The 144179-nt window shown below is 35.3% G+C and overlaps 10 protein-coding genes and 1 long non-coding RNA gene across 12 annotated transcripts; 10 read left to right on the top strand and 1 right to left on the bottom strand.

Moving 5' to 3' along the window:
- Positions 1 to 15511: 15511 nt before the first annotated feature.
- On the bottom strand, positions 15512 to 18652 carry LOC142619807 (putative glucan endo-1,3-beta-glucosidase A6). The gene is made up of 3 exons (XM_075793094.1): positions 18297 to 18652; positions 16883 to 18178; positions 15512 to 15873 (listed from the first exon to the last, which is right to left on the bottom strand). The coding sequence occupies exons 1-3, from the start codon at positions 18370 to 18372 to the stop codon at positions 15836 to 15838; spliced, it is 1410 nt and encodes a 469-aa protein (XP_075649209.1). The 5' UTR covers positions 18373 to 18652; the 3' UTR covers positions 15512 to 15835.
- Positions 18653 to 27067: 8415 nt separating this feature from the next.
- Positions 27068 to 27598, top strand: LOC142620778 (uncharacterized). The gene has a single exon (XM_075794088.1). The coding sequence runs from the start codon at positions 27068 to 27070 to the stop codon at positions 27596 to 27598; it is 531 nt and encodes a 176-aa protein (XP_075650203.1).
- Positions 27599 to 45594: 17996 nt separating this feature from the next.
- LOC142618844 (pentatricopeptide repeat-containing protein At3g25210, mitochondrial) lies at positions 45595 to 47488 on the top strand. Its single transcript, XM_075791877.1, has one exon. The coding sequence runs from the start codon at positions 45656 to 45658 to the stop codon at positions 46829 to 46831; it is 1176 nt and encodes a 391-aa protein (XP_075647992.1). The 5' UTR covers positions 45595 to 45655; the 3' UTR covers positions 46832 to 47488.
- Positions 47489 to 49812: 2324 nt separating this feature from the next.
- On the top strand, positions 49813 to 54967 carry LOC142618235 (uncharacterized). Of its 2 annotated transcripts, XR_012841224.1 has the most exons (5): positions 49813 to 50075; positions 50290 to 50376; positions 53524 to 54139; positions 54416 to 54502; positions 54608 to 54967. It is a non-coding gene; the product is annotated as an uncharacterized LOC142618235 (long non-coding RNA). The 2 variants fall into 2 exon arrangements; XR_012841223.1 differs by lacking the exons at positions 54416 to 54502; positions 54608 to 54967 and having other exon boundaries at positions 53524 to 54407.
- A 7242-nt stretch (positions 54968 to 62209) lies between these two features.
- On the top strand, positions 62210 to 69280 carry LOC142619247 (peptidyl-prolyl cis-trans isomerase FKBP15-1-like). Its single transcript, XM_075792309.1, has 6 exons — positions 62210 to 62349; positions 62569 to 62615; positions 65156 to 65218; positions 66888 to 66978; positions 67774 to 67878; positions 68932 to 69280. Exons 1-6 carry the CDS (start codon positions 62292 to 62294, stop codon positions 69018 to 69020), a joined length of 453 nt encoding a protein of 150 aa, XP_075648424.1. The 5' UTR covers positions 62210 to 62291; the 3' UTR covers positions 69021 to 69280.
- A 7470-nt stretch (positions 69281 to 76750) lies between these two features.
- Positions 76751 to 83231, top strand: LOC142618234 (peptidyl-prolyl cis-trans isomerase FKBP62). Its single transcript, XM_075791140.1, has 13 exons — positions 76751 to 77214; positions 77347 to 77433; positions 80536 to 80796; positions 80932 to 81006; positions 81094 to 81174; positions 81258 to 81452; positions 81546 to 81638; positions 81729 to 81904; positions 82020 to 82142; positions 82244 to 82390; positions 82480 to 82607; positions 82777 to 82897; positions 82991 to 83231. The coding sequence occupies exons 1-13, from the start codon at positions 77013 to 77015 to the stop codon at positions 83039 to 83041; spliced, it is 1740 nt and encodes a 579-aa protein (XP_075647255.1). The 5' UTR covers positions 76751 to 77012; the 3' UTR covers positions 83042 to 83231.
- A 4548-nt stretch (positions 83232 to 87779) lies between these two features.
- Positions 87780 to 91572, top strand: LOC142619289 (small ribosomal subunit protein eS8-like). The gene is made up of 5 exons (XM_075792348.1): positions 87780 to 87907; positions 88082 to 88154; positions 89722 to 90052; positions 91006 to 91184; positions 91278 to 91572. The coding sequence occupies exons 1-5, from the start codon at positions 87904 to 87906 to the stop codon at positions 91357 to 91359; spliced, it is 669 nt and encodes a 222-aa protein (XP_075648463.1). The 5' UTR covers positions 87780 to 87903; the 3' UTR covers positions 91360 to 91572.
- Positions 91573 to 102129: 10557 nt separating this feature from the next.
- LOC142620777 (uncharacterized) lies at positions 102130 to 102900 on the top strand. Its single transcript, XM_075794087.1, has 2 exons — positions 102130 to 102369; positions 102478 to 102900. The coding sequence occupies exons 1-2, from the start codon at positions 102130 to 102132 to the stop codon at positions 102898 to 102900; spliced, it is 663 nt and encodes a 220-aa protein (XP_075650202.1).
- Positions 102901 to 110859: 7959 nt separating this feature from the next.
- Positions 110860 to 111453, top strand: LOC142620776 (uncharacterized). The gene has a single exon (XM_075794086.1). It carries the CDS (start codon positions 110860 to 110862, stop codon positions 111451 to 111453), a length of 594 nt encoding a protein of 197 aa, XP_075650201.1.
- A 1109-nt stretch (positions 111454 to 112562) lies between these two features.
- Positions 112563 to 113000, top strand: LOC142620775 (putative mitochondrial protein AtMg01250). Its single transcript, XM_075794085.1, has one exon. It carries the CDS (start codon positions 112563 to 112565, stop codon positions 112998 to 113000), a length of 438 nt encoding a protein of 145 aa, XP_075650200.1.
- A 21621-nt stretch (positions 113001 to 134621) lies between these two features.
- Positions 134622 to 138605, top strand: LOC142619148 (LRR receptor-like serine/threonine-protein kinase EFR). Its single transcript, XM_075792223.1, has 2 exons — positions 134622 to 137416; positions 138137 to 138605. The coding sequence occupies exons 1-2, from the start codon at positions 134725 to 134727 to the stop codon at positions 138595 to 138597; spliced, it is 3153 nt and encodes a 1050-aa protein (XP_075648338.1). The 5' UTR covers positions 134622 to 134724; the 3' UTR covers positions 138598 to 138605.
- The last annotated feature ends 5574 nt before the right edge of the window (positions 138606 to 144179 follow it).

The raw sequence follows: 144179 nt of genomic DNA, 5'->3' as shown, positions 1-144179 counted from the left end.
TGACAAGTTAATTCATATCCTTCTAAGACTTTAAAGAATTATAAATTGAGACTACTTATGCAAACCAAATAGGCTAGATAATAAACTTGATATAGGCTTGATAATATACTTGTGTTGGATCTTAAGTTCAAAAGCATGATATTGAGCTTGAGTTCAGGCTTGATATTGAGCTCAAGCATAGCTTGATTAATAAATGGCGAAAACTACATTTTCGTCCATACATTTTCACGCAATTCCCACTTTGGTCCATAACTTTTATTTGCACCGCTTTTAGTCCCTATCCTGAAACATGCGTCTCGTTTTTGTCCTTGCCGTTACATCAAAGATGGAAAATGCACACGTGGTAAACAGAGTGCACTGTAGGCACACTAAAAGCTGACATGGCCATTAAAATAATAATAAAAAATGTTATTTGGCCTTAAAAAATGCCACGTCAGTACTTAAATTTAAAAAAAAAATTTAAAAACCAAAAATCACATGAATTGAGATTTAAGTGTGTTTTGAACAAGAACAACAAAAACACAAACTCAGATCTAAAAACACAAACCTAGAAATAAAAAAAATTAAAATTAAAAATAAAAAATAAAAACTCCAAAACTAAAAATTTGTTTTCTTTTGCTTTTCTCAGGAACCAAACAACCGAGAAGGATTGTTTCTATCTAAGTTTAGGTGAAACCTTTCTACTGTCTGAATAAACAAAAACAACAGAAAAAATTCAAAAAGAGGAAAAGTCCAACATTTATTTTCTTTTGCTGAACTTGACCAAGATCTTTTAGAATCAAAGAATCCCCAACAACAAACCGCCCATCATCATCATCCAAACCTGACAAAATCAACAATCAAGAACTTAAATTTACTAAATTGAACAAATTATTCCAAAATCACACAAAAAAACCATAACAATTCATTAAATATAATAAACCCATATTTACACTTAGAAGAAAAAAGCCACAAAACCCATATAACTTTCACCAATTCCAAACCCAAATTCACAAAAGTCAAAACTTACAGTGAGGGAAAGAGAGAGGAGGGCAGATCGGGGTGAAGGAGATCATGAGAGAGAGAGAGAAGGGGGAACGATCGTGAAGGAGTGAGGGAGGGAGTGAGGCGGCGGCAGAGGGAGAAGGGGTGGCAACGGTGGCTGGACTAGGCCGTGCAACGGCGACAATGGTTCATAATAACGTTGCTTTTTTTTTTCGTTTACATATCCTCTGAAAATTACAAGGACACAGATTTGTTCTAGCAAGTCCAGGAAACTCAACTCACTGACTCAGATTTCTGACTGAGTCAATGCTAATTAGCTATGGAGCTGCACCTAGATTCCATGGCGGGAGCGATCGGTGTGTCGGTCCCGGTGCATAGGTTCCTCCTATGCTTCATGACCACTATACCTGTAAGCTTCCTCTAGCAATTCATTCTGGGTTGACTCGGCAAGCACTTGTACTCGGCCATGTCAAGATTTCTTCTATCCTCTCTTTCATTTAGGTTCTCTTCGAATCTTCATTTTTTGGTTCCCATGTTGTTGGGTAACGCTTCGATGGTGCTATTTCACTCCCGATGTGGGATTCTCACGTTTTCATTTTTTAAAAAAATATTTCTAGGTTTGTGTTGTTAGATCTGAGTTTATGTTCTTGTTGTTCTTGTTCACGACACACTTAGATCTCAATTCAAGTGATTTTTAGTTTTTAATTCTGTTTTTAATTTTTTTAATTTAAATGCTGATGTGGCATTTTTAATGCCAAATAACATTTTTTTATGATTACTTTAATGGCCACATCAGCTTTTAGTGTGCCAATAGTGCACTCCGTTTGCCATGTGTACATTTTCCGTCTCTGATGTAACGGCATGGACAAAAACGAGACGGTTTTTCAGAATAGAGATTAAAAGTGGTGCAAATAAAAGTTAGGAACAAAAGTGGGAATCGCGTGAAAATGTAGGGACAAAAATGTGGTTTTCGCCTTAATAAATCAAGCCAAGCTAAGCCGAGCTCAAACTTTTATACTTTATAATTAGCTCAAGCTTGAACATTATTTTTAGGCTCGTATCAAGTTCAAGGCAAGCTTGAACATTCTATTTTTACTATCGAGCGGAACTTGAACATTCACTACTCAACAAAGCTCAGCTCGTTTACAACCCTAATTGGGGAACATATTCAGTTTCAGGTGTGTTAATAAGTTTATAATCAATTTTTTTTTTTTTTAATGTTCCATAGCATTTTTATGATCAATATAGGGGTAAATTGCAAATTACACCCCAAAGTTTGGTGGTGATTGGATTTTACACCGTGAAGTTTCAAAATTTGGATTTTACCCATTGAAGTTTAAAGGTATTTGGATTTTACATTTTGGTGTTTCAGAATTTGGATTTTACCCCTATATTTTAGGGGTGTTTGGATTTTACTACCTAAATTTTGAGGGTATTTGGATTTTAAACCCTAAAGTTTCAAAATTTGGACATGCAAAATCCCAAGATCCCCAAATGTCAGGGTGTAAAATCCAAATTCTAAAACGTCAAGGTGTAAAATCCAAACGCTCCAAACTTAAGGGAGTAAAACCCAAAGTCTAAAACTTTAGTTTTTAAAATCCAAATACCTCCAAACTTTAGAAGTCTAATTTGCAATTTACCCTAATAACAATAACTATAAAAGACATTTTTTTTCTTCATTTCATAACATATAACTGTTTGATAATTGTTTTGACTAGATAGTGTTATTTATAAATTCAATATCTACAATTGTAGTAAAATAAAGCAAGATTAAATCATATACCATACTCAATAAATTTCCTGTGAATCACACGAATTAGCGACAAATTAACTTGAATAATGATACATTGATGTAGTAGCTTATATACAACATAAAAGCTAACTAACTAACTTATCAACTAATATGAAAGGTAACATAGTTGAAACATCCACACATTTTAATTAATTTACAAACCCATTTTAATACAAATAAGTAGCATAATTATAAGGATTTTTATTTTACATCTTATTTATTAATTGATTTTTTTTCTTGATAAATTAATAGTTACATCAAGGACAACGGTATCAATATCTTTTTATTGGAGGTTACTATAGTAGACACTCATTAAACAATAAATTTATGGATATAAAACTTTTTTAATGTGTTAAATTCTTAATTTTTAAATTTTATTTTATCAAGATTCAAGAGCAGCACTTATAAATTTTTTTAAAAAATTAATTAAAAAAGATCAAAAGCTCTATATTGGGGAACATATTCAATTTCAGGGTATTAACAAATTATGTTAGTTTATAATCGATTATATATTTATTTTATGTTCCATAGCATTTTTATAATAAATGTAGGAGGTAAATTGTAAATTACACCCCCAAAGTTTGGGGTGATTAGATTTTACACCGTGAAGTTTTAAAATTTGGATTTTCTCTCCTGAAGTTTGAAGGTGTTTGACTTTTACTACCCGACATTTCAAAATTTAAATTTTACCCCTATATTTTAGGGATGTTTGGATTTTACTCCCTTAAGTTTGGGGGTGTTTGGATTTTAAACCATCAAGTTTCAGAATTTGGAGGTGTGAAATCCCAACACTCCCAAACTTTACGAGTTAAATCCATGTTCTGAAATGTTATGGTGTAAAATCCAAACACTCCAAACTTAAGGGAATAAAATCTAAATTCTGAAACTTTAAGGTGTAAAATTCAAATACCTCCAAACCTTAGGGGTGTAATTTGCAATTTACCCTAATAACAATAACTATACAAGACTTCTTTTTTTCTTCATTTCATAACATATAACTGTTTAATATATGTTTTAGCTATATACCGTTATTTATAAATTCAATATCTGTTGTTGTATTAAAATAAACCAAGATTAAATCATATATCATACTCAATAAATTTCTTATACATCGCACGGGTTAGCGACTAGTTAATTTGAACAATGATACACTGATGTAGTAGCTTATGTACAACATAAAAGCTGGCTAACTAACTTAACAACTATAAGTCTATAACTACCTTCTAACAAACAGAAAGAATATAACTAATCACATTCGTGCACAGCACATGCTTATTACTAGACTAATCTACGTACAGTTTAACTGACACTATTAATTAACAACAACAACACTACATGTCGTTTAGCTTCATTTTCTATGTCTTTGCTCACTTCTGATTCTGATTTATTTGCACCGCTTTTAGTCCCTATCCTGAAAAACGTGTCTCGTTTTTGTCCTTGCCATTACATCAAAGATGGAAAATGCACACTTGGCAAACAGAGTGCACTGTAGGCACACTAAAAGCTGACGTGGCCATTAAAATAATAATAAAAAATGTTATTTGGCATTAAAAAATGCCACGTCAGCACTTAAATTATAAAAAAAAAATTAAAAACCAAAAATCACATGAATTGAGATCTAAGTGTGTTTTGAACAAGAACAACAAAAACACAAACTCAGATCTAAAAACACAAACCCAGAAATAAATAAAAATTAAAAAAAAATAAAAACTCCAAAACTAAAAATTTGTTTTCTTTTGCTTTTCTCAAGAACAAGTTTTCTTTTCCTTTTCTCAGGAACCAAACAACCGCGAAGGATTGTTTCCATCTAAGTTTAGGTGAAACCTTTCTCCTGTCCGAATAAACAAAAACAACAGAAAAAATTCAAAAAGAGGAAAAGTCCAACATTTATTTTCTTTTGCTGAACTTGACCAAGATCTTTTAAAATCAAAGAATCCCCAACAACAAACCGCTCATCATCATCATCCAAACCTGACAAAATCAACAATCAAGAACTTAAATTTACTAAATTGAACAAATTATACCAAAATCACACAAAAAAACCATAACAATTCATTAAATATAATAAACCCATATTTACACTTAGAAGAAAAAAGCCACAAAACCCATATAACCTTCACCAATTCCAAACCCAAATTCACAAAAGTCAAAACTTACAGTGAGGGAAAGAGAGAGGAGGGCAGATCGGGGTGAAGGAGATCATGAGAGAGAGAGAGAAGGGGGAACGATCGTGAAGGAGTGAGGGAGGGAGTGAGGCGGCGGCAGAGGGAGAAGGGGTGGCGACGGTGGCTGGACTAGGCTGTGCAACGGCAACAGTGGTTCATAATAACGTTGCTTTTTTTTTTTTTTTTTACATATCCCCTGAAAATTACGAGGACACAGATTTGTTCTAGCAAGTCCAGGAAACTCAACTCACTGACTCAGATTTCTAACCGAGTCAACACTAATTAGCTATGGAGCTACACCTAGATTCCATGGCGGGAGCGATCGGTGTGTCGGTCCCGGTGCATAGGTTCCTCCTATGCTTCGTGACCACTATACCTGTAAGCTTCCTCTAGCAATTCATTCTGGGTCGACTCGGCAAGCACCTGTACTCGGCCGTGTCAAGCTTTCTTCTATCCTCTCTTTCATTTAGGTTCTCTTCAAATCTTCATTTTTTGGTTCCCATGTTGTTGGGTTACGCTTTGATGGTGCTATTTCGCTCGCGATGTGGGATTCTCACGTTTTCATTTTTTAAAAAAAAAATTTCTGGGTTTGTGTTGTTAGATCTGAGTTTAAGTTCTTGTTGTTCTTGTTCAAGACACACTTAGATCTCAATTCATGTGATTTTTGGTTTTTAATTTCTTGAAATTTAAATGCTGATTTGGCATTTTTAATGCCAAATAACATTTTTTTATGATTATTTTAATGGCCACATCTGCTTTTAGTGTGCCAATAGTGCACTTCGTTTGCCATGTGTACATTTTCCGTCTCTGATGTAACGGCAGGGACAAAAACGAGACGGCTTTTCAGAATAGAGATCAAAAGTGGTGCAAATAAAAGTTAGGAATCAAAGTGGGAATCGCGTGAAAATGTAGGGACGAAAATGTGGTTTTCGCCTTAATAAGCTAAGCCAAGCTCAAACTTTTATACTTTATAATGAGCTCAAGCTTGAACATTATTTTTAGGCTAGTATCAAGTTCAAGCCAAGCTTGAACATTCTATTTTTACTGTCGAGCTGAGCTTAAACATTCACTACTCAACAAAGCTCGGCTCGTTTACAACCCTAATTGGGGAACATATTCAGTTTTAGGTGTGTTAATAAGTTTATAATCAATTATATTTTTTTTAATGCTCCATAGCATTTTTATAATCAATATAGGGGTAAATTGCAAATTACACCCCAAAGTTTGGTGATGATTGGATTTTACACCGTGAAGTTTCAAAATTTGGATTTTACCCATTGAAGTTTAAAGGTATTTGGATTTTAAATTTTGGTGTTTCAGAATTTGGATTTTACCCCTATATTTTAGGGGTGTTTGGATTTTACTACCTAAATTTTGAGGGTATTTGGATTTTAAACCCTAAAGTTTCAAAATTTGGACATGCAAAATCCCAAGATCCCCAAATGTCTGGGTGTAAAATCCGAATTCTAAAATGTCAAGGTGTAAAATCCAAACGCTCCAAACTCAAGGGAGTAAAACCCAAAGTCTGAAACTTTAGTTTTTAAAATCCAAATACCTCCAAACTTTAGAAGTCTAATTTGCAATTTACCCTAATAACAATAACTATAAAAGACATTTTTTTTCTTCATTTCATAACATATAACTGTTTGATAATTGTTTTGACTAGATAGTGTTATTTATAAATTCAATATCTACAATTGTAGTAAAATAAAGCAAGATTAAATCATATATCATACTCAATAAATTTCTTGTCAATCACACGAATTAGCGACTAATTAACTTGAATAATGATACATTGATGTAGTAGCTTATATACAACATAAAAGCTAACTAACTAACTTATCAACTAATATGAAAGGTAACATAGTTGAAAGATCCACACATTTTAATTAATTTACAAACCCATTTTAATACAAATAAGTAGCATAATTATAAGGATTTTTATTTTACATGTTATTTATTAATTGATTTTTTTTCTTGATAAATTAATAGTTACATCAAGGACAACGGTATCAATATCTTTTTATTGGAGGTTACTATAGTAGACACTCATTAAACAATAAATTTATGGATATAAAACTTTTTTAATGTGTTAAACTCTTAATTTGTAGACTTTATTTTATCAAGATTCAAGAGCTGCACTTATAAATTTTTTTAAAAAATTAATTAAAAAAGATCAAGAGCTCTATATTGGGGAACATATTCAATTTCAGGGTATTAACAAATTCTGTTAGTTTATAATCAATTATATATTTATTTTATGTTCCATAGCATTTTTATAATAAATGTAGGAGGTAAATTGTAAATTACACCCCTAAAGTTTGGGGTGATTAGATTTTACACCGTGAAGTTTTAAAATTTGGATTTTCTCTCCTGAAGTTTGAAGGTGTTTGACTTTTACTCCCCGACATTTCAAAATTTAAATTTTACCCCTATATTTTAGGGATGTTTGGATTTTACTCCCTTAAGTTTGGGGGTGTTTAGATTTTAAACCATAAAGTTTCAAAATTTGGAGGTGTGGAATCCCAACACTCTCAAACTTTAGGAGGTAAAATCCATATTCTGAAATGTTATGGTGTAAAATCCAAACACTCCAAACTTAAGAGAGTAAAATCTAAATTCTGAAACTTTAAGGTGTAAAATTCAAATACCTCCAAACCTTAGGGGTGTAATTTGCAATTTACCCTAATAACAATAACTATACAAGACTTCTTTTTTTCTTCATTTCATAACATATAACTGTTTAATATATGTTTTAGCCATATACCGTTATTTATAAATTCAATATCTGCAGTTGTATTAAAATAAACCAAGATTAAATCATATATCATACTCAATAAATTTCTCATACATCGCACGGGTTAGCGACTAATTAACTTGAAGAATGATACACCGATGCAGTAGCTTATGTACAACATAAAAGCTGGCTAACTAACTTAACAACTATAAGTCTATAACTACCTTCTAACAAACAGAAAGACTATAACTAATCACATACGTGCACAGCACATGCTTATTACTAGACTAATCTACGTACAGTTTAACTGACACTATTAATTAACAACAACAACACTACATGTCGTTTAGCTTCATTTTCTATGTCTTTGCTCACTTCTGATTCTGATCTGGCTTCTTTATCCTTCAGCCTTGATCTGTGATATATACTCCCCTTCAAGATGGACATCAAGAGAATGAATATTAAAAATGCCAATCTTGACAAGTAGAGAGCTGAAAACTGAATTTGGATGCATAGAGAACATTGACATTAAAATATGAAAAAAGGTTAAAAATTTCAAACCCAATTTATCTTCCAAAAGAATCTAAACCATATACTCATATAACATTCAGGAAACTGAAAATACTACTCCCTATTTTTCCAAATAGCAAACAAACTAAAACATGGTGGTTCTTTTTAATGGAAAAATCTCTTTCATTACTACAGATATTAATCGAATAGTAATGTCCACATATTTGTTTGCTTCATGCTACTATCACCAATCCATCTACCTTGTAAATTTGTAACTATTAGAATTATATGGTTAAAATGATTAAATTTAATATCTTCTAAGAGTTTAAACTTTTGAAAAAATTGATAATTTAATTGTAATGCTCTAGCGGTGGAGAACCAACCTTCATCTCCACAATGCTTATCATTATGGTTGGAATGCACCATATTATAATGACAAGCACCTCTAGGGCTAAGAAGCATGGACACACATACACAGTCCTATGCATTACAACAAGTATCTCTAATTAATATAAATTTTTAGGTATATTTATATATTTTATGTTTATGGTATTTTTTATAAATGGGTAATAATCCTCAAAATCTTTAAAAACAAATCTAAAATTAATTTTAAAACAAAAAATAAATAAAATGTGGTGCATAAGGACCTTACAATGGCAAGTTTGGTATGTTGTAATAGATCATGTAATGGAATGGTAAATGGTTATTCATGTAGAATAGCTATTTGGTTGCATCTTCATTACATGGAATGATTATTCCATAGTAATAGCCTAAATATATAATCATTATAAAAATGCAACTATTTGGCCACTAATGCTATGATTATATAGTGATATTAATCAAAAAATTATAATGGAACTTTTAAGCTATTAAAATATTAAAGGAGCGAAATGCAAATTACACCCTTTAGGTTGGTCAATTGTGATTTTAGTCCTTTAATTTTCACTTTGGTCATTTTAATCCTGTAAATTTTGTGAGAGACCGTGCCTCCAACCCAACTTTCAAATTTAAATAAAAATTAAAAAAAAGGTTTGGCATAACCCACTCGAATGGGTGTAGTCGTGTTATCGCTTCTCGAGAAAAAGTGAAGGTTCTACTAATGTTATCATCCCTCCTAGCTAGGTCAATATTTTTATAATGGAATCGCCACTTATTAAATTAGAAGAATAAGAAAACCAAATTGAAAAGTACATCTCTTTGCGTCTATAGTCTTGGTTTGCCCAAGTCTTGGTAATCACCCAAGCCTTTTTTAATTCTAAGGCTTTCTTAACTAATACAGTACACACTGAACTTATTTATGCGTTTGAGGGGATAAATTTGGAGTGTAACATGTTAATTTTTATGGGGTTTGATATATTGTGTTCTTTTTGGATCAATTTGTTGGATTGGGAATCCTACAGATTCAAGCATGTATTGGGTTGGGGATGGTTTAAGTGAATTTCTTGATAATAGAAGAGCTTAGGTTAAATGGATAAAAATTACTACAGTGAAGGAATGACGGTCTAACTAGTTGGACTCTAGAATACTTAGTGAAATCACTTACTCTATTGAATATATTTGAGTATTCCTTGAATTGAGGTTTCTAGAGAGGAGTAAATTAAGTTTAGGTAAATATGCTTAAATTGGATTAAGTGGCTTTGTTTAAGTCTATTTATTAATTTGTGTATTGGATTGTAATGGGTTGAACTCCTAATTTTGGTGTCCTTTTGGTATGGCTTTTGGAACTAAGTAACATTTCTCCTAATTGGTTTTATTTTACTTATTCTACTATATTTTAGCTCCTGAATTTTTTTTTTACAATTGTTACAATTTTATTTCAATTTTTTAGCTACATTGATTTAAAGAAAGAATAGTGAATCATCATAAATATATTTGATTACTATATATATATATATATATATATATATATATATATATATATATATATATATATGTATTTTGAATGAGATATACATTTATTTGAACTATAATGTTGGACAATCTGACCATGTTTTGATATCTGGCACCTAACCAATGGAGGTTATTCATTGATACCAAAACTAGTTTCATCTGGGATATCACGAGTCTATTGTGTTCCTAGATCCAACTAATGGGGATAAATATTAGCACTAATCTAATTTCATCTGAATTTGATGCCCAGTCACGAGAATAAAGTGCGACCATGGTCATAAAAGATTGTTAAGAATATGAATTTGTTTAAGTATTGAATTATATTAAGTCTATGAAACTTCTTGTATTTATTTTGAAATCCATAGTATGTTTTAACTTTTGATATAGGTGAAAATTTTGATCTTATGTAAAATGTATTATTTTGTCAATCTGTATTCTTGTTTCAACTAGTTAGGATTTAGTTAATTATTGAGTTGTCAACTCACACACCCCCCCCCCCCCCACTCTCCTTTTTTTTCCCTCCATTTTTAGATTATGAAGAATACCAAGTTTTGGGGTTTTTTCTGAGGGTGTACGCATGAAAACAGATTAGGAATTTTTGGAATAAGATGATTTTGTAATAACTAGTATATCTTTTGTTTAATGGTCATGAGATTTGGATTGTTGTTTCTATTGATACTTTGGAGATCTTTTGGCAATTACACTATTAAGGATATTTTTGGATTTATTGATGAAATTTTCTTTGAGGATAACTTTTAGATTGCTAAGAAGGTCTTGCACACTTGTAGGGCGAAAACATTATCAGCGTGCAGCCGTTATCACGAGCCTGTCTTTATGGTCGGGTTCCGAGCATGATAGTACGTCTTTGTGAAGTAACTAAATATAACATGTCTTTGGTCCTAAATAGAATATAAGAAAAAAGTACGTTGCTTTGAATCTGATAGGATACTATGCTTTAGCATTGTATTTTACTTACAAATACTATATAACATTGTATTGTACTTGGTGTATCATTGTATCTAATTGTGCTGAGTTGGCAAATTCAATTAGTTAGTTGGTTTAGTATTAAGTTAGGGATAAGGCATAAAAGGCCACATTATATTGAGGCAATAAGAAATCAAATTATTCTTCATCAAACTCAGTGTGTGTGTGTGTGTGTGTGTGGAGGTCTAGGTCCCCTTGAACTGGCCAACAATCCTTTCCACCATTTCTATTAGATGCTTATCAGAATCTTAGTTACATTCTATAAAGATAAACTTATATGGAAAGGAATTGATCGAGAACACTTTATTTAAGTTCAGAGGTTAGATTACAGGATTGGTAATGTGTTAGACACCTAACCTGCCTGGTGAAACATGTTTTCTAGACTTTTGTGGCCAATGATCATATCACATCATTTAAACAGTTGTAGCATCCAAGAACAAGTGAATGAAGAGTGTGACAATCATTGCTAAACATGATGAAACCCTATTCTAGGCATGCAAAGATAGATTAGAAGAATTGAATTTGAAAACGTGGCGAATCTGTGTATGACGTGATAAACCATAATCTAGAGCAAGTGAACATGTTATTTAAATTGAAAACCTCTTGTCATGCAAAGATTAAGAACAACCTAGATCTAACACGATAGCAATCAAGAATATGTGAAGAACTAGAAATAAAAGCATGCTTGAATCTAAATAAACTATGGCATAATTAAAAGAAAGATTTAGAAAATTTACATGTATGCACCAACATTCTTGAGCACTCCAAGCAAGAAAGCTTCTCTGGAGCGGGATTCGTGAATATGAAGTTAGTAACCTGAGACCAAGAGGTCCAAACTATCCCTTCTAGTGAATGAAAACCAGGAGGGTCCAAGACACCAAAGGCATGTTGGGTATATTTCAACAATTAAGGCATGTTGGGTATATTTCAACAATTTATTTTTGTGATAAAGCAAAAGGAACAAAACACAGATCTAAAAAAAAAATAACACAAATAGATGTACAAGGTGACAGTAATAAACAAATACTGAATATATAAATAATTAAAAACTCACAGACCAAGTGCGTGAAGAATAAACAAATCAGATCAAGTCTTGTGTTTGACACAATCTCCTTAAAGCAGATTTCGTCCCTCACACAATCACCGTGGTGCTTTGAGACTCACGGACGTCTGCCTTCCAAGATAAAATGATCTACAGCACAAAAACGAAGCACACAAGGTCGTGCTCTGCGAACTACTCTATGTCTCTTGCTCTCTCTTTGACATAGAATGAATGCACAAAAAAATATTCTCACTTAAGAGTTTTTTGTTTTCTAAAAAATTTGTTTTTATGAATGAGGGACTATGTAAAATTATACGTTACTGAACAGGTACTCTATTTCAGTAATAATTGTTGTGCACAGATTAAATGACTCAAAAATTAAAATAATAAAATATTATTATTTGGGCAAGTAGGCCTAGTTCACATATACCAAAAGCCCAACCCAATGTCCAATTCATGAGCATATAAACTCATATATTATCTATTTCCTTTCCTATATGGGACTCAGGATTTTTACCACTTTTAATAGCATCTTCAAGTAAACATAGAAATATAAATTTCTTATTCACTCTATGCTATTTTTCCAACAAGGAACCTTCTTACCACTAACTCCAGAAATAAGTACAAGGTTCTCCAGAGGGGGACTCATGAATACTAGTAAGTTGGTAGCTTAAGAATAGGAGATCTAAATTGTCCCTTCAAGAGAATTGAGACTAGGAGGTCCAAGATACCAAATGCATCTTCCTATTACTAACTCTAGAGAGTAGGGATAGGGATCTCCAAAGGTGGACTCGTGAATACTAGGAAGTTGGTAGCTTGAGACCAAGAGATCCAAACTATCACTTCTAGAGAATTGAGACCTGGAGGTCCAAGATACCAAATGCATCTTCCTACTACTAACTCTAGAGAGAGAGAGAGAGAGAGAGAGAGAGAGAGAGAGAGAGAGAGAGAGAGAGAGAGAGAGAGAGAGAGAGAGAGAAATCTCAGTTTACTAGGAAGATCTAAGATTTTAAGGTGCTATGATATCATACTAGAGGGGGATAATTATACTAGATGTTGTGGGGTTTTATAATGAGAGTTGTTCCATGTGGGATTATGAAAATTCTGACTTTGGTGCATTTATTGAGAGTTTGGAGGGTTGGGGAGCAAGCAAAAGAGTTGAAAGTTCAGTTCTTCCCATAACTTCCCTACAACCAACAGGGTCAACATCAAAAAATCATATCTCACTCGTTTCTTAATGAAACAAATCCATTCTTGTGCTTTAATTGAAAATCTGGATGTCTAGTTTTCAAAAACATTGACCTCACCCAAAAATTTAAAATGGCCCGAGAGATATTCACAAAATAGTAAGCAAAATACTTTTTTTTTGGAGAAGAATTTCAACCCAATTATTGTTAATAGCTCTCAATTTAACTCTCTTTTACCATAAATAATCCCCATTAACTTTCTTCTTGAATGCATTGTTTTGCTATATTATGGACATTTTTCACTTTGAAGACTATGTTTTTGTTTTATATCCAAGTGATAAACCTCCAATAGATGTGGGGGGATTATATGCAACATGTCTCTTTGCCAAGATTGAGTTTCTATTGGAGCATTCTAATATTAATTAATTAAAATGAATAAATATTATAACATAAATGTAAAGATGTGGGAGTAAATATGGAAAATGAGGAGTTAGTAAAAATGTTTAATCCCACATTGAAAATGAGAGAGACTATTTTATTCCTTTTAATTGTGGCGATTAATGGACTAATATAAATTGACTCGGATATTGGGCCAAATACATGCGCAAGGGGGGAGGTGAATGGTGGAGGTTTCAAAAAAATAGAAAGGTTCTTGGCAAGGAAGGGTGTTGTTTCTGGTGGAGCTTTAAGTTTGAACACTATGTGCAAAGGCTCGTGCTTAAGTTAAATTGGGCGAGTTAAGGTTATTATGAGTTGGAAAAATCTCAACCTACGAGTCAAATTGACTTTCTAATTTGGTGATCGAAATCACCCAACCGGCCCGCACCTTGCATATAATAAACTTGCATGGGATGGCGCATGTGGAAGAGTTGGGTGGGAGAGCTGAGGTGCATTTGCACTTTGCACAGCCCTAGTCCTCATAGAGATCACCATGTATGTCATTACAGTGGAAAGCCGATAGTCTTCCTATTGTTCCCTAACCGCCATCTTAGCCCATTCTCCGTACTATCGTTCCCTAACCCAAGTATATGATGGGTCATTTCTAATCCTGGGCATTTCTCAAAAAATAAAATCTTGGGTGTATGAATAACAACCTTAATTGGCAAATGGGCTAGAAACAATGTTGAGAGGTTATAGCTCTGCTGCAATGTCAAAAATTAAATCCATAGAAGCTACGAAAGGTTCTAATTGAAGGTGACTATCTTAGTTGTTTTGAATCTCTTGCAAAAATCTTATTCACATTGTAGGATAATTGTAGATGCAACTAAGGATTTTTTTTTTTTTAATCCATTATAAAATTTTACTTTAAGTATAATCTAAGTGTGTGTGCATGAATTTTTCTCCTGGAGACTTGAATCCTAACCCTTACCTCTCTCCCTCACTCTACAAGAACTTATACTTATGGAATAACCATCACGCAAAGGGTTCGCAGTGATAATAAATGTTGGTTATTAGCAACAATAAAGAAAACTATAATGAGTTATGTCTATAATACTTTCACAACAAATCTTAGATTTAGGTGTTGTTTCTTAAATACCGCTATTAAGATTCAGACATATGACTTTTTTTTTCATGGAATGTAAGTGTATTTTTAGTTAACTAAAGAACGTAGGGACCAGCATCTAAATACTGTACCTAAGTTTTGCCCTTAAATTATTACTCGTTCAATTTTAAATTTACTACTAAAAATACTTTATTTTACACATTAATAACAACTAGTAACAACATATCACTTAAAATTTGTTGTAAAAATATTATAAACATAACATTTTTTATGCCTGGATTTCTCTTTTGCATATCATTATTCCTGTTTTTTTGGGTTGCTTGGTCAAAGAAAAAAAAGAGAGAACCCATTAACAAAAGGCCTATGTCAGTGATATGCATGAGTAATTTAATAGTGATAGAGGGGGCCAAGGGAATCCTTTGAGAAAAGGTCATGGAAAGCTACAACAAAAGTGCAGCAACGTAGTTTATAAAAAAAATAATAATAAAAAAAAAATAAAAATAAAAATAAAAAGAACGTGCAGCAACGTAACCAACAAGTTCCTTTTGGCAAATTAAATACTTATCCTCGAAGTTCGAGGACCTGAGAAAGTCTTTAGTAATCCTCAAAAAGTTATGACTAAAAAAAACGATGAGAAATATAAAAAAATAACCGAACAATAGCACTTGATCTTAGCCAAAAGGCCGAGAAAAGAACCAAACAATAGCCGTTAATAGTTGGCAAAAAATATAGCCGTTGGAAGCTTGTCTGTATTAAATGAAGTACCCTTACAATAAAAGTTGAGGCAATGACTAATGAATAATAATAATAATATTTGAATAGCATCAAAATCTAGTGGGTGATTTGGGGTCCCATTTTAATCCTAGAGGGATCGATGTACCTTATGACTAAGGTGATTTTGTCTTCTAAAATGTAATCGGAAAATGGAGATTAGATAAAGATAAATAAATAAAAGGGGAGCCCAAATCACTCTGATAAGAGTGAATATAGCAACTTATTTGAGGTCTTCATGGGAAGAGACACCATGGGGGCCAAGTTCTTCAAAGTGTAACACTTGGAAACTTGCAGGATCCATAACCTGAAATAACCAAAGAAACCCATTAGAATTTTTTTTTTCTTTTTTTTCAAATAAAAGAAATGAAATATTTCGTTTTATAAAAGATGCATGTGCTTGTTTAGAGCAGGTAAGCAGAAATTGAGTGCGAATGTGATATTAGTTAAAGAAAAAGTTCATGTAATATATAATGTGTATTTACTTTTATTAAGAATTAAATCAGTACTACCAACTACAGTTATTCTTTTGACTTCATACAGTTTGTATTTCCTTGTATGGACATAGGTTGTTTAATTCAGATTTAGGGTAAACCAATAGTATAATTCTTAATTATAATTATTCAATAGGGGAGGAGTGTAACCCCTTGAGTGTGACAATAAGGTTGTATAAGTCTATCAATGTGCGCTACACATTCCAGGTAAACCAATAGGATAATTCTTAATCATAATTGTTCAATGGGAAAGGGGATGTGGGTTTTGATCGAGAGTCACGGCACATTGTAAAGGATGTAATTATTGCTTAAATCCATCCAATCATTACATGAATAATTTAGAATTGTTCAATGGGAAAGGGGATGTGGGTTTTGATCAAGAGGCACGGCACGTTGTAAAGGATGTCATTATCGCTTGAGTCCATTCAACCATTACATGAATAATTTAAAATCGTACCTCATAATTTTCATATAAATAAATAATAATTTTTAGTATTTATTTCACGTACTAATGATATGACAATGACATGACAATTTGATTATCATAAAACATACTCTTCCACACCATAGTTATAACAAAAAAATTGTGAAATAAATTATCGTACTAAATTTTCTCTTTTTCAGTATGTCGTTACTTTTTCAATCTCTAAATTTTCAATCTTTAATGAAAAATATTATTGGAAATTGAAATAATCAAATTTATTATTGTAATTAAATAAAATAAAATCCCATCATAACAATGACATAAGCTAAGTGACAATTTTATCTAGAATTATACAGCAAATATAAGATGATGTGAGAGTTTATAATTAGTGTACTTACTTGGATCCTTGATAGTTTGCGTAGCAAGCCCGTTAAAGTAACAGGTCCCACCAACTTTCTTAAACTGTGCCCAATAAGAACTAAACGCGTAGCTTGCGTGCCAAGTAGGAGAATCCGGTTTATAACACATACCCCCGGGTTGAACCGGGTCACAGGTTTTATTCCCCTGTGAGCACGCGTAAGATAACGCCGCTCCAACTTCGCTGCTATTGGCTCCTCTCGCCACCACACACCAAATCTTCCCTTTATACTTCTCATCATTGGTTGGCTTAGGCAACGGCTTTTTGTACTCCCACACCTGAGTCTCCCCCGAAAGATCAATCTCGAAAATTTTTGACCCGTTCGGGTATAGTAACCCGAAATGTCGCTCCGTACCCGGACCCGGTTTTTGGTTCTCGTTATACAAAGAGAAGATGAAAGATGGGAGGACTTTTCCGGGTCGGGCTGGAGTACCCGATTCGGATGTGAGCTTTTTAACTACGTTTCTGTTGTAAGTGGCAGCATTGTAAATGTTGCAACCAATCTGATCATAGTCACCACCATTGGGCCAACCCGTTTCAGCTATCCAGACCCGAATTCCCGGGTACCCGAGTCTCCTCATAGCGAAAATTACCGCATCCACCATCTGGTCAAATAGATTCGTGTACACCAAACCCGAACCCGGATCCGTGTAAGTGAAATCCTTGGACTCAAACAAAGCGTAGTCGAGCCTGATATTGGTAGGATCCGAAGACCAAGGAAAATACGGGTACGCATCGAGGAAGAAAAATGACCTGGTTTTGTTCAAGAATTGCAACATGGGTTTCATGACCCGACCCGAAATGTCGGCCCGGAAAGTCCCGTTCGAAGGTGGGTACGACGATTCTAGGACATCCATGGCACACGAAGTTCCAACTTTGACCTTGTGAAGACCATGGGCTTTTAGGGAAGATTTAATTTTGCGCATTGCAGGGACGAGGTTGTACCAGGTTTTGTTGTCGGTGGAGCTGATGATTTCGTTGCCAACGAGGAGGTATCGGATCTTGGTGTGCGGGTAAAAGGGTTGGACATTGGATCGGACCCAGAGATCCGACAAGGTTTGGTTGGAGGAGATGTTGGAGATGAGTTGGTTGGGTAACATGATCGAGACTTTAATGTTTGTGTGTTTGAGGGAGTTAAGGATTTTTGGGTTTGTGTCGTAGATTTTCACAAGCTTGGCTTTGAGAGATTTGATAAGCTCCACCGACTTTGATGGTGATGGTAGATTGTTTCCCAATTGGCCATAGTTAATTCCCACCTTGCTCGTGAACTTGGCACCTGTAAACAAAAGGGTTAGGCTTATTTTACAATTAAAAATTTAATCGATTTGATTCAAATAGAGCGTATTGTAATATACAAATAAAAAGAAACAAGATTGAGAGAAAAATGGACTTACTTGAAGTGGAAATGAGGAAGGAAAGAATGAGGAGAAGAAGAAAAAAAAGATGACCCATGTTCTTCAATGCTACCATGGTTCTTGGGCTTAGCTTCACAGTGCTTTGTTTGGTAAAAGTATTTATGGGTATGAACTATGAAGCAGAAAGAGAGAGCAATGAGAGTGGATTGAAAGGTTTATGGAGAAGGTGGGGAAAATTGTTATGGTGCACTGACCAATGTGTCAAAGAGGTAATAAGGGGTTTAGGGACTTTAGGGGGAATATGACTTTACCTTTGGCCTTTGGGAAAAGAAAAAGAAAAGAGGAAAAGAAAAAATGTTAGAGTATAATGCGCAGAGAGCATTGAAGCGATATGTGTTGTTGGTTGCGAAGGAAAAGTTGATAAGGAAAGGTCGTGGTGGGTCCATTGGTTACAAAACATGTAAATTAGAATTGGGTCGGTTTCGAGGAAGGGACGAAAAAGGAATTGATGGTGCAGAAAGTGCATATAGCCGTTGGACTAGTGGACATCCGGGTCCTTGTCCCTTGCATAAGTGAGGAGAGACTAGAGAGCCACAGGCTAGCAGTCGGCAAAAACTAGTTAAAGAAAAAGTCATAAAATGACTCCGAATTTGCTAAAATTGAGGTGTAAAATTTACTATTTATATCATCTGGGAAGAAATTATCTTATTAGTTATTTGAAAATTCTTAGATGTTCTCGAAGCACAAAGAAATGGTACTTTTTCATCTCATATTCATGGTGGGATCCACCATAAATTTAATGAGTAGACCCCACTATGAATATAAGAGGAGGAAGCATCATTCTCTATACTCCGGGAATACCTAAGAATTACTCTTAGTTATTTACTTAAAATTCAATACATTCTACTGCATTTAATAATATCTTAATAAATTCTCAATTCAGTTAGATTTATATATGAGTATTGAAATTGATTGTGTGTAGTTGTACTTATTCTTAAATATGTAATAAGATAATGTAGTACATTGGAGATTGGAGGAATAAAACATATTTACACTACATCCTTACAAAATTTAATCTCAAACTAAATTGGGCGGATTGGATGCATTTTGAATTGGGTCATAAATGGATTGGGTCCACAATTATCTATTTACCCATTTATTACTTGTTTAAATAAATATTAAATACTAATTTCCCACCTAACTCATTAAATCCCCAACTCACTTATTTAACCCATTATTTAGTTTACATATGCATACTTACAAATACCAAGAACTTATAATATTACCAAAATACATTCTGTAAGTGCACAATTGTACCTGGACCTAAAGACAATTACGGGCTCAGGCCCAATGAGCCTTAAACAATAAAATTTGTAAAGTGTGGGCTTGAAATCTAGGTTAGAGGTAGATAACAGGCTAAGAGTTACAAACACTTGTAAATAACAAATGATAATTGCAAATGGACCTCCTCGGACGTAAGCCGAGGACTACTTCTGTATTATTTCTCTTTCTTTCTTAAAAGTTACAATTCTTAATTTCTTTCTTTGTTACCGACCTCCCATTTTCTCTGGCGTTCATCCCCCTTAAATACTTCTTTTTCTGATACTTTATCCATGTGTTGCTCCAACCCCCTCCTCCCTAGATATTTCTTTTCTTAGTGTCTTTGAATAATGACCAGAAGTTTCAGTTCTACTGTTCAGGGGTCACTTCCCCATTAATGCGGCCAGGGAGGTAGGTGCAGAGTCTTTAATGTGGAGGTGGCAGCCTTTTCTTTTGGTATTTTTCTAACACCGGTGTACCTCGAAGGTTCAGGGTTTCCCCCTTTAACCATTAGTCTTTCCAGAGTTGTGCCTTGACCTTCATAATGAAGCTCTGAGTTCTCTTGGATCTGTCCGAGGAGAAGCTCGCCCTCGGCTGTATCCTCGGACCCTCGGCGTATGGGCCAATTCGTAGAATTAACAAATTCTTAATTCTGGAGCAGGTCGGCCCTCCATGCTACAGTCCAAAGACCCATATGCCCACTTGGGTCTTTTTACTCCCCACACATTCACTCAAAAACAAATTTACCAAAATGCCCACCATATTGATCAAAGACAAAATTAAAATTAGCCTCAAAGAACTAATCAAAGGATAGAAAAGAATTTTTTTTTTTAAATCCAAAAAAAAATTATCTTATTCATGTGTTTGGTTGCAAAGAAAATTTGTAAATCAAATCTAATCAAAGGATTGAAAAGGAAATCAGAAAAAAAAAATCCCAAAAAAATTCTCCTATCCCAATGTTTGGATGCCAAGAAAAATTCATAAATCAAATCTAGTTAATCAACCGAAAGAGAGGGAGAAAATTTGCTAGATTTTTCAACCAAGAAAATATTGTTTGCTTTGTAAATTTCTGAGTAACAACATAATTTTCTAGATTTTCTCAACAACCAAACAAAAAATCTAGCCTCAACAAATGAACTTCTCTGATTCTCTCAATTTTGATTTTTCACTCAAGCTTCACTAAATATTAACTTGTCGATGCAATTCAATCTTAGAGGAGAAGTCGTGGTTTTGAGTCCTTTGACTGATGGTTTCACAGTGAATCCCTTGACTGCGACGGCGGGGAAGGACTCTAGTGGCTTAATTGTCAACTATGGTTTGCAACTCCATCACCTTGGCCACACTCTAAGCTCAAGAAAAAGATCTCAATGATCTTAAAGCACAACATAGACACTTAGGGTACGTTTGGTAACTGTTTTTTTCCCTTATTTTCTGTTTTCAAAAACAATTTTCTATTTTTGAGACTGAAAAACTTGTTTGGCAACTCAAAATGGGCAAAAAACAAAAACTGTTTTCAAAACTCAATTTGTGAAAGAAACTGAAAACATGCAAAAGGCTGTTTTCAATTTCTAATTTTCAAAAGTCAATGAAAACACACATTTAATTTAATGAATCTGTTTTATTTAATGAGTTAACATTAAAGTTCAAATCCTATTAACAACATATTTTAGTATTTTCTATTTTTTTTCTTCAAAAAACTATCTTTTTAATTTTAACTAACCAAACATATTTTTTATTTCAAAAATACAAGAAAATTGTTTTTTCTTTATATTCCCAAAAACAAATTTTTGAAAATAGAAAAAAAAAACTGTTACCAAACATAACCTTAGTCAAAGAGAGAGAGGGTTAGAGAAACTAGACAATCTTAGGATGGGCTTAATAGCTGGTAAAGTGAGAAGAAAGCTGAAGAAAATCAATATGAAATTTTCTAGTTAGGGTTTAGATTTGCTCTTTGGAAAGGGAGGAGGTATCTCACAGCTATGTTTAGGAGCAAGGGTTAGAAACTTAGAATTTCTTTTCTTTCTTATCAATGTTAAAGGTTGAAAATAAAAATACATGAATAAAGATGGGTTTACCCATTGGTTACCTAGTGGATTTAACCATTTAAACCCATTTAATTAGGTTTGCGGACCATGAGCTATGTCATTCCACCTCAAAACCAATTGATGATGAGGAAAACACACTCAAATCTTTTATGACATTCGACATCATACTACACAGGCCTATTTTTAGGGTGGTTGTAGGGAGTCAAATTGTGGTCTCCCAACAATCCCTCCCTCACAATGACACTCTTGTTACTTGAATCCATGACCTTGGCTTTGATACCATCTTTCGAACCATGAACTATGTCATTCCACCTCAAAACTAATTGGTGATGAAGAAGACATACTCAAAATTTTTATGGCATTCGACATCACACCACGCGTGCCTATTTTTAGAATGGTTTTAGGGAGTCAAATTATGGTCCCCCAACAAGGTTATCCAATGGGTCTTTACCCATTTAACCCAAATGTTTAACTAGATTGAGTTAAGACTTACCCAAATTAAGTGGGTAATGGGTAGGTTAATGGATTTGAGTAAAAATTGTCACCCCTAGCAATGACCAAGGTGTTGTAGAATGTATGTTTTTCTTTAGTGGAAAAGTTAATTAGAGAGAAATTCTACATTTTTTTTTTCTATATCTTTTTATTAGATGTGAATTTTAAAATTTTAATTGTTGGATTACATTTTTTTTATTATATTCTTTATGTTTGGAAAATTTTAAGAAAATCAAATATTAATAACTATGTCATCAATTACATATTTAAATTTTAAGTTTTTGTGTTAAAAAAAAAAGTATGCACAAAAATAATTTTATTGATCCAATAGTAACTAACACCTCATTTGAACAAGATTTGACATGCATGTTAATAATATAAAAATAAAATAAAAAATTACAATTTAATAGTTAGATTTTCAAAATTCACATATAGTAATATATATATATATATATAGAGAGAGAGAGAGAGAGAGAGAGAGAGAGAGAGAGAGAGAGAGAGAGAGTTTGGAGGTAATCTAACATCACATTGGTTTTAGAAATTTTTTATTAAAAAAGAAAAAGGTAATTGATTTTAGTAGTTTTTTTTATATTTTTCATGAATATAGTATCACAACTTTGCTAAAATGATTTGTTAACAAATATCTTAAGGACACCAAGTTAACCAGACATTTTTCTTATTTAAGTAGACATAACATCTTCCCTTTATACTAGCCTCATCACATGTGAAATATCGGTGGCTAGTTTAAGGTAGCTAGTTTTCTTTAAAATTAAAGTTCATTTTTTGTCCTTAAAATTTGGGTTTGTTATCTAACCATTTGCATTTCAAAATTTTCATTTTAGCCCCTTATATTTGATTTTGTTTCATATTCGTCTTGCCATCTTATTTTATTAATAATCTGATGTTAAGTATTTTTTATGTTTAATCATTTTATAAAATAGTAGTTCGAAAATGTTGTTGAATGTTAATTTTAGCTCCTTATATTTAATTCCATTTCATGTTAGCCTTGTTATCCATTTTAATTAGTATTCTGATATTAATAATAAGTGTTTTTCATGTTCAGTCATTTCATAAAATGCTAACTCTAAAATGTTTTTTTTTTTTTTTGAAACGAAATGATAGTAGATCTTATTTATTGAATATCATGTTGTACAATTAGAAAGAGAAATGAGGGGCATTCTTCAAGCCAAACAATGGTCTCTTCATTCTCTTTTGCAGCATTAGCAAGACCTAAGGCAACATGATTACATTTCATAGGAACAGACACAAAGGATATGCTAACAAATTGATCACAAATAAGTTTAATATCCTCCAAAATCCAGGCCACTTCCAAAGAACAAACTCTATTTAACAGGTCCACCAGCTCATCAAAATTGCACTCCACAATAATGTTTGAGAGCTCGTGTTCTGACAGAAAAGTAACCCAACCCGAACCACTGATGCCGCAGTCCACAAAGCATGAATTTCCTTCTTAACCCTTTCACAAGATGCAGCCATTACTTCTCCCTTTGAATTCCTGATAAGTAAGCCTAGCCCTACAATTTGTTGAATGTAGATATTTAATTGTTTTAGGAAAGAGACATTATAAATGGTCAAATTACTAATGAAAATAAATAGTATGATCAATATGAAAACATAATAAAACATAAAGTGCCCATAAGTCACCTCATGATGCATTTGAATGAAATGAAAGCTGACTGGCATGCTTTTCTTGCTAACAAAGTTGGTTGGATTCAAGGGGTTTATAATACCAAGAGAAAAAGAAAATAGTTGAATAGCTTTATGTTTCATATTAGATGGCATGAATAAGAATCTGAAATTAATATTTGTTAGTTTTACACAAGTATTATAGTTCTTTACAAGCTGCCCCAATTAAAATTGTACGGGTAAATATGCTTTCCATTTCCATTTCCATATATTCCTCATGAAAAAAATGTGCTTTCCATTTACTTTTCAATTTCAATCGTTACTTTTTCTTTTTTTCTCTCTTTTAAAAAAAATATATATAAAAAGTAGTACAAGTGTACAACCATGCACGTTATTTTTTTCCTGGTCCAGCTAGCTTTTGCAAAGATCAAACTTTCCTAAATGTAAAGAAGAAAACATATATGAATGGTGAATACTTCATCAATAAGTATAAGAAGACCATAGAATTCTTGCATAAATATCATTTTAGTCACAAAACCTATAACAAATGATAAACCGCCAACAAGCACCATAAGGAGTCTATTAATTAAGCTATAATAATTTGGAACACATTGCCACTTATAATGAAATTAGCCTAAAAGCTGATACAATTTTGGTTTGAAATATAAAATTCATTCCCATTATTTTAGTTATAACTAGACTACACACTAATAATACATTTCATATTGTCAAACACAGTCTATATGCTCCCAATAGCATTTCAAAATTCAAATAGTAAGAACAATGTCCGCCGCTTGCATTCTCCCACTTCTTGCATTGCTTGGCACAATTTTTGGTGCATACACCTGACCATGTAACACTTGATTTCCAACATATTTTGCAAACTTCTTTATATGGCTTACAATTTTGGAACATCCAAGGGGCATGTCCTAATAAGTACGAAGAATTGAAAAGCATATCAATAGACATAACAATCTTATTAAAAAAAAATAAGAATGGGGGAAATCAATGATAATTATTTAACTCGGTCTTACCATAATAGCTTTCTACCCGCCGGTGAGTCAATAATAAAAAGGTAAGAATAGGGAATGATAAAGAAAATGGCAAACAAAAAAAATAAGAAGGAAACTGTGAGTCTTATACATGTTTTCCCTCGCTTGCACCAAATAGGCAAATACAAATGAGAACAAGGTCTATATAAAGTATAATTCTAAGAACTCTTTTAAGAACAAGGTCTATAGGCAATTAATTGTTTGGCTATTGCAAGATGCTAAGAACTCTTTAACCTTTGGATGTATTAGATGTTTATTGGATTTGAGTATAAGAAATGGTTGGAATATTTTCCTCTCGTTATCTCTTGTTGACTTCTATTCTATCACTTGATGTAGTCACCTGTTTGGGTACACAGCAATGACCAAATGGAGAAATTGTTATTTGACATGAATAAAATTTTCGATATTTGACCTATAGTAAAATTCCATATTATAATGGGTTATCATGGGGTTTAAAGGAAAAAAAATGGTATTTTCTAGGGGGAAAATTAAGGTTTTTAATCAAATTAAATGAAGGCAATAATTTGCATTGGTTCAAAATAGTTTTTAAAATAAGCATGAATGTATGTGATTAAGTTTGATTGATTGATTTTTTTTTTTTTTTGAGAGAGTTTCAACCTATGGTATCAGCTCTTGATGATAAAGAGCTATCATCAGATCAAGACACCAATCAGTTTTTGATATAAGCAAGGATTGAATATTTGATCTCTTATATAACCATCAAAGACTTTACCAGTTGAGCTAACTGGAACTCACAAATTTGATTGATTTTAATTGGTCATAAAATTAAACTCTTAATTCTCAATTTTTATTATTACTTATAGATACAATAAAATTTCAATCTATAGCATCAGTTTCATGATAAGTTATCTTTATTATTAGGCCAAAAACACCAATATATTTTTTTTGTGGATGTAGTGTAAGGAAGAAAACACTCTAGGGGTGCACGATATGGTGTTGGCCAGGGACATTTTTTAAATAATTATTTATTATTATTATTTTAAGTGCTTGTTTCCTGCATTGCATTTTATTATTGTGGAACAGTGTGTCTGACTAATAGTATACCTACCAAATTGACCATATGAACTCATTTTTGTTGGCTCTTATGGAAGAAAATCACATTATTGGTGTGCGCAAATCTTTTTGTGAATCTTCTTAGAGTCCGTTTGGTTTGAGGGATGAAAAAGTAGGAGGATAGAAAATAAGGAAGAGAGATAAAATGTGAGAGGATAGAAAAATTTTAGTTTTTTCTCATATGTGTTTGGTTGGGAGAATGGAAAAGTGGAGAGATAGAAAAATATAAAAAATGAAATTGATATAAATTTACAATTATGTCTCTATTAAATAAAATGGTAAATTACAAATTACACCCCTAAAGTTTGGGGTGATTGGATTTTACACCCTGAAATTTCAAAATTTGAATTTTACCTTCTGAAGTTTTGGTTGTTTGAATTTTACACCATGATGTTTCAGAACTTGGATTTTATTCTCTAAAATTTAGGGTTGTTTGAATTTACACCTCTAAATTCTGAAATTTTAGGGTGTAAAATTTAAACACCCCAAAACTTTAGGGAGTAAAATCCAAACACTTCTAAAATATAGGAGGTAAAATCCAAATTAAAAAACGTCAGGGTATAAAATCCAAACATCACCAAATTTTAGGAGGTAAAATTCAAATTCTGAAACTTCAGTGTGTAAAATCCAATCATGCCTAAAATTTAGGGTGTAATTTGTGGAAGAAGACAAAGAGAAGGCACTTGCAGTGGCCAATCACAATTAAGCAAATTACAAAAGGCATTGGGTTGTCGACTCAGGATGCGCAAACCATATGACTGGCGACAAGGAGAAATTGCAAAACGTTTCCAAGTATAAAGGAGGGAAGGTGATAGTAACAGCTGATAATACAGGACTGCCAATAGCACACATTGGTGAGACAATAATCACCCCTCGCAGGAGCAACGATAAGCAAGTACCTTTGAAGAAGGTATATCATGTGCCTGGAGTGAAGAAAAACCTGTTTTCAGTCACGCAGCTAACAGATGAAGGTAATTGGCTTTTGTTTGGTCCTGAAGATGTTAAGGTGTACAATGAGCTAATAGTTATTGGTACACCAACCATGGAAGCCAAACGAATGGACTTTGTGTATGTAATGTCAGTCGAATCAGCTTATGTGGATAAAACTCGGAAGAATAAAACTACAGATCTTTGGCATGCAAGATTGGGGCACATTAGCTACCATAAATAGAAGGTGATGATGAGCAAGTCTATGCTCAAGGGTCTACCTCAATTGGAGTGTCGAGAAGACATAGTTTATGTTGGGTGCCAATACGGGAAGGCACATCAACTGCCGTATCGAGAGTCAAAGTTTAGAGCAAATGAGCCGCTAGAGTTGATCCATTCAGATGTCTTTGGACTTGTAAAGCAGGCGTCTATCAGTGGGATGCACTACATGGTGACTTTCATCGATGATTTTTCAAGGTACGTATGGGTTTTCTTTATGAAAGAAAATTTGAGACTTTGTCAAAATTTAAGGAGTTCCAGACGAAAATTGAAAAAGAAGTTGGAAGAAAGATTAAATGTCTACGCACGGATAATGGGCGAGAGTATACTTCAGATTAATTCTGCAAGTATCTACAAGAGTGCAACATACAACGACAGTTTACTTGTCCAGGAACTCCACAACAAAATGGTGTGGCTAAAAGGAAAAATAGACATCTTGCGGAGACATGCTGAAGCATGTTGCACGCAAAAAATGTGTGAGGTAGATTTTGGGCAGAGTGTATGAAGACAGCGGCTCATGTGATCAACAAACTTCCACAAGCAATACTTAGGTTTGTCTCACCTTTCCAAAAGCTATGGAATACCAAACCAATGGTAAGCCATTTTCGAGTCTTTGGCTGTGTTTGCTATGTATTTATGCCTAATCATCTATGTACTAAGTCCGATAAGAAGGTGATTCGTTGCATCTTTGTGGGCTACGATAGCCAAAGAAAGGTTGGAGGTGTTATAATCCAACGAATGGTCGGTGTTACACCTCATGGAATGTGATATTTGATGAAGCATCTTCGTGGTGGTTGGAAGAAACAGCAACATTGCCAAAGGAAATCAAAGATAAAATCTTAAGAGGACGGGGGAGCAATCAAGGAAAGACCAACTCACAACAATTGATGAAGTAAAACTTTTTGAAGATCGTGAGCCAGAGTCTAAAGAAATAACCATAGTTTTAAAAATTGGACCGGACTGGCCAGTCCGACCGGGAACCGACCTTCAATCAGGTCTGGTTATGGTAAAAAACCGAAAATGGGCTTAAAACCGGTAAATAGTAAAATCTGGCCGATTCAACCTGAGAACTGAAAATCGGCGTGGTTGAACCGATTAATAACCAGTTGGGAGGTTTTTTGACTTTTCCACTAAAACTACGTCGTTTTGGTCCCCAATAAAATCCTAAAAACTAACCCTAAGCCTAATCAGATCACTCTCTCATCTCAGTCTCACGATCATCCCACCTCACTCTGCCTAAAAAAACTCATGTGAAGAAGAACCAAAAACACAAAAAAAAAAAAAAAAGAAAAAAAGAAACAAAACAAAACAAAAAAACAAAAACAAAAACAAAAACATATCAGAAACCCACAAACCCGGTAATCCAAAACCCATGAACCCAGAATTCCCGCCGTTGCCGATCATGGTGCTATTGTACTGCCGCTTTGATCGAGCATAGAGCTTTAATGGGTCGGTGGTTGGGCAAATCTGATGGTTATGCACTGGACAAATCTGATGGGTCGGCGGCGAGTAAAGGAAGAGAGGGAAAAATAAAAAATAAAAGGGAGAGGGTGAGCTTCTATGGAAGATTTGGATTGGCTAGAGGAAGAGAGGAAAAACAAAAGGGGAGAGGTTGAAGGACCAAAAAAAAAAAAGAAGGAAACAAAGAAACACAAAGGAAACCAAGAAACATTATTTAATTAAAGAGGCAAATAAAATATCATTATTTCATTATTCCTTTGAGCTATAGTGCATAACAACTTTTAGCTGTGCATTGTAGCAAAGAAGCCAAAATTTTTGGCTATAGCTCCACTAATAGAGTCTCACTTTTGCATTTGATGGTGCTAAAAATAGCAGTTTTTTAACACCACCAATGCTAATGCTCTAAATCATATTACAGACACAATTTATTCATTTATTTTTTTTTTATGAACAGACCGAATTTATTCTTGTAAGCCTTCAAATAGAACACTAATAAAAGTTTGATCTAAAATTTATATTTAATTTGGCTAGTTTCTAGAGAGAGAAGAGAACCTGTAATGTAATTTTATTATTATTTTTTACTAGTGTAATTTGAACATAAACCTATACATATAGAAATTAACAGACGATTGTTTGAAACTTTAAAACTTATTTGATATTTGGATATAATGAACTTATTTTTTATTTGCCATTTGGATGTAAATATAATGACTAATGAACTTATTTATTTGATTTTGTTGAAAATTTATTATGTTAAGGATGATTGTTTTGTAATGTTATTATGCTAAATTCTTTAAAAAGATGTTATATACTTATATACTTGTATTATTTTAAAGGAAACATATTTGTTACTATTAGTTTGTTAGTTTTAATATATTAAAAAATTAATAATTATTTATATAATTTAAATAAATAATAATTAAATTATTTATGACGTCACCGGTTTGACCATCGGTCGGACCGAGTTAGACCCAACCCGGTCCGACCATAAAACCGGTAATTAGCTCATTTTCCGTTTCTTTCACCATGCCAGTTTTTAAAACCATGGAAATAACTCAAAGTCCTTGGCAAACTAGTGTGTACCATAGGATGCCAAAGGAGGATCGACCAATAATTTCAGAATTTGAGGAAGAAGACAGAAGTCCACAGCAACAACCTAGAAGGTCATCAAGGCAACGAAAATCCAATCCCAAGTATGCAAATGTGGCACTTATAGAGTATGATGACCAAGGATGAATTGAGAGAGAGTCAGTCTTGAGGAGGAGTGTTAAAATCAAGCACTACCTCTCTCTCATTCTCTAGAAAATTCTCTTGCATTCTGTAAATTATTCCATGATGCTCTTTCCGGATTTCTCTATGAGATATTTCTAGAGACTTCTATGTAGAAGTAAAACTCAGCACAAATTGTTGTAATAGTCTAGAGGCTGTCACGGGCTAGATATTAAAATAATAATAAAATAAAGCCTAAAACTACTAGAACTCTATTGTGGCAGAATTTAGATGAAGCTAGAAGCTTCAATGTCAGTTACTTAACCGACCTTATGCTTGTATAAATAGGAACTTGGTTCCTACTTGTGATATATGAGGTGTGCGAGCCGTGTAAGGTGAAGTGTGTGAGGTGAAGAGAAGTCAAGTGTTAGGTGAAGCAAATTAAAGAGAAGTTAAGCAAAGTCAACAAAGGAGAGCTATAGTGTCAGTGCATGTGTATTTGGTGAAGTGAGTGTATGTAATAGTGCCGTGTGTGTATTGATATAATAATAGTGCTGGTAAAGTGTTGTGATTTAAAGAGTCAAGTTTTAAATAAAAGCTTTTTGTTTATCCTTTTGTTCAACAATCTAGTGTCAGAGCTTCTGTAACTCAAGAGTTACATGATGTTCGTGTGAAGTTACATGATGTTCGTGTGAATTTCAGTCCATAAAAGCTCATGAAAAGTAGTCTTAGGGATCAACCTCAATGAGCTATAAGGAAGAATAAGCACAGCCAACGACTAGACTGCTACATAGTTTGTTGCCTAGAACTAGAAACTAAAACAATTTATTCCAAAATGAGTAGATATTTCAAGTTTTCAACCAAAAAAACAAAACAAAAACCAAAAAAGCATACTTTTTTTTTAAAATAAATCAATAGTTATGATACTTTTTAGGGATCTTGATATAATTTATTCTAATAATTTCTTTGTATAATAGCTAATGTTGTATATTGTGAGTGTTTAAATTCTTTGTCCAGCACATTATCCACTGAATTGATCGGCTTCCTTGTGTCACCCAATGAATTTATTTTTCATTTATTTTAGTTTTATAAGATTATTAGTTTTGCATTTAATTTTATCACTATTTATTTAATAGCATTTTATGTTAAATTTATTTGTGTTCAAGAATTATGTTTTTACACCACCACGCACCCTTAGTGCGGTGGTCACTCCACAAGTATAAATGTTTGTGGGGTGTGGAGGGTAAGGGTCGGGGGTTCAAGTTTCCAGGAGAGAGCTTCACACACATATATACTTAGATTAGACTAGAGTAGAAATTATATTTTGTATAAAAAAAAATTATGCTTTTACAATATTACATGTGAATGTGAAATTTGTAAATTTATGTCAAAAATAATTTTATTTTTAATTAAAATGATTTTTATTTGAAATATTACCATATACAAAGAAGTGTGATCTCTCAATCAGTTTTCAAGGGAGAATAATTGAGTGGCTTCACTCACACATAGACACCATTTCATAATGATGTTTCTCTCTTTCTTTTATTTTTAATAAAAAATTCTGTATGTTTCTTTCTTTATATCTAAATGATTATCTAATTGGGCTGGCGTATTGGGCCTTTCTAATTGGGCTTTAGTGTGTGGCTTGAAGTGGGACCAAAAGGGACCAATAAGACACTAGCTCCAATGAGCCTTGGGCTTTTCTGTAAACTTTTGACAAGTCCAAAATTACCATTAATTATTTAATACCACTTTATAAATATAATTGCACTCTAGGTCATATTAATAAATTATATCCTGAGACTTTATTATACATGCAACCCCTTCATAAAATATTCATAGTAATACAAAGTCATGAATGTAGACTGTTACTTTGAAGATTACTACATCTTAATCGTTGAGTACTCGGTTTAATCCTTTAAGTCATTCATCATATATTTATGTTTATATTTTATTATTTTCTATTCACTTTATAAAATATATGGAAAATTCATTTCAAAGTTGTTTATATTGCTTTATATTGTTTGGGGGGTAAATTTTCATATTTTTATACATTTAATACCTTTATTTGTATTTTTATTAATATTAAATTAATTTTGACTTCATTACGGTTTAACCTTGGTTGAATCTCGGTCCGACCTTAAAAACCACATTTCCCTTTCTCGGTTCTTTGAATGGTCTGAATCTAAAAACCATATTTGGTATATAACTTCACCTCCAAAAAAAAAAAATCGTATATAACTTCTTCTAAATAAATAATAATAATAAAATTTGGCATATAACATTCTCAAAAAAAAAAATTCTTGGTATAGAAACTACCTTCTCAAAAAATAAAAAGCTTAGATCTATAACTTTAGGGGTTTCTTGTTTTACTAATAAACCATAAGACAGTTTTATGTACTTTTGTTTTTATGGCAATACCACATGCTATTATTTTGTCATCTCACACCATGTTTGCCTCATCGACAATAATCTTTAAAATTATGGACAAAAAGATCAAATTAATTGCAATTAAATTTCCTTTAAAGGCTATATTGGAACTTTTACTAAATTTTTTGGACGAAAATTTGAATCTATATTAAATTACAAGAAGCAGGTTTAAGTTCAAAAATTAGCTTCTTTAAAAAAAAATGACAAATTTTGGTTACAAACTTCGTTGTAGCCAATGACTACATAGGGTTGTCCACAGGTCGAGCTGGGTCGGTTTTCAACCCAACCCAGACTCGACCCGTCGGCGGCTGGTGGAGGGTAGAGTAACCCGAAACCGACCGCCAGAAAAATTGGTCGGTTCGGTTTTGGGTGATGGTGAATGTCGGTCGGGCCGGATCGGTTGCCGAAACTAAAAAGGAGTTGAAAAAAAAAAAATCATCGCCGGAAACTTGAAAATCCAGTCGGAAACTGGAAAATATCACCGGCAACTAGAAAAATATCACCGGAACTTGGAAAATATCACGCAGAAACTAGATTTTTTTTTCTTCTAAAATCTGCATTTTTTCGCTAGAAATTGTTGAAATTTGGCCGAATCTAGCTAAATCCCACCAGATCTAGCCGTATCTGGTCGAGATCTCACCGAATCTGACTTGTTTTTGCAGGATTTGGCAGGATTTTTTTATAGCTTCGGTCGGGTTCGGGTTGCTCAGGTTTTGGAGATGAAAACCCGCCGCTCGACCCGCCGGCGTCAATTTTTGAGAACGGTAACCCGCCGCCAACCGACTGGACCTTCGGTTCGGGCTGGAATCGGGTTAGCGTCGAGCGGTTTGGCCAAGTTGTTGGGCGGCGGTCGGGTCTAGACAGCCATAACTACAATTCACACTATAAAAAGTAACATACTTATATATTTTGAAAATCTAATAATTGAATTGCATGTTTTTAATATTCTTAACACACACTTCAATTTCATGCCAATTGAAAACAATTTACTATTTGATTTATAAATTTATTTTTTATGCATAATTTTAAATTAAAAAAATTTGAGATTTTAATATTTGATTGATGGCATACCTATTGATTTTTTATCTTCTGAAAATTTTGCAAACACAAAGGATATAGGAAGAAAATGTAATTCAATAGTGAATTTTTCAAAATTTATATTTAATAAAATGATTTTGAGTAGAGTTGTAACTATTGGTTACAACCAAGTTTGTAACTAAACTATAAAAAAAAAAAATATTAATAGATAATAATAATAAATAAATAAATCACTCCAACCCCTAAGCTTTAGTCATTGGTTCTGCATATTTGAGCATTAACATTAGGGGTTTAAAACCTCCAAATTGTTATTTTGGAACCCACCACATACACCAAAAACCATCTTTACCTAGGTGTAAGCGCTCAATTGTACCTGGACCCAAAAACACACGTGGGCTCAGGCCCAATGAACCTTAAACAATTAAATTTGTAGAGTATGGGCCTGCAATCTAGTTTAGGGGTATTGGAAACGTGACAAGCAGGCTATAATGCCACAGTCTTTGCAAATGATAAACAAAAATGACAAGGGAACCTCCTCAGACGTAAGCCGAGGACAATTTATACATTACTTCTCTTTATGCCAAAGTTACAGTTCTTAGTTTCTTTCTGCTCTTCCCCAAAAAATAATCCTTTTTTTCTCCACTATCTTCTTGAAGTCTTTTTATAATAGCTGGAAAGTTTAATTCTACTGTTCAGGGGTCACTCCCCCATTAATGCGGCCAGGGAGGTAGGTATAGGGTCTTTAATGTGGAGGTGGCAGCCTTTTAATAAGATATTTCCCTCACACCGTTGCGTCTAGAGGGCGCCTAAGTCCCCCTTTTAACCAACGGTTTTTACATAACCCTGCCTTGATCTTTCTGGCGAGTCCCAGGGTCATCGTGGGTTTGTCCGAGGAGATGTTCGTCCTCGGACGAATCCTCGGACTCTCGACTCATGGGCCGAGTTACGGTTCTAGGAGGCTTTTAGTCTAAACAAACTAGCGCCCATCAACAAAGCCCAATGCCCAAATACTTACTTAGGTCTTTTTAGTCCCCACAATAGCCCCTCAAAACTTTATTTTTCCTCATCCAAGGAGAAAAATAGGGTTTTGATTCCACCAGTGCTACCTCCACACGTTTCGTACATCACCATGCGTGTGGGGGTCGTTTCACTCCTAAACATGCCGTCTGGTGCTTCGATTTCCAGAATGCGCGCATTTATGACTGCAAGTTACACCCTGTTCCCCACGTTCAATGGTGAGATGAACATCCAACGGTCCCCATCATCTCCTGAAAATTTGGGCGGGAGAAATCCAACTTCGAGGCCGCCTCTCGCACGTCATGACGTTTGGAAAACTGCGCCCTCATTCATTTCTTCAGAACTCAATCACATCAAAGCGTCAATCATCATCCTTTCTCTCCAGAAACCCGTGGAAACTCGAATAACCGCAAACTCGTAAGTCCTTACTTTCTCTAGCTTTTTCTCCTCGGATTCTGTCCTCGAATTCCTTCTTAACCATATTCCTTTTTCAAACTTGCCTTTTGCTTTCTTTTACATGGGTAGATTCAAGTGTTTAGTTGATACCGCCGCTGGGATGGAAGGCTTTAGGGCCAAATACCGCATTCCCAACGATGTGGGTTTGAAATATTGTCCGGCAGAAGCCGTAGGCGATTCTAGGAAAACGGGAGAGGTTATTATCTCAATGATTGTGTCGACGCTCTAAATGAGCAGATGGGCTTGAACCTCACTTGGCACGACGTCGTGTTCATGTATGAATGCCACAAACTTACAAAAGTAGGTTACTACATCAAATCACGGTCCGGTGTAGTTAGGCTGATTTCCTGTCTGCCCAAGTCTAATAAAGGCATGAAGGACGAGTACCTCATCGCCTCAGGCAACTGGCATGATGGCCCTCACTGCTCGGTCGTATGGGGAGACCCAGGTGTGACTCTTTAGGAGTTCATTTCTCTACCCCGTACTTCAATCTCAAAAATTTCTATTTGTTCATTTCCTTTTACACATCATCCAAATCGATTTCTCATATGTATTGCAGATCTAACCATGCTTGGCTTTGTTGGTATTCTTTCTTACAGATAAACAACTCGTGCGCCCTCGTTTAAGCCACTGCAACGTTGCTGATCTGAATCGCGTCCTGCGCTCAGAAGTATTTGTGAGTGAAGACTTGCAGCTTAGAGTGACCCACTTGATACTAGGCTACGACCTAATATCCTCGAACTTCCAGGAGATAGATAACGCCATTATCGCGGGGGATAGAAGGCGTAAGAGGATACACGTAGCAAGACCGCACTTTCTTGCCGACCACAACATTCCCGACGATCCCAACACCATTCTCTACATGCGACCTATCGCGGCAATCCCTCTTTCGACGCACTCTTAAGCAACTGCTGTTCCGGAGGAGCAAGTATCCTCTTCGCACACGTTGGACGACGAGATAGACCGGTTTCAACCCGAGGACGTCGAAAGACCCCGAGGGAATCAGTTTGTCGTGCTATCTGACGAGGAAGAAGAGCCTGCCGAGGCCTCCAGAGTTGCAGGCTTACTAGTCGCCTATCCCGAAGACGATTTCGAAGAGGAAGAGATGGACGTACTCAGCGGCCTTCTAACCAAAAAGGGCGAGAGAATCTCCCAAAAGAGAGCGGGAAGGTTCTAAGTTCCCCCGGCTTTGCCTCTTCCGGCCGATCCTAAACCTCCAGTTGAGAAGCCGAAGAAGAAAAGAAAGAGGGATGCCGAGGAGGCTGGTGGCGAAAAACAAAAAAAGCCCAGACAACAACCACAACAGGCCCCGTAGCAGAAACTGGACAAGGGAAAAGGACGTGCCCGTTCAGTTGAGAGTGGGGAAATTAGGGACATGGCTGAGGTGCGCCGAGCATCGGCTACCTAGTCTCCTGACTTGAGATTGGACGGAGCGCCAATCTCTTGCCAGTCCAGCATCAGGGCACTCCAGCAAGGCCACACCCACCATCTGGCCGAGGCGTTGGAGCATTCTCTTTTGTTGCCCAAGGATATGGATGCCTTGGAGAAGATGAGCCAGCCTCAGCTGTTCCTTTCTCTGAAAAGGGACTTAACCCTGGTATGTTTCTCTCCGTGTACTTACTTCATTCTTTATAATATCTGGCTATTTATAAATATTTTACTACTCCTAACCCTCTGATACTTTGTCACAGGCCGTTCAAGAGGTCTTTGCTGCTGAGAAGTTCGTGGAGGATTCTTAGAAGAGGGCCAGAATGGAGCAGGAAATTCGCCTGGAGACTGAGAAGTCTTTAGGCCAGGCCCTAGCTGAAAACGAGAGACTCTCCTCTCAGTTGGCCAACTTAAAAAGAGAAAGAGACGGCGCCGAGGCCAATCTGAGAACGATGAGGACTCAAGTAGAAGGGCAGCGCAAACTTCTTCATCAAAAGGATGATGAGCTCTCCCAAGCCCAGTGGGAACGCTCAGACTTGGAGAAGGAGCTTGGGCGACTAAAGGAGGAAGCTAGCACCTTCAAACATTCTCTGGAGGCTGCAAAGCAGGCTAGTTACAAGGAAAGGGTAGCTGCAACGAAAGAACAACTGATAGAGGCTTTCGCGGCCGTGTGCCGAGAATACTGTCAGCAAGTTTGGGGGGAAGCCCTAAACGTAGCAGGAGTTCCTTCAGCCTCCAAGCTGAGGAAGTCCGAGAACATTTGGCTTCCCCTAGACATACAGGTAATAGAAGAGGCTCCTACTGCTGCTCCTGCCCCTGAGACAATTCAACCTGCTCTTCCTCCTATGATTCCAGAGCTCATTCCGGATCCTACAGAACCTTCAGGTTCCAACAAAGAGAAGGAAGGGAGTGGCGGTGCCAAGAAGGGCTTGAGCCAGAGTGTAGAACCTGTGATCCCTCCAACCACTACAACAGACAAAGGAAAACAAGTTCTGTCTTCCTTTGAGTTGGAATTAAAAGACACTGAGACTACCAGCACTTCTCAGCAAAACCCTCCTCTGAAAGCTTAGGATCATACATAGGTTTTTTTTTTTTTTTTACTTAGAATTTTCCATGTAGTGATACATGTATCAACACAATTAATAAAAGACAGTTTTATTTGATTTTGATCTGTATTGTCTTTATTTCATCTTTTGCTCTTTATGCTTACCCCAAAAGTTCTTATTAGCGCACAGCAAAAAAAGGAATGAGATAAATAACTCCACTTTCAGCAGTTGACCAATTAAAACTTTAAACAGCAATAAACATATTTGCCTTATGAAGTAAAGCGTGAAAGAACCTAACAAAGAGTGACCTGGTTTAGCTGGTAAGTAGTACCTTCTTTTGCAAACCCATGTAATATTTAGGACTTATAATCTGAAATGCTAAGTCTAGTAAAGTGTGGCGTCCGAGGACCATACATGAGCAAGTTTCTTCTGCCTGACACTTAAAGATATATAACATAAGACCCAATTCTAACCACGATTTTATTCAACAAACAATCAAATATAAATTTCCATTAGGTATGTAGTCCGAGGACCATACATGAACAAGTTTCTATTTGATATTTAATAACAGTAACTTAAGATGTTAATTTCCCCAAAGTAGAAAGCCCGATGACCCGATATAACTAAGGTTCTGTTTAACAAATAATAAGATATCAATTTCCACTAAGTATGTAGTCCGAGGACCATACATGACCAAGTTTCTGTTTGATATTTCATAAAAGTAACTTAAGATGTTAATTTCCCCAAAGTAGAAGGCCCGAGGACCCGGCATAACTAAGGTTCTGTTTAACAAATAATAAGATATTAATTTCCACTAGGTATGTAGTCCGAGGACCATACATGACCAAGTTTTTGTTTGATATTTCATAACAGTAACCTAAAATGTTAATTTCCCCAAAGTAGAAGGCCCGAGGACCCGGCATAACTAAGGTTCTGTTTAACAAATAATAAGATATCAATTTCCACTAGGTATGTAGTCCGAGGACCATGCATGACCAAGTTTCTATTTGATATTTCATAACAGTAACCTAAGATGTTAATTTCCCCAAAGTAGAAGGCCCGAGGACCCAGCATAACTAAGGTTCTGTTTAACAAATAATAAGATATCAATTTCCACTAGGTATGTAGTCCGAGGACCATACATGACCAAGTTTCTGTTTGATATTTCAAGAGTTGTAATTGATAAGTCCATATACATTTGTAATTTGAATCACAAACGACAAAAACGCCCTTTATTAATAATAATACCTTCGAAGGTTGTTTACATTCCACGGACGTGGTACAACTCTTTCATCTAGATCAGCTAGTCGATACGATCCTATACCTGCTACAGAAATAATCTGATATGGTCCTTCCCAGTTCGGTCCTAATTTACCCCAGGCTGGATTTCTAGCAGTACCTACAACCTTTCTCAGAACTAGATCCCCCGGCGCGAGTGGTCTGAGCTTCACATGGGCATCATACCCTCGTTTAAGCTTTTGCTAATAATAAGCCATTTGGACCATAGCTGTCTCTCGCCGTTCCTCAACTAAATCTAGGCTCTTTTCCAGGAGACCGTTGTTATTTTCTGGGCTAAAAGTACTCGTCCTCAACGTGGGGAAACCAAATTCTAAAGGTATGACTGCCTCGGCCCCATAAGTCATAGAAAATGGCGTTTCTCCTGTGGATCTGTGCGGCGTAGTTCGATACGTCCATAGAACGTGTGGTAGTTCCTCTACCCATTTGCCCTTCACATCGTCCAGCCTTTTCTTGAGTTCACTAACTATCACTTTGTTAACGGCCTCGGCCTGCCCTTTTTCCTGAGGATAAGCTGGAGTGGAATATCTATTTATGATACCCATATCACCACAGTATTTCCTAAAAGCTCTACTATCAAATTGGACGCCATTGTCCGAAATGAGTGTATGTGGTACTCCAAATCTGGTGATGATGTTTTTCCAGATGAACTTCTTGGAATCAACATCCCTAATATTTGCCAAGGGCTCAACCTCTACCCATTTGGTGAAGTAATCGGTCCCACAAGCAACCACCTTTTGTTTCCCACAGCCCTCAAAAATGGTCCTACTATGTCTAATCCCCATTGAGCGAAGGGCCAAGGACTGGACAAAGGGTTAAGTACTCCTCCAGGTTGATGGATGTTGGGAGCGAACCTCTGGCATTGGTCACACCTTCTGGCATAGTCCTGAGCTTCCCTCTGCATATTGGGCCACCAATATCCTTGTGTCAGTGCCCTATGAGCTAGGGACCTTCCCCCAGTATGGCTTCCACAAATTCCCTCACGCAGTTCTTCCAAAAGCGCCTCCGTTGCTTCAGGGTCAACGCATAACAAATATGGTCCAGAGAAGGACCGTTTATACAATTTCTGATCCTCGGACAACCAGAAACGCGGTGCCTTTCGACGGATCTTGTCTGCTTCAGACTTGTCATCGGGGAGAATGTCGTTTTTCAGAAAAGATATCATAGAATGGATCCAATTAAGTCCAGGCCTTATCAAATGGATCCGGGCTGCCCCCACAGTGGTAAGAGCTGGCGTTAGCAAATCTTCGACAAGGATAATCCTAGGCAAACCCTAAGCCGAGGATGTCGCTAGGGTAGCCAAAGAGTCTGCATGTGTATTCCCACTTCTAGAAACGTGAGACAAAATAAAGGAATTAAATTTGGATTGTAAATGTTTAACCTCGGTCAAATATTGTTGCATCCTGGGGTCCCTAGCCTCCATGGTTCCCGCCACCTGGCCGACCACTAATTGGGAATCCGAGAGCATGTGAACTTCCTTTCCGCCCATCCTATATACCATGCTCATGCCGACCAAGACTGCTTTGTACTCGGCCTCATTATTAGTAGCTGAGAACGCCAACCTTAAGGATTTTTCGAAGATAATCCCTTCGGGGGATACCAGGACGAGTCCGATACCAGACCTTCTCTGGTTAGCTGCCCCGTCAACGGATACGTTCCAAGTCACAGGTCTTTCGTTCGTAATCACACCAACTGATTTCTCATCCATATGCGATTCCTTCAAAGTTTCTTCCAACAATGGTTCAGCAAACTCTGCCACCAAATCTGCAAGGACCTAACCCTTCACCGAGGTACGCGGCCTGTATTTGATGTCAAAGGCTCCCAAAATAGTTCCCCATTTGGCCACCCTTCCAGAGTAGTTGGCACTACGCAATACTGACTTGAGAGGCAGTTGGGTTAAAACCACAACGGTGTGGGATTGGAAATAATGAGGAAGCCTCCGCGTGGCATGAACTACGGCTAGAAGTGCTTTCTCCAAAAGTAGATAATGCACCTCGGCATCATTCAGCGTCTTGCTGACGTAGTAGACCGGTCTTTGCACCCCACCATCATTCCTTATGAGGACCAAGCTGATTGCATAGACGGCCACTGCCAGATATGCAAATAGGACCTCATCAACCTCAGGCCGAGACATAATGGGTGGCCGGGAAAGATATTCCTTAAGTTGTTGGAAGGCTACAACACACTCTTCGGACCATTGGAACCCCTTCCACTTATTCAACAGTTGGAAGAAAGGCCTGCATCGATCAGCTGACCGGAAGATGAACCGGCTAAGAGCGGCAATCATTCTGGTTAACTTCTGAACTTCCTTTGGATTCCGAGGTGGCTGTAAGGTTTGAATAGCTCTGACCTGTGCAGGATTCACCTCTATTCCCCTATGAGTGACCATATAACCTAAGAACTTCCCAGAACTCACACCAAAAGAACACTTCGAGGCATTAAGACGCAACCTGTACTTTCTAAGTACTTGGAAAGTGTCGTCCAAATCTTTCAGGTGCGCAGATATCACCTTGCTCTTCACTACTATGTCATCCACATATATTTCAATGGTCTTTCCAAGCTGGAATTGAAACATCCTGGTCATCATCCTTTGGAAAGTAGCCCCAGCGTTCTTCAACCCGAACGGCATCACCTTATAATGATAATTGCCTGTTGGAGTAATAAAGGCAGTTTTCTCTTGATCATTTGTCGCTAGCGGAATTTGGTGGTAGCCCTGGAAGGCGTCCAAAAAACTCATTCGAGGATGGCCGACCGTGGCATCCACTAGTTGGTCGATGCGGGGCATCGGGAAAGAGTCCTTTGGGCAGGCTTTATTTAAGTCTGTAAAGTCTACACACACTCTCCATTTTCCACTCTTCTTTTTAACCACGACCGTATGCGCCAACCACTCTGGATAAAAAAACTTCCTTGATAGCCCCCGCCTTCTTGAGCTTGAGCACCTCCTCTTTAACGGCCTCGGAATGCTCCTTCGAGGAATGCCGAGGGGGCTGCCTCCTAGGGGGATAGCAGGATTGACGTCAAATAATGACAAATGAAGCTTGGGTCGACACCCGGAGCCTCGTAAGGGTCCCAGGCAAAAAAATCAATGTTGCTCTTTAAAAACTCCACTAACTCCATCTTCTCCTGGTGTGGTAAACATATCCCAACCTGGAAGAACCTTTCAGGATCATTCGAAACCAAAAACCTCTCAAGGTCTTCGCATACGGCCTCCTCTGCTGACATTGCATCGGGCGCACCCAAAGTCATTAATTGCTATAGATCTTTCTCAGCCGAGGCTGAGGACTACGCTCCGGTCTGATGCAACACCGCAGCAGATATGCACTGCCTAGCCATCAGTTGGCTGCCGAGAATCTCTTCGATGCATCCTCCTGAAGGGAATTTCACCTTAACATGCAAGGTGGAGGAAACGGCTCCCAGAGCGTGCAGCCAGGGCCGAGCAAGGATAGCTGTGTATGGGGAATATGCATCGACCACGATAAAATCCACCTCGACCGTCTTGGAGCCAGATTGCACGGGTAAGCGAATCTGTCCCTTAGGTATAACGGTTTTTCCTTCAAAACTTATCAACGGCGAGTCGTAAGGGGTGAGGTCCTCTAATTTCAACTTTAGCCCCTTAAATAAATCAGGGTACATGATATCTGCGCCACTGCCTTGATCAATCATTACTCTTCTCACATCGTAATTCCCTATCCTCAGCGTAACCACCAGGGCGTCGTCATGGGGTTGGATGGTCCCAATCTTATCTTCCTCTGAAAATCCCAAGACGGGCACATTTAGCTTCAATCTCTTCGGCTTGGAGCCCCCTATCTCGGCTTGGGAGTCCGAAATTGCCATCACCCTAATAGGACATGAGCCTGTCCTGCCAGGCGCAGCGAAGATAACGTTGATCGTTCCCAACGGAGGCCGAGATGAGTTATTCCCCTGATTATTCGAGCCAGACTGACTGCCCTGCCTGCTGGGTTAGTACAGGTGCTGCTTTAACTTTCCTTCGCTAACAAGCTGCTCCAAGTGATTTCAGAGGGTCCGACAGTCCTCGGTAGCATGACCCACGTCTTGATGGTATTGACAATAAAGATTTTGATTCCTCTTGGCAGGATCCCCTGCCATCTTACCGGGCCATCTAAAGTAGGGTTCCTTACGGACCTTCTCCAGTAGCTAGTGCACCGGCTCTCGGAACACAGTATTAACTGTCTGAGGTGCCGCCAAGCCAGATTTCCCGGAGTAATCTCTTCTCGGCTTGCTGTTGTGATACCTGTCGGACCTGAAATCCCTTCTCTCCTGCGGGATAACCTTTGCCTTACCCTTCCCTTGCTGTTGGTCTTCCTCAACCCTTTTATATTCGTCAATACGATCCATGAGGCGACGTACGCTCCGTACGGGTTTCTTGGTCAAGGACTTCCTCAAGTCATGATCAGTTGGAAGGCCCACTTTAAAAGTATTGATCGCCACCTCATCAAAATCTCCGTCTATCTCATTAAACATCTCCCAATACCTGTCAGAGTATGCTTTCAACGTCTCGCCCTCCTTCATAGCCATAGACAACAGTGAGTCCAACGGTCGAGGAACTTTACTGCATGTAATAAATCGTGACGCAAATGCTCTAGTCAGCCCCCCTAACGAACTTATAGACCCTGATTTAAGACCGTTGAACCACCTCATCGCAACAGGTCCCAAGCTAGAAGGGAAGACTTTGGACATCAAAGTCTCATTGTGAGAATGGATAGCCATTCTCTGGTTAAAGTGGCTCACATGTTCCACCGGGTCAGTTTGGCCATTATAAATGGTGAAGGTGGGCTGGGTGAACCTCTTGGGGAGCCTCTCATTCTCAATCTTGCACGAGAATGGGGATTTGGAGAGCTGGTGCAACGCCCGGCTCATGGCATCATTCCCTAAGCCCCTAGAGGGGAGCTTCCTGCTCCTACGACCCGATAGGCCATCCTCTTCACAAGAGGACGTTCTGCTGGGGGGCAACCATGACCTAGAGCTGTAACTACTTCCCCGGGATCTCCCGGAAGAGATACTGGATAAAGGTGAAGCATGCCTGCGCCTGACGCAGCGCAGCTTCTTCTTAAGGTGATCAATCTCCTTCTGCATGGCTTTAGCACCATCTTCATGAGCAGTACTGGCGCCTCCAGTATGAGCACGACTCGACCTAGGATACTCGGTGTGAATGCTACCCTCTCGATCCCTCCGGCGTTTAAGGCGTTCAAACAGGTCCTCCGGCTGCGATCCCTGAGATTCTGCATGGTGTGAGCCTAAACCTGCCATGGTATTCCAGTTCCTTTTCACACTAGATCCCCACAGACGGCGCCAATTGTAAGTGCTCAATTGTACCTAGACCCAAAAACACACGTGGGCTCAGGCCCAATGAACCTTAAACAATGAAATTTGTAGAGTATGGGCCTGCAATCTAGTTTAGGGGTATTGGAAACGTGACAAGCAGGCTATAATGCCACAGTCTTTGCAAATGATAAACAAATATGACAAGGGAACCTCCTCGGACGTAAGCCGAGGACAATTTATATATTACTTCTCTTTATGCCAAAGTTACAGTTCTTAGTTTCTTTCTGCTCTTCCCCAAAAAATAATCTTTTTTTTCTCCACCATCTTCTTGAAGTCTTTTTATAATAGCTGGAAAGTTTAATTCTACTGTTCAGGGGTCACTCCTCCATTAATGCGGCTAGGGAGGTAGGTGTAAGGTCTTTAATGTGGACGTGGCAGCCTTTTCATAAGATATTTCCATCACACCGTTGCGTCTGGAGGGCGCCTAAGTCCCCCTTTTAACCAACGGTTTTTACGTAACCCTGTCTTGATCTTTCTGGTGAGTCCCAGGGTCATCATGGGTCTGTCCGAGGAGATGTTCGTCCTCGGACGAATCCTCGGACTCTCGACTCATGGGCCGAGTTACGGTTCTAGGAGGCTTTTAGTCTAAACAAACTAGCGCCCATCAACAAAGCATAATGCTCAAATACTTACTTAGGTCTTTTTAGTCCCCACACTACGTGTTACTGTACCAAATTTTTGTGAATTTTTTATTCCATTAGTTCTTTAAGTTGAAATGAGAGAAGAGAAATGGGAGAGAAGAGAAACAAATGTGTTAGTTTTATATCATTTTATTATATAGTTTATATTATTGTAATATGTTAATAAAAGATAAGATGTTGGGTAGATGGTAAATGAAATGTTAAAATAGATAAGTAGCTTTTTAGAGGATAAAATGAGTATATTTTTAGATAAATAGACGTTAAGCCTCTAAAAATCACTCCATAGTTCAAATTCCAAAGTCCAAACCCCAAACTTTAGTCATCAATTCTGCATAAGCCCCTTTGGTAAGAGAATTTAGGTATGGTTTTTAAAATGATGTGAAAATTATGGTTTAAAAGATGTTATGAAAATACTTTTTTTTTTCCTGTTGAGAATGTTATGAAAATACTTTACCCATTATATAAAAATACCATGTTTCTAATAACATTTAAAAAAAAAAAAAAAAAACACAATTGAGCATTTAGTATGAATATGAATACTTGTTTTTAAGAAAAAAATGTGTAATGTGTTTTATGTATGAGAGGTGCTACATCCACAACATTTTCACAACAAATCATTCGTGGTTACTTGTTATTAATTCAAATTTGAACCTAACATTAAGATTACTTTTTTGCCCCGACAATAACAACTAGTAACAACCTACTACTTAGGATTTTCATTTCTCTTTATGTATTGTAAACATCATTTGGATTCCACAATTTTAAAAATAATTACAATAATGTCACTCACTCAAATATGAATTATAATACTTACTGCTAAAAACTTGAAAGGAGAAATGCTATGTCCGCAGCATTTTCACAACAAATTACAGTGATTAATTGTTATTGATTCAAATTTGAACTTACCACTAAGATTTTTTTTTGCTGTAAAAATGTTGTGGACGTAGCACTTTTCACAACTGAAAACTAGTGGGAATGAATTCTCAAAAATACAAATATTTAAAAAAAGAAAAAAAAAATGCAATGTTAAAAGTTTTTTTTTTTTTGTGGAGAAGTTGGAACACCCTAAATTTGAGAACTACAAGCGTAAAAAACTCTTTTAAAGTCACTGCAAACCCCAAATTGTTTTTGTATTCATAGACCCTGCATAATCCTCTTGTCTGTGATTTGATTTATGCTCTTACTTTTTGAGTGACAATGCCTCCATCCTTCATCCACCGCCTACTCATCTCCACTTCCACTCTCCGCAACACCACCCACCTTTCCTCTCTCCACCTCAACCTCACCCTCCTCTCACTCCACCACCACCACCACCACCACCACCGCTCTCTCTCCTCCACGCCCACTCCACCACCGCCACCACCACCACCACCACCACCAACCTTCCACCCCAGAAGCAAAACCCAACTCGAAACCCAGTTCGAAACATGGGTCCAAAACCTCAAACCCGGGTTCACTCCATCCGATGTCGAGCACACCCTTTGGTCCCAATCCGACCCAGACCTCGCTCTCGACCTCTTCCGCTGGACTGCCTTACAACGTGGCTACACTCACACCCACGCCACCTACTTCACCATCATCAAAATCCTCGTCTCCAACAAGCGCTACGGCCTCGCCGAGACCCTCATCGAAGAGGTACTCTCTGGTGCTTGTGACATTAACATTCCTCTTTATAACTACATTATCAAGTTCTGCTGTGATAGAAGATCGCTCTTTAATCGAGCCTTTGATGTTTATAAGAAAATGTATAATTCCGAGAATTGTAAACCCAATTTAGTGACTTATTCCATGTTGTTTAACCTGTTGCTTAGAAGGTTCAATAAGTTGAATGTTTGTTATATGTATTTGCAATCGGCTAAGTCGTTGTCGAAGCAAATGAAGGCCGCGGGTGTGATTCCGGATACTTATGTGTTGAATATGATTATAAAGGCGTACTCGAAATGTCTTGAGGTTGATGAGGCCATTCGGGTTTTTCGTGAAATGGGGTTGTATGGATGTGAGCCAAATGCATATACTTACGGGTATATACTGAAGGGGTTGTGTGAGAAAGGGAGGGTTGGCCAGGGTTTTGGGTTTTATGAGGAAATGAAGGGGAAGGGTTTGGTTCCGAGTAGTAGTAGTTATATGATTTTGATTTGTAGTCTTGCGTTAGAACGAAGGTTTGAGAATGCGATTGGGGTTGTTTTCGATATGTTGGGGAAGTTGATGGGTCCTGATTTGTTGACTTATAAAACGTTGTTGGAAGGTTTGTGTCATGAAGGGAGGGGCAATGAGGCGTTTGAATTGCTTGATGAATTGAGGAAGAGGGACCGTTCGATGAGTGAGAAGATGTACAAGGCTTTGTTAAATGAATTGCATTTTCTATGTCGTTAATTGACTCAATGTTGCATTCTTCTGAGTTCAATTGAAGACTTCTATTGACTACCACCACATGACAAGTAATAGTACTTATGTAATTCTGATTCACAGTCTTGCATTGGAATGGTGGTTTGAGGATGTGATTGAGATTGTGTTTGATATGTTGGGGAATTCAATGGGTCCTGATTTTTTGACTTACAAAACCTTGTTGGAAGGTTTGTGTCGGGAAGGGAGGGGCAGTGAGACCTTTGAACTTCTTGATGAATTGAGGAAGAGGGATTGTTCAATGAGTGGGAAGATTACCATACTTTATTGATTGGATCACATTTTCCAAGTTGAGAGTAGATTCAATATTTCAGTCTTCTAAGTCATCTGAAGACTACAACTTCATGAGCCAATCAAGCATCTGGAAAGAAATATATAATTTAATCACTGGCTGATTCATCTCAATTTATGAATTTCTGCATCTCAGATTCATATAGTGCTGTGATGGTATGAGAAGTTCCCTGAAGATCTATTCGCATTGTCTTCTGTATGTAGTGCAACATTGGAATCATCCAGATAAGAGCAGTCTTGTGCTGGCTGGTTTTAACAATATATTCTACGTTCTCCAATTTTGATATTGGTTGTTTCATGTAAAATTGTTTTATTTAAATGGATTTTTTATAGTCATTATAGAATCAGGTTACTATTTCATGAAACACTCAAATCAGCAGTGAATGATCTTGGTGCTTATTTTGAAGAACAGAGAAAATAGTTTAATCTTGTCAGGGTAAATAGGTTGCCAAATATGATGTTCAGCGTTTGGAGGGTACAGGGTGAATAGAACTTCTAAACTTTGCTAAGAAAATTTTGCAATCTTCAGGCCCATTATGGAGAAGACATGCTTTATTACATTATTTTTGGTTGGGATTAGAAGTGGAAATAAAGATGATCTTATGTGCTTATTGTTCTCTGGTTATTCCATCTTGCCATACCTTCAGCATTGGAAACTTTGATGATACTCTTTTTGCCAGCACATGACTGTAAGCTATCTTTGCTTATTTCCTTGCTTTGCAACCCTGATTGGATGTTGGGGACAAAACTTAATTGGTTAATTCAGTTTAGAAATCTTGATACCCAGATTGGATGTTGAGTGTAAGTCTTTAGTGGCATTTTCCAATAAAGCATCATTTTCTAACCTATGCAGATAACTAAACTTTACATATCTTCATTCATATCTTATCTGTGAAAGCTATATAAGTTACTTCCAAATGAGCACCAGTTAATGAACTTATATTGATCCTAAGCATGAATAGTTTTAGGGTCAGATAAGTAACATGGCTTCTAAAGGGTAATAACAGGCCATCATTGCACAGAGATTTTTTTTGTGGGGATTAGTTAATGCTATGCAGAATACAAGATTGAAGATGTGTGAGGTATGCTACTACCATTTTAAATCAATTTGAATGTATTAATTTCTCCTTGTTAGCATGTAATGATTAATTATTTTATTCTTATATTGTACCTCCATTTGTATTTAGACTCAGTGCAGGCCACAAGAAAGTGAAATGTGAACCACTACCTGAGGGTATTGTTTCCAAGACTTCTGACTTGGAAATGTGATCATTATGGGGCCCCCTGGATAAAAAAGTTTGCCAATTTATTAGTGGTATGGCCTTGCAGGTTGCATTACTTTAGTTATTTTACCAAAGGGCCATGCAGTTTTTTCTTTCTTTGTTCAGCCACTTTTGCTTTAAGGCAAATCTTAGGATGGAAAATCATCTTACTGGCAAATCTAGGTCAGAGTAGGAGGAATTGTTTTTGCTGCCTTGCTTGTTGACTGTGCACATGAACTGCAGGCACAGAGATATGATTTTTCCATCCTAAAGTTTGCTTGTAGAGGTAATTTTTGAAAAACAAAGTTATTTTTTGGCATGTCTGGATTTCTGTAATTGTATAAGCTTCATAAAGAAATTTATTTCTTTTTTGAGTATATCTCACTCTTGAACTGCACCTGATTGTTCAAGATATTAAGTGAGTGGTTGACGTTAGAATTGTAGCAACTGGAGGCTACAAAAATTCTATTTTAAATAGAGCTTTGTGCTTCAAATGGTGAATTTTTCTTTTTGTTATACAGAAACCTGGTTTTGTAGTTTGAATTGTCAGTGTGTTTTAATTGGTTTTTAATTTTAATGTTTTCCAAGAGCTGATTTTACTTTGTTGTTATATGTACTATGTAGTGATCCTGGCTGTGTGCAGAATGATTTTGTGTGTTGTGGTTTGTACTTTCTTTGGTTTAATAATATATCATGCATATCCAAGTGAGAATTAAAAGAGCAATGCTAGGGACATAATATTTTTCACATCTGCTGACATGACCTGTTGTGATTGAAACATGACTTTCACTTGCATCCACCATTAACACCACTTTTATTATGCACCAATCCCAAGTCATATTCATAACAATTGTGAAAAATGTTGTGAAGAATATTGTGTCCCTAGACATGCTTTAATACATTCTTTTTGGCTGGAATTGGAAGTGGAAAAATTAGGAGAAGATGATCTTATATGCTTATTGTTCTTCGGTTATTCCATCTTGCCATACCTTTAGCATTGGAAACTTTGATGAAACTCTTTTCGCCAGCACATTATTGTAAGCTGTCTTTGCTTATTTCCTTACTTAGCTACCTAGATTGGATGTTGGCACTACAAACAACTTGAGTTTTTTAAACATATTTTTTATTTACTTTCACTGAAAAGATATTGATAGAGCTTTAATTTTCTACAGTTGTGCTGGAGTAAAAGCAAGGAAATTAGCATACTTATTTCCACAGTTGGTATAACTGTTGAAATACGTGTTTAAAAATAAAATTAAAATGTTTCTGTTTTGTCCTCAGCTCTGTGAAAAAAAAAAAGGTAAAAAAAAATTAGATAGGGAAAAAGTAATATTAATGGCTTGATCATCAATGTGGACAAAGTAAATTAACAATTTGTAAATGTTGAAAAAGTTTAAAAATTTTCAGTAATGGTTTGTAATCGTTGAAAATAGGAAGGCCAGGAACTTTATAATCAAAGTTTCATAGAGCATACAATTTCTATGATACATCACAGACTTCACAGTCTATCTCTCTCTCTCTCAAAACTCAGAAATTCCAAACTAAATTTCATAGCTCTCGATCTCGATCATGGAAATTTCAAAGCTCTAGATCTCAGCAATCATGGCAATCACATAGCTCTTCATCTCTCTCGGCGCGGTGGTCTTAGCTCCTCCGATTAGGTACGAATCAGTTCTCTCTCTCTCTCTCTGCAATTACTTTGCCATCAAATTGATTTCACTTTGCTTCAGATTCAATAAATTTACTCTTTTTATCTAGTTTTCAAAACTTAGGGTTTCCTTCTGTATTGCGCTCTCCCTTCAAATTCATCAACTATTAAATTGTTTAACAAATGTTCTTACTCTGTTTGTTTATGTGTTTATATTTGGTGTATAGCTTACAGTTGAGATTGTAGAGGCATAGGCATAGAATTGAAGAGGTCAAAGGCATACTTGAAATCGTTGCATCCACTGGCAAATTTTGGTATAATGCTTTCATATCAAAATTTCAATTCCTTGTTGAAGCATTTCTCTGACTTAAAAAATAAACACACACACACACACACACACACACATATATATATATATATTAAAGCAAATTAAGAATTACAATCAAAAGCATTTTTTTGTTTAGAGAGTTTTGGCACTAGTGCTTCCAATTTTTTTTTTTTTTTTTTTTGTGAATTAGCTAATATAGCTTCATGTTTCTTTGTGCATAAGGAATTTATGAATTATAAGAATTCTTGTGTTAGTGTCCATGTTCTGCCCCAGCCCTGATGTGAACATCAACGCTGATAGCTTCATAGCTAGGCTCCATGATGGTTGGAGGCTTGAGAAGGTGAATTCCATGAGAGAGAAGCAAAAAATGGGCTAGCAGGGCCCATTAAGTGGTACAGTAAAGACCTAAAGATTTGAAAAGATAGGGTTATGATTTTGTTTTTTTATCACCTTTTGGGAACCCATGGAAGAAGATTGGAGTTTGAATTGCGGTTTGCATCATTTGATGGTTTTTTTTATTGCATTAAACGGGGTATGTATGGGTTAAGGTTATGCCTTTGGTTGAGATTCTTGTGATGGTAGCTGAGACACAACTACTGGCTTTGGTTCTTGCTCAGATACAAATGATGGGGAATGAATAGAAGTGGGAGTAGGCTGAGAGGTTTCTTGAATTGTAGGTTGTGATAACTGATAAGTGTGATCTGTAGTGTTAAAAATTGACTGCTCGCTCTCTCTTTCTGCCTTTAATAAATACTAATGAAATAATGGGAATTGTGAAGTGCCCAACTGGGTACTCTTTAAATTGAGTTGAGTGGTCATTGACTAGTGGTGTGTGTGTGTGTATATATATATATATGCTGTCAATGCTGTTCAGGAACTCAGATGGGCTGATTTAAGTCCACCTTTCCTTCTTCCCTTTTTGCAGTCTGATGTAAACCAAGATTACTCTTATGTTAATGAGAAAATCTGATTTCCATTATAAAAAAATAAAAGACTAGTATATATAGGATAATCTTGGTTAAAAATAGGGCTCCATTAAAACTGACTCTGTTACCTCTGTATAAACATGGTTACAAATAGGGCTCCATTAACTTATAATGCTTCTCAAACTCAACTTCAAAATTATCACGATTTGGGTGGAAGGAAAAGCATGGAACACAGAAGAGAAACTGTAATACAACAAATTCGTTCCATTCAGTTTTTTTGGCTTTTTTAATTTAAAATTGAATAAATAAACAATGGAATGAAAAATTTGTAAGAAGTCTCAAGGAAGACATAAGGTCTGGTAGATCTGTGGACAAAACCCTCATATCTTTTTTTCTAATAGTTCACAGATTCCATATTTATTTAGATGTGAATTAATAGCATTTGCAAGATAGTTTACAAATCATGTAAGAAAAATAATATCCACTCTAATCAAATGTGGACATCTTCTAAGTTTTCTTTATGGAAATCCAGAATTTATATGTCAAGAGCTATATAGTGTTTATCATTTGGTTTTCTTTTTCTGAGCTTTGGATAGAATTTGATATGGGCTTCGTAACTTTCTTTCTATTTACCTCTTATAATTCTCAATTTATTATATGAGTTAGTATTGATGCTGATTTTGTGGATTTTGTGTATTTGATCTGAGAGTTTGATGGGGATTTTGAAAATTCTATTCTATGTTTGTGTTTAGCTAATTTGATAATTGAAAATCGGCACCTACATGCTTATAGTCAGAGATAAAGATAATTCCAATACATGCCAGTTCTTGTTGGTTTAGTTGATTGTGGAACTTTAATTGAGAAAGATAAAAAGTCTCTGGTTTTTCTTCTTGAATGAACACACTGACGACTTGAGAGACTTTCAAACAAAGACAAGTGAGTACTAAACAGTGATTTTTAACCGGTTTATTACTGGGACCCCCTTTGGGGGGGTGGTTAGGGTGATTGATCGAATGAAATTCTCATCCTCTAATGTTTTAAACAATCAATTCTTTAAATTAGGTAACTGGATTTGAGAGCTCTTTCAAAAGGGTCAACCTCAACAGAAAAAAGTTTTAGTAACAACTATTTCCATGCTGGCTAACAATCTGTTTGTGCTAAACAGACTGACATGACCATGATTTATGTTGATGACTTTCATGTTGTACTCTAAGGCTGCATTTGGGATGTTCGTTTTATTAGAGAGTTTAATGATTGGGAGACAGATGAAGGGCTGCATTTTCTTTGTATTTTGGGAGCCAATACTCCTCCTATGGATGCTGGAGACCAAATGAGATGGAAATTGAAGCCTAATGGGGCTTTTGACATCCGGTCGTATTATAACAAACTAAGGGATTCTCCCTCGACTGTCTTTCCTTGGAAAGCTATATGGAGAGCAAAGGCCCCTAGGCGAGTTGCTTTTTTTGTTTGGTGTGTAGTTTGGAATAAGATCCTAGCGGGAGATAACTTGAGATTGAGGGGTTTGGATTTTGTGGATTGGTGCATTATGTGCTGTCATTGTGGAGAGACGGCAGACCACCTACTTCTTCATTGTGAGATGGCTTCTCGGTTATGGAGTTTTGTCTTTATAACTTTTGGTTTGCCTTGGGTTATAACTAGATCAATCCCAGACTTGCTTTTTGGAAGGAACGGAATCGGAGGACTTTTGAGGACTTGAATAGCTCCAGTGATCAGATGCTTGGTTCTTTTAGTAGAACTCTTTTTGATTAGTCTCGGGCTTAGAGACTCACGACTAGTGATTCTTTCCCTTCTTTTCTCTGCTCCCTTTCTCTTTTGTAATTATTCTCTTGTTTGGTTTTCCTTTTTGTTGTTTCTCTGTTTTCTTCTTCTTGTTTTTTTTGGGTTTGCTCTATGTTCTTCATGCATAAAGTAGACTTTTGTATATATACCATTCTTACTCATTAAAAAAAAAAAAAAAATGTTGTACTCTAAGTCTATGCTCCATATCAGCAGCTCCCATGTTTAATGATTTCATAGAAATGTACAACATCCTATGAGAAAGATGTTTAATTTGCTAAACAATTCCAAGTAGTCCCTTAATGTATAAACAATATCTCATCTAAAATCCTTCTCAATTGTTGGCTATGTTACTAGATATAACATTTTGTAGTTTGTGTACTAATGGCTGCTCCTGCTTATTTGGGTAGTTCTTCTTCTTCTTCGGTGCCATCTCTGCTGCCACCACGTCCAAGGTCACCACTGGTGTATCCAGATTTGTACGACAAGCTCTGGGAAATGGCTAAGGTTCAAGTGCTTGAAAGAGAGATTGGCTTTCTTGAGGTCCATTTGTTTCATTTTATTGTTTAATTAACTGTGATTATTTAAAATCAGTAAATGGACTCCTTTGTTTTGTTAAATGCTTAACTAATGGATTCTAGGCTATTAGAATTTTCATTGATCTTATATGGTTGTAAACTGGTGAGATTGTGTTTTATGTAATTGTTTCTCTTTATCTAATGACTTCCATGGTCATGAATTAGGTACCGGAAGTTGTCTCTTTTAGTGCACCAGGATAAATGCCCTCATCCTCTTCACCACATGGCTACCCAGCATTTATTGTGGGCACTAGTGGAACTATCATAGCCCTTTGGTTTGCCAAACACAAGTCACATGGTAGCATCAATTCATCATCAACTTATTTTGACATGAGTGGTAGAATATCATATTTGATTTGTGTGTTAACGAATGATCACTCCTTCGGGTAGAAAGGCACCAAGGTTGATTTGTATAGCTTTGGAGTGATTTTGATGGAGCTAATCACAGGTAGAAAGGCACTCAATGATTTTTGCAAATGCATGATATACTTGATATACTTCCATTAAGTCCTCTTGATTTCCAATTTTTTTGCTTGTAATTTTTAATTTTTTTATTCTGTGAAAGTAATATATCTAACTCTTTCCGTGTACAAAGTTTGGGATGAATCCAGTCTTTTCTTTGTTGTTGCTGATATTAGCAGTTGTTCTGGAATGCAAGTAGTTTTTTTACCATTTGTTTAGGGATGTTATGAAACAGAGTTTTGTTGTCCCATGTTTGTGGCAGGCTTTGAAAGAAGTACTTGCACAAATTCGAGTTTGTTCTAGATTAGAAGGGCTGTTACTGAAATTGACATTCCTAAAATAACCAAGGGTAAGCTTTTCTCTTGTTGTTGGGGCACTGCTTGGTTACTTTTTTAAAACAGGGCTTCTGGAAAGTATGTATACTGGGTTCTGAGACAGCTCTGATCCATGGCAGGTGAAGGACTGTGCATCAGCTTTACTGTGTTTTGCAAAGAAGACTAACAGCCCCATTATTTTGGTCATTTGGTACTTATACGTTGTCCAAGTCTGAAAGGAAGCCAACATTTTTTGACATGTCTATCAACCATTTTTCGAGTTGGTAACTTTTGTTTGAGAGTACTCTTTGGGCTGGATTTGCAACTTAAAAAAGTGTTTAGCTGCACATATTGTGAAAAACATTTAGGAAAATATATTAGATGGTATTAATGTAACTGTGTTTATGTTTATATTTTGAATCAAGTTATTCAATTTTGATTAATGTGAAAGAGGGTATCCTTTTTTTTTTTTTTTTATAAAGAAAATACTTTTTCAACGTTTACAAACTATTGATATTTATCTTAAGATACCCTGTATCAATGGTTGAGTGCATGTGAATAAAAGTAATAAGCATATTTTAATCTACATCTATGTGTATATATTTTAACAGTATTTAATAATACTTCAACATTCACTAACTATTGATAAAGGTGTAACATTTTTTTTGACAGTTGCATAGGTTGTAAATAAAATTAAAAAATGTTCTCTGACATAGATTTCAGTGAGGGTTTCCAACAGTCATTTCAACTGTCGAAAATATATTTTACAATGGTTTCTAGCACTTTGAAATGGTTTCAATAATTGAAAATAGTCAAATTTCTTGTAGTGTGGGGACATTGGTCAATTCACTTTAGAAATCTTGATACCTCCTATAGTTTGTATCTTATTGCCAGTTGAAGGTTGCAGATCGTATGATACGTTGGGGTTGAAGATTGTTGATTAGGTTCAAGTTTCTGTTGAATGAACAAGGTGCTTGTTAGTCATTCCCCATTTTTTCCTTTTTTGAATGGATATAAATTATTGGAAAATATATTTGGATGTCAGCACTTGTAACTCTCTCATTGTAATTGATATTTTCATTGGATATATCATATTAGCAATAGGCAGTGCTCTTTTTCCAGTAGGTGACATGCTCATTGGAAGTTGTCATATTGTTCTCGATATCATATGGCTAGGCAATTGAGTTCCAACATTCTTAGGATCATATTATTTCAAGGTATAATCAAATCTTCAGATTCAAAAAAAATAAGTCTTCATTGAAAGCCAAATATATATTCTATATACATGTGGAATGCAAAATCATAGACAAATGATGCCAGGGTTGAAATTCACTTTTGGTGTTTAAAATTGATATAGATACTAATTTTCGTCAAAATTTTAGTTAAAGTTCCAATATTGTAAAATTGATATGGATACTAAAAGTTCTAATATCGTTTTTAAAGAAAGACAAAGTTTGGCTACATACCCTTTTTTTTTTTTTTTTGAGAGAGTACAAACTTGATTATAGATAATGACTAAAATTTTACGTAATATTTTTTTATTAGATGTGAACTTGGACAAATCTATCGTCGAATTATATTTTCTGATAATATTGTCCATATTTGCAAAATTTTTATAAGATCAAAAATTAATAGTTACGTCATTAATCAAATGTTTAAATTTTATATTTTGTAGTCTAAAATTATGCATAAAAAATAAGTTTGTGGATCGATAGTAAATAAAATCTGATTGACACGAAATTTGACATGCGTGTTAAGAATATAAAGAATATGCAATCTAACAGTTAGATTTTTCAATTATGTAGCAATGTTAATCATTTTTAGTGGGATTGTAGTCAACCAAGTTTGTAGTAAAATTGCCATTTAAAAGAAAATTTAAATTCTATTAATTTGATCTTTCTGCCCCTAGTTTTGATGAAAATCACTTATGTGTCAAAAAAGAGTGTGATACACATTAATAGCATAGCATTTTTGGCATTATCATGCTAACAATTTTATTTTATTTTATATATTTTAAAGTACACACGACTCCTATCGTGGGTTATAAGTGAAATGCAAACTCTGCATAATCTAATACTTTAAGCCCTTTTGATATTGTTTTATATATAAATAATAAAGGGATTTGTGTTACACTGAAACCTCAAGGGATATAAGTGTTACATAATTAATAGTTTTTTTTTTTTGAGCAATCATAATTAATAGTTTATACATAAAACAATATCACATAAAGGTTAAGTGTTACATTCAAAATTTCAAGGAAGTTTTGTGTTTTGTTAAGAGAAAACACAGGAGGTTGTATGTATTTTTTTTTTCCCCTTAAAAAATGAATGAAAAAAAATGATAACTGAAGTAATAGTGAGTGCTCATTGAGATCATTTCATTGTCAAGATTTTATTTTAAGGATTAAACAGTGTACAATCCATAAAATACTGAATTCATCTTTAATTTTTTAAATATTTAATCTAAACCTTGACATAAGTCCATTTCAAATAGATAGAATTCTTTTCCGTTTGTAGGTGGCCTTGACTTTCTTTAGCATCTTGTCAATAGCCTCTTGCAGTTGAGTGTCCCATGCTCCCAAATGTATTTAAAAATGACAAAATGAAAGGGATTAAATACAAAATATTTCTTGAGAAACAAACAAAACAAATTAAGTGTATACTATGGTTCTACTTTGGAGTGAAACTAACGCAGTTTATGGAGGGTGTTGGAATAGATCTAGCTACATCATCTGTTTCTGATATCATTGTACTTAATAATTTAACTTTGTTTTACTTTTACCATACATTAAATAGTTAAGTTTGGAAAGTTTTTGCCTTGTACACATGCATGCTGGACATGTTTGCACCATCTCAAGAACAATACCAAGATTTTCCAGTTCTATTTCCTTTATTTTTTTGTGTGGTTTTTTTAGGTTTGTAATGAGAGGCACTTTTCATCCTGAAATTAGTTACCATTTTGTCATAGAAGTTTGGCATCAATTGGTATAAAATGGAGTGTCTACAAATTCAAATCTTCTCAGTTATTATGTTTAAAAATTTGAGGTCAATGACACAAATATGTATGAGCAGTTACAAATCATTGCTATAGCATCATTTCACTACTAATTTTACGGCGTCTTCAAGGAACATAATTCTTTGACATAAAAATATTTAGATATAGCAAAAAGGTTGGGACCTGTATAATATTTGGAGGCGAGAAAAATAGTACACAGCTTCATTTTTTTAAAAAAAAAATTAAAATTAACTTCTTTAGAATATTGGAAGTCTTAAAAATAGGGTGTGGCTTCTGTCCAATGTCCTGTGACACTGGACCCGTTGCAATCATGACACATATCTGAAAATGAACATGTGTTATGATCGTAGCGGGTCCAGTGCACTGGAGGTACTGAACAAAAGTTGCGCCCTTAAAAATACTATAAATTTTACTATAAAGCACACAAATTGATATGGTAATGAATGCAATTAGTAGGCTTCAACCAACTAATATATAAATTTTTTGGTGATTGGTATACAAAAAATTGTAATATTCCTAACATCACTTTGCAATTTTGGGCTTTTTTATATGAGATGAGGCTTTTTTATATAAATGGTGAAATCGTTAAAAAAAAAAAATTGGGGCGTTAGGCCCAGACGTTGAGCCACTACTGAAAAGTGATGATGCGAAAAAAAAAAAAAAAAAAAAAAAAAATTAGTGTAGAACAAAATTGAACCGATTTGTATGAGAAATTATGAAGAATAAAATAAAGAAAATAAGGAAAAAAGGAAGAAAAATAAAGAGAATGCGGGGTATTTATAGCAGAGAACATGGTTTAACCTTAGAGAACTACATCCACAACAAATAACCATTGATGCCTAAATCTTTGCTATTAACCTCTATGTTTATAATGAACCACTTGGAAGCATCTTTATAGTTGGCTAAACTCATAAACTAAACACAACTCAGGATTATGATTATTTTACTTCCATTTCAAGTAAAATTAGATACAGTGAAAATGGATTTGGGTTATGCAACAAAATTTTTTAGATAATGAGATTTTATATTGTTAAAAAAAAAAAAAAAAAAAAAAACCCTATAAAAAGTGGAAGACGACTAGATTTTTGCAATGGGTTCCATTTTTTTTTTTTTTTTTTGAGAAACTGTGATGAGTTCCAGTTAGTTCAATTAATAAAGTTTTTGATAGTTGAATAAAAGATCTAGGGTTCAGTTCTCATTTATACCAAAAACCGATTGATGTTTTTGCCCAATGATAAAGACAAAAATTGAAACTCTCTAAAATAAAACTAGGTTTTGCACATCTTGTAAAGCTACTATGCAGCTATTAAAGAGGTTGATTGTACTTAACATTTTAATTTATCTTATAAGTTAACAAATTCATCATTACAAGGATTCTTTATATATATATATATATATATATATATATATATATATATCTCTCTCTCTCTCTCTTTAGCTTATTCAAAAGCAGTCAAAGTAACGTAAACAAATTAAGGAAATGGAGATTTAAGTAACCCCTATCTACTATCTTAAGGAAACATACATTAATGTATGTTTCAAGAAAAACAAAGAGAGACCTTTTTGGATATATACAATTGTTAGTTTCTTTAAAACTTTTTCCTCTTTCTCCTTGTGTGTGTGTTAAAATAATTAGTATTCTAAACAAAACAAAAAAAGAGCAAAGGGTAAAAGAAGAAAGTGCTAATGACATTTTTCGCATAAATCTTTGACTTATACACTTCTTGCTAAAAAACCTTTGACTTGTACAAAACGGGGTAAAAGAAGAAAGTGTTAATTTTGCATAAACCTTTGGCTTATACAAAAACTTCCTCAAAAAACCATACCGATTCCTATTTATTATCTTCTTCTTTCTTTTCTTTTTAATGTAACTGCAAGAAATTTTTTTTCTTTAATTATTAATTTTGTTTTGTAAACGAAGTAGAAAACAATATGAGGTTTTTATTATTATTTATTTATTTTTAATAATTTGATAGTTGGGAATGGAAATTTGAATCGTGGATTCTACTTTAGAAATATTAGGATGTGCCAACTAGTTGAGTTATAAGATAACAAAATTGAATCATATGAAAATTAGGAGATTCATCATCAATATGTCCTTCACTTACGCATTTGCTATACATTCTTTACTTGTATTTAGAAATAGTTACCATTTAATAACTTTTTATTGGATTAATATTTTAAAATTTCTACTACTAGATGATAATTTCTCATTCTTCTTAATGCGCACACACTAAATTTCATGTTAGTTTGATATTACAATTTATGCACTATTTGATCCATAAACTCATATTTTTTTGCATAATTTTAAAATACAAAATAACCTTGAAAATTAAATATTTGGTAGATGAGAGATAATGATTAATCTCTAATTGTCTTTAAATTTTGCAAGTATGGAAGGTATAAGAAAAAAAAATTCCAACCATAGATGTTTCAAAATGCACATCCAACTAAAAAAACTATTAAGTGGTGTAACTTTCTTAAAAGTTAAAGTTACTGTAGGTGTAAATTCCACATATATATAGGGCTAGATCTAGTTACACCAAATATAAATTTAAAAAATGTTACACCACCTAATAAGTTTATATTAGTTTAATATTTTGAAAATTATATCAATGGATATATATATGTTTGCAACTTTTGTGTCAATAAGATGTTATTTACTATTCGAACCATAAACTCATCTGTAAGGACTGGATCTAGTTCCCTTATCCTAAAGGGAAAAGGACTTAGGCCCAAAAAGCCCAGTACAATAAATTTATAAAGACTGGGTTAGGAAATTAGGCTTTAATGAATTAGATACTAATTATAATGAGCCCAAACAAAAAGAGAACAAGAATAAAATGGTTATGCTCAAATAAATCATCCTTGGCAAAGTCTGAGGAGACTTGATCTTTTATATATATATATATATATATATATATCCTTTGAAATTGGGTTACAAGTCCAATTCTTGGAGCTACAGTGATTTTCTTCCCACTTTTTTGATAATCTTCCATAAGGGGCTCATTTCTCTATTATATACTCTGTTTTTCTTCATCTCCACCCTCCACATGTAGGGCAAGTTAGTCGCTCTTATCCTTGCCCCCTCAGTACCTTCTTGAAATTTTTGGGTGTAGCTGTAAAGCTGCTAGTTATTGTTCAAGTATTACCTCCACATTAATGCGGCCAAAAGTTTAGCTATAAGGCATTTAATGTGGTGGACACAGCTTTTCCCTTGATTTCTCTCAGCTCTTATTTGTCTTATGCTCCTCTGATACTCATCCTTATCAGTAGAATCTTTCGAAAAGTTGTTCCCGAGGGCAGTTCATACCTCATAACCTTTGCCTTACTTAGCCGAGGAGGTACTCCTCCTTGGACTACCTTCCTAAACTTTCCTAGTCATGGATCGTCCTCAACGTGTGGATTCACATATCTTCCCTACCTTGTCCTCGGACTACTAGACATTCCCGGACAAGGCCCACGGCCCACTATACTTTATGAGCCTTTAATCTTTACATCATCTTTTGTGCATAATTTTAAAATATAAAGATTTGTTATGAGAGAGAGAGAGAGAGAGAGAGAGAGAGAGAGTTGTAAAGAAATTGTTAACTACTTCATTGATCAATTGTCCTTTTTTTTTTTTTTTTGTAAGAAATTGTTATCCCTTTAAATCTTGTAAACCATTGAAAAAAAAAGTTACTCACTTTCTCGTAGATCAAAGTACACATATCTTGGATTCTCAAAAAAAGTACACATATCTTAAGCTATATAAGTGCTTTCTAAATTTTTCTTGAAAAAAAAAAAAAAAAAAAAGCTTTAAGTACCATATCCCGTATCACTATCTATATTTAAGAAAAATATCGTCCATTTTTCATATTAACATGTAAGTTCTAGAGAATTCAATTATAATGACGGTAACGTAAGTTCTAATTAACTTTGAATAAGAGAGTTTTTTTTGTTTTTTTAATTTTATTTAGAGAAACAAAAATAGACACACAAGAGAGAAGAAAAATGGTTTTAACAAAAAAACACACCACAAACTCCTTTCAAAAGCTATGGCAAGTTTTAAATTTAAAGAGAAGGTAATACAAGTTATACTACATACAATACACTTTTTTTAAGTAATATAAAAAAAATTATATATTCTTTTCATTTTTTAAAAAAGCACATACACATGAGAAAGGAAAATGTGTTTTGACTTGATTATAAAAAGCAATATCTTTTTATTGGAGACGAATTTTAACAAATTTACCATTGGGTTACATCTTCATATTATATTTTCCATACTTGCAAAATTTCTAAAAATTAAAAATTAATAGTTATGTCATCAATAAATTGTAAGTTTTTGTAGTTTAAAATTATGCATAAAATATAAACTTATATTGTAAATCATACAGTAAATAACATCTAATTGATACAAAATTTGATATATGTATTAAAAGCATAATGAACATATAATTTAACTATTAACATTTTAAAATATATAATAATATTTATTTTATTAAATAAGATTATAACCTTAGTCTACAACTAATTTTGTAACTAAACTTTGTCTCATAGAAAAAATCAAAACAACAATTAATGTTAGGAAATTTTTGACATAGATTTAAAAGTAAATAGACTAAAATGAAATACATAGAAGGACAAAAGACCATTTCAAAACATCGGGTAAATGTTGTTAAAGGATGAGTAATTAAACCTTTTAATATATATCTTTATCTCCAAAAAAAAAAAAAAAAAAAACCTTTTAATATATAAACCAACAGAACAGAGAGAAAAACACAGAACACAAAGCAGCGTAGCCGAAGAGAAGAGTCAAGAGACAGAATGGCGAAGATGAGTTTGACCGCTCCAATGTTCCTCTTGTTGCTCCTTTCCACACTAGGTTAGTACATAGATGAAAAGAAAGACAACATTTTTGAATGAATGATAGCCTTAATTCTTGTTATATGTAATTAGCTTTTGTTTTTGTATGTGAGTCTTATATGGTATGGGATTAGATCTGAACATTCACGTTATACATATGGGTTTTTGATCTAATATAGTTTCAAGAATGTCATTTCCATTAATGGGTTCATTTTTTTCTTCTTCTTTTCTTGTTCAGTTTCTGCGAAGAAAGGCGATGTCACTGAGTTGCAAATTGGGATCAAGGTAAATTTTCTCATTTCGTTTTTGTTTTTGTTTTTGTTTTTTTGTTTTTTTGATTTTTTGAATCTGACTCTTTATGTGAATTGAGTTTGTAACTGGAAATGATCTATATCAGACTTGCTTGTATTGGAATGTTGGGTTAGTGGTGAATTTGAAAAATTAACAAAATGAAAATATGTGCTTGTGTTGTCTACTAAAGTTCCCCTGTGTTGATTTGTGATGGCATATGTGAAGGTATCTCATTTATCCGATATACACATCCTCCCTCTTAGACCGTGTAAGTCCACACGCTATGAGAAGGAGGATGCATATATTGGACACATAAAAGATAATTATTGAAATATGTGAGAGTGAAGAATTTGCTAGACAGTAAATTTTTTATGGATAATGGGGTTGAATAATTGAATTGGTAAGGTAACCTCTTCTAGATCCTGCAAAAGTGAGAGCTTTCTACACTAGGTATGACCTTTATTTTTTGTAAGTTATATACATAGCTGGTCAATCTTGAACCCATGATCCTATTGTTATGGAAGTAGGATGTGCTAGGATTTTGACGGTTTTGATCATTTGTTTGGAAATTAAGGAGAGGATAAGGACCCTTGTGAAAATTGGTTGATAACCATAGAACCTAATAGTTTGTTGGAACTTTAATAGTTTTTTTGGTACTCCTTGCATACTTATATTGTAATATTTGCTTGAAGTTTCATTCTTCTTATATTTGTATTATTCCCATATGAATTGCCTGATATATGCCTAACTTTGTTTTGCATCAAATCTAATATGTTCAGATGTCATCAATGAATTCTAGCTCAACTTGCACCTACTCTTTGTATAAGTTCTAGACGAAGCTTCATGTCATGGGTTTAAGACTCATCTGGTGTCTATGAAACATACCAATAATAATAAAAAAAAAAGGTTGGATGTCATTAAAAAAGTGAAGATTCTCTGTCATGATCAATGCCATTTAAGATTCATAGACACCCGATGAGTCTTAAACCCATGACCTGAAGCTCCACCTAGAGCTTACCAATAACAAAAAGGTTGGATGTCATTTAAAAACTGAAGATTCTGTGTCATGATCAATGCCATTCAAGACTCATATAAGAATTCATTGCTTTAACCTGTTTAGCATATAAGTTACATTTACCAGGAGTTCTTGGACCTTCGTTCATCTTTAGACTAAATGATTTGACTGTTAACTCAATTTTGACGTACTTATAAAAAATAAAATAAAAAACTCAAATTTGACATGGATTTGGGAATGACCATTGGATACACCAAAAACGTGGCAAATCTCAGGAAGTCTTTTGTGTTCAACTGCTAGACACACTCCTACACCTGACACTATAATTTAAGTCTATGCACCAAGGTTTATATATGCATATTTCTAGTAAAATCTATTTATTCCTTTGGAATTTCTTAGAAAAGGATAGTTTCGTACTTTCTCTATCATACTTTTTAAATATAATTACGAAAGAGAATTTGTGTGGCTTGAGCTTGACTTCTGCTGATCATGGATATCTTGTGAGTAGAATACATGGTTGGAACTGCTTTACCTATTTTGAATTTCATCTAGCACCATGCAATGGTACTGTCTATAGCACATCCATTTAAATATGTAGGAATGCCTGTTCAAAGTCCAAGAAACATCTAGTTAATAGTGGAAAAATTGTGGAAAATGAAACTAAAAGGTTTTGTGTGTCCTCTTATGAAGAACATGTACAACTTCTTTCTTTCTCCTCTTTAACAGAAAGGACTATAGGTGGGTAATTAAGTCATGCTAAGATGTTTATGGTTCTATTATATGAACTTGATACTTTTTTTATTCCTCCATGCTACCAAAAGTGAAATTACTATCTTCTTCCAACTTCAACGTCTGAACTAAGTTTGAAATAACATTTAAAAATAGTCACATGATTCGGGAGGTTTGGTATTTGCAGGCTATATAGGGATAATTTGGAAAACATAATGAAAAAGGATATATAAAACTTAGAAATGCTTTATATGTATGTGCATGTCTATTGCTCACTTAATGTAAGTTTGTGGGGTTTATTTGGGGGTGGGGTGGGGTGGGGTGGGGTTGGGGGGGGGGGGGGGGGAGTGTGTGTGTGTGTATATAACTGAAACTGGGGTTCAACTGATACCACAGTGGTGCCTGCACCTTTTGGTGCTTGGGCACTAAGGTTTGAACCCCACCCCACCACCCCTCATATACATATATATATATATATATATATAAAACTGACCCATAAATTTTGGGACTAAGACTTGGTTATTGTTGTAAATATATCATTTGGATGTTCTGGATATGGATATGCAAATGCAATTAGTAGCAATGGGATGATCTCTTTGATATTATACAGAATCACAGATCATTAATTACTATTTTCAATTTTGGCTCCATGCTTGAAGTAACCTTGGAGGGTAGGTGCTCATGCATATGTACATAAGCAAAAGCCAAGAATCCACTATATCTTTTACCAGTCTTCCTTGAGTGATTTTTTTTTCTGCTCACTAATCCTTTGCATCGTTTATTTTTGCAGTATAAGCCAGATTCTTGCGAATTTAAGTCTCACAAAGGCGATAGACTTAAAGTACACTATCGAGTAAGTTGCGTTGCAGGTTTAGTTGCATGATTGATTACGTGATAAATGTTTCAATAGAAAATGATAATTTTTTGTCTATCAACATATCCTTAAGTAAAAATGGGAACATTTCACAGCTTGGTCTATGTTATTTTTTATCAAGGTTCTGAAATTCTAGTTGCCACATTTGTTGAAGATGCTTCTGGTCTGGAAAACTTAATTATTAGTAAGGAAATAGTAACTTGCTTGCTCACTGGACACAAGTCATTTGATGAACTGATCTGGTTAAGAATTCACCTCAGTTATGTTTTTAAAGAAGAATAAGCCTCTGTAACAGTTTGAATAAATGTAAAACATCATCAAATTTTATAGCTAATGTTATAAAGAAACCACTCTATTTCCTCATAGACAATGAAATATGTCAGAACCAGGCGAGACAAGTGCATTAGGGGTGTGCACGATTCAGTTTGATTGGTGTTGAGAGGTACCTTTACACCAAACCAATTTTTTTTCAATTTGAAGCATTCTCAAACCAACACTGACTAGAACTGAGTTTCTCCATTCTAAGTTTCTTTCCTTCCCCCCCCCCCCCCTCCCCAATTTTCATGGCAAATAAATAAAACAAAGATAACCTAAAATAAATAGAAATTTGAAGATTGAAAGACATACCTAAACACAAACCGCAGTAGGTTGTCGTCCAATAGGATGATCAAGTTGAGGGTGGGGTTGCATTTGGTTGTAGTGAGTGGGGGGAATGGAAGGGTAGTAAATCTCTGCCTGAATAGAGCCAAAAGAAGTGAGAGGCTTGGGAGCTTGGCTTGATGAGCATGACAGCAATTGCCACCAACTTCACCATGCCATTAAATGAATTGCTTATTTACATTGACTATTATAGTAGTTTAGATTAAGTATTTGAATAATCAATTTCATAATTGAATATCATATTAGATAACTTTGGTTAATTGCTTATTAGCAAGTACAAAATTTATGTTAGGTTGCCTCTTAATTAAATAATTAGTTATTTTTTTAAAAAGAGTGTGAATTATTTATTTATCTTTATAGAAGTATTGCTGTTGATTAAATTTTTATTCTTGAGTTAATTATGTTTAAGTTTCTCAAGAGAAAACCAGTGTCAAAGCAAGTACCACTTAGAAAACAATAGTAATCAATGCATTTAAGTTTTTTGCATTATATTTAAAGTCTGCACTGCAAAACCCTAATTACTAAAGATGATTGATCTCTCATTTATTGTTGACTCCCTGATTTTCTTTAGGCTTTCAGTAACATAGTCAAAGTAATTCAGTATGAGTGATAAATTCTTCCCTTGCTTTGACATTGCTTGCAGGGGAGGCCTAATTGCCTCATTGTTCGTGTTGATTAAATTGTTCCGTGTATATATCCTTAATATAATTTGGTACTTGTAGCAGTTAAATTTGTTCATGTCATTATGGAAAATATAGGAAGGGTTGGATTTGTCCAGTGAATGAAAAGAACTATATTGTCCTTGAATGTCACCAGAAATATTTAAGTACATCTTGTACATATGCATAGATACTTTCACATATATGTACACACACAAGATAACTTTTTCTTGTTACAAGGTAAAATATTAGCTGAATTTATTTTAAATTGCTATATGGTTCAGTTGTAACTCTATAAGTGCATTATAGTTTCTACTTTTATTTTGCAGGGAACACTCACAGATGGAACTGTTTTTGACTCTAGTTTTGAAAGGGACTCTCCAATTGAGTTTGAGGTTGGGTCTGGTCAAGTTATAAAAGGTATGTGGTGCATTAACGACCATGTACTGTTTAAGTACTGGTTGTTCTTCAGTCATTGCAATTACCTAGGTCTAGCATTAAAATTGCTCATGCATGCGTGTGCATGAATATGAGTGTGATGAATTAAACTTCAATAAAAATTATCTAGAGTGCAAAAATGGGCAATGAAACAGGGATTTGAATCCAGACCCTATTCAGAGGGTAGAGAGAGCTGTATTACAAGGGTTGGTGGTAATGCTCATTATCATGGAATCTAATTTTTGTTAAATCTATAAGTTACAATGAAGACCAATGATTTATAGGCCCCTTGAAATCTGTTAAATGGTATTTAATGCAGTATAAAGACCTTAATATGAGAGAGAGAGAGAGAGAGAGAGAGAGAGAGAGAGAGTCCAAAGGCTTCATTGTAATAATTAGCTTTTGTGACAATTGCCAAGAGCCATGTAGCTCAATTGACACCTCATGGAGACATTCGGAGTTCAAATCCCCACTTCCCTATTGTAACTATTAAATAAATAAATAAAAACTTGGTGGCGATTGCTTTATATCTAAGTTGGGCTGACTTTGAGCTGTATGCCACTTGGATCTACTTAATGGCATTTCAATGTACATATGGCTCAGTTGTGGCTTAAGCTTCGTTTTCTTTTCAATTATGGTGGTTCAAAACTATAAGCAGACATATGTATGTAACGAGGCCCGTCTTTTATTTACACTTGGCACATCATGGTGAATGTTGAACAGCTGCTAGATATTTTGCATGGAGGTTTCTAGTGGTTGAAAAACTTCTTCTTTCAGGGTGGGATCAAGGATTGTTGGGAATGTGTGTAGGCGAAAAGAGGAAGTTGAAAATACCTTCAAAACTTGGTTATGGGGACCAGGGTTCTCCACCAACCATCCCAGGTAACATTTTCTCTCATTTCGTATTATACTCTAAACATTTTGCTACTCAATACAATTAAAATTAATGTTTAACAGTATCAAGATTGAGTGCTGATATAGTAATCTTTCATACTGTCCCACGAGGGTACCCTGTTGATGGGCTCATATTGGCCTGGGATGGACATATACCCGGAGGTCCTAGGTCTAATCTACCACACTATCATTCTATGATTTTTCTGGGGTGTCTCATGGGAATAGCTAGACAACTATGATATCTTTAAAAAATTAATAAATAAATAAGCTGCCTTGTAATTTCAATCGAGCAACAATTTTATTTATATATATACACACGCACACACACGAAATAATTTTTCTTTCTAATTTTCAAACTTGAGGAGACAAATTTCTGCCACATATTTGACAGGCATTAAATTTTTATAACTAATTTTATAATTTTTTTTAATGTAGGATTGTACTTCTAATTAAGAAAAATCCTTATGGTTAAACATTTAATGAAAGGCAATACAAGAAAGAAAACACTTAGCAAATGATAATAAAAGTTATCATTTTTTTTTTTGTTTCATTAACGTATGCATGTGGGAAGGTTTAATTCGTGTTTACAAGAGAAAGAACATAAATTTAGTAGCTATCAAAAAGAAAAGTACTATCTTTTCTTGGAAAGACACTTGTAGAAAACTTTAGTTCTTTACTCTTTTCATCTACCTTTGGTCCTTAATAAGAGTTTCTTGGAGAAAGAGAAGGAAGATGTTTCAGCAAGAGTTTGCTCTCCTTCCACAGCAGCTCTTTTCTCTCTTTATTTTCTCTTTTCCTCTAATTTTTTTTCTTCTCAATATTGGCAGTACTTTTTCTTTAGGAAGCTAAGAGAGTATTTGGATTTGACTTAGCCTCCAAAGCTCTATTCACAGTACATTTTAATATTAGCATAATTTAGTAAAAAACAATAAAAAGTTGAATTTGTATAGTTGCTTGTCTTGTTTGTCTCTTATGTGAAACTATACGTGTTATACATTATTGTTCAATATGAGCTAATGTGTATTTATCTGAAAATTACAGGTGGTGCAACACTAATTTTTGAAACAGAGCTAGTGGCAGTGAATGGAAAACCATCAAGCGATGAGAAAACAAATGATGATGAGCTGTAGGCAGAAGAATTGTTTATTAGCAGTTTCGGTGTCCCTGATATCTTAATTTTGTGCCACCGGATTGTCTATTCCATCAGACTATGGTTTTGAATGTTAAGTGACTAGATGGTCTATTTATCTTGAAATGGAAGCATTTCTATGCAAGCCATTTTATTTTTCTTATTTCTTAGTTTGGATAACAAGTATTCATGCTTCAACTGTGATCAGTGTCTGCCTAAACTAGTCTCCATATATAAGAACATTTTGAGATTTATCTGGAAGCATAAGTATCCCCACTATAGTGGGAGTTTTTGGTTACCAACATGGAGGGATTTAGAGATGAGTGCTAATGCCTAGTTGTCTACAATCGACTTTTATTGGATACTCTCAAAATACCATAAATGTATATTACTCTCCCTCACATAATTATGGGTCCTGCTAATTAAATTCATAATAAGATCCACAATTCATGGCAATTTTGTTTTAATGAGGTAAAAACTTGTAATTTCATGCTTTCTTGTTTTAAATAAATTCATATTGTAGTTTTTGTTTTTTAAATAATGGTTAGAAATTAGGAGTGTGCCAATTAATGTCTTACATTAATAGCTTGGATCTACTTTGGAATTTGAGGTTAGGATTTTATTCAAAGAAATTAAAATAATGGCATAATGACCTGTTGTGTTATGGGTAAGTATTTCCAATATCAAAGAGGTCCTTGGACAACTAGGCTCTTTAATCAATAACCAATTGGAAAGATGCAAAGCTTTCATTCAATAATGTATAATCCCGTACTAACAAATAATATACATCCAAATATATCAAATTAGAATTGTCAAAAAATTTATAAGATACATCCAAAAATTTAGAGGATGATAAGTCTGTTCCAGACATTTTGTTTATATTCATGGAACTTGAAATTGAAATTCCATTGAAAAATATATCTGTGATAAATTAATGTGGCTTTTTTAAATGTGAATAAATTTTTTTAATTATTATTTTTTAATTCCAACTTGGTTACTTTCTAAGAAAAAAAAAATATAACAAGTTGTATATTATCATTAAGAAACGTTTGGTTTATATGCATTATTTCTAAATTCTCATGCCACCTAACCACCTTATTAAGAATTTTTTTTTTCCCTAGCCAACCCTTTTTGAAATTGTTTTAGTAGTAAGCAAGTTTTATGTAATTATTATGGAAGAGCAGTGGGAGCCTTAGTTGAGTTTTGCATAGCTAGTTTTAGTTTTGTTTTTCATTTTTAGTAGTTTTCCACTTAACTTTGTAGATAAGTTTGTATTTACGAAGCAATAATTGATGCCAAAATTTTTTTTATCTAATCATGGATTTTAGTATGCCAACTACTAGTATTTTCAAAACTGATGATTTGGATATGATTTGAGAAAAAAATTTAGATACTTTGTTTATCTAGTTGCAAATAGAAAAAAATTTGGATTATAGGTTTAATTTTACCCGTCTTAACATCAAGTTTAGTCTTAGAATTATCATGTCAATCATGGTTAAAAATCTGTCATACAAGTTTGAGTCATGTCACAGATCTCTTTATATAACAAGAAGATCTCCAACCTTCAATTCTCTAATATTTCACTTAGCACGTCAATGCCATAAACTTGAACGAAAAAAAAAAATTGCTTCAATCTTTAAAAATGCCATAACTGGGTAAAAAATTAAAAATGTTTCATATAAAATTCTGGTCGAAAGTTTTTATATTATTCAAAGGAAGCTGTGTCTAATCTTTAGACAAAACTCTCTCTGTCCATCAGTCCATGGATTTCTAGACTGTGTCATGGACAGAAGTGGTTACAATTTTATTGACTACATATGCAAAAATTCTTAGGTTGATGCCGGGGGGCCACAAGCGTGGAAACAACCGCAAGAAAAAGTAGGATTAAGGCCACCTGTTTTCTCGTTGCACTCTCCAGTGCCTTTAAACTGTTCAAAGCACTGCTCTCTACAGTGGCTAAGGTCACAGCCATTGGGATTCAATATTGTTCTACATAGTGCAGGGTCAGCATGGGCTTCGGGCACCATAACTGCAACTGCAAAAAATGATAACAAGATCAACAACATTCACCCACAAAAACAAAAAATGTTACATTCAAACTAATGAAATGAAAAAAAACAAAAAAAAACAAAAAAAAACAAAACAAAGCCACTCACACAGCAACATGTGTTTTGCATAAGTGAGGAGGTTAGTATTAATATAGCATATAAAAAATAAAATACAAGCCTTGGGCTATTTATTGACTTCTCATATACCAACACTCTTAGTCTAAATAGAATTTGTTCCTCTAAGCATAAAAAATATTGTAACTTCTCATATACCAACATATTAATAAAGTTCATGATGTTTAGTTTCTAATTTTTTTTTTTTTATAAAAAAAAAAAAAAAAACCTTACCAGTAAAAACAAGGAAAACAAATAGGAATAGATGGAAAAAAGAAAGCTTGGCCATTTGATGCAGCGTAGGAGTGTAGAAGCAAAATATGTAACACACTAACTACAACTGATCCACAAAAGCTAAATTCTACAAGAATTGTAGACTAGTAGGCAAAAGAATAGGACAAAACCTCTCAATTGAAACTAACTTGATAAAAACTTAATGATCACCATCTCCTCCTAAAGAGCATTTATAAAAGAGATTTTCACCTACTCGCATCCGAAAAAGGTATAACAGAGTCTTAGTTCTACAAGAAATAGGAAAACCAAATATCATAATTCATCTAGGGTAAGGAAAAGAATATATTTTATCTATTTAATCTTATCTAATTTTATTATATCTAATCTTTTTTTTAGAGAAATTTATTATATCTAATCTAATTAAATGTATCACAATTGTTGAGTAATGCTATGACATTCTTTTTATTGTGTCCTTTACATTACTCAAACCAATTTTTTTTTTTTAAAGCTCAAAAGTTTTTTTTTAAATAAAAATAAATTAAAAAAATTATCTGCATAATTTTAAAATTTTACATATATAGCAAGAAAATTATATGACATTGTCCTCATAGATTTTGAGTTGTTTATAAAAAAAATAACTTCTAATTTTTATTTTTTAATTTGTTTCTCATAATTAAATGTAATACTATTAGGAAAGAAATCCAAAAGTACAATAATAAACACACCTAATTTCTTCCCATAAATGTCTAATTATATCTCATCTAATTAAATTATCACAAGTTGGGAAAAAGTTCAAATGTTTTTTCTTTTGTAGTATTGCTAGGGATACAACAAAAAACCACAATAATTTCGTAACTTTCCTAAATTACATTGCCAACTCGTACAAGGTCCCAACACAATCTCCAATTTAAAATTTTAAAATGATGTGGCATGCTAATTTTAGAATGTTATGAAATTATTGTGGGTTTTTTCTTTGCCCATAGCATTTACTCTCATTTCCCCCCCCCCCTCCTTTTTCATGACATCTAATCTAATTTAATTTATTTATATTATAAAACTTGGATTCTTACAATTAGATGATGTATGCAATGATGATACCTGTCATTTTGTCAAAGTATTTACGCTTTTTTTAATCACACAGAGGTATGCTCTTGGGGGCCATTGCACCCTAGATTTTACTAAAAACATGTAATACATTTATTTAGATGATTTACACATCTAGGGTACATGGTATGTTCAAAACTACTAGTTTAATTTTTTTTTTCCCTTAGCTTTGCTTTTTAAATTTAACCATTTCTTATTATTTCCGCTTTTTCTTAAGAGATGTTCAATTATCGTCCTCTCCCTTGGAGTTGTCTATTGATTATCTCATATTTAGTTATACAAAAATGCTTCAAAAAAGTACCTTAATGTTACCCTTGAACTAGGTACATTATGTTATTTTAAATTATTTACATTAGGAAAGAAAAAATAACATGTACTTTTTTTTCCCCAAGACCCTGATACAAGATTCTGAAGTATGATGGAAAACTTTTTTGGACAATTTTTTGAATAGCAATAACATTCGTATGCACAATTATAGGACAATATTTTTTGGACAACATATTTGACACAATTTTTTGAATAGAATATCTAACAATTTGGACAACTGATATATTTTGTAACAACTCTTCTGGATACCTTTTGTAACTAATGAAGCTACACAAAATTGTTACATTCTATATTTGCAATTTGATTTGCTTCTAGTCTAACACAAATTATATTTGAAAATGATGAAATTTTTTTAAATGTAATGGTAAAGTTCATTTCTATAAACCATGAACTATGCAGTATTTAAGAACCAACAACTAAATATCAAGCATCAAGAATCAATAAAATAAAAAAAACCCCAATCACACTTACATCACCAACCTTCACTACTCATAGCTAAAAACACCTAAAAAATAAAAATTCTCTCCAAAAATACTCACATATATCATTTCACTCATAAATATTAATAGCAATTCTACCCCACCCCAGTTTGCCTAGCGCTAGTTTTCTCTACCCTGCAAAGGTGGTGGGGCAGGGATAGATTTAGACTTTTTAAAACCCCATGCCTTGCCCGGCCCTGCGTTAATAAAAGTTATAATTGTAAAATTTTCATGCCTTAAAACCCTACTATTTAAATAAATACATCAATATTAGCTTATTTATTCTACCTAATGTGGCTCTTGGCCTCTATTTGTTATTTGTTATACTATGAGATTTTTGTTTTTGTTGTGATATTGTTTTGTTAAACGCTTGGATAATATTATTTAGTCTTTGCTAAAAATTAATTTGATTTGATGGATAAATTTAGTTGTACTTTCAAATATATTTTTATTTATAAAACAAGTTTTATTAAAAAAAATGTAAAGGTTGTGGGGCAAATTAATAAAAAGTAAAGTTTTAGGAGATGAGATGGAATTTCATGGGACCCCAAGGGATGAGGATGAGGTAAGAAATTTTTTCCTATCATGCAAAATAATGCGAGAATAGGATAAGACAAAACCGTGGAGGACAAAAGTAAAGATCTCATCCTTCAGTCCTGCCCTGTCTCATTGCCATCCCCACTTAAAACTCCCCAAAACCAAAAACAAAGCTTAACATTAAGGAGGCCTATATACACGCAAGGGAACTGAGATTTTTTATTATTCCAGTTAACAAATCTAAAGGCAGAAATATGACCATAGGTCGGAGAAATGGAGAGATTGATTGGGGGGCAGAAATATGACCATAGGTCGGAGAAATGGAGAGATTGATTGGGGGGCGGGGGGGGGGGGGGGTGTGTTAGTCATATCTATTTGCCACTCTTGTTTTTTGAAAGTACTGACTGTGTGACCTGTGTGACCCGTGGGATATAATGGGCTCTTAGGACAGTGCAATATAAGATTGAGCTATATGGGCTTGTTAAGTATACGATATATAAGGTTTATAAAAAAAACAAGTATACGATATATAAGTTTTGTGTTTCCTTCAGCAATAATAAAGGCCCTCTTTGATGACAGTACTCAAAATCAACTTTGGTTTGAGAATACTCCTTAACTGAGCTGGGCTTCAACCTTGCCTAGACTGGACACCAGTGAAAAGAAACTTGGCTGGACTATGGGCCTCGAAGTGAAATATATGCTAGCACCCATTCCAAAGTCTAAGAATATAATTACAAATAAAGAGATCTGTGACATGACTCAAACTCGTATTACAGATTTATAACCATGATCGACATATCACACGGGATGTGACTTGATGGTAGGACTTCTCGTTCTGCACCTAAAGAGGAGCGGTTTGAGCGATAGCCCCAGCAAGGCCCATGTGGTACATGTGGTATTACCCATTACCGTCACGTGGCGTGGGGTCGATGAGCCCACACCGGAGACCTCCTTTTTTATTCAGCAAAAAAAAAAAAAGACCATGATCGACATGATAATTCTAAGACTAAGCTTGATATCAACACGAGTAAAACTAAACCTATAATCCAAAAAATTTTCTATTTGCAACTAAATAAACAAAGTATCTAAAATTTTTATCAAATTATATCCAAATCGTCAAATTTGAAAATACTAGTAGTTGGCATACTAAAGTCCATGATTAGATCAAAAAAATTTGGCATCAACTATTGCTTCCTAAATACAAACATATCTACGAAGTTAAGTGGAAAACTGCTAAAAATGAAAAGCAAAACTAAATAGAACTAAAACTAGCTCATGCAAAACTCAACTAAGGCTTCCAGTGCTCTTAAGAGCCCATGAAACTATGGTGTACACAAAAGACCCATTAACGTAACACATCCTCCTTGTCAGCAATTGGAAACTTGCAATGCTACAATTGGATCCTCTTAGAATAGATTAAACATTTCACCTTAAAAGGCCTTGGCCCTTTATGGCCAAGATCTATTCTTATGTTCCTTGGGTCCATATCTACCATGGACTGGTTTCAGATCTAAGCCCATTCGCACTAAAATAGTTGGATCGATTCTCATGGCTAGAGCTCTAGTACCCAATGGTTTTCTTCTCTTGTCTTCTGAACATTGGTGTTATCACTGCAAGGATGGGCTTTCTCTTCTACATCTAAAATTCCCCTTTTGTGACTTTCATGGCTTTGAGGTGGATTTTTGGAAAGCACTAGATACTTGTTCTTTTTCAGTTGTATTGTTGTCTCTCTCCTACCTATAAGGTTGTTAATTTTGTATTTTTAGCAAAACAATTGTCATACTTTGGGTCTCTCTCAACATTTACTTTGTAATTTTTTTTTTCATATTAAATTTATGCTTTTTTTAATAAAAGGAAAAAGAAATCAAATCAAGGCACCTACTTTCTTTTTATTTTTATTTCATTTTTGTTCTAACTTGCCCATGCTTAATATTTCCATATGGAACAAAAAAAATATTCCCAAAATTTTGACTTAGGGCTTAGTGAAATCCCAATCTCTCAACCCAATATTGTCCAATTTAGTGATGAAAACCAAACTTATTATAAAGTTAAGGGAGGAAACAATATTTTAGTCTTAAAAAGAATGAAGAAAAGTTTAGCTCTTCTCATAAATAAAATTTTATTTTTAAAATTTTAACTCTAAAACAATTTAGAGTTATCTGTTTTGGTCATTATCACTCTGTTTGTTTTGATAAAAAAACATTTTATAAAGATAATTTTTCAGATTTTTTAGTATTTGGTAACATCAGAAAAAATGAGTCAAATAAAAACTATTTTTGGTCAATAGAAAAAGAATGATTTAATTTTACAGATTGTTTTCTATTAAATTATTTTAGAAAAAGCTAAATTAGAGAAGTTTGGAAATTGTTTTTCAACTGATTTAAGATTGTTACCAAACATTGAAAGATGAGATAATTTTTTTGAAAATAATTTTTAAAAAATGACTTATTTTTTAGAAAAATATTATTGTTAAAACAAACAGAGCGTACATGTTAATTTATAAGACTATTAATTTTTCCTTTATTTAAATAACTTCTTTTAAAAAAAAATTATGTAACCAAAACTACACGTTAATGGACATTTCAAATTTTCAATTGTCCTAGAGTGGGTTGGCTTTAAATCAATTTTAAATTAGAGCTATTATGTGACCGCAATCAATTTAATTCATTTTCACAATTATACTACATGACAAATTATGATTAATTAGACGTCACTTTTATAATTATGGGACTTTAAAAAATGGGTACGAAGTTAGTTATAAATATTTTTTTATGGGACTTAAAAAAAATGGGTACGAAATTAGTTGTGAATTTGAGAATGTATTGAAAGAAAAATTTAGAATAATAGTAATGAATAATATATATTTTGAAGACCAAAACAGAACATATAGACCGTTCATTGTAGTCTCTGGAACCATCCGGACCCTTTGATTAGTTTCTACACTCTTTAAACCCTTTTTCTCCGAACACTCTAGAACCCATCTTTCTCTTTGTATCTTGTCCCTCTCTCCACGCCATTAAAGCCCCACACCCTCTTTGAGATTCACACTCTAAACACACACACACACACACACACACACAGTCTCTCTCTGTCTCTGTAAGCTTAGAATCTTTCTTTTTGTCTCGTATCTCTCTTTCGTTTTTTTTGGAAATGGATGAGGACTTCGAAATGCCGACTGGGGCTGACGAGATGATGAACATGAACGAAGTCGACGATTTCGATCTCCCAGAAGACACTCCTCCCATTCTCAAAGTCGGTGAAGAGAAGGAGATCGGTAAACAAGGGTTGAAGAAGAAGCTTTTGAAAGAAGGTCAAAACTGGGACACACCTGAAAATGGCGACGAGGTCGAAGGTGGGGTATTTTGTTTTTTTTATAATGATTGTTTTGTGTTTTTCGTGGTTTTTAAGGAATTGGGTTTTTTTCTTTTTCTTTTTGAATTAATGGGTTTTTGTTTTTTGTTGTTGTTGTTGTTGTTGACTTTAGTTCATTATACGGGGACTTTGCTTGATGGGACACAGTTCGATTCGAGTCGTGATAGAGGGACGCCTTTCAAGTTCACTCTCGGACAAGGTGAGTGAACAAGCGATTTGAGTTTTTTTTTTTTTTTTTTTCATTTTATTGAATTTGGAAATTGGGTTTTGGTTTTTGAGATTGTATGAGCATTGTGTTTTGGGTTCAAGTTGATTGGTAGATCTATAATAATAAATAGTATGTTTTTTGAGTTAATAAGTTGTTTATAAAAGGAAAAAAAAAAATTGTATTGGGATGTTTCATGAATTGTGTTCTAGCTCAAATGATATCAAAATTACATGTGTTCTTTTTAACCATTCTATTTATTTATATTTGGAATTTGGGTGCTGATTGTTTTGATTGTATGAGGCATTGTATTCAAATTGGAAGTTGAATTGGTGTGTACTAGTAAACATGGTTAGTACCTCTATAATAAGAAACTGTTACTTTCTGAATTCTGTTTGAAATTTTTTCCTTGCTATGAAGTATAAAAAATAGCATGTTTTGGGTAAATAAGATGTTAAAAAAAGAAAAGAAAAAGAGATGTTTTATGAGTGAGTTCTAGCTCAAATGCTATCTCCTCTAAGAGCAAGGTGGAGGGTGAGGTAGTTGATTTAAAACTGTGTAATTGCCAATAAGGAAAGAATAAGAACTGTTAGGATTTTTCAAATTCAAGACTCTGTGTGAGAACAAAGTGATTTAAATCGATGGAACAAAAAGAGTAGAGGAAGATTAAAAATAACATTAAATAGAATTAGTAAAACAATCCTTAATTAGGAATTTGCTAAGAGTATTACTTCAAATCAAATAGAATGGCAGAAAAGAATACATGTGGCTGATCCTAACTTGTCTATTGAGGATCCATAGTCGATCCCAAAATTTTAGGGTTAAGGCTTGGTTTTTGTTGTATGAGATGAAAGTAGAGTTGAATTGTTTCTGCTAGCTATTAGTAAAATTCCATCTGTTGTGTTTTTTTATGGTCCCAAAGAATATTGGGTCAGTGGAAATGAAGACTCTATTTTTCAACTTTCAAGAATTTGAAAAGGAAATAAAAGGAAAATCATACACACACCCCCAAGGAACAATAAGGGAAAGAGATAAGGGTAAAATCAATTAAGAAATGAATTTTTAAGTGAGTACAAGAGACACCAAAATCTAACCAGTGAAGGAAAATTCAGGGTACTATTGAACGCAAGATAATTCAGATAGATGGGGCTGACAGCAAATATATGGGACAAAAAGGACAGAGCTTGCTTCAGTTTTCCAGATTCTCCAAGCTTCATCAGTATTGTGTATTTTGTGTGGTTAACCAATGTTTTTATTTTGGGGAAAAACTACTTCCTCCCCCATAGTATAAGGGTAGTTCACAATTCCCACCCTTATCTTGGAAGCCAACCAATTTCCCCCTTTATGTTTGGAAAATGAGTAAATACCCCCACTCCGATACCTCAGTTAAATCCAACAGAATCACAACGATTACAAATACAATCCAAGAAAACAATGCAATTCTCAACTTTCTCTTCTTTGTGGTGTATGAGTATGACTAATAATTTCTTTAAAAGCTTCCAATTGGATTTAACTGAGAAAATAACGTAATGGTGGTATTTGCTCATTTCTCAAACATAGAGGGGGAAATTGTGAACTACCCTAAACATAAAAGGGAGAAAGTGCTTTTTCCCCTTTTATTTTTATGTTGATACCCCGGCATTCTAGGAGTGTGGCATTAGTTTTTAAGTATTACCATAACGAGTGGTTGTGCTGGATTCTGATACCTGTGCTTACTTTGAAAGTGGACAATCACCCTAAGAATCATTGATACAGACATGGATATGAGTCATATGACAACATGAGACACCACATGATAATTCTTGAAAAATTAGGACACGACATCTTTGGGGATATAACAAGGTAATTTTAGTTTTTAAAATAGCAACTATTAAAAACATATATATAAAAATTATTTTACGTAAAAGAATTATATTTTTTCCAACCTAGAGAACACACTAAGTACACGTATGCAGTGGTGTCTCATCTGACACGGGACACGTTGAGAATTTTGTAGTGTCCGTGCTTCTTAGTTGTATGTGGATAGGCGGTGGATCAATAGAACAGTTTCTCATGTACATGCTAGCTTTAATCCAGCCATGATGCACCAATAAATGAGCGTGATTGCATAATCCAGCAACATGAACATTGAAAGCTGATAACAGCCCAATATACATTGTTTTGCACAATATTAGTGAATGGTTAGGTCAAATTTTGAGTTTTTCCCTTGTTCCTTCGTAAATGTCCGTTTCTTGCTTTCTCTCATTAGGCTTGGTGTGTGCATGTGTCTGTGTTCTAATTTTAAACACCCCCCCCCCCCCCCCCACCCCACACACACACAAAAACTTTAAAAATAATTGGTGAATACTGATGGAGAAGCTATAGATGCAAAGGTACAGTCAAATGTGGTGGCTCAATACCAGTGTGCCACTGATGGAATATTATGCATTGATTGGAAGGTTGAGCTTAGGCCATGGAACATGCTGAAAGTAAAAATTAAAAAAGAAAAAGAGGTAAGTCTGTGGAATATGATGAGACCATGTCAAATTGGATGGATGTTTTGGTACCCAGAAATAATTAAGAGATCAATTATATGGGGGGATTCATTTTTCAGTACCTTTGGAGCTGATAATGTTCAAGGGGTAATGTGTCTGGCTTGAGGCATCTTCCAATCATGTTCTCACATTATCAAACCTTTGTCAATGTTTAGTCCACATCAAGCTCTTTCATGATCTGTTATAGGAAACAGTTAATTATGTGCAGACCTCTTTCAAATGAGGAAAGAGATTTAAAAATTGCTTTGCCTTTGTTAAAAATTACACAGTTAATTATGTGCGGACCTATTTTTGTTGCTAAATGATTACCATTCTGTGAAGAAAAATACAAGGAAGTATATCCTTTTGTGTTTCCCATTATAGTCTTTCTCTCTATAATACCTGCTCTTAATTATTTTAGGATTGCTTGTAATTTTACTCTACAGCTTATTTAATTGCTGTCTATGAAGATTGGCCCCTCTAGTTAGTCCTTGTTTTGTTTTTACATGATGTCATACTGGTGGCCCTTGTTGAAGATTATAGATTTGAACTTACATGACATTCTTTTTGGTTGTGATGGCAGGACAAGTAATCAAAGGATGGGATCTGGGTATCAAAACTATGAAGAAAGGTGAAAATGCCTTATTTACCATTCCTCCTGAGCTAGCTTATGGTGAGTCTGGATCTCCTCCAACCATTCCTCCAAATGCCACTTTGCAATTCGATGTTGAGCTGCTGTCTTGGACTAGTGTCAAGGACATATGTAAGGATGGTGGAATATTTAAGAAGATTCTCACTGAAGGAGAGAAATGGGAGAATCCAAAGGACCTTGATGAAGTGTTAGGTACAGTATACTTTTTAAACTTTTTTGAATTTTTTTTTCTCAATTGTTGTACTCTTTTAAGTGACATTGTTATAACTGATAATTCCATCTTTATATCTTTTTTTGATAAGTAATTCCATCTTTATTTCATTGCAGTTAAGTATGAAGTTCGCCTTGAGGATGGAACCCTCATTGCAAAATCTGAGGGAGTTGAATTCACCGTTAAAGAGGGTATGTTACTTGTACTTCTACAGAACTAAGACCCTTTGAGGTCAATGTTGGTTTTGCATATTTAATTTAATTTCCACTTATGAACAGGTTGTTTCTGCTCTGCACTGTCCAAGGCTGTTAAAACAATGAAGAAGGGGGAAAAGGTGCTTTTGACAGTGAAGCCACAATGTAAGTTGTCTTCTTGAAGTCTGGTTATATGGAAGCCCTGTATTTGATTGTGTTTTTCTTATTTTGTTGGCTATTTGTTGCAGATGGGTTTGGGGAAAAGGGTCGCCCAGCTTCTGGTGATCAAGGTGCAATCCCACCAAATGCAACACTGCAGATAACTCTTGAATTGGTATCATGGAAGACTGTATCAGAAATCACTGATGACAAGAAGGTTATAAAGAAGATCCTGAAGGAAGGAGAGGGCTACGAGCGTCCAAACGATGGATCTGTTGTCAAATGTTAGTGTTAAAATTTTTTAAAAGTAAATTTGTTCTTTTACCTATGCCAGATTGTATGATTCCTGATGAGTTCCATTATTTTGCATCTGGCAGTGAAATTGATCGGTAAACTGCAAGATGGTACTGTATTTTTAAAGAAAGGCCATGGAGATGGAGATGAGCTGTTTGAATTCAAGACAGATGATGGTAAAAACTGGAGCCACCCTTTCTTGGTTACTGATTTTGTTTACTTTTGCGCTGTGTATTGACTGACTTGAGGACTGGATTTGTTGGTAGAGCAAGTTATTGATGGGCTTGATAAAGCTGTGATGACAATGAAGAAGGGTGAGGTAGCCCTGTTGACTATTGCCCCGGAGTATGCTTTTGGGTCGTCTGAATCCCAGCAGGAGTTGGCTGTGGTTCCTCCCAACTCTACTGTGTCCTATGAGGTTGAGATGGTATCTTTTGACAAGGTTAGTTATAAGCATGGGCTTTGATTCAGTTGTAAAGACATTTTAAATTCATTTGGCTAAGTTATAAAATTGTGTGGGTTTTGAATTCAATTTATCATAATGGTTTTTCTTTTAGGAGAAGGAATCATGGGATATGAACACTCCAGAAAAAATTGAAGCCGCTGGTAAAAAGAAGGAAGAAGGAAATTTATTGTTCAAGGCTGGTAAATATGCAAAGGCTTCCAAGAAATATGAAAAGGTACACATTACAAGGAGCTTGTGACATGACAAGCAGTTTTACTTGAATCACTGTTTTTGGTTGTGATATGCCCTGACTAAGTCCATCTTTCATTTGCGTAGGCTGTGAAGTACATCGATTATGACTCAGCCTTTGAAGAGGAGGACAAAAAGCAGGCTAAAGCATTGAAGGTTGCCTGCAATCTGAACAATGCAGCTTGCAAGTTGAAGTTAAGAGATTACAAGGAGGCTGAAAAATTGTGCACCAAGGTTATATACTTTGGTTTAATGTTTTGGGAGTGTTTTGGCATTTCTTTTAGTCTATATTACATTTATACTAATTGCTTGTGAATATGCAGGTGTTAGAGCTTGAGAGTAGAAATGTTAAGGCTCTTTACAGAAGGGCTCAGGCATACATTCAGCTGGCAGACTTGGATTTAGCCGAATTTGATATCAAGAAAGCTCTTGAGATTGACCCTGACAACAGGTTTGTGCCATCTCTATTTCTGGAATAGTCCAAAATTGCTAACCGTTATAGGTCTTGTTCAAAATTAATTTGGTGCCCTGTACACGATCATTAAAGACTGGGATAAGACTAAATATACACAAATTTCCATTCGCCCCTCTGATTTGTTGCTTTTTTTATGTTGAAATAGGGATGTGAAGCTTGAGTACAAAACCTTGAAGGAGAAGGTTAAGGAATACAATAAGAAAGAGGCCAAGTTTTATGGCAACATGTTTGCCAAGCTAAATAAGTTGGAGCCTCATGAATCTGATGTAAGTAAATTCTGCATTTACTACCATACTTGCTGTGATGAATATATTGGGGCCGGCTGTGTTGCTTAAACTTGTGTTGTCTTATATATGCAGAAAGCTGCAGCTAAGGAAGCTGAGCCAGTGAGTATAGACAGCAAGGCATAAATGGAGTGACACAAACTTTGACTTCTTTATTATAAGAGTGAATCCCTCATTTTAGTGGTTTCCTGCTCTTTGTTTCCCTTTCATAACTTGCTCTTTGCATAGAGAGGTTGAAATGAATTTTCTGTACTGGGGATTATTGACATAAATTTTTATTTGTGAACTCTTATTAATAGAAGAAACTTGTGATGAACTAATGTTTTATTTGTGAGGGTTGTGAATTTTTTTTTTTTTTTTTTTCCTTAGGATCTTTTTTTCCTTATAGTTTTTTACTCTAGTTGGTATTGAAGGAAGATGAAAAGGTGAGAGGAAAGAAAAGATGAGAAGGACAGAAAAAATGGAGGGAAAAATAATTTGACACTTTATATCCAAGTGTTTGGTAGGAGAGATGGGATGATGGAGGATGAAAAAGTAAAGTAATTGTTATATCCTTGCGTTAAATTGTATTCAATTAATTAAAAACTAAAATAGTACCTCCGACAATTGTTCTTTCAATAAGAAGGTCAAGGACCAATGTAGTCGATATTGAATCGATACCGGCTGGTATGTATTGTACTATTACGCATATCGGTATTGAAACATTAATGTTTTATATTGGTTTAAATATTGGCCGTATCGGTTATGTATCGGCCTATTTCGAGCAATATCGGTCGGCACTAGGCGTATTGGCCGGTATCAAAAATTTTTTTTTTTTGTAAGTGCACAATTGCACCTGGACTCAAAGACAACTACGAGCTCAGGCCCAATGAGCCTTAGACAATAAAATTTGTAGAGCGTGGGCTTGAAACCTAGATTAGAAGTGCTGAGAACTTGATAACGGGCGAAGAGTTACAAACGCCTATAGATAACAAAAGATAACTGAAAATAGGCCTCCTCGGACGTAAGCCGAGGACCACTTTTGTATTATTGCTATTTCTTCCTTAAAAGTTACAATTCTTAGTTTCTTTCTTTGTTGTCGATCCCCCTTTTTCTCTGGCCTCCACCCCCCTTAAATACTTTCTTCCCTGATACTTTTTGGACAGTGACTAGAAGTTTCAGCCCTACTGTTTAGGAGTCACTTCCCCATTAATGCGGCCAGGGAGGTAGGTGCAGAGCCTTTAATGCGGAGGTGGCAGCCTTTGCACTTGATATTTTCTTTAACACTGGTGCATCTAGAAGGTTCAGGGTGTCCCCCTTTAACCATTAGTCTTTCCAGAGTTATGCTTTGACCTTCATAATGAAGTTTTGAGTTCTCTTGGGTTCGTCCGAGGAGAAGTTCGTTCTCGGCAGTACCCTCGGATCTTCGGCGTATGGGCCAATTCGTAGAGTTTAATTCTGGAGCAAGTCGGCCCTCTATGCTACAGTCCAAAGGCCCATATGCCCATTTGGGTCCTTTTACCCCCCACACTTTTTTTTTTAATTTTAGTTTTGTAATTTTTGAATTTTTGTTAGGGAGAATGGTAACTTATTTGCATTAACTTATTAGTATTTTTTTTTTAGTATGCAATGAATAATTAAGCTTTTTATTTTTTATATTATATTTTTATTTTTTCTTTTAATTAATGTTAAGGTTTAAAACTATGAATAATTTGTTTTGAATTGAGGTATTGTTATATGGTAAATTTTTATATTTATTATTATAATACACACACACACACACACACACACATATATATATATGTTTATAAATATAAAAAATAACGGTAAACTCAAAACAGTACATCGATATTGACTGATATCGAAATATATCGTTCAATTGGTCAAACCGGTACAGTCTTTGATACGAGATTGACTATCTTGTTAAGGAGCCTTGGGGAGTATGTAATTAACTAGTTATTAATACAAAGAATATGGTGGGTTTAGTGGAGGTTAGCCAAAAAGTTTGTCTTTAGCTTGCTAGCATCTGGAGTTTTAAAATTATATTCATTTTACACTAAAATCATATTCATTTTATCTATTTCTTTCTTTTTGTTGTTTTTTCTAAATATTTTATTTATTGTAGCACATTATTTTACAACTTATCTTACATCTCATATCTTATTTTTCACGTCATACTTAATACTATTTATTTATATATTTATTCATTTCTCTCTCTCTCTCTCTCTCTCTCCTTCTTCTTTTTCTTCTTCTAAGCCAGCAAACCCCACACAACTAATCAAATAAACTCAACCAGCCACCTCCACAATCAGCCCTTGCCATTGCCACCACCAAAATGATCCTACCATCACGCACAAAACCCACAACTCACCAACTGACCCATGAATTCACAATCAAACAACTCACAACCTAGAATCATCAACCAATGTCGATCCACCTCATTTTTGCCGTCAACACTGATCCATATACACAACCAACATAGAGAGAGGCCCGAACAACCAACCTCCAATAGTCACCACCAACATTGAACCAACAAAAACCAACTACTGACAACTAAAATCGCAACCAACAACACAACCCACTATCCACTGACCTAATCGCCAATTCACCTAATTGCCAGTTTACTGCCACCTAAAATTGCGAGCAAGAGAAAAGAAAGGGTCAGAAGAGAGATGGTAAATAAAAAGAGTTTTTGGGTCAGAAGAGAGATGGTGAACTCTACAATAACTTCTAAATTTAAGAAATTAGTGTAGCAAAGTTCTAAAAAATTTTAGGAATACGCCTAGATGTAGCTAGGATTTTGGTGTTAGGGGTTAAAAAAATAGCATTTTGGGGGGTTTTACACCTCTGGATGTTAATGCTCTTATGTTTCATGTTTTTCACTTTAATTGAATGCATTTTGAAGTTTGATTGATTTTTCTAGAGACAAAAAAATATTCCGTAACAACTAAGGTGACAAGTAAGTTGATATTGGTAGGTAAAAATGTAACGTTAGTTGTGAGTGTAGATGAGAAAATTAGTAAAAAATCGATAACTCAATTATTGTAAAAATGTTGTAAAATTTGTTATGTCTATAGCATTAACCATCTATTAATGGATGATTAATGCCCTTGTCATGTCTTTATTCTGACTACCATATAAAAGCAAGGCCAATGATTAGAACTTTAGAAGTTCTATTGGTTCATCTTCGTGGTCAATATTGCAATACATAATCAATTATCTTATTGTGCCCACTCTTCTTTGTGAGCTTTCTTCCTGCTAGGGTGCCATTGAAAGTTCTTCATTCTTTTAACCTTCCCTTTTATATTTTCATTTCCCTTCACTTCTCCTCTCATTAGTTCCCTCATATTCTCTATTCCAAACAACCCAACCCCCTTTCTCCTTTCCTAGTATTGCAATGTTTGACAGTAATTGATGGATATCAGTACCTTTTCATATAAGTTGAGTTTGACTTTACTGCATTTGGTGAATTCTCCACACCCTGATTGACTTGCCATGCCGTCAATCCAAGCTACCACTAACCCATCTTTAACTAGGTTTATCTGACACACCATAATTTTCCTAATCAAGTTATAAATTCCAAGGTTTAAACTAACAAAATCAGAAAGTTAAAATTAAATTTGTACAGGAACAAATTCTCAAATTGTTATTTTCCCATAAAAAAAAAAACATAGATTCTAGACCTCACAAACGGATCAAGTTGGGTTGAGCTAATAATAATAACAAATAATATGATCATATATATATATATATATATATTTTGCATTCCTTTCAATACAAATAATAAAATGCTCAAAAATAAAATTTAAATAATACATAAATTTTTAAATTTACATAATTCATAATTCAACTAATCCTTACCATAAAAAAAATACTAAATGTTGTGGATCATAAATTTTTTTGTTAGGTTCATCATAAATACTAAATGACGTGGTTTAATGATAAAAGTTGATTTAAAAGCACTCATAAGAGATCGTGTCCATTAAAAAGAGTTTAAAAATTTGAGTGTAATTCTCTTTCCACTAAATGAGAACATCCAACTTTGCAAATTGCCTTCAGGAAACAATTTTTTTATTTTTTTATTTTAATTTCCCTTATTTAAAAAACGGCTTAGGTCAGGTATAGGTTGACCAAACATTTCAATAGGTCAAGTACAAGTTCATCTGTTTTCCTTATTAATTGGGTAATCCTAATTTTTAGGGGTGTGCAGCCATCCCGTTAAAACGAACTTGAACTAACACAACCTAGTTAGTCGGTTTTTAAGGGTTGGTGGGTTGGGTTGAGTTGTGAAATTTGTTTTTATAGTGGGTCAAGTTAGGTTTGAATCATAAGATTTACAAATCCACCTAACCTGATCCAATTCACCTACATTTAATGTACATTTAAAATTTTTAAAAATATATTTAAAAATATATCTTACAATTTTGTTATTTATTTATTTTTTTACCTCTCTTCCTAAATAAAACTCAGTTCCTAAGTTCTCTTCATATAACTTGGGTTGATTTGGTGTTATACTTAGGTTTATTTGGTTATAATTTTGCTCTTATTTGTAATGATGTAGTTCTAATTCTCAATTTAATATTAATAATAGTAATTAAAAAAAAATCTATCTAACCCATAGATTCAATCTGATCCACATGGGTTAGATTGGGTTGGATTAAACCCTTATGATGGTTTGGATTTTTTTAAACCCATAATAATAAATTGAGTTGAAAAAACCATCCAATCCAATCTAACCTGACCCAGGTTAATCCCAGTAATCTCCCTTTCAGCCCAATAATAATAATAATAATGTAGAAACTTTTATATTTTATTTTTTTTATTATTTTTTTTATGTATAAGCAGAAATGACAAAAACACCCTCCTCTCGAAATTGCATGAAAGAGCACTAGGGTTTCATATTTAAGCCCAGACAGTGAGGGTTTTAACATTTAGAGAGAGAGAGAGAGAGAGAGAGAGAGGGAGGGAGGGAGACAGAGAGAGAGAGAGCACTTCGCTGCGGGGCCAAGATGGGTAGGATCTTCGATACCCTTTACGCTCTATGATCTGATGAAACTTCTGAATATTTGATATCCTCCATTTTCTCAGGATCCAAACATAAACAAAAAAAAAGCAAGCTTTTTTTGTGGGTATATATATTTTTTTCTATCTCTCATGGAATTCCCACTGTTTTGTTTGTTTTGTCAGGTATCTCAAGAGACTCTATGCACAAGAGACGTGCCACTGGTGGCAAGAAGAAAGCTTGGAGAAAGAAGCGCAAGTATTTCCCTTTTTCCTCTATTCTTATATATATATATATATATATATATATATATATGTATTTGTGTGTATAATATGTATGATTGTGTTTATATTTAAAGCTATTGATATCTTTTATGGATACCCATTTGGGTATTTGTTTGGCTGCTGGGAAATCTGGGAAAACGAAGTCAATGAAAATGTGGTATAATCACTGATGAAAATGTTTTATTGGTACCCATTTGGGTATTAGTTTTTGGGGGTCTTTTAGATGTCAAGGAAATCTGAGATGGGATTTTGCCTATTTTTGGTCTTTTATTTTGTGATAACAAAAGCTGAACTGGTCCATTATCGTTTGAATTTTGGCATCTTGGACTTTTGGCGTAGAGATGGATGGTATATGCTTTTTTAGTTAACATTATGTTGGTAGATAGCATCCTTTGTCAGAATCACTTATAAATTTGCAACACAGGAATTATAATGTAAATGAAACTGTTGTAGAATTAGGATATTCAGTATGTTCTGACAATTAGTGCTGCAATTTGTAATTTTTGGCATAAACTATAGCAACTTAATTAAAATTGAATGGCTAAAAATTTCTACTGGGTTGAATTTAGCTGTGGTTGTTTAGATTTGGATTTATTTCTGTTTTGATCCTGACATGTTAAGATTTGACAACTATCAAAGTAATTGTGGAGGGGTTCATTCATAAGGAATTCTCTCTTCAATAACTTTTATCAGCCATTGAATCCTGTCATTTCAACCTCAAACAAAGAATCAAGAAAATATTTTAAAGGTGATCTGGGAACTTACCTATGTGCTAGGTGCCTATAGGAAGAAATTTGTCTTTGGTGTTTAGGTGAATGCCTCTTCTCTGTGTATTGCAGCTGGACCAGATAGTCCCTCAAGGAATGTTTTTTTAAAAAAAAAATTTAATTTAATTTTTTTTATAGCTACAATGGGAGGTGAATTTTGTCCATGTCATGTATATTTTGTTCAGTAAAATTATATTAGAAAGTGGGGTTGGGTAGGTCCCTTCAAGTCAAACTAAGCCTAAAACCATTGGGGGAATAGACAATTAGTTCTGAAGAATGTTTGCAACTCCAATTTCTGATATGCGTTAATTGATTTTTACCAATTGTTTTTGGCTTAGCTAAGTTGAGGTTGTCCACCTTGTTGTCTTCATAATCCTATCATTTGATTGGTCTGTTTCATCTCTTCATCTACATATGCATTTTGCGGGGTTAGACGAGTTCTAGCCATTCAATATTATTCTTGTTTTTTCATTATTTGTACCAGCCCAATATTAAATGTGCCTGTTAGCCTTTGCCATACTGATGATACATATTTTCAATCATTAGATGGTAGCAAAGCTATCAGCTATGATGACTATTTGAGTTGATATTTGTGGTTGGAAAAACCTCCAACATAGGTGAACTTATTGGTTGGTTACCCAAACTTCACATTGTTGCAGGTTTCTGAGCACTATATTATGAGTTCTTACACTGTTCTCTGATGATGCTTTAATCCATGCTCTATTATGTTTTTATATAATTTTTGCTTATCTAATTCTTTATTGGTTTATTAAGGTATGAGCTTGGTCGCCAGCCAGCAAATACGAAGCTCTCAAGCAACAAGACAGTAAGGAGAATCCGTGTGAGAGGTGGAAATGTGAAGTGGAGGGCCCTTAGATTGGATACAGGGAATTTTTCATGGGGTAGTGAGGCTGTCACTCGCAAAACCCGTCTCCTTGATGTTGTTTACAATGCCTCAAACAACGAACTTGTTAGGACTCAAACTCTGGTGAAGAGTGCCATTGTTCAGGTGGATGCAGCTCCATTTAAGCAATGGTACCTTCAACACTATGGTGTTGATGTTGGTAGGAAGAAGAAGGCGACCACTAAGAAGGAAACCGCAGAGGTGATATATGATTGTGAGATTTTATTACAAAAAAAAAATTAACCATATGTTTGTCTAAATGTTGTTTATGAATTTAGCATTTTTTGTCTGGTGGTATCCATTAATTGTGATATGTCAATAGGCCTTGGTCTATTCACCTTCACTGTGCTCTATATTCCTCCTTTGCCAGTCCCAAAAAGAACCACTATTTGTTTGATAAGTAAGAAAAGTAGCATTTATATTGTAGTTAGAGGCATTTAAATTTTATCCGAACACATAAGATATAGCAAAAAAAAAAAATGATATATTCATTGATAAATGCCTTTTGTTTCCTGTTTTTCTCTGCTGGTGTTTAATTTATACGTTTCTTATTTAAATTAAATTAGCAGTCTGTGTTGCAGTAATTGAATTATTCTGGGCCTTGGTAATTATTTCTGATCTTTACATGAATTCATTAGCTTTTATATTGGTATAAAAAAGTATGTGTTCTAAAGTGAGTATATACTATGCCCATTGATGGTAAGCTGGTTTAACTGAATCTACTATACTACTGCACTTTTATAATTTAAAGTGGATTACATGATTGACTTAATGTAGTACACTTCCTCATAATTGTTCTGCCTTTTCTCTTGCTTGTCTAAATGTATTTTTTTGTTAGGGTTTTCTACTTTTATTTCACTCATTCTATTAACCTTTTCCCTTCTCATCTCATAATTATTGGAATTGAATTTTATAAATTTCTACATGATAATATGCCAAGCTCCCTTAATGTATTCCCCCATCAAAATAATGTAATTAATAGACAGTACTAATAATCCAGGTGACACCATAGAGAGCACATGCCACTCTCCTGTCTTTTCGGCATGTTATCCACTTGATGCATTCTTTAAGTTATTAATTTTATTCTGTCCATTCTGATTTTTCAGTTTCCAAAAGAAATTTTGACATTTTTTGTTTTTGGGCAACAATTGTAGGAGGGGGAAGGTGCTGCTACAGCTACAGAGGAAATTAAGAAGAGCAATCATGTTCAGAGGAAGATTGAGAAGCGCCAGAAAGACCGTCAACTTGATCCGCATATTGAAGAGCAGTTTGGTTCTGGTAGGTTGTTGGCCTGCATCTCTTCCCGACCTGGTCAATGTGGCAGAGCTGATGGGTAAGCCTAATTAGACTGAAGGTTTCTGAAATTGCCTTTGTTATGTATTTTTTGTTTTACCAATAGTTGAAACTTTTTTTTTTCTCCTGGTAGGTACATATTGGAAGGGAAAGAACTTGAATTCTATATGAAGAAACTCCAGCGGAAGAAAGGAAAGGCTGGTGCTGGTGCTTAATTGTACTGTGTTAGTGTTTTGATGTTGACCATATTGAATCTTTATTTTTAGGCTATAGCTTCCATTGAAGAAGAGGCTTTTGCTAAGCATTTTTGCTGTTACCTGATTGGTGACCACTTGAACGATGTCAATTGTTGGGGCATCATCTCTTAGAACATTTTTGGTAACACATTGGGTTTAATTGTTTTATTATGGGGCTTTTATTTTTCTCTACCTGATGATTGTTTGTGGTTGCTTTGAAGTGGTCATACATCCTTCTTAAATAATAAGATTAAATCGAGAAGAATAATGTGATAAAGAGTGTGATAAATTCTTGGGGAAGAAAGAAACTATTTTATCATTTAACATCTCTGGAAAATTCCATCAAATCGAAGTGATATTGGAAACACATGGGTTTAGTTAGTCACACCTCAGATTCTCGTAAAAATATATCATTGGGGAATCACGTTACTATTATTCAAACTGGTATGAAAGGTATATCTGTAAAGTGATATCAAGTCTATATTATCGACAAAAGAAAAAAGAAGGTGATATTAAGTCCGTGCTTGGATGGAAGGTGCAGCTGTTTTGTACAAACTTGTGTCAGTTAGTTGTGTGAAAGGTACGGATTTGGATAATCCAACACCAGTGAAAGACTTGCTAAGGAGATTAAATTATACATGCCAAACCTCAAGGGAAGGCTTAAATGGATTAATTCCAAACTGTGTTGTAGTTGAGAATAATGAATAGCTGGAAGTGCAACCATCTGCTAAGGAGGTTAGTTTCTCTCCCCCCCCCACCCCACCCCCCAAAAAAAAAAAAAAAAAACCCGCTAAGGAGATTAAGAAAACAAAATTCATCATGGAGTCCCACAAAGCACCGAGTCTAGATAATTTATCTCATTATTCTTTAACCATGATTCGGATATCATTATGTAATTGTTGTTGCGTCTAGTTTCATCTCTGAAGGATTCATGCTGAAGAAATTTAATCATACATTTCAGTTTTTGGACGTAATATAAAAATATGTTTATGAATTTGATTCCTAAGGGTGACAAAGCTGCTATGGTGAACCATTAGACCAATTAGTCTTTATAATGTCTACATGGCTATTTTCAAAATCCTTGCAATCGATTCAACCCCTTTCTAGCCAAGTGATATCTCAATGGCAAGTAATGCTTATTCCTGGAAGAAAAATCTAGGATAATAGCTTAATTGCTCAAGAGACCATCCATTTCATGAAAAGGAAAAGGGGAAAAAAAGAGAGAAGAAAATGGTGGATTGGTGTGAATCTTGAGATGGAAAAGCCTTTGATAAGCTCTAGTAGATGCTTTGGATTTTCAGATGAATGAATAAGATGGGTGGAACAATGCATAACATAATTTTTTATATCCTACTTAATGGGGCCTCTATATATATGTATATATATATATATATATATATATATATATATATAGGAGCTCAAACATAAATTACAAATAGTCTGATAATACAGTAGAAGTAGGGGCCAGTTGTTGATGGACACATGTCTATCGGGCAAGCTAAGGTCTTCTGAGCATAATAAAACATTTTGACAAATGTGGATGAGCCTAACAAATAGGAGCCGCTTCAAGATGTTTCTGAGACTTTTTTTTTTTTTTTTTTTAATTTATTTATTTTTGAGTGTTGAACACTCTTAGAATGTGTTTGGATCCAGCGTCTAGCGTCCACGTCCACGTCCAGCCTTCAGTTTTTTTTTTTTTCCTTCCCAGTTGCAGTTGTTGACCAAGTCTTTCGTGAACAGTGCATTCGTGCACTGTTCACGGGCCCACAAATTTTACTTTTCAGCCACTTTTTCATTAAAAATGGGTCACGCGGTACTATTCACACATTTTAAAATTATTTTGCTACAGTGTTTTCAGTTTTCAGTTTTCAGCAATAAGTTCTATCCAAACAGACTCTTAGTCTCATTTGTCTCTTCCTTATAACCATTCTTCATCTACATTAGCATCTGTGTCATGATTATCATAATAAGGGTCATTATGGTCAATTAGAAGAGGATTAGGTAGTTCCCAAAAGTCATTATGTAGCCATTGTTGTCTATAAGCTTTTGGGGTACTTGTGCCCATTTCACATAGAATTTCCGTATTGAGAACTTCTGTTCTCCTGAGAGCTTTTTGACAATATGACTAGGAGGGGTCCATATGCGCATGGAGGGAGTCATCTGAGTTATATATATTAGATCCCTTGTCTTTGTTTTTGTTTAATTTTAATAGTTTAGGTTCTTCTTCTCCATAGAGTTATTTTGGTCAGTTTAAAGGCATCAAAGTTCATAGCAAGAGCCTTCCAATTTGAAGATGATTTTTATTATCTTCATTCACAAAAGTTAGGAGGGACATGAAGCAGTGAAGTTGTGTTTGCAATGTTATATGAGCGCGTGAGGTCAAGTTGTTACCTACTTAAAATCCTCCATCTTTTTCAGCAGAAACTTAGGCAGATTTGATTGTTTTAGGTTGGCTGCTTGCATGAACCTAAAGTTAAAGCCAAGTTGCAACGTTGGAAAACAAAAATTCTATCTCAAGCTGCAGCCAACATTGCTAGACAAAAAGCAACTTTCATTTTGTTTTGGGATATATCACTCCACTCTTGGCTTACTCCTGTGTAAGATGGGTGTAATATATCTTTTGTAATGTCAAATACCTTCTCAAGAAAGTGGGTATCCATGTATTCACGGCCAGCCATTCAGAGATACAACTAATAAAGCTACAAGAAGTTACAGTTCCTAATTCCTAAGAAAGCCTTCGTTGTTGATATGAAAAGTACCCAGTTGGTTGAAGTGTGGAACAGAAACAAAAGAATATAAGTCAGTAGTCACATATCGTATAAAAGAGAGGAAGGGAAAGCAAAGCTTGAAAATAAAAGACGAAGGCAGACACAATGCAAAGTGTACATTTTTGTTTGAGATTCGCTTATTTTTATCTGGTTGATAGTGAAAACTTTTTAATATCTAATATGTGGGTTTATTTCTTGAGGGGAAGAGTCCACCACAGTAGCTTGCTACTGTGGCTCTTAAGCGTCGCCCAAGCGCTGCACTGTAGCTCGGGCCTGCTGCACCCCACCAATTCTAGTTCAAAGTATTACAAAATTTGGATGTTTTAGAGCATTTCCAGCAACTTATCTAAATTTTTGCACTAATTCTAGTTCAAAGTATTACAAAATTTGGATGTTTTAGAGCATCTCCAGCAATTTATCTAAATTTAAAATTTTTGTACTGTTTGAACAGTGAACAGCAATTTATCTAAATTTTTTACCTACTTACTTTTTCAAATACATTTTTTAACAGATTCTCTATCATTTTTCTTCATCTCATTTAAATGTTATTTCTTCATTCATTCTTTATTCATTCTTTATTCTTTTTTTAACAACTACACATCTTCCAACATTTTTTTATTCAATACCTGATTATTATAATATAAAAAACATTTGAAGTATGAATAGTAAAAGCTACAGTGTTCTCTATTTGGAGAGAAGCACGGTAGCAAATCTAATCTAAAAATGGAAATGAAGAATCTGTTGAAGTGTGAACAGTGGTGTTTTTGTTCCAAAAAATAGATAAGAGCATCTATTGGAGATGCTCTTAGTGACGATAATATTTGTGCAGGTTCTTGTTTTACTTTACAATTTCTACCTTCTTACCGAAGTGGATATTATTCCACTAACAATTTGGGAGAACTTTGGGGTTAATGTATATTTCTTTTTTTGATTTAGTTATTTTTATAATTATAAGTATACTTATTTATTCATTTAATAAACCTAGTGGAGCTAAGTAGTCAGAATCGAAAAAGTTATTATATTATTATTGTTATTATTATTTTCTCTCTTTTTTATCTATTGAATCAGAGATTTTTATGGTTGAACAATTGAATTGGTTTTTACTAAACCGGTTGAGAGTTTGTTCTCCCGATTGAATTGGTCCGATCTGGTTGAGGGTTTGTTCTTTCAATTGAATCGGTTCAATCTGATTTTTAAAACCATGGTATAAATTATGCATAATACTACTAAAAGATGTACCTCTCAAATGCAATGGCAAAGCCATAATTTGATTAATATTTTTGAACTTGTAATTTGATTACTCAAAATAAATCACTGTAAAATTGCTAATAAATATAGTAATACATCTTGAAAGTTCTATAATGCCTCGCTGTATTGATTGCTTTTAGAAAATTATGTTGGATTTAAACTCTATTTGAATTCTTTATCTATTATTCTAATTATTTAAAGTTGACTTTATGGCGGAAAAAAAGAAGAAGAAAGAAAAGCCCGAAGTTTGAAACTTTGAAAGAGTCGATCATTCTAATTGTTTAAAGTTGAGTTTATGGTGAAAAAAGAAAAAGAAAGAAAAAAAACTCCCGAAGTTTGAAACTTTGAAAGAGTCAAGAGATTGAGAGTGAAATGATTAGCGGAGGGATTGAGACATTGTGGATTATTGTTGTGTTTTGTTTTGAATAACTTTAAAATATGTGACCCACTACTTTGAGTTGAAGTGTAGTGAGGAATATGCATTTTATATAAACTTCAAAATGTTGTAATATGGAAAAATTGAATTTTAATTATTGTAAAAAACCCATATGCGTCCTAAGTTAAATGAAAAAACTTAAGTATAGTACCTTAAGTGCTATTCCTTAAGTTTATCTCTTAAGATTCTGTCATGTAACTACTTAATTAAAAAATATACTTTCATTCTTTAAAAAAAAAAAAAAACACTTTCATCCTATGGGAAAAAATCTACATGACAGAATTTTAAAAGAGAAATCTAAGGAACAACACCTAAGTACTGTAACTAAGTCTTGTCCTAAATCAAATTATAAGTTCTCTTATTTATTTATTTAAAACATGTTATACTTATCTCTCTGAGAATTGGATTCCATGACATGAATTGAGAAAAAAGTATTATTTTCTCCAAATTACTCTTATTTTCTCTCTCTAATCTTATTTTGTGTGTCTGACACCACATGTGAGGAGTAAAGCTAAAGATATTGAAATTTGAAATGTGTAAACAAATTTGAAAGTTTAAGTACACCTTTAAATTTAATTTTAACTGCACTCTTGTAGTACATTTAAAAAAAAAATATTATTCTCAACTATCTTTCTATTCTTTTAATGAAAATATTATTGTTTAGTGGGTTGACACTATTGGCTTAGATATGTGAACTAAAGATTTACATATTAAGCTAAATAGCTTTTATAAATTTTAATTGCTCTTAATAATTTATATGAATTTTGACTATTAAGTGCGCGCACATACATACACACGCACACACACAAACGCATATATATTTATATATTATAAAAATTTGTGATAACCCCGAAACGGTATACCGAAATTAACCGGTACTGAAATATTTCGTTTCGCCAATCAAAACGAAATGATTTCCGGTATGGTATTGACTCTCCTGCCTCTCGCTCCCCCTTGGCTTGATCTCTGTCTAATGGAACTATTAGTTGGTCTTAATTACTATAAAATTGTTATTTTCTCAAAAAAATATTAAAAATAATAATAGAGGGGAAGAAAATAAATATTAGGCAAAAGAACAAAGTTTGGAAATAAACTTGGCTTTAGTTTGAGGTTATAATTTCACTCAACATATTTTTATTGAATGTAAATTTTGATAAATCCACCATTGAATTAAATTTTCTTCTTAAATCCACCATGTTTGCAAAATTTTCAGAAGATCAAAGATCAATAGTTATATCATCAATCAAATATTTAAATTTCAAGTTTTTGTAATATAAAATTATGTATAAAAAATAAGTTTATAGATTGAATGCTAAATTACATTCAATAAAAATAAAATTTGACATGTATATTAAGAATATAAACAACTTGTAATTCAATACTTAGATTTTAAAAATATTTATTCATTTTAATTTTTGTAGTGAGAGTTGTAGCAGTTGTGATAGTATTACTATTAAACAGACAAGCATCTTTATACGAATTGTAAAAAAAAAAAAAAAAAAAAAAAGAAGAAGAAGAAGAAAGAGACGCCAACTGCATTGGTAATTTGGTATGCTTCTCAGTTTTCAAACACCTTGGCATCTTCCTTCAATGTTAAGGTGTGAGGTGTGACAATGTCTTTACTCTTGCAATTGCCTGATCAAATCCAGTCCTTCACACTCTCACTAAGCATATTAAAGTTGATTATCATTTTATTCGCGAGCTTGACCTTCAAATTACCAGTGCTGATCAACTCACAAATATTTTTACAAAACCTACCATCCCCTCGAATTTGGGAGCTTCAATCCAAACTCATGGGGCTGCTCCCTATTACTTTGTGAGAGAGAAGGGTGGGGGGGGTGGCTCCCTCAGCCAAGCCAAAAGCATTGTCTGCAACTAGTTATTTAAGCTCAACAGTGAAAGAACCTGTTGCTAAATGACACACCGCTTTGGAAATGATTTTCTCAATTGAATGTCGTTTTTATGTTGAGGCAATAATGATTGTGTCACTTAATATTTTGGGATCTTTTGGAATTACAGTTTGTTATGTATTTGTTTAATTTTCCTTACAAAATAACCCAAGTTTAAAATAGAAAAAATAAATAAATAAAATCAAATACCATGATTAGTAAAGTATAAAATAGAACACAAAAAGTAAGACATATGATTTGTATTCTTTGGGATGTGGCAATCTAAGATTCAGCACTAGAGACTGCATTTTCTCACTCTCCCTCAATTCCTAATCTACCCAAATCCTTGCTATCCAAATGCCTTAACTGCTTTCATCATAACAACATCATGACTACCACCATCCACAACTCCAACCACCATATATTGCTATTAAGGCAACCCAAAAAATAAAATAAAAAACACTAAACCAAGGGTGAAAATGGGCTTTTGCCCATTTCGTGCAATAAAAAAAAAAAAAAGCAATTTGCCAATTTCTCAAACTAATTAGGGAAATACTCTTCTTTTGAAACTCGATTTTCTCAATATTGGGTTTAAAAAAAAAAAATTTCTAGAGCCCTATAGTGGCGTTTTAAGGACATATAGTGGCTGGAACTTGAGTTCCATGAACTCGAGTTCCATGCAAGTTTTTCTTTTTTTTACCTATAACTTGAGTTTGTAGAGCTCGAGTTTCAAAGCGCCACTATAGGCTCATTAAAACGTTACTATAGGCTTCTTAAAATGCCACTATATGGCTTGACTCAATTTTAAGAAAATCGAGTTTTAAAAAAGGAGCATTTCCCTAATTAATTTGGGAAAGGGGGCAATATGCTAATTTTTTTGCACGAAATGGGCAAAAGCCCATTTTCGCCCTAAACCTAGAGCAATGAAAGGAAAGGCAAAAGAAGGGGAAAAAGACAAAATCAGAGAGCCAAAGGGTAAGATTCAAACCATTTTCCTCTCTTTTAAGTATTTTTAGCACATTCACACCAATGTACCTTGAACCCAAATGACACACTCCCAGGTACGAAGATAGATACAGGTGAGACCCAAAAACCAAAACCAGCATTAGCAAACCCATCTCAACGACCAAGTGAGGCCGTGAGGGGGGTCGAATGAACAAAAATATATAGGGAAAACAGAACAAAAATAAATAAAGAGATTCTTAAATTGAATACAATCTCGGGTTGGGTCTAACCTGATCTGGTTCACTAAACCCATTAAAACAAGAGACAATGCCCTACTAAAATCCAGCAAGCTAATTTTAAATAGTCGATAATCATTTTCATTTGAAACCAATCTATAACCCACTATTAAGTCCACTGTAGACCAAGTAATTCTTTCCCTCAAAAAAAAAAAAAAAAAAGTCCACGGTAAGATAAAACATGGTTTTTTAGTGGAGTTTGTGGTGTGCCTTTGTATAAAAACATTTTCCTCTCCACCTTGTGTGTGTTTGTTTCTTAAATTTTTTTTAAAAAAAGTCCACTGTAAAATAAAAACCCAAACATAACATATAGTCCATCATTTACTCACTTTCTAAAATTTCACTTGAATTTCACACGAAACGTAAATTAAACATTGATCTCTCAATTAACATAATTTTATCTTGGCCCCCATGCTTGGCACAAATTATACTTTGATCCTACATTTTGCATAATTTATAAGTTTGCTCCCATACTTTCGCATAATTACATTTGTAATCTCACACCAAAATATATATTTTATATATATATATATATATATATATATATATATATATATATATATATATATATATATATTTAAAAAACCTCTAAAAGACACACTTTAGGGTTAGTTTGGTTCAGCTTTTTCAAACTGTACTTTTTGAAAAAGTGGCAGTTTTAAAAAGTGTGGTACAAAATTGAGCTTTTTGAAAAAGTAGAGTTTTTAGTAAAAGCTGTCAAAATGTGCTTTTTGAAAAAACTGAATATTTGGTTAACACTTAAAAAAACTGTAGTTTGAGTTATAAATTACCAAAAAGTATACACACACACTCGGAGTATTAATATTAATAAAGGATTCCTTGTTCGGGTTTCATTATTTTGCGTACTAAAATATTCTCACACAAATTCTTAAACTCTAAAAAATAACCCTATTTTTTTAGTTAAATAATTTTATATTTAAAAATACAAACCAAATAAAAGAGTAATTTAATTTTTTTTTCGGTTCCTAAATTTTAGGCTTTCAAAACTTTTATCAACTCAAATATCTTAAAAATTAGGACACTATCTCTATCTCACTTTTAAATATTATTTCACTAAACCCAAAATAAAAAATAAAAAAGAGCCTCATTGCATGTGCAAAGCGCGTGTGATGAGTCTATTGTGTGTGTGTGTATATAATTCTATGTTCAAATTACCTTAATAATAATAATAATAATAATAATAATTATTATTATAATAATTATTATTATTATAGGGTCAATGGGCCCCGTAATATGTGTTGGGTTGGTCCAAGAGTATTTGTTGGGCTAAAGGCCCAATCTTAGGACATTGAATGGTCCGAGAATGTGTAAATGTCAACCTACGAAGCGATACTAATAGATAAAGAAGTGACATCTGGTCAAACATATCTAAGAGTGTGGTCTGAGGAAGAGTATGTCCTCAACTATGTAAAGCCGAAGTAGGAGAATAGTTGGTTAATATCCATAGGCAATATTCTAGAAGATCTAATAGGTAAGGGTAAACACGGTAGATGTAGAAGATAAGAAGAAGGGCATTGGAATATCTAAAAATAAAGCTGTTACCACCGCCACCTCATTGAATGCCCTGCAACTACTTCTCTAGCCGCATTAATGGGGAAGTGATGCCTGAGCATCAGGGTTCAGCCTTACAGCTGCATCTAAAGACTTCAGGAAAGTGGAATGGGACAAGTATCTAGATTGGTAATCTGATCTATACGTGGAAGATGGGGTGAAGGGGGTAGATGATATAAAAGGAAAAGGAAGAAGCTCAGAAAAAGGAGAGGAAAACAGAGAGAAAACATTGTATACATCACCATCCTTAGTTGTAATCTATATTTGAAAGAGATAATACAAATCATCCTCGGCTTGTGTCCGAGGATAAAATTCTTTCATATAAACAGTTCGTTGTGTGTAATGTTGTGATCGAGCCCATCATTTTAGTTACCTAACATCACTAGAACCTAGATTTCAAATTCACTCTCTACAAATTTCATTGTATTGGGCTTTTTTGGCCTATTCCCTTCCCATTATGAGTTTGGGTGCAAATTGTGACCTTACAATTATTATTAATGACTTCTCAATAGTAAATGACTCTTTTAATTTTTGTTAAAATGGAATACACCATCATTATCTTAAAACTTAATAATTTTAGTTGTATAAATCCTTTTTTTTTTTTTTTGATAAAAAGTTGTGTGAATCCCTGCAATAAGTTTTTGTTGAGACTTATATTTTTCTTTTTGTAATTATTGTACTCATTAATTATTAATAGTAATGACTCTTTTCAAATAATTTTTTTTCTCTTAATATATATATATATTTTTTTTTCTCTTAATATATATATATATATATATATATATTACCAAAACTCAGAGAAAATCTAATCAGATTTCAATTAGATTTTCAATTTTGTGTCACGTGTCTCATTTAATTTTTAATTTTGTGCCAAGTGAATTATTGAGTGTAAAAATTTAAGAGTCCAAATCCAATTAGATTCTAAAAATTGAATTTCAATTGGAGTCCAATTTTTCTCCATGTGTCCATTTATTTTTTTTAAATTTTTGTGGCAAGTGAATTATTGGGTTAAAAAACCAAAGAGTCTAAACCAATTAAAGTATAAAACACACACACACACACACACATATATATATGATGAAAAACCATTATATATTTTAGAAATGTATGGTTTAAAAAAAATATAAGCTAATACTATGTATACTTTGAATCTCTTCTAAAAAAAGTATAATTATGATTGCTTTTAATTGTCCTCGTGCATATGCATAGGGCTACACACTAGTCTCTCTCTCTCTCTCTCTCTCTCTCTCTCTATATATATATATATATATTAATAAGTAAAACTGAGAAAAAATCCAATTAGATTTCAAATTGGATTCTAATTGTAATCTAATTTTGCGTCATATGTCCTATTTATATATATATATATATATATATATATATATATATATATTTTTTTTTTTTTAATTTCTAGGTGAGTTAATGTTGTGAGCTGTACTTCTCATGCCCTGTGAGCTATACTTTTCCTTTTTTTCTTCCTAATACGTGGGAAGACCAAGAGTGTATCCATTAGGAGTTGTAGTTTGTTTAGACAATGAGAAAGCAGTCACTAGTTTGTTACTATGGAATCTGACGTGCTGGAATGTATATAGAACATGAAGCTCACTACAGAGGAAGACGAGGTTATGTCAATCCCATCAGTGAGGAGGGATAAAATTTTGGAGGAATTCTCCCTAAGCCTCATAGGGAGATTTCTCACATCGAAGCAAATAAATTTACGTGCTGCAAAAAACTTGCTGCAGAATATGTGGAAGCTAAGTGACGATATGAAGATAATTGAAATGGGAGAAGGGCTTTTACTTTTCAAATTCTCGATGGAAAGCCAACTACAGTGGGTTTGGAACAACAGACCTTGGTGTTTTGATAACCATCTCTTGGCTTTGCGAAGATGGGAAAAAGGGATGTCCGTTAAGTCCGTAACGTTCTTGAAATAGCCATTTTAGATTCAAGTGTGGGGTCTGCCGTTTGATCTCATTAATGAAGAGGCTGGAAGTGATATTGGTAGGAGTATAGGCGAGTTGGTGGAAGTCAACTGCAAAGCCTTCAGCTCGGATCAATCCAAGTTTTTGTGGTTACGAATGGAGGTCCCACTTGATAATCCACTCCGGCAGGGAGGTCCAATGATTAGCCTAGAAGGAGTGACATTGCGAGTGGCTTTCAGGTATGAAAGGTTGGTGGGATGGTGTTTCAACTGTGGTCAGATAGGCCATGACCATAAGGAGTGCCCGTCACCGGTGAGCGTCGAAGATGGAAACCGACCCTATGGAGAATGGCTTAAGGCAGGGATAAGGGGGAGATCAGTGGAAGCTGAAAGGGCTCAAAACCATCCAAACCGAAGCCAGCAAACTCCACGAGAAAAACCATGAAACACCACTAGGCCTTCACTGCTTGAAAACGAGAAACCAAAGGAAACTGATACCGATATGCCAATAGAACCTGAAACTGATATTTCGTCGAAAACCAAAGAAGTAAATGCCAACCCAATCTCTTCGCAACCTCAATCACGACATTCAATGCCCCAATCAAGTCCCATGAATGCCATGCACGTTTCTACCACGTCACCACAGCTGGACACAAGTAACGCATCAGTTACAATCTCACCAAAATCAAATTCCATCAATACCAAGCCACGTCCCATGACATCCATGCATAATTCCACCACTTCACCACAACTGGCCACTACTAATACACCAGTTACAATTCCACCGACATCAAAATCCATCAATACCCATAACGCCACATTAACACAGCCACAATTGGATAGCCAAAACCTTCCAAGTTTGGTCTAGCAAGCTTTAACCCATGATGAGTCCATAAAAATTACTAAGGTTGTCTATCTTAGTGGACAACCTTGCATCATTAGTAGGCCAAAAGATGTAACCACTCAAGCACATTCAACACATTAATGACGACTGTTACTCATCGGCCTTAAACGCCCATCAATACGATAACGGTTACATATGGGTAATAATCACCTCCAATTATGTACAACAACTATCTAAATCACCTATAAAAGGGATAGTTCATCTCACTTGTGAAGGTACGTCACAAACTATTACAAAACATTATCTGCATACGAAAGATATGGGTTGATACTAACTTGAGCATCGGAGGCTCCCCCACCAAGCACAACCTGGTGGTCTCTTCTATTAGTCCCTCCTTTATTTTGCAGGTCCTACAAGGTCGTCAAGAGCTCTAGATTGGACAAGTGACCCAACTGATGATTTTGGCATCATCAGTTTGGCGCCGTCTGTGAGAAAAAGATTAGCCATTAACCTCTTCCTATGACAAAGGGTTACTCAGTTCAATCCAAAGTTATAAAATACTGAATTACTATGCTCATCCAAGGTAGCAACAAAAAATGCATAACTGTGAATCAGATAGACGTTGTGGAGTTGAGTTTCGATGAAGATGTCATGGTCAAAAGTCTCAAAGTGGGCATACAATAATGAGGGAAGAGCGAAGAGGCTACCTCTTGCCGAGGAGCAAGGCCATGAACGAAGCAAATGGAGGAAACAATATTGGAAAGTAAGTACCCAAATCTTCTATTTACTTCTTGATTATCTTAAGTGGCTCCATAATGCATATATTGGCATGTTTGGACCGTAATGGATCCTTTATCCATCTGTTATCCATGATTCACACCCCTCATTAATTCACTCAAACAATATTGCTTTGCTAAACTCAAATATAAGGCTATTCATAAACTAAATAGTGAAGCATATATTTATTTAGAAAAGTGGAGGATGTTTGGTGATATCTCATGTATGAGAGATGTGCTTGTTCCAAAAGGGATGTAAATATTTGTACAACTGTGAGGCTTTAATAGTTACAGCCTACATAGATATAATATATATGGTAAATAAAATGGATTTGTCAAATGGGAGACTAACCGTTTCCTCTATAATATTCATATTGGAGCCAAATTTTATGGCCTTGATATCCTATTTATGGCCATAAAAAATGTCTTATTACATTTCCTAATATACTCATAGCATAACATCCTAGTTGATAGGCACGCATTATGACTTTTCATACCACCACTTTTCTTTCCAAGTGCATCTTGCTAAGATAAGAAAAAAAAAGGGAGATATTTCTTCGGTTTCAAACTAAGATTCCTCAAATATCTTCTTTACATGGTGAATAAGTTTCTGTGATGCCTATATGCTCATGCACCATATGATATAATGCTCATGTTATGTTTATTGGTCGAGGTTATGAATTTATGATATTCCAACATTTAAACATTGCTGTTAAGAATTGTTCAAGGTAAAAACTCCCAACCTTTGTTTTCCTGCCAAATTTAAAGATATTAATTTTGGGTATTAAAGAAAAACGAAACCAAAATTTATCTCATAATTTTGGACATTAAAGAGGTGGAGTCAAATTTTACTGCCTTTCCAAATTTATAAGCCCTAAGTTTAGGCATTAAAACCAGAAGTTATTTGGTTGCATTTTTAGAATTTATGAAATTAAATCTAAGGTTTTCAAAGAAAATTTTGCCTAAAGAAAGGTAGTGAATTTCCTAATGGGTGTTAAGGATCCTCCTATGAATGCTCCTTTGGGCCTTTAGTTAAATGTGTTGAATGTTATTTTCTGGTCAAAAGATCTGATTATCCATATCACATAAAAAAAGGAATGCAAGTTTGCGATTGACAAAATCGTAAATTTTATGCCAATCTATATAAAGATATTTAGAATCAATATCTTGAAATGTTCTACCATAGAACGAACAAAGTTTATTGTTCAAAATTTTCCATGTATATATACATTTTGCTTTGACTTTGAAAATAGAGCACGAAAATTGTTCCATTTATACACAAATCTCATCACATGGTTTCATGAAAACTTTAGTGGTATCTATATGTCTGTGCATCATACTTTCATAAATTGTGCCAAAATTTTAATGCTCAGTACGAAATAAATTGCATTTTATTTATGCACATACATATTTGTGTTATGTAAACACACTAAGGGATACTATGCTAAAGACTATGTCATAGACGCATCAACATATACCGTCCCTAAGCCACAACAAATTTTATTCATTTGTTGATAATAATTTTTGTGAATTTCTTACTTGACAATGCTGCTCCAAGTCTAACACTTTGCATAGTGAAAGTAATAGACTATTTACCGTACCTATATTCTTAAGTTCATAAGCTTTAGAATGATAACTTGTCAAAAAGAAACAGCCAAGAAAGAGATCAAAAGCTCTTAAGTGGAAAAGGGGAATACAACCAAAGATTGTGAAAATTCCTTTGACATCGCAAATGGCGAATCAAGCCCTAGTAACTTTGAAGCCAATATCAACCCAACAAAGAAGAGCTCATTGAAAGGGAATCAACCTTAAAAGGATACCAAAAGTCCCACACACACATCCAAGTCACTTGTCATGTGCGCAAAGTGGTTCTAAGCCAAGCATGCATGTTTTAACATCCTTGCAAAGGTGGGCTCAAATATTCAATTTTCAAAAAAGTCTCCAAGGCGACAGGTAATTAAATCTTACTCACTGTCTCTCTTGTTAACTTAATCTCCAAAACTTGATTGTGATGTGTGTAACGTATATATCTTAAATTTAAGGCATTGCATAAGTTACTAACTAAATGCGATAAAAAATAAAAAATAAAATCCAAGGAAATCTTATACTTTCCTTTAGTCTAGCTCTATAATTACTAAGATTGTGAGGTCAAATTGCATTTATAAATACAAGTTTTTGGCATAAAAACAAATATCATTACGGTTTTGCCACATTAAAAGACCATTTATTGTCTACAAAAATTTAAGAAAAATAAAGAATAAAAAGAAGAAAACGGTTGAAGAAAGCCAGCTACCGGGTATATAATTTTAATTGTATACTCATCATTGCATTAGGCAACGTAATTTCTGGAAAGTATACCAGAAAGTTGCTTAATAAAGAATGGTACCAATTAAGGAAGTCAACTTTGAAGATGGTAGAAAATACAAAGCAAATCAAATTCTTTTGATATATTTACCATGACTGTTGTTGCGGAGAAGAATTATGTGTATCTCATATGGAATCAAATCAAAATTTATGTCTCATAAATGTTGGGAATAGGCCTTTTTTTTACTTTCAATCTTAAATGATTTTAAGATAGCCCCTCTTATTATTCCATCAAAAGCCTAGAAACTTCAAAGGAAAGTTTCAAGAAAAATCAGCAATTTGCCTAAAAGTAAGAGAAGCTGATTTTTGACTTTCCAAAGTTTAAAGATCCCAATTTTGGGTACTTAAAAGCATGAAACCGGATATTTTTGAGCTTGAAGTTCTTAATTGCTCGTTTAAAAGGGAGCACGACATGCCTAAGTTCTAGATTTAGCATATGCACAAGCACAACTAATTAATTACGTGTGCAAAACATTGTTTTCTTTTGATCAATATCATATGTTATAGTTCGTCCAAAAAAAAAAAAAAAAAGACTCATATGTTATACACTAATGTATGCAAGTAGTGGAAGAAATATTTTTCAGTGGCTCTCTTTTTAGGAGAAATCCTATGAGCATATGATTGATATGAACTCACAAATAATAATCATGACCCACTATTCCAAACATTTCTAAATGATATTGGCTGCTTTAATTTTGAGAAGGAATTCCAAAATATATTTGTGTTATGTAAACACTTTAAGGGACATTATGTTATATCAACATATATCGCCCTTAAATTAGAGAAAATTTTATACATTTGTGGTTAATATTATTTGTGAATTTCTTCATTGGTATCGTTGATCCTAGTCTAACACTTTGCACAAAAAGAGTACATGTAGTACATTAACTGGACTAGAGCAACTATACTATCTCGATTGTACATATACTATCAAATTCACAGGATTGAAAACGAAAACTCATCAAGAAGAGCCTGCTAAAAAGAAGGTCAAAGGTATGTGACATGATAGCATCATACCACCACATCTCTATATAATTGTTGAAACTACTATAAGGTAATTTTATACCAAGGCCAAAAGTCATGGAAAGGCCTAGACTCTTTCCATAGCATCACGAATATTTCTTTCACAATGGCACTGCTATATGTCTATAATTGTTGGCACTGCTATATGTCTATTACATAATGGCTCACACAATGGTATGTAAGAGACGTGATATTAAAATATTAGCTTGAATATTTATTGAATATGAAAGTATGATGACAAATCACATGTCAAGCATAAGTACTCTCTTTAAATTGTAGTATATGTGCAACCAATTAGGCATATAATAATAGAAGCACCTGGCATAACCTTTGTCCCTAAAGGAAGGAGATATAACCTTGAACGAACAAAGTGCCCTAGTCCTTGCACCTTCAAAAGAATGAAGCAAAAGAGATCTAAGCCTTAAACATGAAATATCATGTTAAGCTTAAAAAAAGAGATCTTAAAGGCAGGAGAACTTGTTAAGAAGAATACAACAATGAAAAGATCAAAGTACATACAAAATTGTATCGTAGTTTAAGGTCTCTTGTTAAGGTAACTCATTTATTCCTTTCTTTTTAATTAGCCATGCCAAATATTATCTTATTAGAATTAACTGCAAATCAAGCTTGCATGATTATCTACAATTATGTACATATAAATTATGTTGAAAATATTGCTATAAAATTATTACAATTATCATAGCTAATATGACTATATGTTCCATCGTCATTCTATTAAGTCTCCTAGACTTAAAACATTAGATGATCATATTCACAATATGGTCATGAGTTTAAGTCTCAATAAATTCTTGTCTTCGTCAACTCACCAAATTTTTTTTAAATTGCTTTGAAAATTATATACGGTGCAAGCACCTAACAAAGCTTGGTTTAAAATAAGCATATAGTCAAATAGCTTCAATTTTTATATATCATAGAATACTTCTCTATGATTCATATGGAATGCACTTCGTCAACTGACATCCATAATTGTATAGCAAGTAATTGCATATTTGTACATTGTCATTCTTAACAGCTAGTATTAGTGAAGTGACTTAAGCATACAATTAAAGAAGAAGGAAGAGGAAATTGCTATTACAATCAGCAATGACCATAATCATCAAAGCATGAAAAAAAAAAGAAAGGGGTTCCAATCATGATAGACCGCTCCTATAGTCGTCAACAAACGAGAATTGCCCTTTTCATGTTTGAATGTGGGCAACAACGTGGCCCAGTTTTTACACCTTCAAAAAAGTTGAAGCAAAAAAAATCTAGGCCTTAGACTCGAAGTATCATGTTGAGCTCAAAGAATCTTGAAAAGAGAAGAGCTCGTGATCATCTTAAAAATATAAGAGCTTGTCAAGAAGATCCTAGCAGTAAAAAGATCAAGGTATGTGACAAAATTGATATTGTCATTTAAGGTAACACATTTATTTGTCTCTTTTATATTCGCCTATAAAAATTTACACCTAGTAAGTTTTCATGCAAAAATGTATGCATTACTAGACAGATCACAAAAGAGGTAAAACTCTAGTATTACAAGGAAATAAGAAAAAGGTCCACCTAGGCTATTGGTAACTTATTATTTATATATGAATTGTTCTAAAATTCTTGTTTAACCAAGCCTTGGCAAGTGCATGTGCTACTTAATGCAGATATCAACATGGCCTCAAGAAGGTCCAAAATGACATAGCAATAAGGAATTTTTCTAGCAACAAGTGACAAGATTCCTTAAATGGATGTAAGTCACCAAAAATGGCTAAGTGATAAGATTTTGCCAAGACGGATGTAAATCACTGACGAGGCCTAAGTGACAAGATTCCTTAAATGGATGTAAGTCACCAAAAAAATGGCTAAGTGATAAGATTCCGCCAAGACGGATGTAAATCACTGACGAGGCCTAAGTGACAAGATTCCTTAAATGGATGTGAGTCACCAAAAAAAATGGCTAAGTGATAAGATTCCGCCAAGACGGATGTAAATCACTGAAGAAGCCGAAGTGACAAGATTCCTTAAATGGATGTAAGTCACCAAAAAATGGCTAAGTGATAAGATTCCGCCAAGACGGATGTAAATCACTAACGAAGCCTAAGTGACGAGATTCCTTAAATGGATGTAAGTCACCAAAAAAAAAAAAAAAGCTAAGTGATAAGATTCTACCAAGACGAATGTAAATCACTGATAAAGCCTAAATGACGAAGCTCCGTAACTGAATGTAAGTCACCCAAAAGTGGCTAAGTGACTAAGTACCCTTAGACAAGTGTAAGCAGACAAGGATTCTCACACAAACGAAAGTCGCACGCAAATCAATAATATCAAACATGACAACTAGAAAATGAATAAAAAATGGTCGTCTAAAGAAATCACCTCGCTCTTTAGTAGTGATAAAAAATGGTCGTCCAAGGAAATTACCTTACTTTTCAACAAGTGATAAAAAATGATTTTCCAAAGAAATTAGCTCACTTTCAAGATCAAGCTATGTTTACTCGAACGTCCAAAACGACCTTCAAAAGGTAGATACTAAAAAGTCGTTACAAAAATACTACCATTCTGAATCTAAACAAGTCAAGAATTCCCAAAGCCTGACTAGCATAAAGCAAAATAAGACTTGGGAATGGGGGGCAATTGATGAGTCCATAAAAATTACTAAGGTCGTCTATCTTAATGGACAACCTTGCATCATTAGTAGGCCAAAAGATGTAACCACTCAAGCACATTCAACACATTAATGGCGACTGTTACTCATCGGCCTTAAACGCCCATCAATACGATAACGGTTACATATGGGTAATAATCACCTCCAATTATGTACAACAACTATCTAAATCACCTATAAAAGGGATAGTCCATCTCACTTGTGAAGGTACGTCACAAACTATTACAAAACATTATCTACATACGAAAGATATGGGTTGATACTAACTTGAGCATCGGAGGCTCCCCCACCAGGCACAACCTGGTGGTCTCTTCTATTAGTCCCTCCTTTATTTTTCAAGTCCTACAAGGTCGTCAAGAGCTCTAGATTGGACAAGTGACCCAACTGATGATTTTGGCATCATTAACCCACACATTTAACACCACCGAGAGTCAAGCCAACAATTTATTTCCTATCCCAATTAGTTACGGTGCAAAACAAATTGCTCCTCAAACCCTAGCCACACCAACCCCACATGACCCACTTAAAGAACCAATAAGAAAACACATGCGAAAAAAACCCACACGATCCCCAGCCAAAACACAACCCGAGCCCTCACAAACTTCTTCTGAAAGTAGGCACAAAGAGACAGAATGATAACAGTAACCATGGGAAGGATGATGCACAGCGGTTCAAGGTCGAGGAAAGCAAACCACAAACAGGATTATCAACGGCAGAGGCTGATGTTCAGCCCCGCCGATCACAATGATCATCCGAAGTTGGATCTGTCGGGGGCTTGGGAACCACTGTGCAGTTGAAGTCCTCTCTGAACTGGTGAGGAAAAAAGCTCCCATAATTTTGTTCCTCATGGAAACAAAATTGACTGATAGAGAGATGAAGCCAATAAAGATGGAACTGGGATTTTATGGTTTGTTATCTGTGTCATGCAATGACTATAGGGGTGGATTGGCTCTACTTTGGAAGGAGGAGGTGACTGTGGACACACAAACATACTCACCAAACCACATTGATGTGAACGTCCACACACAGACTTCACCTAATTGGAGACTGATAGGAACATATGGCCATTCAGTGGAGGAACGCAAAATTGAAACATGGAGACTGATGAGACACCAACATGCCCGAGCATCTCTACCTTGGGTATGCTTAGGTGATTTCAATGAAGTATTGGCCTCAGACGAAAAAAATGGAGGTAATAGGAGACCGATGGCTCCAATGATTGAGTTTCGAAACACTCTCCTCCATTGTGGGTTGGTTGATATAGGATTCAGTGGATACCGTTTTACATGGAGGAATGGTTGGCCGAGGGCAGCCTTTGTTGAACGAAAGATTAGATAAGGTAGTGGCAACAACGGATTGGTGTGAAATCTTCCCTAGAGCAAAAGTAAGTCACCTTTCTGTATCCTATTCTGATCATGATCCTATAATGTTAGACATGACACCACCCACTCAACCCCAGAGATGACAACACAAAATCCAGCGGTTTGAAGAGAAGTGGGTGGCGCACACCGATTGTGAAAGGATAATCTAGGAGTCATGGAACCAGATACAACCTCATGGTAGCCCTATGTTTTGTCTTTTTGAGAAAATAAAAAAAATGTAGAATGGACCTCATAGCTTGGAGCCGCATTGCATTTGGAAATACTAGAACTCGCCTTGAAGCAAAACAAGGAGAGCTTACCACACTGATGGAGGAAGGATATGGGCAGAATGTGGAGAGGATATATATATATATATATATATATATATATATATATATGTGTGTGTGTGTGTGTGTGTGTGTGTGTGTGTGTGTGTGAAGAAGGAGATAAATGGGCTCTTGCACCATGAGGAGGTATTTTGGAGACAAAGGTCGAGATCCATATGGCTACCGGCGGGAAATAAAAATACAAAATTGTAGGGCTATATGATAAGGAAGGAGAGTGGTACATTAATGAGGATAAAATTGCCAACATAGCAAAAGAGTTCTACAAACAGCTGTTCACATCATCCACCTCACTAGATATGGAGATTGTAATTGATTCTGTGGATAGGGTGGTGACATAGGGTATGGCACACTTGTTGACCCGCCCCTACACGAAAGAAGAGGTGAAAACTGCCCTTTTCCAAATGCACCCATCGAAATCACCAGGACTTGATGGTATGTCGCCTTTCTTTTTTCAAAACTTCTGGCATATTGTTGGACGTGATGTTGCTATTGCTATATTATCTGTGTTACACTCAGGAAGATACCTTAGAAAAATGAATTACACACGTATTGTTCTTATCCAAAAAAAAAAAACGATCCAGAATATATCACAAATTTCCGACCAATTAGTTTGGAAAATGTTGTATCATGAATTGTTTCCAAGGTTCTTGCCAACCAGTTAAAGCCCATATTACCCAATATTATTTCTGACTCACAAAGTGCTTTTGTGCTTGATAGAAGTATAACAGATAATACTACAATGGCTTTTGAAATGATCAATCGTATGAGAAACCAGAGAAAGGGAAAAAAGGGCCACATGGCGGTGAAACTTGACATCAGCAAAGCATACGATAGGGTGGAGTGGGAATTCCTCCAAAGGATAATGCTAAAAATTGGCCTACCAGAGCAATTGGTCAACCTAGCCATGGAAACTGTGTGCACCGCATCCTATTCAATTCTAATCAATGGAGAAGCTAGAGGTTTCATCACACCATCCCGTGGAATCAAGCAAGGGGACCCTTTGTCTCCATACCTATTCCTACTATGTGCCGAGGGTCTCTCCTCTCTCATCCATAGAGCCATGGAAAATCAGCTTCTGAAAGGAATGTTGTCGTGTAATGGTGGGGTCAGGCTATCACAACTACTATTTGCGGATGATAGCTTACTATTTTGTGAGGCAACAATTGCTGAATGCTGAAACCTACTTGATATCTTGGAGTCATATGAGAGAGCACTGGGTCAAGCCATCAAGAGAAAAAAAAAACCACCATCTTTTCAGCCCAAACACAAGACCACAAGTGAAGTTAGAAATCCAAAACATGCTAAGAGCACAAATCATGACCAATTGTGAGAGGTACCTCAGAGTACCAATGGTGGGGGGCAAATCCAAGGTGAGCACTTTTAGGGAGGTACAGGAGCGGGTAACAAAAAGAGTAATGGGATGGAAAGAAAAAAATATTTCAAAGGCGGGGAGAGAGGTATTAATCAAGACGGTGGCACAAGCAATCCCAACTTACTCCATGAGCATGTTCAAAATCCCAAATAAAATATGCGATGATATTAATTTAGCATTAGCAAAATATTGGTGGGGCCAAACATGAAGCGAGAAGAAAATCCATTGGATTAAATGGAGTAAATTGTGCAATCCGAAGGATAGATGGGGAATGTGTTTTAGAGACATTCATGCATTCAACCTTGCCATGCTCGCAAAACAAGCTTGGCGGCTAATCCAAGGAAGTCATTCTCTATTTTTCAGGGTATATAAAGCACGCTACTTCTTGCTCATTTATGGAGGCAGAAATGGGGAACAACCCATCATTTGTGTGGAGGAGTCTGCTTGAGTCTAGAGACCTTATATGAGCAGCCACGATGTGGAAAGTGGGAGATGGGAAGGGCATCAAGATTGAGGATCATAGGTGGCTCCCACATCCCCCATAACTCAAACTAGAGGCAGACAAAAGTATGAGGGTATGTGACCTCTTCAACTCGGATACAAGGCAATGGCACCAACAGCTTCTAAGTCATACGTTCATGCCTCACACGGTGGTAGAGATTCAACTCATTAAGCTGGATGCAACAGCTGACCAAGATAAGCTAATATGGAAAGAAAACAAGAATGGCGTATTCTCGGTGAGATCGACCTATCGAGTTGTGATCCGCATGAGGCAAATGGAACATGTGGAGCATTCTTTGGCACAGTGTGATAAGAGCTTGTGGAATCGTATTTGGTAGCTACAGGTACCCCCATGATTAAAATGTTTGTCTGGCGGGCGTGCTCTGACATTCTCCCTACTCGCATGAATCTATGTCGAAAGAAGATCCGGACCCGGCATGTGCAATTTGCCAACAACATGATGAGACGGTGGCTTATGCTCTTTGGGCATGCCCCATGGCCAGAAATGTTTGGGCGTTGGTAGAAGGGAAGTTGCAGAAGCGAAGCTCATATACAGAGGATTTCTACAGTCTCATGCATGAACTAATGCCCATGTTGACGAAGAATGAGATGGAAGTGTGGGCTATTGTTTCATGGGCTATATGGAACGCACGTAACAGGTACATCTTTGACAGTAAACAAACCCACCCCGACGACATTCTTAGAGGGGAAATGACAATGCTACAAGACTACCAAAGGCTTTGTCAATGAATATATTATGTACATTAGTGGTGGTAGTTTATTTTGTTTGTATGCATAACTTCGTTAAGATGCCAAAAGGTATGCATACTCATGCCTAGCCAAATTTTGAAATCCTGTATTACGTTGGCCTGGTGATACTTGTACTATATTACTTGATCCAATAAAAATTCTATCTTTACTGTCAAAAAAGGTGAGTTAATGTTATGCAAAAGATGAAGATTCTAATATAAATAAACCATAAAAAAAAACCCAATAAAAAAGAGTAAACTCATGTGTATTTCCAAAAATAAAAATAAAATAAAAAATAAAGAAGAAAGAAAGAGTAAAAAACTCATGTATATATTTATGACTTAAACAAGATAATTTGAATCCATATATGTGTAATTGTGTTGTTTTTAATTGTACTGTGCATATGCATGAATTATACACTAGTCTATATATATATATACTCCACAAATAAAAACATGCCACATGTCTACCTATTTTTTATTAAATGCTAACTTTATACCTTCTATTATTTCAATTACCTAAATATGATAGGTTATTTATTTATTTATTTTAGGAAATTGAAATAACAGAAGACATAGATTTAGCATTTAATAAAATAGATGGAGATGTGACATGTTTTTATTTGTGGAGTATATAATGGAGTAGGAAGAATGTGACATAAGATTTGAACTCGGTTGAGACTTCAATGCAAAATACAAATGGAGTAAATACAAAAAAAGATAGAGGTAATAAATGCCTTAAATCATTTAACATTTGTTAATTATACCGTGTGTCGCACAGGTTAGCGACTAGTCTATATATATAATAGGTGAAGTAGAGAGAAACTCCAATTGCAATTCTAAATTAGAATCCTAATTTTGTGCCATGTGTCAAGATTCATGTGGTTCCATTTGTCTAAATTTAAGTGGATCAGTTGTAATTCCAGTGTGCTTTTTTTTTTTTTTCCTTTTTTCCACACCTGCGTATTTCAAGGTTCATCTCCCCTTCTCCAATAATAACCTTCATATCCAGCTCCCCTGCTGTTCAATGAATGCTATGGAATTTGATAAGAATCTCTTGGTATCAATGATGAATGTATTTGAGTATTTCTGTATCTTATATAAGAAGAGGTTTTCCATAGATTTGGATTGTACTCACAATTTTAATGATCCTAGTTTATGCTTCCTAAGGTTTGATTACTTCTTTCTTTCATCTGCCTATACTTTCATTCGTTTTTGTGAATAATTGTTATTGTTTAATTATCATTTTTTTTTTTGTTTTCCTATCATTGATGTTGCATGTTTATTTTCTGTTTCATAACAAGTTGCAAGGAAACTCAGAATTTTAATGGTCCTGGTTTATGGTCTGCAAAACGAATTCCAACCATGCTTAATGCAATCCTTCTATGTACAACTTTCTCTTCTTCCCTTTCCCTTCCCTTAATTTTTCCTCCCTTCATTCCTTTTCATCTCCCTTACAACCAAATGGGATATTAGTTTCCAAATTCAGCTAAAAAAAAAGTGTTTTGAGGATATTAAGAAAAATAGTTTGAATTTGGTAAGGATGAGGTGTAAAATTCATGTTTTATACCATCCAATAAGAGATGTCACATCAGTTTTTTACTTAAAACTCAGTACATCATACCACAATTAATAACATCTTAATAAACTCTCAATATGGCTGAATTTATAGATGAGTATTATAATTGATTGAGTGTGGTTGTTCTTATTCTTTAATATGTGATAAGATGATATGACATGTTGAGATTGTAGGGTGTAAAACTTGGGTTTTAAATCACATCCTTATAGAATTTAATCTTTAATAAAAATATGTAAAAAACATGTTTAATTACCGTTTTAGTGTTTAACACTTGTACAGTTGTACTATGTATCAAAATGGTTTTTAACATCTTAAATGTGTCAATTTTGTTTCTAAACTTTTGGTATTGTGTTAAAATAATCCTTATTATTAAGCGGTACATGAAAAGAATTGATGTATCTAACATTAATATCAAAATAATATTTTTATGCCATCTAAGCTATCCTTTGAATTATCATGTGCGCTTAATTTGAAAATATATTAATTGCATCTCCATAAGTAAATGAGATGTCATTTTATTAGCAAAAATTGAAAATTTCTTTTCTTTTCTTTTCCTCTGCTTTCTTGGCAACCAAATGGGGTTTAAGTCTTGAATTTTTAGTTAAAGTGCTCATGAACATGATCTAAAAAACATACTATTTACCTAATTTTAAAATGAATTTTTAAAAAAGCCAAATGTCAATTTTTTACATTATCATTTTTTAAAGAAGTTAAAGTTATAACCAATTATATTATAAAAATCTTGTAAACTAACATGGTAATGAAGATAATTAGTGTCATGTCAACAAGGTAATAAATCAATTTCCTAATTATTTTTCTATTTTGTGTTTAAAAATTGATACATAACCCGAGCATATGCACATGTACATTTAAAAAAAATCACAATTATATTTATATATATATATATATATATATATATATATATATATATATATATATGTGTGTGTGTGGGGGGTAAAAAGATCCCGATGGGAATGTGGGCCTTTTGGGCTGTGTTAAGGAAAGCCGACTTGCTCCTGGGTTTAGAATTTGTTAGTACTATGGGTCGGTCCATACGCCGAGGATCCGAAGCTCCAGCCGAGGGTGAACTTACCCTCGGATAGACACCGAAGAACTCGGGATTTCATAGCAAAGATTGGGGGATGACACGGTTAAGGCCAATGGTTAAAAGGGATGAACCCTAGAATGCCCCAGAAGCACCGGTGTTGGAGAAATGTCAAAGATAAAGGCTGCTACCTCCACATTAAAGACCCTGCACCTACCACCCTGGCCGCATTTATGGGGAAGTGACACCTGAACAGTGGAAGAGAAACTTCTGGTTACTATTCAAAGGCACTGAGAAAGGAAATATCTAGGCTAAGGGGGAGGTGGGGCAACACGTGTATAAAGTATTCAAAGGAGTAGTATTTAAAGGAGGGGGGAGACAGAAAAAAAGGGAGACGGACTTTTTGTAACCTAAAAGGAAAAAGAAACAAGGAGAAATATATAATATAAGAACAACTCTCGGCTTACATCCGAGGAAGCTGATTTACAATATTCCTTGTTGATTCTAAGTACTTGCAATCTTTAGTTTGTCATTGAATTCTCACACACTTCTAACCTGGGTTTCAAGCCCACACTCTACAAATTCATATTGTTTAAGGCTCATTGGGCCTGAGCCCATAACTGTTCTTGGGGCCAGGTGCAGTTGTGCACTTACAATTGGCGCCGTCTGTGGGAATCCTAGTCTAGAAGAGGTAGGGATATTATGGCAGGCTTAGGCTCTCACCATGCAGAGTCACAAGGATCACAACCGGAAGATCATTTCGAACGTCTTGAATATCGTAGGGATCGTGAGGGAAGCGTCCATACAGAATACCCAAGGGCTAGCCATACTCATGGTGGGGGTAGCACTACCCACGATGAAGGTTCTAAATCCATGCAGAAGGAGATCAATCGTTTGAAGAGGAAGTTACGCCGTGCTAAACGTAAGGTTTCCCCGTCCTCGTCTAGTTCTTCTTCGGAGAAGGATAGGGGAGTTGGCTACAGTTCAAGGTCGTGTTCCCCCACCAGCGCAACATCCTCCGGTGAGGAGGACGACCAGCCAACCCGCAGGCGTAAGAAGCTTCGTTCTAGGGGCTTAGGCAACGATACCATGAGCAGGGCGTTGCACCAACTCTCTAAATCCCCGTTTTCACGGAGGATTGAGAGGGGGAGGCTTCCTAGGAGGTTCACCCAGCCCACCTTTACCATCTATAATGGCCGGACTGATCCGGTGGAGCACGTGAGTCACTTCAATCAGAGGATGGCAGTGCACTCTCACAACGAGACTCTGATGTGTAAAGTCTTCCCCTCCAGCTTGGGACTGTGGCTATGAGATGGTTTAACGGTCTCAAATCGGGGTCTGTAGGCTCATTTGGAGAACTAACTAGGGCATTCGCTTCGCGGTTCATTACGTGTAGCAGAGTCCCTCGGCCATTGGACTCCCTGCTATCCATGGCCATGAAGGAAGGGGAGACACTAAAAGCATACTCCGACCGATACTGGGAGATGTTTAACGAGATAGATGGTGACTTTGATGAGGTGGCGCTTAATACCTTTAAGGTGGGTCTTCCTACTGACCACGACCTACGAAAGTCTTTAACGAAAAAGCCTGTCCGCAGCGTACGTCGCCTTATGGATCGTATTGATGAGTACAAGAGGGTAGAGGAAGACCAGCAGCAGGGGAAGGGAAAGGAGAAGGTTATCCCGCAGGAGAGAAGAGATTTCAGGTCGGATAGATACCACAACAACAAGCCGAGGAGGGATTACTTCGGCCAATCCGGCTCGGCAGCACCTCAGGCAGTAAATACTGTGTTCCGAGAACCAGTGCATCAGCTACTGGAGAAAGTTCGTAAAGTGCCCTTCTTCAGATGGCCAGGAAAGATGGCAGGGGACCCTGCTAAAAGAAACCAAAACCTCTTTTGTCAGTACCATCAGTGAGAATTGTCGGACCCTCTGGAACCACTTGGAACAGCTTGTCAGTGAGGGAAAACTGAAGCAGCACCTGTGCTACCCTAATGGGCAGGGCAGTCAACCTGTTTCGAACAACCAGAGGAACAATTCATCTCGGCCCGCATTAGGAACAATTAATGTTATCTTCGCGTAGGACCGGCTCAGGTCCCACTAGAGTGATGGCGGTTTCCCATCCCCAGGCCGAGGATTTGGGTAGCAGGCCGAAGAGGTTAAAGGGCACCTTGCCCGTCCTAGGTTTCTCCAAGGAGGATAAGATAGGGACTATTCAGCCCCATGATGATGCTCTTGTGGTCACCCTCAGAATAGGGAACTATGATGTGAAAAGGGTGATGATAGACCAGGGCAGCGGTACAGATATCATGTACCCTGATCTATTCAAGGGGTTAAGATTGAGGTTGGAAGATCTTACTCCTTATGATTCGCCGCTCATAAGTTTTGAAGGGAGAGCCGTTGTGCCGAAGGGACAAATTCGTTTGCCCGTTCAATCCGGCTCAGAAACGGTTGAGGTGGACTTTATTGTGGTTGACGCGTACTCTCCGTATACAGCCATCCTTGCCAGGCCATGGCTGCACGCTCTTGGAGCTGTCTCCTCTACCTTGCATGTTAAAGTTAAATTTCCCTCAGGGGAATGTGTTGAAGAGGTCCTCGGCAGCCAATCGATGGCCAGGCAGTGCATATCGGCTGCTGTCCTGCATCAGACGGAGGCCGAATCTTCGGCCCTGATCACTAAGGAATTGTAGCAATTAACTGCTCCTGGTTCATCTGGGATGGTGACAGGGGAAGATACATATTGTGAGGGGTTGGAGAAGTTTCCAGTAGCCGATGACCCAAAGAGGTTCTTCCAAGTCGGCGTACTTTTGCCACACCAAGAGAAGATGGAACTGTTAGAATTTTTGAAGGACAATGTTGTTGTTTTTGCGTGGGATCCTTATGAAGCTCCGGGCGTTGATCCGAGCTTCATTTGTCATCACTTGAATGTCAATCCAGCTATCGTTCCGAGAAGGCAGCAGCCTCGGCGATCCTCCATGGAACATTTCGAGGCTGTGAAGGAAGAGGTTCTTAAGCTTAAAAGGGCTGGTACTATCAAAGAGGTTTTCTACCCCGAGTGGTTGGCCCATACGGTCGTAGTGAAAAAGAAGAATGGAACGTGGAGGGTATGTGTGGACTTCACTGATCTGAACAAGGCCTGTCCTAAAGATTCGTTCCCAATGCCACGCATTGATCGAGTGGATGCCCCGTCGGACATCCTCGGATGAGTTTTGGACGCCTTCCGGGGTTACCACCAGATTCCGCGCATTAGAGGACCGGGGAGAAACTGCCTTCATAACACCAACGGGGAATTATCATTATAAGGTCATGCCATTCGGCTTAAAGAATGCTGGGGCTACCTATCAAAGAATGATGACCAGAATGTTCGAACAGCAAATGGGGAAAACCATTGAGGTATATGTTGACGATATGGTGGTGAAAAGCAAAGCAATATCCTCACACGTGAAAGATTTGGCCGACACTTTTCAGATATTGAGAAAGTAAAAGTTGCGCCTCAATGCCTCAAAGTGCTCTTTCGGCGTGGGGTCGGGAAAGTTCTTGGGATATATGATTACTCATAGAGGCATAGAAGTAAATCCGGTGCAAGTCAAGGCCATTCAGGACTTGCAGTCTCCTCGGAACCCAAAAGAAATCCAGAAGTTAACGGGAATGATTGCTGCCTTGAATAGATTCATATCCCGATCGGCTGACCGGTGTCGCCCTTTCTTCCGACTGTTGAATAAGTGGAAAGGGTTTCAATGGACCGAGGACTGCGAGTTAGCTTTTCAACGGCTCAAGCAATACCTTTCTCGGCCACCTATTCTATCTCGTCCGGAGGCACATGAGATTTTGTTTGCTTACCTGGCAGTGGCCGTCCACGCGGTCAGCCTGGTCCTGATAAGAGATGATGACGGGGTGCAAAGACCGGTATATTATGTTAGTAAGTCTTTAGGTGATGCCGAAGTGCGTTATCAACCTTTAGAGAAAGCGCTCCTGGCCGTGGTTCATGCCACGCGAAAGCTTCCCCATTATTTTCAGTCCCACACGGTGGTTGTTCTGACTTAGTTGCCCCTCAAGGCAGTGCTGCGTAGCGCCAACTACTCAGGAAGGGTGGCAAAGTAGGGGACCATCCTGGGGGCTTTTGACGTTAAATACAAGCCTCGCACCTCGGTGAAGGGCCAGGTCCTCGCTGACCTAGTGGCGGAATTTGCCGAACCATTGCTGGAAGAAACTCTGAAAGAGGCCCACATGGGTGAAAAATCAGTTGAGGCAATTACAGTTGCGGTGTCTCCGATTTGGGAAGTGTATGTGGATGGGGCTGCTAATCAGAGAGGGTCTGGTATTGGACTCGTTCTAATGTCCCCTAAAGGAATTGTCTTTGAAAAGTCTTTAAGATTGGCCTTCTCAGCTACTAACAATGAGGCCGAGTATGAAGCAGTTTTAGTAGGCATGCAGATGATACGTAAGATGGGTGGTAAGGAAGTCCATGTCTTCTCGGACTCTCAACTGGTGGTCGGCCAGGTCACGGGGACCATGGAGGCTAGAGACCCCAGGATGCAGGAATATCTGGCCCAGATCAAACGTCAGCAAACTGAGTTTGGTTCCTTCGCCTTAACCCATATCTCTCGGAGCGGGAACACCCATGCAGACTCCTTAGCCACGCTGGCAACTACCTCGGCTCAAGGTTTACCTAGGGTTATCCTCGTTGAGGATTTACTGAAACCCTCTGTTGTCATTGCTGACGCACCCCGCATCCATCTTATAAGGCCCGGACCTAGCTGGATGGACCCGATCATATCCTTTCTTAAAAATGACCTCCTTCCCGAGGACAGGGCTGAAGCAAAAGATACGTCGAAAGGCGCCGCGTTTCCGGCCGCGTCGAGGACTAGAAGCTATACAAACGATCCTTTTCGGGACCGTACTTATTGTGTGTGCACCACTGAATCAAACGGACGCATTCTTGGAGGAGCTGCATGAGGGAATTTGTGGGAGTCACAGGGGAAGGTCACTTAGCCCATAGAGCCACGACTCGGGGCTATTGGTGGCCCAATATGCGAGAGGGAGGCTCAGGACTATGCCAGAAAATGTGATCAATGTCAGAGGTTCGCCCCTAATATTCACCAACCTGGAGGGGTTCTCAACCCTCTCTCCAGTCCTTGGCCTTTCGCACAATGGGGCTTGGACATTGTAGGGCCATTTCCGAGGGCAGCTGAAAACAAAAGATGGCTTCTTGTGGGAACAGACTATTTCACCAAGTGGGTTGAGGCCGAGCCCTTGGCAAATATTAGAGATGTTGACTCCAAGAAGTTCGTTTGGAAAAACATCGTCACCAGATTCGGAATACCACACACACTCATTTCAGACAATGGTGTCCAATTCGATAGTAAGGCTTTTAGGAAGTATTGTGGTGACATGGGTATCATAAATAGATATTCCACCCCAGTTTATTCTCAAGGAAATGGACAAGCCGAGGCTGTTAACAAGGTTATAGTCAACGGGCTCAAGAAGAGGTTGGACGATGCGAAAGGTAGATGGGTAGAAGAGCTCCCTCATGTTCTATGGACGTATCGGACCACACCGCGCAGGTCCACTAGAGAAACGCCATTCTCAATGACTTATGGAGCTGAGACGGTGATACCACTGGAATCTGGTTTTCCTACCCTAAAGACGAGTTCTTTTAGCCCAGAGAATAATAGAAGACTCCTAGAAAAGGATCTTGATTTACTTGAGGAATGGCGCGAGGCAGCTATGGTCCAAATGGCTTATTATCAACAGAAGCTAAAACGAGGGTATGATTCCCACGTGAAACTAAGACCACTCGCTCCAGGTGATCTTGTACTAAGGAAATTTGTAGGCACTTCTAAGAACCCAGCTTGGGGTAAGTTAGGACCCAACTGGGAAGGCCCCTATCGAATTGTTTCAGTAGCAGGCATAGGGTCGTATAGGTTAGTTGACCTAGACGAAAGAATTGTACCACGTCCATGGAATGTAAATAATCTTAGAAGGTATTACTATTAATGAAATGTGCATTTGTCAGTTGATATTCCACAGTCGTGATTAGCTCTTTTATTTGTAATTATCATTTTTAAGAATCAAACAGAAACTTGGTTAAGTGCAGTCCTCGGACCACAAACCTTGTGGAAATTGATGTCTTGTCATTTGTTAAACAGAACCTTAGTTATGCCGGGTCTTCGGACCTCCTGCTTTGGGAAAATTAACATTTGTAATTATCACTTTTAAGAATCAAACAGAAACTTGGTTAAGTGCAGTCCTTGGACCACAAACCTTGTGGAAATTGGTGTCTTGTCATTTGTTAAACAGAACCTTAGTTATGCCGGGTCTTCGGACCTCCTGCTTTGAGAAAATTAACATTTGTAATTATCATTTTTAAGAATCAAACAGAAACTTGGTTAAGTGCAGTCCTCGGACCACAAACCTTGTGGAAATTGGTGTCTTGTCATTTGTTAAACAGAACCTTAGTTATGCCGGGTCTTCGGACCTCCTGCTTTGGGAAAATTAACATTTGTAATTATCATTTTTAAGAATCAAACAGAAACTTGGTTAAGTGCAGTCCTCGGACCACAAACCTAGTGGAAATTGATGTCTTGTCATTTGTTAAACAGAACCTTAGTTATGCCGGGTCTTCGGACCTCCTAATTTGGGAAAATTAACATTTGTAATTATCATTTTTAAGAATCAAACAGAAACTTGGTTAAGTGCAGTCCTCGGACCACAAACCTTGTGGAAATTGATGTCTTGTCATTTGTTAAACAGAACCTTAGTTATGCCGGGTCTTCGGACCTCCTGCTTTGGGAAAATTAACATTTGTAATTATCATTTTTAAGAATCAAACAGAAACTTGGTTAAGTGCAGTCCTCGGACCACAAACCTTGTGGAAATTGATGTCTTGTCATTTGTTAAACAGAACCTTAGTTATGCCGGGTCTTCAGACCTCCTGCTTTTGGAAAATTAACATTTGTAATTATCATTTTTAAGAATCAAACAGAAACTTGGTTAAGTGCAGTCCTCGGACCACAAACCTAGTGGAAATTGATGTCTTGTCATTTGTTAAACAGAACCTTAGTTATGCCGGGTCTTCAGACCTCCTGCTTTTGGAAAATTAACATTTGTAATTATCATTTTTAAGAATCAAACAGAAACTTGGTTAAGTGCAGTCCTCGGACCACAAACCTTGTGGAAATTGGTGTCTTATCATTTGTTAAACAGAACCTTAGTTATGTCGGGTCTTCGGACCTCCTGCTTTGGGAAAATTAACATTTGAAGTTACAACTTTGATCAAAGTTATCTCCTTATTATGTTTGGATGTTAATGCGTTACTGTTTATTAAACTCGGATCTTAAGTTTTATATCTTGTGTTAAGCAATTTTGTGCAAGGAATGGTCCTCGGATCTTACATCCTACTAGAAACAGTGTTATGCATTATAAGGGTTTAATTGTTATATGAGGTCCTCTCTTCCTTTTAATCGAGGCATTGTTCAAATATATTAACCATGTCACCTTTTGTTAAATCTTTAATAATATGCGCGTGCTTATGTGAAAGTTATGATTGTGCAATCCTTGGAGTTAGATTTATTTACTTTGAGAAACTTCTGTAATAAGTACAAAAAGAATAAAGTAAAAACAGATACAACTCCAGTGAAAAGCAAATGAAATTGTTCTTCATTAATCAGTCAAATATACATTACATATATAATTCAAATATGGAAAAAGGGAAGTCCTAAAGATAGGTCCTAAGCTTTTGTAGGGGGGTCTTGCTGAGAGGTACTGGTGCCCTCGGTCTTTCTCAACTCCAGCTCAAAGGGGGTCAAGACTTGCTTTTCCTTATCTGCTGTCTTCGTTGGAAGGACGTTGGGTTCCACTGTCTGGCTCAAGTCCTTCTCTGCGTCCCCTCCTCCTTCCTTCTCTTTGTTGGAACCAGAAGGTTCTGTAGGATCAGGAATTTGCTGTGGGACCATCGGAGGTAGAGCAGGAAGAGTTGTCTCAGGGGTAGGAGTTGCAGCAGGAGCCTCTTCAATCTCTTGTATTTCCAGGGGAAGCCAAATGTTCTCGGACTTCCTCAGATCCGAAGATAGAGGAACTCCTGCTACGTTTAAAGCTTCCCCCCATACTTTTTGACAGTATTCCCGGCATAAAGCCGCGAACTCCTCTGTCAGCTGCTCCTCGGTGGTTGCTACCCCTTCTTCGAAACTCGCTTGGCGGCTTGAAGAGAGTTGGAAGGAGCTGGCTTCTTCCTTCATCAACGCCGAGTTCCTTTTTCGATCCGAGCACTCCCCTTTGAGCTTGGGAGAGCTCTTCATCTCTTTCACGAAGGAGCTTGCGCTGTCCTTCTATACGGGTCTTCATGGTCTTCAAGTTTGACTCGACCCCATTTTTCTCTCTCCTCGGATCGGCCACCTGCAGGTCAACTTCTCGTTCTCGGCAAAGTATCGTGCCCAGGGTCTTCTCTGTCTCTAGCCTAATCTCCATCTCAGTCCTGGCCTTCTTCCGAGTATCTTCTATAAATTTCTCGGCTGTAAAGACCTCCTGAATGGCCTGTAACAAAGTGTGATGGAATTAGGAATAGTACACAAACTTATGAATATTGTTAAATATGTAATCTTCCTAAAAAGGGGTAAACTTACCAGCGCTAAATCCCTTTTTAAGGAGAGAAATAGTTGTGGCTGGCTCATTTTTTCCAAGGTCTCCATGTCCTTGGGCAACAGGAGAGGGCACTCCAACGCTTCGGCCAGGTGGTGGGCATGACCTTGTTGAACCGCCCTTATGCTGGATTGGCAGGAGATAGGTGCGCCGTCCAGTCTTAATTCGGGGGACCAGGTGGTCGGTGCTCGGCGCACTTCAGCCTCGTCCCCGATTTCCCCGCTTTCAACTGAACGGGCCCTACCTTTGCCTTTGTCCAGCTTCTTCTGCTAAGCCGGTGGGAGTTGTTGCCTTGGTTTCTTGGGGTCCTTACTGATCGTCCCCTCAGTATCCCCCTTTCTCTTCTTCTTGGGATCCTCGGCTGGAGGTTTTGGTTCAGCTGGAGGAGGGGGAGGTGGTAAAGATAGGGGAACTTGGGACGTCCCCGTCTTTCTCTCTACAACCTTAGCAGCTCTGTTGGTGAGGAGACCCTGCATTCTTCCCATATCTTCCTCGGATCCGTCCTCGGGCAGGGCAACCACAAACCCTGCAATTCCAGAGGCCTCGGCGGCTTCTTCTTCCTCGTCGGAAAGTACAACAAACTGATTCCCGCGAGGTCCCTCGGTGTCTTCGAGACGGAATTGGTCTATCTCGTCGTCTAGTGTATGCGAAGAAGACACCTGCTCTTCTAGAACGACAGTTGCTTGTGAGTGCACGGCGAGGGGAATGGCTGCTATAGGCCGGTGGTACAAAACGGTGTTAGGAGCGTCCGGGAGGTCGCGGTTGTCCAGAAAGTGGGGCCGAGCTACGTTTATCCTCCTTCGTCTTCGGTCACCCGCAACTATGGCGTTTTCTATCTCCTGGAAGTCCGAGGAAATGGGAGTGTACCCTAGAATAAGATGAGCAGCCCGGAGTTGTAAGTCTTCGCTAATGAACACTTCGGAGCGAAGTACTCGGTTTAGATCTGCGACGTTACAGTGACTCAGACGAGGACGCACGTGTCGTTTATCTGCAAAAAAGACATCAAAACAAACAAACCTTGTCAGATTCACACAGATATTTAACAAGTTTAAGTATGTTTGTATTTGCATTTGTGTGTGTGTTAGAAGAAGTTGTGTTGTGGGGAGATTAATCCTACGGCATCGCACACAGGATCCCCCCACTCAGCGGGGCGATGGAAGCCGTCGTGCCAGTTCCCAGAGACGATCAGGTGGTCGTCCTTCATGCCTTTGTTGGATTTGGGCAGGCAGGAGATTAACCTAACGACACTAGAACGGGACTTAATGTAGTAACCTACTTTGGAAAGTTTATGGGACTCATATAGAAACACGACATCGTGCCATGTGAGGTTTAAACCCATCTGCTCGTTCAGAGCATCTACACTACTCAAAACTCTAAAAACGTTTGGGAGGCACTGATCGGGACACAACCGGTGGTTGCGAAGGTATTCCCTAGTTACAGGTTTCATTGGAAGGGTCATCCCACCCTCTATAAAGGCTATCATTGGGATGATAACCTCTCCCTCTTTCCTAGAACCGGCCACGGCTTCTGCCGGGCAATATTTTAACCCTACATCACTGGGAATACGGTATTTGGCCCTAAAGCCTTCCATCCCAGCGGCGGTATCAACTAGACACTTAAACCTACCCATTAGAAAGGAACGAAAGGCTAAACTCTAAAGGGGAGAATATTTACGAAGACAGTCGAGGACTATATCCGAGGAGAAAAGGTTAAGAATAGAGAGAGCAAGAACTTACAAAGTTGAAGGTACAGGTTTCCACGGTTTTCTGCAGGTAAAGTATGATTGTTGATGTTTTGATGGGATTAGTCCCTGATGAATTAAATGAAGACGCAGGTTCCCGAAACGTCACGACGTGCGAAAAGGCGACCTCGAAATTATATTTGTCTCGCCTAAAATTTCGTGGAGTACTGAGGGCCGTTGGATGCCCATCTCACCATTGAACGTGAGGGACAAAGTGTAACTGGCAGTAATAAATACGCGCGTTGTTGAAAATAAAACCGCCAAGTGGCGTCTTTTGGGACGCGAAACGATTTCCACACGTGCCATCACTCACAAAATGTGTGGAGTAGATTCTCGTCGGATCAAAACCCTATTTTTCTCCTCGGACGTTGAAAATTAGAGTTTTGAGGGGCTATTGTGGGGGGTAAAAAGATCCTGATGGGAATGTGGGCCTTTTGGGCCGTGTTAAGGAAAGCCGACCTGCTCCTGGGTTTAGAATTTGTTAGTACTATGGGTCAGTCCATACGCCGAGGATCCGAGGCTCCAGCCGAGGGTGAACTTACCCTCGGATAGACACTGAAGAACTCGGGATTTCATAGCAAAGATTGGGGGATGACACGGTTAAGGCCAATAGTTAAAAGGGATGAACCCTAGAATGCCCCAGAAGCACCGGTGTTGGAGAAATGTCAAAGATAAAGGCTGCTACCTCCACATTAAAGACCCTGCACCTACCACCCTGGCCGCATTTATGGGGAAGTGACACCTGAACAGTGGAAGAGAAACTTCTGGTTACTATTCAAAGGCACTGAGAAAGGAAATATCTAGGCTAAGGGGGAGGTGGGGCAACACGTGTATAAAGTATTCAAAGGAGTAGTATTTAAAGGAGGGGGGAGACAGAAAAAAAGGGAGACGGACTTTTTGTAACCTAAAAGGAAAAAGAAACAAGGAGAAAGATATAATATAAGAACAACTCTCGGCTTACATCCGAGGAAGCTAATTTACAATATTCCTTGTTGATTCTAAGTACTTGCAATCTTTAGTTTGTCATTGAATTCTCACACACTTCTAACCTGGGTTTCAAGCCCACACTCTACAAATTCATATTGTTTAAGGCTCATTGGGCCTGAGCCCATAACTGTTCTTGGGGCCAGGTGCAATTGTGCACTTACAATATATATGTGTGTGTGTGTGTGTGTGATTTAGAATCTAATTGGATCTAAACTCTTCAGTTTTTGTACCAAATAATTCACCTGCTACAAAAATTAAAATATTAGATAGGAGACATGGCGCAAAATTGAACTCCAATTAAAATTTAATTTAGAATCTAATTGATTTTAGACTCTTTGATTTTTGCACCTAATAATTAAATTGATACACAAATTTAAAAATTAGACGAGTCACGTGGCGCAAAAAAATTTACATCACACATTTATCTCTTTTTCATGTCTTTTAGCATACCCACCATTTTAATATTTAAAAAAAGGCAAAAAAATAATAATTAAGGACTAACAGTAATAACTAACCAGATAAGGCTTTAGAGGAAGATAGAGAGACACAAAAATGTTGTAGATTGTTAAATAAAACGCATTGTTTTATTACAAAATCAAAACGTATTGTTTCACTATAAAAAATCTAAGGCTGACAAAACATTTGAAAGAGAGAGAAAGAGAAATCTGAGGGGCCGCTGCATTCGTCATATTGGTCTCCACCACCATCAAGACACCGAAACCCCTACTGGTATTTTTTTTCTTTTTAAATTAGGGGATCAAATATGATTTAGATTTGGGTAATTTGGTTGGATAATTAATTTTTGTTTTGGGTATATAAGTAGAGAGAATATTTGGTACGCAATGTAAAATCATATTCTACCATGGTTTTAAATCATCTATAAGACACATGCATTCACACTTGCCCACACCATGTTTTAATGTCGTACTATCAATGAGTGGAAGACAATGAGAAAGTTGGACATACTTTTATTTCATAGTATTTAATATGTGAACACAACACAAATTATTTGATTTTCATGGTCCCGTTGCTCTTTTGCATTTATTTTTGGTTTCATGATTTAAAAAAAAAAATAATCTTGCCTTGAGAAGGTTTTAAATATGCAATGAAACAAATATTATAGATTGCACACACATAACCATTATAATTATTCAGTTCAAAGATTGAGTAATTTTTTTTTTTGAGGAATATTGTAGAATAAAAGTTGTTACAAAATGTCTCTCTCTCAAAGACCTCATGCGAGAGTGCATGAGTTCCTGCCAAGTGGCACTCTAATTTTGCATTTAGTTTTTTTTTTTTTACCTCTTCCATTAAGCTTTTTTTTTTTTATTGTTACCCAAAAATTCTCATTATCTTATTTTACTGTTATCCCATTAATATCTTATTAATTGTCAAAACTTGCACCACATCTTTCTCTATTTTTCATGTCTTTTAGCATACCCACTGTTTTAGTATTTAAAAAAAAAAAAACTAAGGACTAATAGTAATAACTAACAAGATAAGACTTTAGAGAAAAATAGAGAGACATAAAAATGTTGTGGATTGTTAAATAAAATGCACTATTTCACTATATATTTCCAAAATAAAAAACCTGGAACTAACAAAACATTTGAAAGAGAAAGAAAGAGGAATCTGATGGGTCACCACCTCCGTTATATTGGTCTCCCACCATCATCAAGACACGGAAACCCCTATGGGTAATTTTTTTTTCTTTTAAATTAAGGGCTTAAATCTGATTTAGGTTTAGGAAATTTGGTTAGTTAGTTTTTGTTTTGGGTATATAAGTAGAGAAAATATTTGGTGTGCAATGTAAAGACATATTCTATCATGATTTAATTTTAAATCATATATAAGACACATGCATACACACCTACCTACACTATATCTTAATGTAGCATTATCGATGAATGGAAGACAGTCAGAGAGTTGAGTATACTTTTATTTCATAGTATGAAATATGTGAAAATAACACAAATTAGTTGATTTTCATAGTCCCGTTACTCTTTTGCATTTATTTTTGGTTTCATGATTAAAAAAAATAATAATCTTACCTTAAGAAGGCTACAAAAATGCAGTGAAGCTACTAAACCAATTTTTAATATCTCAAAATGTATATATTTCTTTACTCTAATTTAGTTTACTTTTTCTTTATAATTTATGTACAACATTATTCAAAACTGTTTTTAACATCTCAAAAATTTTAATATCTCAACATTATTCACAAAATTATTCATGCATCGCACGAGCAACTTACCAGTTAAAATCAATAGCACGACTACAAATTATTATTTTTGTGCTTAAGCATGGGTTACATACTAGTGAAAGTTATGAACACATCAGTTTCACAAAAATCACAATAAAGACTATATGACAAATTGTTAAGAGTAATGTTACAGTCTCAAACTATTTTATAACAATTTTACAAATTATTTATGTGACCAACTTCTTATTGATTTTTACAAACCCACCATTAATATCATTTTTTCGTTTACTCTATTTTAAGGGATGTCTTACTCGTTTTAACACGTAAAACAAGACGGTCAAAATAGGGTATCAACATATGAATTAAGGATATGGCCCGTACATTCAATGTGGAAATAGGTAAAAAGCAAAGTGACAAAAAGAGCGGAAAAATAGAAAAATCTTGCAGTGTCAAACACGATGGAAATTTATCATGCTCCAAAAAAAGTTCATCCAATGTGGAAAACCAGGAAAGTGGAAAACTGGGCAGGAAAATTTTAATATCAAGTGAAGTACTGTCAAACACGGTGGAAAAAATTATCTGGTCCAAACATCCAATGTGGAAATGGAAGTGCCATCAGTCATAGTCCAAGCATCCAAGTTGGAATGTGAAATTACTAATATCATTAACTAAGAGCCCACTCATTTTCTTCTGATTGATAATCATAAATTGAGTAGTTGATAGACTACTATATTAAAACACTATATCTTTTCTTTTTTTCTTTTTGGCATTTATTTTTTAAACACTAGAGGCATGTTATCGTGATGATAGCTTGTAATAACCTCACCTTTATCAAATATGATATAAATGGCCTTAAAACAAAGCTGTGCTTTAAGTTTCAGTTAGATTAATTGGTAGTCTTTTGTCAATCAAATAATGAATGATAAAAAATAATCAGCATTAGTAGATAATATGGGTTTTAAATCCTATTATATTTATCCAAATTTGAAATTTTACTACATAAGTTTTACTACATAAAACATACAAAAACTAATATAGTAATGAATGTGATTGGTTTAAAATTTTGGTTTATAACAAAATTCTAGAGTTTGAAACTGAAATTTCAAGAGAGAGGGGAAAAAAAAGACATAGGAGGCTTTAGGGTTTTAGTACCATTCAAGGCCATTAGGAAGGTTATTATTATTATTTTTAAATAACAGTAATTTGTGTAAAAAGTATAAAACCCATCAATGGAAATGTTGTGACTATAAATAAAAAATGGAGTGAAAAAATAAAAAAGAAGAAACACTAAAAGTGCCGTGAGCGTGACTTTGTTTCTTTTCTAAACAGGCGACTAGCACTAAATAGAAGGCATAATTCCGTAAATAGCATGAAAAAGATAAAACACTAGGCTTTTGACTCTAGTGTTGCGTTTTACCGTGTTAGGAAATCTTTTTTTTTTTTTTTTCCATATTATTCTGTGTCAAGAAAATCTTATAAAAATAGAGAAGGGGTTTTTGTTTTTACCATGGTAGGGGGGCAAAACGTTTATAGTTCCTAAATATTAGCAACTGATGATGCCGAAAAATTACCAATAAGCTACACACACTCCCAAATCGAAACAACACCTACAAAACGAAAAGCGAAGATCTAACAGAGAGCACCGGTGTGGTGCCGGCCAAAAACCCTCCGAAGGTCAAGAAAGAATTTTTCACAACCCTAGAGTGCCAGAGTGGAGTCAATAATGCGTACCTTAATTTATGAGGGTTTTAGAGTATTTATAGTAGTATAGGGTTAACCTCCGTGCCTTGACCATGAAGTCATTTCCTTATAAAATTGGAACTCTTTCCTTTTACATACCTTCTAGAGTTCTTTTCCTTATAGGAATCCTTTGATCAAGGCTTAAACGTGTGACTCAAGAATTCTTCTCATACACGTTTGCGTGGAGATCAAGCAAAGCCACATCAAATGTAATTATAAAGTGTAAATCCTCTTTAGGGGTTCTTGGGGCCAATGGCTACTGCGTTGTATCTATTCGTCCACTGTGGATCCGACCTCCTTGTCTGTTATTATCAATCCGTCACCTTTGTACCGTCACATCAATCACTTAGATCCATCATGTTCATTTTAATTCACCTTCAGCAATTGCCCCCTCTCGACCCCTCTGGCTCTGCCTGTGAGTTAGATTAATTGGTAGTCTTTTATAAATTAAATAAGGAATGATAAAAAATAATCAGCATGTAGTAGATAATATGAGTTTTAAATCCTATTTTATATATCCAAATTTGAAATTAAAAAAAAAAAAAACTGTGATATAATTTTGTATTTTTCATGCGTCCTATACTAAATAAGTTACAGTACAGAATACTTATAAAACCCTCCAAATATTGTAGTATTTATGTACTCAAGCCCTCCAAGTTTTTGCTTGCAATCGACTCCACTAGTTCTTTATCTAATCTAACATCCGGATCTGCAATTGTGCTCTAATTGCAACTTCAAGCCACCATGTATTGTTGTTAGCAGGGAATTTAATGACTCATAAATTAATCTTGATTTTATCCCTATCAGACGGTTTGATTTCAATTTATTTTGAACCAAGTCTAGGTTGTGCTAGTGAAGGCTTTACCTGATGATATGGAGTTCCCATCTGCTGTGGGTTTAGTGCTAGATGAGATTTGAAATAAGGTTAATTTTTTTAATGAATTACACTACTCTCATGTAAAGAGAGAGGGTAATATTGTTGCTCACAAGTTAGCTCGTCATGCTATTTGTGTTTCCGATTTTTTAGTATGGATGGAGGACGTTTCACCACTTTTAGTCCCTGTTGTATTGGCTGACATAGCTGGTTTTACTTAATAAAATTACGATACGTTCTTTCTCAAAAAAAAAAAAAAAAGTCTAGGTTGACCAGAGTAAAATTTGGTTAAATTTAAGAAAAAACTTTCCAAACTATGGATATTGATGGAACCTAATAAAGATTTGATGAAAATTCTAACCTTACTTGACTACAAGTCAACTCAGACTAATCTTGGCTCAAAATGGTATTTTTTGGTCATTTCCCATTGAGATTGTGAAATTGGGTATTTGGTCATCCAATTGAAATAAAATAAAATAAATGAGATCACATTCATCATTCTCATAGCCTTTTGGTGAAAAATATGGATTTTGATATTTAGAGAGCAAAATGATATTTTGCACATAAAACAAGGTGGACAAAATTCGGTATCAACAAATAGGATATCTTTGTTGGATATGGTTGTTGTAAAAGTCTAAACAACATTTTTCAGATATAATAGAAGGATTAAACCTATTGCACACAAGATGATTTACACTGTTTTACACAACCCCAAAAAACAACTCAAATCATGATTTCAAGTAATGATTTCTGCATGAAAATCATGATTTCGATTGCTTTTGGGGGTGTGTAAAATAGTTTTTGTGCTATAATAAACTTGAAGTGGTGCGACAGGATATATTGTATAGATGTTTTTTGCTGGAAATAAATCAATCCGGTGTTTGCAAGTGACCAACATCTTAATGAAAAAATAGTTTCAGTGTAGACATGAATTGAGGATATGGCTCGTACATTCAATGTGGAAATAGACAAAAAACAAATTGACAAACAGAGCAGAAGAATAAAAGAATCTTTGTGAGTGTCACACACGGTGGAAAATTATCATGCTCCAAAGTCCAAAGTCATCCAATGTGGAAAACCAGGAAAAGGCAAAGTGCGAAACCGGGTTGGAAAAAAGAAAAATATTATACGAAGTGTCAAACACCGTGGAAAGAATTATCTGGTCCAAACAGCCAATGTGTATCACTCTTTCACGGGCTGATTGGAAATTTGGACCACTTCCACTTCCACATTAGCCATAGAAAATGGAAACTCATCCAACTTCTCATGCTGACATATGAATAGGGATATATTGGTGATTGCCATTTGTTGATGTGTGTGTATATATATCCCCTATTATGTTTGCTTGTGTAGCAAATACATCATGTTTGATCGCTTGTTGTGAACTGACCAACCACTCCCAAGTCGAAGGGTGAGTGAGCCAACATTCCACACACAACACCTAATATTTCACCAGCTTCCTATTCCAAACCAAATGCCGCCTCACCAAACGAATTTGTGTGCATCATCTTGTTCTATAGACCTTCATGTGATTCTTCTCTTTTCCATATGGCTACTTTGCTTGCAACCCACCATTACCACCACTGCTCCAACAAACGAGACTGATCGTTTGGCTTTGCTCAAATTCAAAGAATCAGTAACTCATGATCCATATAAAATATTGAGCTCATGGAATAATTCTATGCACTTCTGTAATTGGCTTGGAATCACATGTGGCCGCAGGCATCAAAGAGTTACTCGCTTGGAGCTAAAAAGCTACGAGTTACACGGATCCATATCACCTTATGTTGGAAACCTCACCTTTTTAATGGTCATCCGCCTCTATAATAACAGCTTCTGTGGTGAAATTCCACAAAAAATCTGCCATTTGTTCCGATTGCAACAACTAAGGCTTACCAGTAACATGTTGGAAGGGGAAATACCATCTAGCTTGTCCAACTGCTCCAACCTTATGTTCATAAATATTGCTTTGAATAAGCTTAAAGGGAGGATTCCATCAAAGCTAGGCAATTTGATGAAGCTGAAAGAGCTTGTGCTTCAGGATAACAATTTGACAGGAGGGATCCCACCATCTCTAGGAAATCTTTCGTCAGTCACAATTCTTGGTGTTGCGGACAATAATTTGGGGGGAAATATTCCAGATGCCATAGGCCAATTAAAAAGCTTAATAGCGCTTGCAATTTCGACCTGTAAATTGTCAGGTACGATCCCTTCCTCTCTTTATAATGTTTCATCTCTCCAAATCGTTGCAGTTGTAGGAAACCAACTTAATGGCACACTTCCAGCCAACATGGGCATCAATCTTCCTAATCTCCAACAACTTCTATTTGGTGAAAATGAGTTCTCTGGGCCAATTCCTACATCATTATGCAATGCAACTCATCTTCGAAGAGTTTTTTTACCTTGGAACAATATTTTGGGATCAGTTCCAACCACTTTGGGAAATCTGTTGGATCTTCACGATCTAGTTTTAACTAACAATAATTTAGGAAGGAGCTTGAAATTCTTAACATATTTGACAAACTGTAGCAAACTAGGCATCATGACCTTAAATAGCAACCGATTTGGAGGCGTTTTGCCCAATTCTATAGCCAACTTGTCCAACCAACTCACTTTTTTATCTTTGGGACAGAATGAAATATCTGGAACTATTCCTGCATCATTAGCAAACCTCGACAAATTAATTGCCTTGGGCTTAGATTATAACCACTTCACAGGAATCATTCCAGCTAGTTTCGGGAGATTTCAGAAGATGCAAGTATTGGGTTTAAGTGGAAACAGTCTATCTGGAGAAATACCAACCTCTATAGGCAACCTTACTGAGTTGTTCCAACTCTATTTAAATGAAAACCTATTTGAAGGAACCATACCTCCAAGTATTGTAAATTGCCAACTTTTGCAGCTCTTAGACATTTCATTAAATAAAGTTAATGGATCCATACCTCAGCATCCTGGTCTTTTTTCCCTTTCACTAGTATTCCTTAATTTGTCACATAACTCGCTTACTGGCAAACTTCCATTTGAAGTTGCTAATCTGAAAAATATTAATGAACTGGATGTCTCTAACAATCATTTGTCTGGTGAAATTCCAACATCTATAGGAAGTTGTTTGATCTTGGAACATCTTTACTTGCAAGGGAACTCCTTCAAAGGAGCCATACCATCATCTTTGGCTTCTTTGAGAGGTCTTCGGCGTCTAGATGTTTCACAAAATAACCTATCAGGATCCCTTCCAAAGGGTTTAGAGATGCTTCCCTTTTTAGAATTTTTGAATCTTTCATTCAATAATTTTGAGGGTGAGGTACCAACTGAAGGGATTTTCAAAAACACAAGTGTTATATCATTGATTGGAAATACTAACCTTTGTGGTGGTATACCACAATTGCAGTTGCCAAAATGCCCTGTAAAAGTCACTAAACCCAGAAGTTCCATTCGATTCAAACTAGCAATTATAATTATTTCCCTTGTATTATTCTTCATTTTGTTTTCATTCCTTTTTGTTCTTTATTGGATGAAAAAATCAAAAAAGAAATCATGTTCTATGGTTCCAACAATAGACCTCCTTCTAAATGTGTCATACAAAGAACTCTATCAAGCAACTAATGGATTTTCTCCAAATAATTTAATTGGGTCGGGCAGTTTTGGCTCTGTATATAAAGGAGTTCTTGATCAAGAAGAAAGACTAGTTGCTATAAAGGTCCTTAACCTTCAACACAAGGGAGCTTCCAAAAGTTTCATGGCTGAATGCAATGCATTACGAAATATTAGGCATCGAAATCTTGTTAAGATATTAACATGTTGCTCTAGCATGGATTATGGTGGAAATCAATTCAAAGCACTAGTCTTTGAATTCATGACAAATGGGAGCTTAGATATTTGGCTGCATCCCGGGATACCCAACGAAGATCAATCGAGGAACTTAAGCCTTCTTCAAAGACTAAATGTTGCAATTGATGTGGCTTCTGCAATAGATTATCTTCACAACCATTCTGCACAACCTATCATTCATTGTGATTTAAAGCCAAGCAATGTTCTTCTTGACCATGACATGGTTGCTCATGTAAGCGATTTTGGTTTAGCGAGATTCCTCTCAATTACTGATGGTTCTTCTGCAAAGCAAACTAGCTCAATTGGGATAAAGGGGTCAATTGGTTATGCTGCTCCAGGTAATATGTTTCCAATTCTTGTAGCGATACCCTTAAACATATTTATAGCTATTGTTTTATTTTTGGCGATTACGTTACTAGTTACAACTATAAAGGGAGGATATTAAATCTCTCTCTCTCTCTCTCACATTTTTTTTTTAGTTTTTGGGGGATTTCTTTATCTTGCATCTCTATTTTAGGTTGATTAATTTTCTTTAGAATTCTACTTTAGATTGATGTGATTTTGTTTTATGTTGTTGATATGATTTAAATTTGTATTTTTAAGTTGTTATTTTTTTTTTCTTTTATTTGATTTCATAGATGTTATCCTATTATATTCTAAAGATAGTGTATACAATAAATTACAAATATTGCTTCCTTGTAATAAATTTACGGCATATGGAAGGAAGTGATTTTTTATTTTTAAATAGATTTGCTCCACATGAAGAAGTTTACAAACTATTTGGGAGGTATATATATATATAATTTTTTTTTTTTTTGAGCAAACTATTTGGGAGGTATATGAAGCAACAGAATCACTAATAAATAATAGAGAGAAATGTCGCACTAGAACATGCGCACTTTCCCATGATGGCTTCTGTCTTCATGTTCTTTTTTACATTTAATTTCTTTTTTCTATTTTGACTAATTAAAAGAATTTGTACTTACATTAAATGCCAATTATCATTGTAAACAACTGCAACATTTCCTTACATATCATAATTAAATTTTTAATTGCAGAGTATGGCATGAGTGGTGAGGCATCGATGGAAGGGGATGTGTATAGCTATGGAATATTACTACTAGAGATGTTTCTAGGAAAGAGACCCACTGATGAAATGTTTAAAAATGATTTCAATCTTCACAATTTTGCTAAAATGGGATTGCCGGAAAGAGTTGTTCAAATTGTGGACCCAATCCTTTTACCCAGAGAAGTTGTCGCAACACCAATTGCAATTGTGGCAACTAGAGAAGATAATAATGACAATGAAATTCATGTAGACGAAGATGCTCAAGGTAGTATTGCAAACTTGTCCCAAATGGATGCCAATATGCATAAGTGCTTAGTCTCAATCCTTGAAATTGGACTTGCGTGCTCAATGGAGTCACCAAAAGAAAGAATGAAGATGGAGGAAGTTACCAGAGAACTACACCTGATCAAAAATGCTTATCTTGGTTGTGGCATCCGCAGTGGACAGTGAAATCCTAGTTTGAGGTACCTCTAAATATTTTAAATTTTAATTTGCCTAAAAATAAAGTCACCAATGACAATTATCTCATAATGTGATTGATTTCTATTAATTTTGCATAAACGCAAATGGGTGATTATAGGTTTACATTGTACTATCAATGTAAACCATACACTGTAGACTAAACAAATGTGTACAATGTAAATTTACAATACTAGTATAATGTAAACTAAGAATTTTCCTTATAAATTAGATTTCTGACTAAAAATTTTCACCTTTTTAGACCCACAACCTTAAGAAAGGTTCCTTCATATTTGTTGTTTCAAATGGTCTCATGCAGATGCAATAGCAGTTCTTGTGCCTACGTTCATTGTTTATTTTTTTTTAGTCTAGGAAATAAGGAATATAACAAACTTTTTGTTTGGACTGCAGAGCATGAAACTATCAAAAGTGATCATTGAAACCTCTTCCATATCCTTGTTGAGCATTGGCTTGCTAGTTCAATCTTCTTTGTCAAAATGTTCAGGATATGATTTACTCAGGGTATTTTCTTCTTCTGAATATGGCAGTCTTACTTGTGTATTTATACCAGTGATATCACTACTTTTTGACAATAAAAGTATATTGAACACTTCTGCTACAGGTTTTAGTACGGTGTGTATATTTTCAGCTTAAATAAATAATAAATAAAAAGAATAGTGTGTTTGTATGGGTTTTGTGTTCTATTGATAATTGATCTAGTTGCTGAAAGCCCTTTGTATTAAGAATATCAAGAACGATGTTGTTACTTGTTATTAGAATTTTTGTATCAAATACATGTCATGTATCAAAGTTTCCCCAAACATAGATTTTTTTTTTTTTTTTCTTCTTAATAGAGCTTATAAATAAGGAAAAAGTTTAATTACAAAATTGGTTGTAGCTTATGTTGGGCTTTGTGGAGCTTAGTTGTGTTTGATCCGGATGACGACTCAATCCAAAATAATATTGCGTGGTTTTTAATGTGAGATTTTCTAAGGTTCAGTCTATGGAGCGGAGGCTTGGGAGATTTTTGGCCCGTTTTGTAGCCCATTGTAAATCCTATGCGCAGGATGTAGAAACCGTTGTTTTGGTGATTAGGGTTTCTTGTTGTAGTTTTTTGAGAGATTGAAATCTGTACTGCCGCACTTTGTATTTTTTCCTGATAATAGTGAAATCACTGCAGCTTCGTGGACGTAGGCAAATTGCCGAACCACGTAAATACTGTCTTGTGTATGTGATTATTTTTTCTTTGGCATGTGTTTTCTGTATTTTTGTTTCTCACAGGTTTGGGAATTTTGTGCTAATTCCCTACAGCTTAATGTTACAATTTTACTCAATATCTTTTTATTAGAGGTAAATTTTCAAAAATCCACCATTAGATTACATCTTCTTCTTATATACTCCATACTTGCAAAATTTCTAGAAAATGTAAGATCAATAGTTATATCATCAATAAAGTGTTTAAATTACAAGATTTTGCAGTATAAAATCATGCATAAAATGTAAGCTTATAGATCATATAGTAAATAATATCCAATTGATACAAATTTGATAAGTGTATTAAGAGCATAAAGAATATACAATCCAACGGTTAGATTTTCAAAATATATAGTAATGTTTATTTTATTGATTAAGGTTGTAGCTTTAGGCTATGTTAAAGTACATTTTTTTTACACCTAATTTTACTCAAGTACCACCTATTTATTCTCAAACATTACTAATAAGTTATTGGGCTTTCACAAATATTTTTTGCCCTATTATTATGTTAAGCAGAAATATTTCATATCTTATTATCTAAATGGGGTCATGATATAAACTATCACAAAAAAGCTCAAAAACTAATATCTTATGTAATTTCATTATCATTATTTTACTAAGCCCAAAACTGGCCCTACAAGCCCAATGCACACATCCCATCCTTTTTTCTTTTTCTTTTTTTAACCCAAGGCTACTAATGCTTGGCAATATTTCAAAAGCACAATTCTCATTGGTAATATATTAAAAGTCCAATTCTCATTGGCAATATTAAAAGCCCAAGCTAGCTACTTGGCACTATTTTGTAAAAAACCCAAAGTTATCAATACTTGGCAAAATACTGTATTATAAGTATTTCACTTAAAATCCAATGATTGATAATGTTTTAAGTTCTTAAACCTATCACTACAATATTACAAGCCTATGAAATCTATCTTATAAAACCCTTGGTAACCATTTATGTTATGTGATGCTATTCATTTTTCCAAAACCCATGGCAAACATATATCAAGCCCATGGAGAATTATGAATTTGTGTTACTAATATAAAAACTCATGGAAAGTTATGATTTATCTTAAACTCATAATATTTATTTATTTCATACCTCATTATAAACCCATGAAAACTATTTATGTTACATAACACTATTCATTTTTCCAAAACCCATGGTAAACATATATCAAGCCCATGGAGAATTATGAATTTGTGTTACTAATATAAAAGTCTATGGAAAGTTATGATTATTTATTTTAGACCTATGACATTTATTTATTTCAACCATAATATAAACTCATGGAATTTATATAATAAGAACCAGTGGTCACTATTTATATCACAACATTCATAATATTTATTTCCAAAACTCACGGTAATTATTCACCTTACAAGCCCATTATGATAATCTATAGAAAAACCCATGAGAATATCACATTATTTCATTATAGTGGTTGTTACCATATTTTATTTGAAACCCATGGATATTGCCTCTATCTAAAACCCATGGTAAATATTATTCTCAAGAAATATTGGAGGTCATTATTTAAAAGCCCCAAAGAAAATATCATTTACAAAATAATCCATGGCAAAAGTTATGAGAAACTATTCAAATTTTAGTTAAAGCCCATGGAAATTAATACCCAAACCCTATCATAAACATTTATTAAAGCTCGTGAATACATTTCATTTTTACTAAAAACTAAAGCCCATGTGGAATAAAAATCCATGGCAATATATAGTATCTTTGTCCATTTTGAAGGACTCACAATGAAAAAGCAAAAGGATAGGCCCAAGTGGAGAGAACCAATAAGTCATAGGCCCACCAAAGTACTCAGCCCTCATGGTTAAGCACAACATGAAGTCTCAGCCAAAACAACATGTGTGTGCAAACTGACCCAACTGGAGAACTACATTCAGTTCTGCCTTCCGCTGGAGGTCACCTCAAGAAGCAACTAAGCTCCCAAACCAAATTAGGAGCTAGCCACCTGTCTCAGCAACCTCTCTACCACTACCAATCATGATCTAAACAACATTTAAGGCTGGGCTGACACCTAAAAGCAAATGGGCAATAAATAACCTCCCTCTCCAAGTTTTGGTCACAACTCAAGAAAGCCATAACCAAGACTTCCAAGCTCATGAAAATTCTCAACTAACTAGTTTATTTTATTACTAAAAATGTATGTAATTAATTCATGAACCAAGCCCATAAATCCTAAAGGGAGAAAATTTGGGAACATGTGGTTTGGAGGGCATAAAGGGATCTCCAGCAGAACCCTCTGAAGTGAACTTAAACTTTACACCTGATTACTTTCTAGGGTCCAAATTTCAGTTGCAACACTAGGATTCCTCCTAAATATCTGCCTTAATCCCATTGGTTGAACACAATCTCATAATTCTTAGCATTTAATGCAAAATTACCCCAAATATTCACCATGTGTCATATTACCCAAAGAAGGAAAGCAGCCCCCAAAGCAAATATCTCATTTATGGCCAAATCCTAGGATAATTAAGTTTTTTATTCTGCCCCTGATCAGTCCTACGTTTTTGGACTTTTGTTAATTAATATCTTCCTAAACACCACTATAAAAGGGTAAGCACACTAGCCCACAAAACACACACCAACCCCTCTGAAATTTCTGATTTTCTTGGCACTTTGCTTGTGGTTTAGCTCTCCTCAAGCTCATAAATCATTCCCCTTAGCCCACACTCACTTAGCTTTAGACATTCCCTTTCTTTTTCTGCATATTAACAAACAATAAATGCTTCCTAATCAATCACAAACAACTTTTTACCCATTAAAGACTTAGCCTCTGCATTAACTCCATCACACCACCACAAGCTTAAATGCCCATTCACTCAAAATAGCCTACACTACCCCATTCATCCCCTACACATATGTATTCCCCAAGAATCTTAGTTCAACTTTTGCTACACTGAGCTGGAATCTCTTTCTCCCTTCATTCCATCCTATTTTTTCCTCTTTTATTTGTAATTATGAAGTCTTTAATCCTTGTTTATTGCTATTATGATGAAAGCCATAATGTTTTGGATACTATGGAAGTTTTTCCTTGTGTTGACTTAATAATAAATAGAAAAACATATGATTTTTACTATGTAAACACACTTATTAACCTGTCAGACGTCTACTGTTAGAGGTCTGTCATATTCACTGTTGAACCATTTTTTCTCTTGTGTACTTGTTATAACGGGCCCACTTTTACACTAACCAACTATGGAAGAAATGCATAATTTTTACTATGCAAATACATTTATTGATTTTCCAAACATTTGCCGTTAGACATTTTTCTTATTTACCGTTGGACTATTATTTAAGCACTCGTTGTGATGGGTCATCCATTGTGATGGGTCATCCTTTGTGCTAGCTTATCTTTGCAAGAGGTATTTTGGAGTCTTATTATAATATTTTTTGGATGCAATCCAGACTTTGAGCAAAATGGGCCTTTTACACTTCACCGATAGCCTTTGGGCCATATTCTAAGCCTAAAGTCGAGTCTCGGTCTTGACTCCCCTAACATCATGTGGGCAACAAAAAAAAGCCCCCAACAGGCTGCAACCAATTTTATAACTAAACTTTATCCTATAAATGAAGTTTTTTTTTTTTTCTTTTTAAAATAATTTGATAGTTTACTATACAAAATAGGAGAATAATTATTTGAACTCTAGTTTTCCTCATGCAAGGTAGCAATATAAATATACGACTCTGGGAACTCTAAACATAGTCATTAAGACATTTGAACGAAGTGAAAAGAAGAAAATGGAAAAAGAAAATTGAAAGGAACATTTTAGACCATGATAGATTAATTAAATCAACTTTGCACATTAATCAATTGTGTGATCAATCCAATCTTGGTTGATTTACCACAGTAAAATATATTACCAAATAACCAATAAAACAATAAATATTGACACGGAAATTTCAATAGCAATGTGAAAAATCATTGGATGCTTCCAAAGGAAGGAAAATAAAAAGAACCTTAAGTTTTTTTTTTTTAAGAGTTTCAATCTATGACTTCCGCTCTTAAAAAAGAGCCTCAAGTAAATATCCTATATTGTGTGTGTTACATTAATCAATGCATTAATTTTTTAAAATTTAATTGGAATTTTAAGATACTATAATTAAAAAAAATGTATCTAAAATTTACCCCAAAATAAAAAATTTTAAAAAAAAACTTTATTCTAATTTATTTCTTATCAAAACATAAGTAACCTTTATATACTAGGAAACCTCCAACATTATGTTGGTTAGAGATTTAACCTACACATAGTGTTGTGCATCAAACCTACCAATTCAATGAAATTGACCC

This window comes from Castanea sativa, chromosome 12 (genome assembly GCF_040712315.1).
Source record: "Castanea sativa cultivar Marrone di Chiusa Pesio chromosome 12, ASM4071231v1".
Lineage (NCBI taxonomy): Eukaryota > Viridiplantae > Streptophyta > Magnoliopsida > Fagales > Fagaceae > Castanea > Castanea sativa.
This window is presented reverse-complemented; position numbering and strand designations above follow the sequence as displayed.

Coding starts and splice junctions, on each gene's coding strand:
- LOC142619807 (XM_075793094.1), bottom strand. CDS start 18,372: ATGGTAGCATTGAAGAACATGGGTCATCTTTTTTTTCTTCTTCTCCTC. Junction 18,179..18,296: donor CTTCCTCATTTCCACTTCAA/GTAAGTCCATTT, acceptor TTTTGTTTACAG/GTGCCAAGTTCACGAGCAAG. Junction 15,874..16,882: donor GCAAACTATCAAGGATCCAA/GTAAGTACACTA, acceptor TGGTTATTTCAG/GTTATGGATCCTGCAAGTTT.
- LOC142620778 (XM_075794088.1), top strand. CDS start 27,068: ATGAGCAAGTCTATGCTCAAGGGTCTACCTCAATTGGAGTGTCGAGAA.
- LOC142618844 (XM_075791877.1), top strand. CDS start 45,656: ATGCCTCCATCCTTCATCCACCGCCTACTCATCTCCACTTCCACTCTC.
- LOC142619247 (XM_075792309.1), top strand. CDS start 62,292: ATGGCGAAGATGAGTTTGACCGCTCCAATGTTCCTCTTGTTGCTCCTT. Junction 62,350..62,568: donor GTTGCTCCTTTCCACACTAG/GTTAGTACATAG, acceptor TTTCTTGTTCAG/TTTCTGCGAAGAAAGGCGAT. Junction 67,879..68,931: donor TTCTCCACCAACCATCCCAG/GTAACATTTTCT, acceptor TGAAAATTACAG/GTGGTGCAACACTAATTTTT.
- LOC142618234 (XM_075791140.1), top strand. CDS start 77,013: ATGGATGAGGACTTCGAAATGCCGACTGGGGCTGACGAGATGATGAAC. Junction 80,797..80,931: donor GGACCTTGATGAAGTGTTAG/GTACAGTATACT, acceptor ATTTCATTGCAG/TTAAGTATGAAGTTCGCCTT. Junction 82,608..82,776: donor GAGATTGACCCTGACAACAG/GTTTGTGCCATC, acceptor ATGTTGAAATAG/GGATGTGAAGCTTGAGTACA.
- LOC142619289 (XM_075792348.1), top strand. Junction 88,155..89,721: donor GCTTGGAGAAAGAAGCGCAA/GTATTTCCCTTT, acceptor TGGTTTATTAAG/GTATGAGCTTGGTCGCCAGC. Junction 91,185..91,277: donor CAATGTGGCAGAGCTGATGG/GTAAGCCTAATT, acceptor TTCTCCTGGTAG/GTACATATTGGAAGGGAAAG.
- LOC142620777 (XM_075794087.1), top strand. CDS start 102,130: ATGAAGCTCACTACAGAGGAAGACGAGGTTATGTCAATCCCATCAGTG. Junction 102,370..102,477: donor TGGAAAGCCAACTACAGTGG/GTTTGGAACAAC, acceptor TAGCCATTTTAG/ATTCAAGTGTGGGGTCTGCC.
- LOC142620776 (XM_075794086.1), top strand. CDS start 110,860: ATGATCATCCGAAGTTGGATCTGTCGGGGGCTTGGGAACCACTGTGCA.
- LOC142620775 (XM_075794085.1), top strand. CDS start 112,563: ATGGCTTTTGAAATGATCAATCGTATGAGAAACCAGAGAAAGGGAAAA.
- LOC142619148 (XM_075792223.1), top strand. CDS start 134,725: ATGCCGCCTCACCAAACGAATTTGTGTGCATCATCTTGTTCTATAGAC. Junction 137,417..138,136: donor AATTGGTTATGCTGCTCCAG/GTAATATGTTTC, acceptor TTTTAATTGCAG/AGTATGGCATGAGTGGTGAG.